Genomic DNA, 121,896 nt, shown 5'->3' with positions numbered 1-121,896 from the left:
GTGTCCAAATAAATAAATTATTTATTTTATTTTGTTGTAAATAAATTATCTAGTCAAATTATAAGCTTAATAATGAAAATGAAAGTGGTATTTTCTGGCGTTTCTCATGTGTGTGAATATAATCCAGGATTCGGATCTCACATACTAATATAAGAGTTTCTGCTTAATAAAAAAGCTTCTTTACATCTCACCAATAGATGTCTCTAGTGAAGTTCTAGTGATTCAAGAACAAGGTTTCTAAATTGGTTCATATATATAGAACTTCCAAGAATTTGAGTAGTGTGGTTGTCAATAATGGGTAGAATTGGTGAATGTTACACGTGTGTAAAGTGATCATTTAAACCAGCCTATGAGGGTCGTCAGCCCCGTAAATGCCCAGACTTCCATATTCTTCTTCATCTTTGATGAGATGTCAATAAATAATACTTAAAATTACACACTCAAAGGTAATTTTCTACTACTTTTGTTATAATTATTTTCAGATTAATGTTTAAAATTGCAGTCAAAAATTAAAAACTTATCTCTACTACTACTACTACTACCATCACGCCGTTTCCCCGCAGGGGTAAGCAGAGATGATGGAACTTATCACTACTATATTTTTTCATTTCGGTAAATGAGATGAAAATTTATCGTTTTCTTCTTGTTCTTTTTCCATCATCTAATGATACCGAAAGTAAAGTGCTTATAAATTACAAATCATAAATATTTTTTTATGTTGAATATCCCTGTCCCTCATATTAATCATAGCAGTAAAGAGAAACGGAGCATGATGCAAAATAAGTGTCGTAAAGCCACACCTATATACAGTATGTAACTCTTACAATAACACACACGGTAACTACTCCCAAGAAAGTCAGATGCTTTGGGTTTATGGACTGTGTTAGGGTGGGGACCTTAACTGCTTCAGTTATCCAAATGCTAGGTAGGTACCTAACCCAATGAGTGACAGTGTGCGATGTTTATTGAAAAATATCAACAAACTATATTTTTTTTCTAAAATGAGTGACGTAATGCCACACATATATAATTATTACAATAACAAACGGTAACTACTCTCAAGAAAGTCAGATGCTTTGGGTTTATGGTCTGTGTTAGGGTGGGGACCTTAACTGCTTCAGTTATCCAAATGCTAGGTAGGTACCTAACCCGATGAGTGACAATGTGCGATGTTTATTGAAAAATATCAACAAAATCATTTTTTTTATAAAATGAGTGTCGTAAAGCCACACCTGAAAAAAACAGGTGCCTTAGGCGAATACTGGATGTAAAGTGGTATGACTTCGTCAGGAATGAGGATGTGAGGAGAAGAACTCAAAAGCCCCTCATACTGGAAGTCCTGAAGAGGAGAAGGTGGACATGGTTGGGACATGTCCTTAGAATGCAACCTGAGGGCATCAACCCCTCATGTCTCATCTTTCAACCCCGAGGATTCCGACGCCTCGGAAGGTCGCTGACGACCATTCACCGACTAAACTCAGCGGAACCTCGGGATGCCGGACTGACCTGGGAGGAAGCCAAGGAGATGGCGCGTGACAGAGTGACTTGGAGACGTCTCGTGTTGGCCATATGCTCCACCTAGGGAGCGACATCGAAAAAGATATAACTCTTACAATAATTGTTTATTGAAAAATACAAAAAAAAAACTATCATATTTTCAATACAATAATGGTAGTTTAAAATATACGCCAAATGTTACCTGGATTTAAAGAAAATTCAGTGGCTATTTCACAATTTTTTTAAATACCCCTTATCCGCACCAAATGGTGCATAGGGCACTGCATCGTTGCGACGCAGTGTTGTCTTGAAAGTTAATTGCATGAAGGCAAGGTGATCAGCCCTGCGCTTCTTGTATCAGTCCGGGGTGATATTAAATAAATATGAGAGTGAAAATCACCCATGTTTATTTTGACCCCGTTGGTAATCGAACCAGGGACCTCCAGCACGGTAGCTAACGCGCTGACCACTACACTACGGAGGTTGACGAATACTACGCCTTAAGTACTTCAATTATGAAAAATGCTATACCTAATCCACTGAGTTGTGTTGTCCAATGTTTATTAAAAAATAAACAAAATAACTATTTGACCATCGCTCCGCTTAACCGCAGGGGTAGGCAAAGAGAATAGAACGCCACACCACTCAGACTTTCTTCATTAGCGACATATTTTTTTACCTTACAAAATTTAAGTATTTGAAATATGTACTTGATCATGCCAAGTTTTCCTCGGTCTTCCACCGCTCCTTTCTCCTAATACTGCCCAATTAACTTGTTTTACTTGTCTCTAAATAAGGGATATATAAATGAAATATTTTAACTGCAAGATAAAAAAATCAATTCCTGGTGTAATAGGACACCGAGAATAAATATTTTTAAAAAATTGAGACCTCTGTTTCATATTCATTCGAATTTAACTTGTATGTTCATTCTTCACTCATTCGTTCCACATGTCCAAACCATCTCAACACACCTTTCTTATTTTTTTTTCGATAGTGCTTATCACCTGGTGTTATAAGACACCGAGAACAAATATTTTAAAAAAATGAGACCTCTGTTTCATTTTCATTCGAATTTAACTTGTATGTTCATTCTTCACTCATTCGAACCACATGTCCAAACCATCTCAACACACCTCTCTCAATTTTATCGATAATGGTTATCTCAGCCTTGTATTCCTTCCTTATTTCAGCATTCGAACATCTATCTTACACGGTTTTGCCGCACTGAGAGATCGCATTTTGACTGCATTCAGTCTACCTTCTTTTGCCAACTCCATGCTACACTTCCATACATTAAAAATAATTAATTAATATATTCAATACTATGATAGAAAGGGTTGATGAATCACCAACGATAAAGCAAATTACTCAAGACTGTAATTACAGTCAAATAATAACGATTTCGACATCTCAGCAAAGATGAAGAAGAATATGGAAGTCTAGGTACTTACAGGGCTTACGACCCGTCATAGGCTGGTTAAGTGATCACTTTACACTCATGTAACAATCACCATTCCACCCATGATTGAGAATCACACAACTCAATTTTTTGGAACTACTACATATATCGTAAATCTCGTGACGTCTGAGTTCACTGGAGCCATCTATGGTTGGTTCGAGAAAGCTTTTATTTAGCAGAGAACCATGATTTCGGGCGTCTCCCAGTATGTTAAATAATCCGGTTAGGATTTTGCAGACATCTAAATAAAAACATCTCTGGTGAAAAAAAAGTTTTCTTAAATCAACCATAGATGGTTCCAGTGAACTTACACGCAGAGCATCATAAGATTTACGGTACATGTGGGATTTCCAAAAAAAAATTGTACTATGGCTGTCAATCATGGGAATAATGGTGAATATTCTATGTGTGTAAAGTGATCACTTAACCAGCTTATGACATATTGTAAGCCCTGTAAATAGCAAGACTTCATATTCTTCTTCATCTATGTTGAGATGTCAAAAATACACACTCGCACATTTGTACAGTTATTTTATTATTATGACAGGTCTTAAGCACTGTTTATTGATTATTTTATTATGTGACAGATCGTGAGTCCTGTTAATATCCAGGTTTTAATATTCTCCTTCATCTTTCTTGAGATGTTGATATAAACAACTCCAAGTCTACCAAACCCAGATTTGTGAACGAAAATTTGGACACACTCAAAATATTGTAATTCCAATCCTGACCAATCTACAGGTTATAATAAAGCGCAATTTAAAACACAAGGTATAAGAAATATTTTTATTAAATCGTTCCAAAAATACAAAAATTAACATTGTAAAAATATGTTTTGCGATAATATTAACAACATATGAAAAAGGTAACAGGTCATAGTGGAATAATTATAAAAGTAGAGGTCACATGCAAAATACAATAGTAAATTAATAATATAAATAAATAAAAATTGGAATGCATAGTTGATAAAGAAAATATCAGGAAAAAAATTCAGGGAAAAAAACATACTTTATATCGTAGGTGTACTAGCAAAAAACGTCAACGTAAAAATATGCAGTTTTGACTTAATGATGCATATTATTAAATTTTCAACCTTCTATAAACTGGCAAAATCAAAAGTAGTTTGAAATGTCATATATATATATGTGGTTTTAAAAATAAATTCAACTATAATACAATACCCAGTCATATATACAATCAAAGGGACAATCCAATATATAAACATTTAAAATTACTGCCGGTACGTGGAATATTGTGGATGAGTATCATCGTTGAACAACAAACTAGACAAAAATATCGAAATCCTTTAGTACACAACCATGATACACGATTTACACACAGCGAAGGTTTGATAGTCCCAAGAATTAACAATAAATATGGGAGTCCAACACTGCAATACATATATGGATTTATATTATCCACTGACACTTCGTGATGGAATTGCATTTTTAATATATTATTAGATAAAAACCAATATTTTTAGCTTTTCCACTTTATTTTTATTTGACCAGCAATTTTGGAAATAAATAGGTTAAAAAATTGTCCCAATAAAGACATATTAAATGATCAAGTAACGCACATTCATTCTCCCTTACTTTACCCGTTAGAAAAGAAACAATAGATGCCTTAATGTCTTGTCGATAAGAAATGACTGCCGGGAAATTTACATTTCAGAGAACTTCGGACTTCTCCGGGCAACCGCAGCGTAGTGGAAGGAGCCGTCAACCAGCAGTTCCTGATACTTCGTTACATAATTTAAATTCATTTACAAAAAATGCAAATCTATTATAACTTTATATAAAATCGTGCTCTCAATACAAAAAAACCTTTATAAAAAATATTTTTAATATCATACAATACTTAAATTCACTCAAAATTCATTAATTTCTCAACAAAATTATATCAAATCATGGTTATCAACTCCTGCCTTGTTTTATATATAACATAACAATTTGTATAGCCTCCCGCCAGTCTGATGATGTCGGTAACGACGAAACCCGGTCGCTGGTCAAACAAAAATAAAGTGGAAAAGCTAAAAATATTGGTTTTAATCTAATAATATATCAAAACTGCAATATATCGTTCCGAACATTTTTAATTTCTTGCCGACAGATGTTAGAGGTCAAAATAAAATATGGAACAAAGGCAAAATAAAGGAACGGGTAAATGATCAAGAGTTTATTTTATGAAAATTGTAAAATGTTTATATTCTTAATTTTTTTCCTATTTTTTTTATGTGTATATTAGGTTGAAATCGTTAAAAACAATAAAAAATGTATTAAAAAAGAACTCCATCGACAAGACACACAAGGTGGCTTGGTCGGTCTCTGCAAAAACAAAAACAAAAAAATGTTCTAAATATGTAAAAATTGTGATTTGAATAAATGTATACAAATAAAAATAAAATAAAAAAGTTTAATAGCGGGTAAAAAATATTCTGGCTAACAGTTTTAAATAACAGGGATTATTCAAACGGGGATTTTAGAGTTAACGTTTTCTGCCAGTATACCCACGATATATTAAATATTAAAGTCAAACACAGATTTTCAGAGTCTACAAAATTGTATGTTATCATTAAAAACACATGAAAAAAATTGTAACAATTGTTTCGACTTGTAATGACATTTTCAAACTAATGTTTTAAAAGTAAACATTAGTTTGAAAATCCCATAAAAAAGGTGAAACGACTGTCCCAAATTGTTATTTTTATGTGTTTTTAAAAATAAAATACCATTTCTTCTTTAAGCCCGTATCCACACCCAATGGTGCATAGGGCATTGCATCATACAGATGCAGTGTTATTTGACATTTACTACCATAAAGGCAAGGTGATCACTCATGCGCTTCAGGGAACAGTCCAGGGTAATATGTATTAAATAAATATTAGAGAATAAAATCACAAGCGAGTACAATTTAATAAAATTTAGTAGACTCTAAAAATTAGTGTTTGATTTTTATAAAAGCACTAAAACTGAACGGATTCACGGTTACCGCCTTCTCAATTTATGACCATTTCATTAGCTATGATTATTATACTATGCGGAAAAGGCCACAAGAGTGATTTGATATCAGTGACATTTATCTCAATGGTGACAGAGAATAAACTTTATTAATGTTACTTATATGAATAAAAACAGATGTTTAGCCTTGTGATGGTAATGTCCCGTGTTTTAAAAAAAACTGTTTGATACATATATTTATATATATAATATAAAACCCTTATCCGCACCCAAATGGTGCATAGGGCACTGTCATATAAACGCGGTGTTATCTTGATCGTTTATACAAGAAGGAAAGGTGATCAGCCTTCCGCTTCAGGTACCAGTCCATGGTGATTTGGAATAAATATTACAGTGAAAAAATCACTAATATTTATTTTACCCCCCTTGGGAATCGAACCCGGAACCTCCAGAACGGTAGCCGAGCGTGCTGACCATTACACTACGGAGGCGGACAAAATATATTTATATATTTATACAAGACTTTGACAAATGCATGTTTCAAGTGTAATTCTCAGGTTATAGACACAGTTGATTCTATGTATTGCATTTGCTCTTTGCACTTGTTGGCGATTTTATTATTTCACAATTAGAAAATGGTTGTGTGGAATTTGATTGAATAAAGTCTTTCTTAACCTGTCTAGAAGTGAGTTTCTGCAGACAATCTCTCAGGAGATCTCATGAGAGAGTTTAAAAAACAAAAGTTGAGTTTTTGTGTCGGGTTGTGGTCCCGTGGTTAGTGTCGCGGACTCGTGAGTCAGAGTTTCTCGGTTCGAACCCACTCTACCACAATTTGATACCTATTTATAATAATGAGCTGCTTAGGCTCACAGAAATAGTATGAAATTGAAGTATTTTTGTAAATTATAAAAACACAAATACTTATCTTCTTAACCTGTCCGGGAGTATGGCCGTACATGTACGGCCATACCAAACTTTTCTCAAAGGAGTTTGGACGTACATGTACGGCCGATACAAAATATGATTTATGACACGATTTGTATCAAAACATGTTAAAAACATGATTTATCGATATTTCGATAATTTTGATATAAATCATGTTTACTGGGGTAAATATCTTTGTTTATTCAAGAAAACATGTTGCTTATAGCATCGACTATAATATAAAAGTTTAAAAGTAAAATAAAAACAAAAACAAATTCACTCCTCAGATACAGTTTTGTCCGGAGAAACTCACACCCAGACAGGTTAAAAAAAAAATGTTTTACTTTTTATAATTTCTTTCAAAAGTGTCAATGCTACAAGCGCGGTTACTTGTGATTAGTATACTGAGGATCGGGCGGCAGACTGTCTGAGTATAATTAGGGTCAGGGTCGATGAACCGCCCGATGAAAAAACAACACATTTTGTATAGGATTTGGTAATTGTATACATATATTTAAGACCTTAACAAAGAGATTGGTACATGATATTCATATAAAAACATTAAATATGTAATTCCTTCTTTTCTGTCATTGAAAAGAGGTCAGCGCAGAAGGTAAAAATACCCTTCCCGCCCTTAAGGGCTTAAGCATCAATCGGCCAAACGGGTAGAAAAAATACCAATCCTGTCTAAAGTGTGTTAATAAAAGAGACCTCTATAAGAGAAAAATATCTAGATCTCTCTTATATCCTGGTTCAACTGTCTATTCTAAACGCTAATTTAAAACTAGGTAAGTGTAAAATTATAATACAAATAATAGAATTTGTTAGTCATAGAAATAATTGTAAAATCGATGCACATATTAATCTCATTTAAGACTACAAGCATTTAGAATTGTCGACACTTTTGGGACATGTTTGACTCTTGTCCTGGCATACACTCCTAGCTTCCTTTACATCCATACATTTAGTCACATGTGTACATAAATCGCTCATATAGGGCAACAATGGCGTAATTAAACTTTTAGATAATACATAGCTGCTAACGGTGCATTATAGCAACCTACTAGTTTTCAAACAGTAGGAACATCTACCATACATAGTTTTACCCCACAGACAGATTGCATCCCGACTGCATTCAGTCTACTTTCATCCTTCTCTTGCCAACTCTATGCTTCATTCCCATACACAAGGTTTGGTAGATTGATTTATCACATAATAATAATAATAAAGGATCTTTATTACATAAATATCACAGGAGATGCCATTCCGACATTGTAGCAACAGAAATGGGGGCATTTTACTAAATTCTGCAATGACACTAGCGCCATCTCGCAGCATTTCACAACAAAATCAATTTTGTCCATGTTTCTCCTGATGTAATAAATAGTCTTTCCGCACATGTTGACAAATTAAACTTGTTTTTTAATAAAAGCGTAATTATGTCATTGTTGCAACAAACGAGCGCCTTATACCTTCATACATACATACAGAGGCGTGCATATGCAGGCAGAAAAGCAGTGCCTACCCTGTATTACTCGCGTTCCTTATAGAAACATGACCAGTGCCTACTTTGCTTATCCATTTCCCAATCCTACTGCCTGCCCTGATTAAAACTCGCACATATATACATACACAAACATACATGCACATATATATATAGACACACACATTATAAATTTTTTGACATGTCATCAAAGATGAAGAATATGGAAGTCTGGGCATTTACGGAGCTGACGACAGTCATAGGCTGGTTTAAGTGATCACTTAACACACGTGTGACATTCACCAATTCTACCCATTATTGACAACCACACTACTCAAATTCTTGGAAGTTCTATATATGAACCAATTTAGAAACTTTGTTCTTGAATCACTAGAACTTCACTAGAGACATCTATTGGTGTGATGTAAAGAAGCTTTTTACTAAGCAGAAACTCTTATACATATAAACATTTGAAACTTCTGAAAATATAACATTTATTTGTTTATAATATTTAAAATATTTTTCTTCAGATATTTAACTTTTGTCACAACCAAATGTCACAATCTGATTGATTTGGTACCAACTCTTTCCTGGCCGCCCTCATTCAGTTTTCCCAATTACAACTGTCAAATATACTTTCATAGTCATTCTCTCATTATCCATTCGCTCTACGTGTCCAAACCGCCTCGAATAACCTTTCTAAATCTAGTAAAATGACAGAAATTAGATGAGAAAGTGATTATTAAAAGACTAAATAATATTAACATCAAAATGTGATATAAATTTTTAACAAATTTGAAGAGAAAATTAATAAATTGTGCTATGACTACTTAATGTAGCCATATTTACAGTGTAACCATATGCTACGGTGATGTTTGTCAGCCGTATCACTAAAAGACATTATCCAGATACAACGTATAAACTAATACATGAATCACCCTACTTTTAGGTAGTTTATACCTACATTTCTCCTTGTAATAAATTGTTAGTAAATTGTATAAAAAAGTTTTTTGAACTGTCATTGATTTATTTGCAACATTGCGAAGGCACATCAGTTTTAGCTGCTGCTATGTATTAATTTTATCTATATATATATATATATAATATATATATATATATATATATATATATATATATATATATATATATATATATATATATATATATATATATATATGTATATATATATATATATATATGTATATATATATATATATATATAGATCTATATATATGTATATATATATATATATATATATATATATATATATATATATATATATATATATATATATATATATATATATATATATATATATATATATATATATATATATATATATATATATATATATATATATATATATATATATATATACATATATATACATATATATACATATATATACATATATATACATATATATATACATATATATATATATATATATATATATATATATATATATATATATATATATATATATATATATATATATATATATATATATATATATATGTATATATATACATATATATATATATATATATATATATATATATATATATATATATGTATATATATACATATATATATATATATATATATATATATATATATATATATATATATATATATATATATATATATATATATATATATATATATATATATATATATATATATATATATATATATATATATATATATATATATATTTATCGCTCACTCCTTTCAAGAACGTCATAAATCAAAAATTGACAATTTTTCGTTGTGTTGTGTAATGTTTTTGGAATGCCTAGAAAATGTACTATATCCCAGCAAAAGCGGTATATTTTTAACTTAATATATCCAATACAGGGCAGAAAGTGTTGTTTTTGTATTTTGAAGAAAAGGTATTGTTTAAAAATTTATATTAATATACTAAATATTTTTCTAATGGAGAAAAAACCTTCAGGTTTTACCTTAAAAGATCTGTTGCACAGTAAAAAGTTCAATAAGTGGCTTGATATTTATTTTTAATACATTGTATTATATTTTTCAACTTTAAAAACGTTCTCCCGAAAAATCAAGTTTTTTGATTTATGACGTTCTTGAAAGGAGTGAGCGATATATGTATATAAAAATAATGTATAACATTAAAAACTACGATATAAAAAATATCATGCAGACATATCATTATTAAAAATAGCTAACATTTTTTTAAATCAGCTGTCAAATGAATTTATTTTTATTAAAATCTCAACATACTCTAGATGAAGATAGATGAAGAAAAATACAAAAATCATTTTTGAGTAGTGAAGAAATTTTTATATTTTTTGATGGTCAAACATAATGATTGAGGGTTAAACCATATTAGTCAATTTTGTAAGAAAAATAACAATGAAATATTGTTAAAATTTGTAGTAAGTTTTTGGACACATTAAAAATGTTGTCAAAATATAAATTTGTATTTCAAAAGACATCCACTGTATCTTGGAAATTCCCGGAGACTTGATGGTTCCATTCCTCATCTACCATATTCTTCTACATCTATATTAGGGTATTGAAATGTAAATATAACCCCTAAGTGGGGAAACAGAGATTTGTGAACGAGTATTCGGACAGCTAGACGCACCAACGAGTCCATTCGCCAGGAACTACATACGCTCGGATGGCTTGACTCTGGCCAATGTCTGTACCCGACGGATTCTTTAGTTCTTTGGACACGTTGCGCGTGGCAACGAGGATAGCTTGGAATGACTGGTTGTGATCGGTAGCCTGAAGGGGAGGAGAGGGAGAGGAAGATCCCCACACGATGGACTGATCAAGTTAAGACAGCAGAAGGCAGCTCGTTGGTTGGAGCGCTACGTGCAGCGCAGTCAAGGGATAACTGGAGAAGAGTCATTGCTTCCACGATGGTCATAACCCTCAGTAATGAGGAATAAGACGCAGAAGAAGAGAGTTCGGAGAGAGGAGTCAAAATGTTATCAAAATACAAATTCGTATATCTTTCTAATCAAAAGGCACCCACTGTGATTGAGAATTCCCGGAGACTTAACGGCCCATTCCAGACCTACCATATTATTCTATATCCAACATTTTTAGAGTGTCCAAATAATACTAATACTAATAATAAATTAACTGGTCAAATTATAAGCTAAAATAATAAAATGAAAAGATATTTTCTATCGTTTCTCATGTATGTGATTATAATCCAGGATTCGGACCTCACATACAAATGAAACAGTTTCTGCTCAGTAAAAAACTTATTTAATCTCACCAATAGATGTCTGAACACTTGTTCACAAATCACATACATGGGAGAAATGCTAGAAAATATCCTTTACATTTTATTATTTTAGCTTAAAATTTGACCAGTTAATTTACTATTAGAATTTGGACACACTTAAATGTTGTCGAGATAAAAATTTGTATGTCTTTCTAATCAAAAGGCACCCACTGTGTATTGGGAATTCCCGGAGACTTGATGGCCCCATTCCAGAGCTCCGCACAGCCCGTCTTCTCTCCGATGACCACCTTGCCCAGGATCTCCTTGACCCCCATGGAGTTCTTGCAGCCGAGGCTGACGTACACCGAGACGCTGGAGAGGTTGGCCGGAGCTACGGGTATCCGGGTCATGGCGCACTTGGGGTCCCAGCGCGCCGATATGGTCGGCTGGAAGCGGTCGCTCTTCCAATGGGACTCCGTCAACTTGTCGGATATGGAGGCCTTGATGTACAGTGGAGCTGAAATCACAATTGGATTGGCAAATGAGTCAGGTATGAATTTATTTACTTCTCTTTCTAGCCCTTATGTGCATTAATACGATGAGTGTTATCTAGATCATTACTTCATTAAGGCAAGGTGATCACTCCTGCGCTTCAAGGACCAGTCCAGGGTAATATTAAATGAACAATGGAGTGTTTTGCTTTATTATTATTAATTTAACTATTTTTGTTAATTTAATGTAATGTTTATTATTGTTTATGTAATTATTTATTTAAATTATATTTTTTAAATGTAAAGCTGTACAATTCCCGAACAAATAAAATAAATAAATAAATAAAACATTTATTTTCACACCCCCCCCCTTGGGAATCGAATCGCGGACCTCCAGTAAGGTAGCCAAACATGCTAACCATTACACCACGGAGGCAGACATAATACTCATACTTTAGATAACATAGTATTTACGTCTTCGTCTTATTCTTGAAATAGGCCTTGTGGCCTGTTTTTAAGAGGGATAAGCCTCCTGGGACGTCGATTTCCAGCTGTCAATCCATCTTTTTGGTGGTCTGCCCATGCAGTGTGATGTGCTGGAGTCTGGATGGTTCCAATCTCCTTACATATTATAATATTTTTATTTTATTTTATTTATTAACACAAATATCACAATCACAAATATTAAATGAGTTAAAAGTAACAGCAAGAATAAAATATCGCTCACTCCTTTCAAGAATGTCATAAATCAAAAATCGTCAATTTTCAGTTGTGCATGTTTTTAAAATGCCCAGAAAATGTACTATATCCCAGTAAAAGAGCCATATTTTTAAATTAATACTAACCCCCTTTAGGGCAGAAAGTGTTGTTTTTGCATTTTGAAGAAAAGGTATTGTTTTAGTTATTTTTTTAAATATACTTAATATTTTTCAAATGAAGAAAAAACATTCAGGTTTAACCTAAAAAGATCTGTTGCATAGTAAAAAGTTCAATAAGTGGCTTGATATTTATTTTCAATACATTGTATTATATTTTTGAACTTTAAAAACATTCTTCTGAAAAATCAAGTTTTTTGATTTATGACGTTCTTGACAGGAGTGAGCGATATGTATAGCAAAAGTTAAGAGGATTAATAGGCATACTTCATTTAGATACGTAGCTATTCATATATTGATACGTAGTATCAATACATTGATATGTAGCGTCAATATATAAATATCTCGTATGTGAACAAACCCAGCGCTGTAAACGAAAATTTGGACACACTTGTATTGTCGTATCTCATCTTATCAGGGATATGTAACATTTAAAAAAAAAAAAATTATTTTTAATTTTTATATTTTTTTGTTATTATTATTAGGTTATTATTATTATTAATGTTATTATTATCTTCAATTCAATTAAATTTTTTCAATTCAATTTATTCAATAAAAAAATAATATATACATAACAAACAATATTCAAGGCGTATATATTAAAAGTAAAAGTAAGCAAGAAGACTTAAAGGTGTAGAAGAATCCCGCTTTGGAAAACTCCTTCGGACACATGGAACAGATCAATATCCAATGTGATATTGTTCAACATAGCGGTAGCTCTTCCTACAGGCATAACCATCGGCAGGTCGGTCCTGTGTATAGGAATGTGAAACAATCTATGCCGACGCTGTCTTAGGTAACTATCGGGAACATACAGACCAATGCTCCGGATAATTTCAGGATTATCCATCATACCGCGCAACAATCGATAAAAATGCGTAATTAAATACACATTCCTTCTAGTCTCTAAACTATTGTAGCCAAGCATACCCTGGAGAAACTGGGTCGGGTAGAGCCAAGGATAATAGCCGTACTCTCTCATGTAGAGATACCTCAAAAACTAAAACTCAAAATCTTAACTAACTAAACTAACTAACCATCACGCCGCTTCCCCGCAGGGGTAGGCAGAGAGAATAGAACGCCACACCACTCTGTCTTTGCAAACATATTTCGCCTCTTCGACGTTCATGCATCTCCTCATACATATCCGCCGATTATTACGACTCCTAACCTGACCACTTTCAAGTATTTGGCATACCTGATCGTGCCACGTTTTTCTCGGCCTTCCTCTGCTCCTTTTTCCAATTACGTTCGCCTCATAAATTTGTTTTACCGTTCTTTCCTCATTCATTCGTTCTACATGTCCAAACCATCTCAACACACCTTTCTTAATTTTATCGATAATGCTTATCTCAGTTTTGCATTCCTTATTTCACTATTCAAACATCTATCATAAATCGTTTTGTCGCACATTCTTCTAAGAGATCGCTTTACGAGATCTAAGAGATCAATTTACATCTAACATTAATAAATTGTCAATAATAAATACCTTTCTGCTTCTCGTGTTCCTGCATCGTTTGGATATTGCAGCGCATCTTCTGCAGAGTGATCTGAATATAATCGTTGTGTCCATTTTCACTTTTCACGTACAGTAAGCTTATTTCCACTTGGCCTTTTTTGTTCTCTTGCTGTAACAATACAAAGTCATGTTTATATTGGGTGTATTGCATGTTATGTTGGGTTATAATAGTAAGGTGTTATCTTTGATTGGTACTTCTATACGGAGTTGAATCGCGGACCCTCAAGATCAGAACTATGAACCAGTTAGAGGCATTTTCAATGTGGCTACATCGTAAAATGCTACGCATTCTATGGGCCGATATGGTCAGCAAGGTGAATGTGCTCCAAAAATCAAGAGTACGGAGACAGTTGTTGCATCAAGGTCCGGAAGGTGTCTTATCTGAGGCATGTGCTTAGAGGAGAGAAGTTTAAGCTATTGCACTTAAGGGCTGAGATGAGCATTATCGATAAAATTAAGAAATGTGTTTTGAGATAGTCTCTCCGTCCGTCTCCGTAGTGTAATGGTTAGCACGCTCGGCTACCGTTCTGGAGGTCCCGGGTTCGATTCCTAAGGGGGATAAAATAAATATAAGTGATTTATTCACTGTAATATTTATTCAATACTACCATGGACTGGTACCTGAAGCGAAAGCCTGATCACCTTTTCTTCATGTGTAAACGATCAAGATAACACTGCGTTTATATGACACAGTGCCCTATGCATCATTTGGGGTGCGGATAAGGGTTAAAAAAAAAAAAAAAAGGCATGTGGAAAGAATAAGCGAGGAAAGAACTGTAAAACTAATTTACGAGCCGAATGTAGTTGGAAATAGGAGCAGAAGAAGAGAAAAGAAAACATGGCATGATCAACTGTGTCAAATACTTGGGCGTGGTCAGGTCAAGAGTAAAAATAATTGGCTGGTATGTGTGAGGAGATGCGTGAATGTGGGAGAGGCAAAGATTGTTTGCGAAGAAAGATTTGTGTGGCGTTCTGTTCTCTTTTACAAGGCATCAGGTTCGGGCCGCCCAGGACGACCACTGCTGACAATTCGTCGGCAGTTTTCGTCAGAACTTCGAGATGCGGATCTGACTTGGGAGGATGCAAGGGAGCTGGCAGCCGACAGAAAAGCCTGGAGACAGTTTGTGGACTCTCTATGCTCCACCTAAGGAGCGGATATGGTTTAATAATATAATCTGTTTTCAGCCTACCCCAGCGTGAAGCGGAGTGATAGTTAGCTAGTCAGTTTAGTTAGTCTATTGTCTCTGTGGGAAAACTTGTATTTACGCATTTAATATATTCAAGGTTGTCTACAATTTGCCTGTGAATTATACTTATTTTTCTGCTCATTATAATTTTCAAATGTGTCATCTTTATTCAGCACATTTTGACCCTTTTAGTTGATTAGAGTAAAAAGATTTATTTATTTATTTATTATTATTATTTTTTAAAATTTATTTACATTTATTTAAATCACAATTTAAACATATTAAGAGCATTTTTTTTTTGCAGAGACCCACCAAGCCACCTTGTGTGTCTTGTCGGTGGAGTTCTTTTTTAATACATTATTTATTGTTTTTAACGATTTTAACCTAATATAGAGATTTTAACACAAAAAAGAGAAAAAAATTAAGAATATAAACATTTTACAATTTTCATAAAATTAACTCTTGATCATCTACCCATTCCTTTATTTTGCCTTTGTTCCATATTTTATTTTGACCTCTAACATCCGTCGGCAAAAAATTAAAAATGTTCGGAACGATACAACATTTAATTTTTAATTTAAGTTTTACTTAGTAAATCCCACTAATAGTGGTATTTACTACGTAAAACTTAAATGAAAAATGGACAGATTTTATCACAAAGTGACTGCCGAATCAATTAATGAAAAGATAACATTTTGTCTGTATAATTTTATTAAAATTATTAAATATATAATATATAATAAATATATTATATATTTAATATAAATATTAAATATATAACAGTTAAATCAGTCTGATGATAGTAACAACAAAACCAGGTCACCGATCAAATAAAATTTAGGTAGATAGGTAATAATTAAAAACTATATGTCTGTGAATATGGTTGTACATACCACAGCGTCAGAGCCAGCAATACCGCTGGTCAACTGCTCCACTGGTCTCCAGATGTCAGGAGTCCCCGTGAGGTCATACTTCAGGTCAAGATGGAACATCTTCACGTCGAAGTTCCAAGTAGCCGCTCCGACAGTCCTGCGCTTGTCCAAGGGCCTCTGAGCGTCCTGCCCCTTGCTTTTCGTCCTGAAGGTCTCCGCGAACGCGCGCTCCAGCCGCGCGACCCGCGACTCCGGCGGTGGCGGCGCGGCGGCCGGCTCGGGGACCTTCTTCTTCTTCTTCTTGTCCTCTTTCTTGGGTGGCGCGGTGTCGAGGACCGCGTAGATGGTCAGCGATATGAAGTGGCCGGAGAGCTGGGCCGTGAGGTTGCTGTCGCCGGCTCTCTTGGACTTGGTCTTGTTGCCCAGCTCGAACTTGAATTCCTCATTCCACACCGGCCAGGAAGTCTCCTGGAGCTGTGTCTCGAATTTGGCATCTCCAGGAAATAATTTCACCTGAAATTACAAAAAAATATAGAAATAACGGCAAAACGAATTTATAAGGAAAATATGGTTGGTAATTTCAGTAGACTAAGATCGAGAAATACATGTCGCTCACTCCTTTCAAGAACGTCATAAATCAAAAAACTTGATTTTTCAGGAGAATGTTTTTAAAGTTTAAAAATATAATACAAAGTATTAAAAATAAATATCAAGCCACTTATTGAACTTTTTACTGTGTAACAGATGTTTTTAGGTAAATCTGAAGGTTTTTTCTCCATTTGAAAAATATTTAGTAAATTTAAAAAAATAATTAAACAATACCTTTTCTTCAAAATGCAAAAACAATACTTTCTGCCTTATAGCGGGTAAATATTAAGTTAAAAATATGCCTCTTTTGCTAAGATATAGTACATTTTCTGGGCATTGCGAAAACATGCACAACTGAAAATTGACAAATTTTTATTTATGACGTTCTTGAAAGGAGTGAGCGATGTCATAATTAAGTTTTTCAAATACTCATGTCATAAGTCAAAAGATAACATTTTGACTGTATAATTTTATTCAAAATATATAATAGTTAAACCAGTCTGATGATGGCAGTAACCACGAGACCAGGTCACCGATCAAATAAATTTATATTTTGAGAGTGTCCAAATAACTGGTCAAATTATAAGCTAAAATAATAAAAATGAAAATGATATTTTCTGGCGTTTCTCATGTATTCCAGGATTTGAATCTCACATACAAATTAAAGAGTTTCTGCTCAATAAAAAAGCTTCACCAATAGATGTCTCTAGTGAAGTTGAAGATGTCTCTCAAGAAGAACGTTTCGAAATTGGTTCATATATATAGAACTTCCAAGAATTTGAGAAGTGTGGTTGTCAATACTGGGTAGAATTGGTGAATGTTACACATGTGTAAAGTGATCACTTAAACCAGCCTATGACGGTCGTCAGCCCCGTAAATTCCCAGACTTCAATATTCTTCTTCATCTTTGATGAGATGTCAAAAAATAATAGATAAAATTAAAGTGGAAAAAACTATAGGGCTATTGTTTTATTATTACCTGTATATGTATATAAAGGTGATGATATTTGATAATTAATATCTAGCGTCATTTTCATATCTGACAAGAGTCTACGAGATAGAATAATGAACACCAGGATAAGGGAAATATGCGAGATCGAAGATGTTGTTAGGTGGGGAAGGCAACGAAGGAGACAATGGTATGCGGTATGTGAGGAGAATGGAACCATCTAGACTCCCCCACATTGCACTCTACGGCCAACCCCAAGGTAGACACCAAAGAGATGGATTGGAAGCTGAGAATCGACATTGCAGGAGGCTAATTCCTCATGAAAACGGGCCACAAGGCCTACACCAAGCACAAGCAAAAGAAGAAAAAAACGTTAATAAATGATATGTGCAGTGTAGAGGCAATGGGAGGGATGGTGGAATTCTACCATATGTGGTAACACGTGTTACCTATAAACCGAGCGTTACTGTAGTACAGGGGTCGGCAACCTCTTGGACCAAAAGAGCCAAACGCGAGTAGCAAAATGGTTTGGAAATTTTTGGGGAACCAATTTTTAATTCAAAATAATTTAATTGAATTTATTTAATGCTCAAAGAAAGTATTTTCAAGGTAACAGATTTTTAATTTAGAGATACTTATTATTATTTATTTTATCATTATATTAAAACATCTATCATAGATATTTAAATCAGTGCAAAAAAAGATTTTAATAACCCCTTATTTTATTAAATAATTAGTTATATATATATATAATTAGTATCTGTCTTCAACACATTGAACGATTTATGTACTGTAGAACAGGGCTACTTGAACTTTGATGTGTTACTTGTGCCCAGTACGAAAAAAATATTTAGATCGATCGAAGTATCGTGGCAATAAGTGTCACCTGTCAGGGAAACAATGAATCATGTCGATATGTTCATTATTGTAGACCAAATACAGTTTTTTTTTGTATTGGGCTCAAGTAACACATCAAAGTTCAAGTAGCCCCGTTCTACGGTACATATTTTATTATGCATATAATTTATATTTGAAGCACTAACTTTGTGATTTTCCATTAAAATGTAACTTTATTTTTTATAGTGATTTTAAACATTCTAATTATTTTACTATGCAATTTCATTTCATATTAATATAGAAGACAGAACAAAACTTAAGTACATAAAGTACAAGTCCGCTTCCGTAGTGAAATGGTCAGCAAGCTCAGCTACCGTACTGGAGGTCCTGGGTTCGATTCCCAGGGGGGGTTCAAATAAATACAAGTCATTTTTTCACTCCAATATTTATTCAATACTACCCTGGACTGGTACGTAAAGCGGAGGGCTGATCACCCTTCCTCCATGTGTTGACGATCAAGATAACACTGCGTTTATATGATGCAGTGCCCTATGCACCATCAGGTGCGGATGAGGGTTTGATTTGACGTATTTTAAAGTACTAATGTCTTTTATGCTGCAGAATACAGAAAGTCGATATTTATACCGTGGTATGTCCCAATTTTAACATAATTTGTCCTGGACTTGAACTTTGATCTTTCCCTTTTCTCCTGCCCTTCTTCCAGGTATTAACGTTTAACGACATATCGCTCACTCCTTTCAAGAACGTCATAAATCAAAAATCGTCAATTCTCAGTTGTGCATGTTTTCGGAATGCCCAGAAAATGTACTATATCCCAGCAAAAGCGGTATATTTTTAACTTAATATTTACCCGCTACAGGGCAAAAAGTGTTGTTTTTTTGCATTTATAAGAAAATGTATTGTTTAACTATTTTTTAAATAAACTAAATATTTTTCAAACGAGAAAAAACCTTCAGGTTTTACTTAAAAATATCTGTTGCACAGTTAAAAGTTCAGTATGTGGCTTGATATTTATTTTTAATACATTGTATTATATTTTTAAACTTTAAAAACGTTCTACTGAAAAATCAAGTTTTTTGATTTATGACGTTCTTGAAAGGAGTGAGCGATATGTGAAATTTTGTAAATGGGGTGTTACAATTACCAGTTTTCTTGTAACTCATTATTTTAATTGTATTTATGTAACTGTTCTGTTAAATTTTTAAATAAATAAATAAAGAATAAATCAAAAAATTATAATCAGATTTTTTACAAACATTTTTATTTTAAATTTGACCAACAAAGAGCCACACATATTGATTAAAGAGTCACATGTGGCTCGCGAGTCACACGTTGCCAATCCCTGCTTTAGTATATTGTCCTTGACACAGTGTGACTGGCGAGCATTACATCACACGCCTTGATTATATACCCATTACATAGCTACCTGACAGTACCTTATATGTTTGGCTTGAAGCTACACTGTACACAGCTTAACTCATTGAAGCCCAATTAAATTCATGTTTTTTTTAAGCCTTCACGCGTTTATGAGTGATTTCAGCTCTTTACAAACAAACGATATAAATATATTATTACATTATTTATTGTTATTACAATGAATATTCCATTTTTTATACCATACCCTTACCCTTTTTACTCCCTTCTTCACACAAACTCCCAATCTTCATTCCGTTTTTTTCTTCTTTTTTTATCTCTTAATGTTTTAATAGTAATTATAACATAAATGTGGAATTGTTTAATTGGCACGATCAGGTATGCCAAATACTTGAAAGTGGTCAGGTTAGGAGTCGTAACAATCGGCGGGTATGTATGAGGAGATGCATGAATGTGGAAGAGGCGAAGAATGTTTGCATGGACAGAGTGGTGTGGCGTTCTATTCTCTCTGCCTACACCTGCGGGGAAGCGGCGTGATGGTTAGTTTTTTGTTTAATTGGCTTTATTATTATTAATGTAAATATTTTTGTTTATGTAATGTAATGTTTATTATGGTTAATGAACTATTTTTTATTATATATTTTTAAATGTAAAGCTGTAAAATTCCCAAACAAATAAAATAAAATGAATAAATAAATAAATAAGAGGAAATATAGATAAAAGTAACAAAAAAACAACAATAATAATATTTCTTCTTCCTTCTAACCCTTCCGAACCCAATGGTGCATAGGGCACTGCATCGTATTGATGCAGTGTTATCTTGATCGTTACTAACATGAAGGAAAGGTGATCACTCCTGCGCTCCAGGGACCAGTCCAGGGTCATGTTAAATAAATTTAAGAGTGTAAAATCACAAATATTTATTTTCACCCACCTCTAGGATTCGAACCCGGGACCTCCAGCACGTTAGCTAAACACGCCAACCATTACACCATGGAGGCAGACAATAATTATTAACTGACAATAAAGAAAATATAGAGTAAACTATTCCATCTACATTAATTAAATCACATTAAATAAATTCATATTTTTCTCCGTCTTAATCCTCATTGCTGAGGGTTGTGACCCTTGCAGAAGCAATGACTCTTCTCCAGTTATCCCTTGACTGCGCTGCACGTAGCGCTCCAACCACTGAGGTGCCTGCTGCTGCCTTAATTTGATCGGTCCATCGTGTGTGGGGATCTTCCTCTCCCTCTCTTTCCCTCCAGGCTACCGATCACAACTAATCGTTCCAGGCTATCCTCGTTGCCACGCGCAACGTGTCCAAAGAACTGGAGAATCCGTCGGGTACAGATATTGGCCAGAGTCAAGCCATCCAAGCGTAGTTCCTGGCGAATGGACTCATTGGTGCGTCTAGCTGTCCATATTATATTAGTTTAGTATAAAAAATGAGAAAAACTTTAAATTATATTACTTTTCCATTAATTTATTTAAAAGTCACTAAGTGGACACGTTTAAATTTTTTTAAATTAAAATTTTACTTGGTAAATACCACTATTTCTAAAAATCTATTGTGACACGTGTTTCGATGTATTCAGCATGATTTTTATCCAACATTATATATAAACCTAAATAAATATGAAAGTATGCATATTAATGTTTATATTTCATGGATTTAACTTCAGTTTATTTTAGTATATTTCAGTTATTTTAAAAAATCCGGGATTCAAAGGGTTATTTGTATAAGTACCTCAGCGCCTCAAATCGCAATTTAAAACACACCTAAAAATTACACATATAGAGTATAACTGATTGAAATTTGTGTATACACACACACACACACACACACACACACACACATATATATATTATATATTTTTAAAATAAATATTATATGTATTATATTACTAGCGGACCCGACAGACTTCGTCCTGTCAAAAAGATTTGTAATGTGGCAGTTTTTTGTTCCTACGTATTTTATAGTCGGGGCAAAAAATTCTCCTGAACAGAACCGTCACCCTGGTGATAGGGCGTTGTGAATAAAAAATAATTAAATAAAACATATTATATAAGGATTTAAAAGTAATCGCTTTATTGTTAATCATGTGAATCATAATTATTAACAAAAAATAGTTTTATTATTAACAAAAAATAGTTTTATTATCATTGTAGTGCTTTATGATATACAATGTTTTTTGTTTGATTACCTGGCGCATAGACAAACAAATCTGATGGTTTTCCAACACGGGAACAGGCAACATACATATTATATGTATTTAAAAGTAAGTAAATAATTTCGAGAATAGAATGCCACACTACTCTCTCTTCTAACTTAAATCTTCTCATACATACCCGCCGATTATTACGACTTCTGCCCAGACCACTTTCAACCACTTGAAATACTTGATCATGCCAAGTTTTCCCTCGGTCTTCCTCTGCTCCTATTTACAACTGCATTCGCCTCACAAATCTGTATAACAGTTCTTTCTTCACTCATTCCTTCCACATATCAAAAGCATCTAAACGCACCTTTCTTAGTTTTATCGATAATGCTCATCTCAGCCTTGTATACCTTCCTTATTTCGCCATTTCAACATCTATCATACACTAAAATAAACGCATAAAAATATGCAAAAAAAAATATTGCAATACATTACGGAGTATGTTAATGAAAATTCCGAAGATAACAAAAGAATGCGGAGCCTTGTAAAATAAGCGAGATCTATTTGTATGTATACGGTATACATAACCATTTAGAATATGAATATTGTTATTCATGACAATATATGTATTCTAGACCATGTGCCTGACATATCGCTCACTCCTTTCAACAACGTCAAATATCAAAAAACTTGATTTTTCAGGAGATCGTTTTTAAATTTAAAAAATAGAATAAAATGTATTAAAAATAAATACTAAGCCACTTATTGAACTTTTTACTGTGCAACATATCTTTTTAGGTAAAACCTGAACGTTTTTTTCTACATTTGAAAAATATTTAGTTTATTTAAAAAAATAGTTAAACAATACCTTTTCTTCAAAAACAACACTTTTTGCCCTGTAGTACAGGACTGGGTACAATTTCCAAGAATATCATACAGTACAGTCGTGTAATATATTTATGTACATACTTTAAATTAGTTACAATATTTAAAAAATGTCTTACAGAAAAAAAACCTATACAGGTAGTTCAAAAACCATGAATAATCCTACGTCGTAAAACATCTTTTATGAAATACTACTGAAAAACAAAATTTTCGTTTATTTGAAATATTCTTGATTTTTTTTTGTTGTCTGAATTTCTGTACAACGCCAATATATAACGCAAGTAACCATCACGCCGCTTCTCCGCAGGGGTAGGCAGAGAACGAAACGCCACACCAATCTGTCTTTGCAAATAATCATCGCCTCTCCCACATTCATGTATCTCCTCATACATACCCGCCGATTATTCTGACTCATGACCTGAGTAATTTCAAGTATTAGAAATACTTGATCATGCCAATTTTCTTCTATCTTCTTCTGCTCCTACCAACCACAATTGCCTCATAAATTTGTTTCACTTTTCTTTCTTCACTTATTCAATTCACATACCCAAACCATCTCAACACACCTTTCTTAATGTTATCGATAATGCTTATCTCAGCCTTGCATTCATTCCTTTTATCACAATTCGAACATCTATCATAACAATACATAATTTATATAAAATAATCTGCACCCCAATGGTGCATAGGGCACTGCGTCATACAAACGCAGTGTTATCTTGATCATTTACTTATGAAGGAAAGGTGATCAGCCCTCCGCTTCAGGTACTAGTCCAGGGTAATATTGAATAAATATGACAGTGAAAAAATCACTTACATTTATTTTACCCCCCTTGGGAATCGAACCCGGGACCTCCAGAACGGTAGCCGAGCGTGCAGACCATTACACTACGGAGGCGGACCAATAATTTATAGGGCCTTACTATTTTATATCGTCATAAAATATATCTATTGTACATTCCAAACACACTGTTTCCCTTCACACATAAATTATTAATAAGTATGTGAACGAATACAAATGTTCGGGAAGTTTTATTGATTTATTTGAAACTCATGAATGCATTATAATAATAATAAAAAATAGATGTTTAAATTGGTGATTCAGAAAAATATAAAAATTTTTATTCTGTAATAATAACGTCATTCTGAAACCTCTGAAAATAATTGTTAGGTGTTATGTTTAATCAGGGCTTTTTTTTATCAAAAAAGGTCCTGGAACTCACTTCATGCCAAGCTTTATACTAAAATATATATTCAAATATCATTGAAATATTTATTACAATACCATATTTTATCATTTTGACGATATATATTTGTAAATATAGATTGCCATTACGTCAGCACAAACATTGTTTCCTCTAATTGATTTTGAAAATTTAAAAGACAATAATTATCTGTGAAAAAAGGTGCCGGAACGCCGTTCTACCAAAGACAACAAAGTTCTTTTGCTTGGATGTGGCAACTCTCGACTACGGAAGACTAGATTTATTTTCGACTGTGTTGCATTTTTTTTCAAATGTGGGGTCTAGACTACGAGTGACTAGAATTTTTTTTTACTGTTCTATTTTTCTTTTTGAATATAGGTTCTCGTCACAGACCCTATTATAACTGTTTGTATTAGGTTTTCCTGGTTCCAAGAAGCAATCAAATCCTAGCAACCTCACAAGAGATCTCAATTATGTACCTAAGTAACTTCATTGCTAACTTAGAATCATTGAACTGTTTAAATTAATGCCTTAAGCGAGTGATTCTGCCTAGAATTTCACTCATGAATTATCAGAATTTTTTTTTTCATTCAAACCCTTATCCGCACCCCAATGGTGCATAGGGCACTGCATTATATAAACGCAGTGTTATCTTGATCGTTAACACACGAAGGAAAGGTGATCAGCCCTCCGCTTCAGGTACCAGTCCAGGATAATATTGAATAAATATTAGAATGAAAAAATCACGTATATTTATGTGACCCCCCCTGGGAATTGAACTCGGGACCTCCAGAACGGTAGCCGAGCGTGCTGGCCATTACACTACGGAGGCGGACAAATCAGAAACTACAGTAACTTTAAACATAAAGAGTAAATCCACTCTCGAGTGGGTATAGGCTTAAAAACTTATAAAGCTGAAGCTTAAGTAGGGTCATGATAAGGGGGTCGCATAAGCTGTAGCTATATTTCAGTGTCACTTGGATGTTAGGTAATTCAAAAGTATAATCTACATTAAAAAAAAACCTAAGTCAAAAATTACTTTAAAAAAAAGATAGTTATAGTGAGTTAGAGCAGTGTTTCTCAAAGTGTGGGCTGCGGCACACTGGTGTACCGTGGTGATAAGTTGGCGTGCTGCGGAAAAAAGTCTAGTTTTGTGATGATAACACACCTAGAAAAAGCTGAAAACTATGCAACAGAGGCGCTTCGTTGCGCGAAGAGCGTGCGAATTGGGAACTTCGACTCTGACTACTATGAAATAAAAAAAGAAAACTCCTGAGGACAATCAACGAAGAGGTGAGAGCAGCCTTATCAAGAATTGCTCCAAATTTTTATCACCTAAATTTTTTAATAATTTTTTTGGTTAAGTAGGCTCACAATTCGCATCAAACATCATATATTATTCATGTTTTCAGATTAAATTATTTTATTAATAAATAAATTTTCAATAAAATTAGTTTTTTTCTTTCTAAAATTTTTGATTTGGTAGGTGTACCTTGAAAAAAAATGCGGTACACTGAGTTAGTGGATGGTCGGATCAACGGGAGTGGCGGACGAGCCGATGGCGGACTAGGGGATTTGTAAGGAGCAGCAAGAAACACCTCGTAAATTACAAAACAAGAAATCAAATTCCGTCAATTAAACTCACCTTGACGAGGTAACCTTTGGCACTAGTCAGTCCAAATAATGACGGCAAATGCCTAGCACCGATCACAGTGACATACAAACACTTTGTGACAGAATTATGCACCAGTTTAAATCCAATTTCTGGTTCTACACTACCGCTGCCCGCAAGTCTATCAGTTCGATTGGGAGTAAGAAGACTCTTAACTCTTGAGAGAGAGAAGGCCATTTTATAATAATACCAGGTTATAACTGATCAAAAACTAGCCCAAATGTTGCGGCAGGCTTGATACGCATTAATAGAACGAACTGCCACTTTAGAGTTACACCCATTCCGCGCCAGAAACCAAAAGATAAATAAATACCACAAGTGGTTGACATTGACAGCAAAAAGGGTGTTCATAAATGTACTCCGATACGATCGTTCTCGATTATGGACGAGACTTATAAAAGTACTTACTTAGATTTTAGCGTTTCTAAAATGGGGCAAATTGTATATAAATATGTTTATTACATAATCATAATAAAAATACGAACGTTTTATTGTAAATGCTTTAAAATATTATGAAATCAAAATTTTCGAGGTGAAAACTTCAGTATTTGACATACTTGATCATGCCAAGTGACATTTTACTGTTTCCAGAAAAAAAGTGCAAATAAGTTATTAATGTTGTGAAAATAAATAAATATACGTTTTCGTAGGTAGGTACGGGGTATCTCACTGAATAATACGTTACAAGTATTATCACGCTAACAGCTAATTCTGGTTCAAATAATCCGTACATACTTCAAATTGTGTTTAAAATTTGACCAACAGATGGCATTATCATTCGCTTTGTTATTTGATTCGCTGTGTTTTCATAAAATTTTATTTTTATTTTTTATTTTTGATCAATGTACAATATTATTTGTTGATCATTTGTTGAGCAAAACGTACATTTATTTTCTGCCCTTTTAATCATAAAGAATTAATAGATTGACACATATTTGCATGTGTTTAGTGTTTTTCGCTTTTAACCCTTAAATGCATAAAATTATGCAGCAACAATTTCACATCAGTTGAAACACCTTTAGTCGCCTGGAATTGTTATTATAATTCACACTGTTGCATATTCATCACACACCTAGGTGTTAGAATAATGTCAGCCTTGTATAACTAGATGGCGCTGTGAGTACTTTCTTGACATTTAGTTATTGTTGTCAGAGATTTTTAGAATAAAAAAATGAAATATCATGCGTTTAAGGGTTAACTCTAGATAACGAGACTTGTAATGTACGACGATAACAAAAACATTATCATTTTACCTATTTCGTTTACTAAAAACATGTAAAAATAAGTACAACATGTTTTTTTGAGAACTTTATATAAAATACTAACATAAAAATCTGTAAAAAACTAGGATACATGCTAGCTGTTACTACATTCTATACATATGTTGCCTCGGTGCCAGTGATGGGATTCAACATTTTCAAGAACCGGTTCGCTTTAGGTACTACCCCTACCTAAAAAAAATAGTTTTTACATTAATTTTTTTATTTTTTATTCTGCACATAAGCAGAACATTCACATAACAACTGAGAATGCTTAAAATTTCACGATATTCTTTTTACTAAGTGCAATAACTTAACTGAATTTTCCCATTTTTTTTCACCTTATTTTTATATATAAGTATATATATTATTTTTATACATATATTTTTCTCTCTTCGTGAGATTAAAATATTTTAACAACGTGGCGGACCGACTAAACCGAGCGTGCTCCGAAATATGATCCCAATCGAAAAATTGTGTGACAAAGGGTTAAGGACTGGTTCGGTGAACTCTAAAAAAATTAGGCACCGCTAGAACCGGTGCGAACCGGCTGAATCCCACCACTGCTCGGTGCTCCAGACAGATGGATGTCCGTCGTAAATTTTACGAATGTCCAGTAATCTAGTGTAAAATAAATTATAGTTAACAACTTTTAATGAAAAAAAACATTTAATCAGGGAAAATAAAACATAATGATTAAAACATTCAATATATTTCTGAATGTTACTTTTATTAATAAATACAGGTTATTGAATAAACATATTACAATTGGCTTTATCAAAATATTACAAGTATCTTTAAAACGTACAAGTATGGTTTATAATTTAAAAAACTTATTAAGATTTGTTTAGAATTTCGGTTTTGAAAATTTGATTATCTAGCATAGTTGAATTATATAAAATCAAACCACAATTTGATAATAACAAAATTGTATAAATTTTAATGCAAACCATTATAATCACATCTTCGTTTTACAAGAAATATTTACATATCATAGAGACATTTTTTCGGATGATAATTTTGATGTACTGAATAATTTTAATATAAAATACGAGCTAATGAATGAGTATGTACTATAATTATGTAAGCTAACTGAGTATTACAACCGTTCATCTTCGTAAGTGTCATCTATATCGATTTGCAAAACTTTTTCGTTGAAGGTGACCATAGATTTTCTTCGCTTTTCACCACCGACAGGCTCTCCATACTCGTCTTCCTCATCGACATTATCTATGGCATTGTTCATACTGTGTTTATTCTTATTCTCGTCTATGTTAAAGCTCGTCTTTTCCCTAGCGCTGAATCCAGGGTTGATGACGTCACTGAGGTTTAGTGCCAAATCCATTTGTGACGTTGGAACTTCATCCACGTATTCTACATTGGAGCTTTTCTTACTTTCATCGGATTTGATCGAGGAAACACTGCTTCTTGTACTAGAATTTGTGAAACTTGAATACGATTTTCGTCTAAAAAGAAAAAAAACATTTATATTATTGTATTAAACATCTTATTTTTTGACATCTCATCAAAGATGAAGAAGAATATGGAAGTCTGGGCATTTACGGGGCTGACGACCGTCATATGCTGGTTTAAGTGATCACTTTACACACCTGTAACATTCACCAATTCTACCCATTATTGACAACCACACCACTCAAATTCTTGGAAATTCTGTATATATGAACCAATTTAGAAACCTTGTTCTTGAATCACTAGAACTTCACTAGAGAATTCTATTGGTGAGATGTAAAGAAGCTTTTTACTAAGCAGAAACTATTATATTAGTATGTGAGGTCCGAATCCTGGATTATAATCACACACATGAGAAACGCCAGAAAATATCATTTTCATTTCTATTGTTTAAGCTTATAATAATAAGCTGTAATTGGAGATAATCCAGATTTTGTGAACAAGTAATTGGACACACTCAAAATGTTGTATTAAACATCAATAAAACATCATGTATATATCCTCTACATATGTATATCCCCGCCGATTATTCCGACTCCTGACCTGACCACTTTCAAGTATTTGACATACTTGATCATGCCAAGTTTTCCTCGGTCTTCCTCTGCATCTTTTAATTACATTCGCTTCACAAATTTGTTCTACTCTTTTTCCTCATTCATTCGTTCCACATGCCCATCTAACAAACCATTCTTCATTTTATCGATAATGCTCATCTAAGCCTTGCATTATTGTCTTATATTATTTTATTTTACTAGCTAATATCCTTTCTGATAAAATAGATTCACCAGAACTGGTTACCCGCGTCCATTTTAGGGTACCGCAGAGGCAAACGCGTTATAATCAACTTTTTCAAGTACCTAAATGTAATACTGATTTTGCCAGAAATACTACAATTAACCGCATTATGGATACTTATAATAAAATGTTTAATGACGTAGATATATTTGGGAAAAGCACTAATTCCATAAAAAATGACATAAGCAGGAAATTTAAACTGTTTATAATCCCTGTTTGTTGGATGATTTATGTTGACATGGAATAGGTACTACACACACACACACACACACACACACTCACCCCAACCAACATAAGAATAGCATTATCGGAGGATTTTTTTTAATTGGCCATAGTTTTGTTAATTAATGTTGTATAATATATTGTTTTGGCTGTAAAAATCCCAAATAAAAAAAAAATAAAAAAATCACCATTCGAACATCTATCGCACATCGTTTTGCCGCACATTTGTCTGAAAGATCGCATTTCGACTGCGTACGGTCGATTTTTATCCTTATTTTGCCAACTTACTTACAAGCATTAGAGTTGGAACCAGGACTCCTTGTGTACCGCCAATTTAGCTTTCGCTGATAGGTTTTTATTTGTTTTAACTGATTTCTGTGCACCATTCACTCTGTTCCCAGCATTCAATCTGATTTCTTTATCCTTATAAATCTTTTTGTCCCTTATTTTTATCAAATTGATGATTATTTTAATTGATAAAGCCAGCGAACTTGTTAAAAATAATTAGTTAATGAATTTAATTGTTCATAACAAAGAAAATTAGAGGTATTTAAGAAATAATTGCGTTTTATTATTGATCAAACTTTAATTATGTGAAATGATGTACAACTAACTTGAAGGTCGTCATGATAATTTATAAAAAATAATTAAAGAAAACACTTCGTTTTTTACCACTTGAGTTTTATTATAGACTACATGTTTCAGAAGCTAAACTTCCATCATTCAGGTCTGTATAATAACTAAAATATAAAATATAAAATTGTTCTATAAATAAGGAGAGGGGAAAGTAAGGGGAAGGGGTTAGTCAAGGAACGGAGTTTGAAAACAAAGGAAAAATTGAAAGCAATGGCGAAGAATTTTGAAACAATATATTATTTAATAAATTATTATAAGAATTCAGGTTTTTTTGTATTTCTAAATTTTCAAGATAATTCATAATTTGGCCTTTATATGGAACAAGGTGTAATAATTTTAATTTATGGGAGTGAAATGAGTGATTAGTATCTATTATATGATTTGCAAATTCCGAAAAATAATTACTAACAAATTATTTATAGAACAATTTTATATTTTAAATTTTAGTTATTATACAGACCTGAATGATGGAAGTTTAGCTTCTGAAACATGTAGTCTATAATAAAACTCAAGTGGTAAAAAACGAAGTGTTTTCTTTAATTATTGTAACATGTCTTACCACAAAGTTAATGCCGAAACAATAAATAAAATAATTTATAAACATGAAATAACATAATTTATTCCTATATTTAGTGTCCGCCTCCGTAGTGTAATGGTCAGCGTGCTCGCCTACCGTTCTGGAGGTCCCGGGTTCAATTCCCAGGGGGGTTCAATAAATAAAAGTGATTTTTTCACTCTAATATTTATTCAATACTGGTACTTGGACTGGTACCTGAAGCGGAGGGCTGATCACCTTTCCTTCATGTGTAAGCAATTAAGATAACACTGCGTTAATATGACACAGTGCCCTATGCACCATTGGGGTGCGGATAAGGGTTTTAAAAAAAAAAGTATATTGAAAGCATTGTTAACTTTGTGGTATGGTATATAACACTCTCCTTATCATTCGTCGTTCGCTTTGTGTAATACCACTTTAAAAAGCACTAATTCGTGAGTACCAGTTTTGGAATAATCATTCCATCATCAGGTCATTAAAACGAAATCATTACATGATAAATAACCAACTAACTTCAAGTCCACATTTAAAAATATTCCCTTATTATATTGTCTTCTTTCTCTCTTTCAATTTTATTATCGTCCAAATCGCTCACTCCTTTCAACAACGTCATATATCGAAAATCGTCAATTTTAAATTGTGCATGTTTTCGGAATGCCCAGAAAATGTACTATATCCCAGCAAAAAAGGCATATTTTTAACTTAATATTTACATTTTGAAGAAAAGGTATTGTTTAAATATTTTTTAAAGTAACTATTTTACAAATGGAAAAAAAACCTTCAGTTTTTATTTAAAAAGATTTGTCGGACAGTAAAAAGTTCAATAAGTGGCTTGATATTTATTTTTAATACATTTTGTTTTATTTTTAAACTATAAAAACATTCTCTTGAAAAATCAAGTTTTTGATTTATGACGTTCTTGAAAGGAGTGAACGAAATGTCGGACCGCAATTGTTTCGTTTTAATGACCTGATGATGGAATGGTTATTCCAAAACCGGTTTGATTATTCCAAATTCAAGCAGTAAAATATTATTTGAATAAACGTTAATAAAAAAAAATTATTAGAGTATTCTATCAGCTTGGAATGCATTATCGTATTTTAAATTGATTTCTATGGGAAAAATGTTTCGCTTTACGAGTAAGATACTGGAACGAATTATGCTCGACATAAAAAGTTCCATTATTTAAATTTGTAAATTATGTGTAAAGGCAACTAGCCGTAACTTAAGTTGCGGTTGTTTGGCTTAACACGGCTCAAAGCATTCTTATAACTGGCCTATATCATATACAATCTCAGATTTTGCTTTATCTCTTCCCTTAACCGAGATATTCATTATCTAAATAGCCGTTAAATTATATTAATTTGATATATCGTAGTCGTACTGGAGAAAATGACAACCTAACAAAACGTTAAATGTTCAGGAGGGCCATTTAAGTCACTTTTGCATGGCAAGAAAATAAACATCAATGCAGTTAGCCATTTTTAACAAGTCAATAATATTATACTTCCAAGTTTAAAATCTCTTTGGGATTTTTTTCAGGGAAATATTAAACTAGTAAGATATCAAACAGTCAATGATGTTTTTGTAAAAAAAAAATGCACTTGGTAACTTTTTCCCGTATGACTACGATATGTTTTGGCAAAAATTATCATTTTATATTGATTATTTAAAAAAAATTGACACTTGAATATACCATTTAATGAGTTTTATTTTTATATGCGACCTGTTTCGAAAACTTACAGATGTATTCATCTTCTAATAAAAATTAAAACTGTTAGTTTTCGAAACTAGTCGTATATAAAACATGGCACGATCAGGTATGCCAAACACTTGAAAGTGGTCAGGTTAGGAGTCGTAACAATCAGCGGGTATGTATGAGGAGATGCATGAACGTGGAAGAGGCGAAGAATGTTTGCAAGGACAGAGTGGTGTGGCGCTCTATTCTCTCTGCCTACCCCTGCGGGGAAGCGGCGTGATGGTTAATTAGTTAGTTAAACTCATTAAGTGGTATATTCAAGTATTTAATTAAAAAAAATCAACATGTCATTCCACAAAGTTAATGCCGAATAAATAAATAATTTCATTTTATGTTGATCATTTTTTATTTTTTTTAATTTTTTTTTAGGTCAAGGGATCTTGCATCCCTTATGTCGCTGCGACCATATGAGGTCTAAAGTGACCTCCCTTTGTAAAACTGTAACTTGTATAATGTAACTCACGTAGGTCAAATCAAACCCTTATCCACACCCCAATGGTGCATAGGGCACTGCATTATATAAGGCAGTGTTATCTTGATTGTTAACACACGAAGGAAAGGTGATCAGGCCTCCGCTTCAGGTACCAGTTCAGGGTGATATTAAATAAATATCAAAGTGAAAAAATCACTTATATTTATTTGACCCCCCCCCTGGGAATCGAACCCGGGACCTCCAGAACGGTAGTCGAGCGTGCTGACCATTACACTACCGAGGTGGACAAACTCACGTAGGTCATGTTGACCGTTTATCGCAAAACTACTGTTTTTAACTTGCGGCTATTTGCCTTTGCATATGAGTACACAGTTCATATGGACAAAATGAATATCTACTCACATGACCATGAAGTAGTAAACGACTATTCCCACGATGATGAGGAACAAGAGGGAGCTAAGAATGGAGGTGGCGACTATGAGACCAGTGTTCGAAGTGCCATCAATCATCTGCTGGACCAAGGGACTGTCAGAGAACGATACAGCTTCCACTTTCCAAGGGAAATTTGTGTTTCCTATTTGCCTGTAAAATTTGAGATGAGTTGATTATAATATAGACACAAAATTTTTTACAACATTTTGAGTGGGTCCAAATACTATACGACCGTCAAGGCTGGTTTAATAGATCACTTTACAAGTGTAACATTCACCAATTCTAATTCACAATTTCTTGAAAATCTATATATTTGTATAATTTAAATGTAACTTTGTTTTATAATCACCATAAATTTAATTTAATTAAAGTGATTTTAAAACAAAGTTACATTTTAATTATAAAATGGAAAATCACAAAGTTAGTACTTCAATTATAAACTATATCTTTATATTTCATTCAATTTTTAAAACAACGTGCTTGAATCACTAGAATTTAACTAAGGACATCTATTGGTGAGATGAAAGAAGCTTTTTTATTTAGCAAAAACTCTTTCATTTGTATGTGAGGTCCTAATCATGGATTTTAATCACATACATGAGAAACGCTAGAAAATATCCTTTTCATTTTATTATTTTAGCTAGTGATTCAAGAACAATGTTTCGAAATTGGATAATAAATAATGAACTTCCAAGAATTTGAGTAGATAGTATGGTTGTCAATCATGGGTAGAATTGGTGAATGTTACACGTGTGTAAGTGATCACTCCAGCCTTTTGACGATCGTAAGCCCTGTTAATGCCCAGACTTCCATATTATTCTAAATCTTTGTTGAGATGTCAACAAATAATATGATAAATGTTTCATATCAAGTTGAGATACCTATAGTATTGTCATCTCATCCGTAGGGTGAATAATAAAGTGTAATAAAATAAAATTGTTGTAATATGGAAGAAATTACTTACGCTGTCAAATCAGAGGCCGCCATAATGTTGTTTTGTGAATCCAGTGCATAAATGAACACCACAAGTAGTGTGTCATCACCAGACAAGTCCCTAATCAGACTCGAATTTGAAACATTTCTCTTTGACCTGGCAACACTCTTAGTCTTCTCGGTGTCAGGCAACACTGAAGAGGATATGACGTTCACCTTGGCGCTTACGGTTGCCGAAAGTGCTGAAACTACTTCTGGAATATCCTCCAAAACGCCATCTTCGATGGATATCACAGCAATCGCTCCTTCTGTCACAGGTTTAACCTAAAATAATGGAGTATTTTATAATATCCTTTGATTACCACGACTTTTGAGGTTGCTATGCCAGAAATACCGCGATTTAAACGTAAATAATTCAATAGAAAAATGTTTTTGATAATAATTAAACAATCTGTAGCATCGTTTCATCTTCGATAGATATCACATTAATTTCGTCTTCTGACACAGGTTTGACCTGAAAGAATGGAGTATTTTATACCGAATTATGCAAAGGATTTTTCAATCCTTTGGTTACCACGACTTTTGAGGTTACTATGCCAGAAATACCGCGATTTAAACATAATGATTCAAAAGAAAAATGTGTTTGATAATTGATAAACACTCTGTAGCATTGTTTTATTTTCGGCGAATTTGAAAAAATCTCTCGGAAACTAAACGTATGCATCATGCATCGTTATAAAAATTCAAAAACATGTAAATGCTGCTTGCTGAATGTCCACAATTTTACACCGTGCGCATAGCACTGCAAATCAAATGAGTTGCCAACCTAATTGACGTCATTTATATATAATAGTGTCATAATAAGGTTTCTTGAATGTTTTTCGCAGATACTTTGTGGCACATTTTATAAAATTAAACAACGTTGTTTTAACTACTTTTTTATTATAAGTACACTTTGACCTACCGGTTTCGACAAGAACCTTGTAATCATCAGGGTTTATTAAATCCTAAAACATTAAAAATACTCATAGTTAATTACATTCCCTTACCAAAAACTTCCACACACTCCGTACACCATATGCAAATATGATTTAAAAAATATGATTTAAAAATATGATTAAAAAACTCCTATATGTTGTTATTATCATATTTTCATATGGTGTACGGAGTGAGTGGAAGTTTTTGGTAAGAGAATGTAAGTAACTGTGAGTATTTTAATGTTTAAGAATTTAATAAACCCTAATGATGACAAGGTTTTTGTCGAAACCGGTTGGTTAAAGTGTACTAATAATAAAAAAGTGGTTAAAAAAAAGTTGTTTCATTTTATAAAGTTCAAAATAAGGTTCTTATATAGTAAAAAAAAAATGTAATGTTTGGTAAATACCGTAATACTGAGATCAGCAGAGTTGGTATCGTCCCCAATACCAAAACGGTCAGTGGCAGTGACCTTTATTGTGACGGCCTCTTCAAAAGATTCAGAGAAGAAGTCATTTTTGGGGTAAACTACACCTGTTTCCGGGTGGACCGCAAAATAGTCGTTGTCCGTTGTGTATTTGATCCTGGCATTATCCCCAATGTCCATGTCTGTTGCCTAAGGAAGAAAAACGTTTGTAAATAAAGAAGAAAACTTCCCTAACATCTTCATGATGCAGCACCTTTGATTGGTACCATAAACCAAGCTGGGACACAAAATGTTCCTCTTCTAGTGGAATAGAAGGCACAGTCCGGCTTCTCCTGAGGAGTTTAACGTGGTATCCTGCCAGCAATGAGCAAATGCTGACAAGTTCCTGATTGGCCCACACTAGATTATCCTTCCTGTTCCCAACACAGATTAAAATAAAACATGTTTTAAGCTAGGAGAAACCAAAATCTACTTTATGATCTATAAACCGTATACGAATAGTATACAAACAGTCCTCCGTAGTGTAATGGTCAACATGCTCGGCTACTGTTCTGGAGGTCCCGGGTTAGATTCCCAGGGGGAGGGAGTCAGATAAATAAACGTGATTTTTTCACTCTAATATTTATTCAATATAACCCTGGATTGGTACCTGAAGCGGAGGGCTGATCACCTTTCCTTCATGTGTTGAGGATCAAGATAACACTGCGTTTACATGATGCAGTACCCTATGCACCATCGGGTGCGGATGAGAGTAGAATGATGATGATTCAAAATTATTATTATTATGCGCTTACCAATACTGTTGTGAGATGAGGTGGACGAATGACGAACGCTGTGGCTGGAGTTGGGAACCCTAAGGTGATCGGTCCAACTGGATCGAATACGGGAGACTTGTTATTTATGTCGTTGATCACAACAGTCACCATTTTTTTCTGTGAGCTGTAGTTTACATTTTTGGTCGATATCCAGAACCTTTCATCGTCTTCATCTTCAGAGACATCGCCGTTGTTGGTGGTTGACCCGCATTCGACCAGAAGCTCTAGTTGTGTCTGTGACAAGTACAAAAGCGCTACTGAAGGGTCTTCTCTGTCCACCACCTTGGATACTAGATGCTTTCCTGTTGGATCGACTTCAAACCAGTCAGGTGTTGTGGATGGCCACTTGCTGCCACCCATTTTGTATTTACAGCCGTCTTCCAAGTCACCAATTTCAATTTTGTCATATGCTCTTCCTTCCCAGATGCTCACAATACTCATTGCATTCCCAGGAGGTCCTGCAGAAAAATAGAAATAGAGTATTCAGCATTATAAGTATTTCAACATCCATAGTTCTCTTATATGAAGTAATATAAAAGTCTGAGCATCCCAGAGCTTACAACCTAGCATTTGGGTAGCTTAAATTATTACTTCTATATTGTTTATTAAAGGAATGCTAACTTTGTGGTATGGTAATATAACACTCTCCTTATCATTCATCGATCATTTTAAGTAATACTACATATAACCGACTCGGGTTACGGGCGATGACACTAAAAAATAAGCATACATATGAAAGGGTCTAAACAAAAGTCCACCCAAATCCACAAAGGTCCTTCTCTGGGCTGCTTCCTGACGGGTAACCATCTCGCCCGCCGGGCGCCCAGAGGTCCTTTTCTGGGCCGCTACACGGGGTGTGCGATCTGTCCGTAACACCACATTGATAAACACGAATAAGGGTTTAAGAAAGTAGTATTACACAAATTGAACGATGAATGGTAAGGAGAGTGTTCATGGAAACACGCCGATAATTCTGACTTATGATCTGATCACTTTCAAGCATTTGAAAAACTTGATAATATCAAGAAAATCTTTTTAAGTAAATTGAGTAAGATATAGCTACATTAATATTCTTTGCAAATTTCTCAACTGATGGGGTTACAGACATGACACGAACAGAAGAAGAAGTCTAATTGTACTCCAATTGTTACCTGCTTTCGTTATTAGTTTGATTGCAATGACCGCGGTTCCGCTGGGGGCGTCTGGCCTTGTTGCTTGGATTGAAAATATGAGGACAGACGTTTTCTCCAATAGAGTATCAGGAAGGTCCGTTTTAGTTTTGATGGTAGCTGTTGCGCCTGTCCATTCAACCGTGAACAGCTCGCTGTGTTCTGAAATGATTATAATCTCATAAAAAAAACAATAATTTATTAACATTTTGGGTGCGTTGAAATCGTTGGCCACAATTCTGGGTTTCTCCACATTGGAGATATTTTTACATTTTGATATCTCAACAAAGGTGGAGAAATAAAGTCATAGGTTGATTTAAGAGATCCATTCACACATGTGCAATATTTACCATTCCACCCACGATTCATAACTCATAACCATACTACATAATTTTTATTGGGGTCAGCTCTCCTGGTCTTCAGATTGTAGGTCCTTCTATCTCGGACAACGTCACCTAGGTCATGCCTCCGAACCAAGTTTTTTTTTCTGTAACATCCATGAATTCTTTGGTCTTCCTCTAGATGTCTTTCGAGAAGATCCACGGAGATTACTTGGTTGACAATATGATCAGGATCTCTGCGTCTTATGTGCCCATACCCTCTCAATTGCCTTTCCTCTACCTTACTATTGATGCCTGTTACACCCAGGCTTCCATGAATGCGTGGACTCTGTTTTGGTCTCCAAGGGACACTTCAGCTGACCATCTAAGAGTTCGCTTTTCAGCTTTTTCTAATTGCCTAGAGCAGGTGTTGTACACCAACCAGCATTCGGAGCTATAGAGGAGTACGGGTCTGACAATTGTTGTAATTACAATTATGTGTATGATGAAAAAAAAACAATAAATCAATAAGACGTACCTCCAACCAATGAAAAATCAATATTATCGTTGTATCCTTCGTCCAGAGATATCTTCGGTAATGTAAGTAAATTGCTGGAATATGCGTAGCTACCAGAATAGAAGTTTTCGCTGAATTTGACAGTAACGCTCAAATCTAAGAGGAACAATTTTATTATTATTGATGCATTTCTATGAAATTGTTAAAGTTCAAAATAAGTGAACAAATCAATATAACACATGGAGTGCCTCAGGGCAGTTTCCTGGGACTAACTTTTATATATATATATATATATATATATATATATATATATATATATATATATATATATATATATATATATATATATATATATATATATATATATATATATATATATATATATTATATATATATATATATATATATATATATATATATATATATATATATATATATATACAAATGATATTATACTTTGGTTTATGGTGGTAATATTCTTACCTTTTTTTGGCAACGCAAAATTGACTGTAGCTTTTCCAGTGACGGCTCCTGCAAGCTTTGCCTCCACGACGAGGACAATGAATGACTTTTCGTTCAAAACGTCAGCTGGTAAGTGGCTGTCCAATACTATTGTAGCAGTGCTTCCGGAATTCGAGATTTTGAAATTATCTTTATATTCTGAAAGAGACAAATACACCATAAACATAAACACATGGAATTGGCAAAGGAAGGATGAAAGCAGATTAAACGCCATTGAAATGCATTTCTTCGTCTGAGGAAACGTATTTCAATGTTTCATAGCTTATTCCTAAATGTGAGTAAGATTACTCATTGTATCAACCTAGTCGGATCTAACAGGGAGATTGGAATCCCCCATATATGGATTTTAATTCGATATTATAAGACTTACTTACTCCATGTTTTTTTGAAATCTTAAAAATAATATTAAGGAGAATTTTCCCTTTCTTTTTCATATAATATCAAATCGTTTGATGTTTCAAAATATTATTTTGATAGAAACCACAGTCAGTTGGTCCCGTGAGAACTACGTACTTACATATCAGCGCGTTATTTTATTGTCTGCTAATGACATGTTATTTCTTTCACTCTAATAAATGTGGTATTACGAGAGAGCGAGATAACTAAACTAGTCGGTTTTCGTTTGATCCGATTTCCGGTCTCTCACTCAGTCGCTGAGTGACGGCGTGTCGGAACGGACGTACTGCCTGTGACTCAGTTGGCGGCGAGTTGGTACTTACTGCGAGCTCCGTACTATGATTTCCATACAAATACGAACTAGGCTTTTTTGTTACCCCCTTCGGATTACGTGTAATTTTTGGATGATCAGTACGGGAAATATTGATTAATAATAACTCATGATTTCATGTGATTCTTGAGTGAAAAATTCTAGGCAAACACATTTGCCTTCATATTCCATCAATTTACGAAAGTTGAATATATATGCAGTATTACAACAAGCGCATTCGTAAAGATGACAGATGTTACTGCCATCTGTCGATAAATTTATGAATAATATCAAGCATATAGATTAAGACAAGTATGCGAGATCAAAGATGTCGTTAGGTGGGAAAGCAAGAAGAAGACAATGGTGTGAGCATGGGAGGAGAATGGAACCATCCAGACTCCCCCACATTGCACTGCACGGCCAATCCCAAGGTAGACCACTATGGAAATAGATAAAGCTGGGAATCGATAACGCAGAAGGGTAATCCCTCTTTAAAATTGGTCACAAGAGCTACACCAAGAAGAAAAGGAGAAATAGATATTTTGATACGGTAATAAAAAGTATTGAAACGACCCTGTGATATTTCCGATTAAAATGTAATGCATTCAAATGTTTGGACACGGAAGTCGTGTTCGATCCACAGGACATGCGAAGTACATAATTCATACATCTTGATAAAATCATCTGTGGAGGTCCTCATCAAAAAGTTACATTTCCAATATTGCACAAAATAATCCTTTAAAAGCAAATCTGTTCTGTTCACTGCATTCTATCGAAATCTTAATTAAAGTTGCGACAAAACGTGACAAATCCTGTGTTAAACCAATATGAAATCATTAAATCGCACCCAAACGTAATAGTTTTACAAGCTAGAATTCCTGATTACTTGAAAACATTTAAAATGGATTTGTTACGTTTTGGTGAGGACCTCCACACTTGGCTTCATTATTTAATACTTTTAAAACTTACCTCCAGATAAAACAAATTGAACAGAACTGTGTTCTTCGGTTAGTTTTATCGTTGGCAATTCCAGATTATGGTTTTCCAAATACTTTGCGTCATAGTATGTTTCTTCAAACTGTAGAATAGTCAATGGACCTCCATCTACAAACGATAATATCAAATTATAATTATTCTCAAAATGTTCAGTATTTAATTGTGGTCAGTATTTTTTAGAAAATAAAGGAATATTAACAATATTTTGAGTATGTCCGAATACTTGTTCACAAATCTGTATTATCTCCAATTAGGAGTTTGAAATAAATTGAAATTATAAGCTAAAATCATCAATTGAAAAGGATATTTTCTAGCGTTCTCATGTATGTGATTATAATCCAGATTTCGGACGGCACATACAAATGAAAGAGTTTCTGCTTAGTAAAAGCTTCTTTCATCTCACCAAAGATGTATATATATATATATATATATATATATATATATATATATATATATATATATATATATATATATATATATATATATATATATATATATATTTATATATATATATATAAATATATATATATATATATATATATATATATATATATATATATATATATATATATATATATATATATATATATAAATAAATATATATATTTATATATATATATATATATATATATATATATATATATATATATATATATATATATATATATATATATATATATATATATACATATATATATATATATATATATATATATATATATATATATATGTATATATATATATATATATATATATATATATATATATATATAATATATATATATATATATATATATATATATATATATATATATATATATATATATATATGTACATATTTTTATATCAAATAAATAAACAGTAATAAAAAAGAAACGTGTGTAAAGTGATCGCTTAAACCAGCCTATGACGGTCGTAAGCCCGTAAATGCCCAAACTTCCATAATCTTCTTGAGATGTCATCTATGTTGAGATGTCAAAAACATTATATAAAATAACTCCAAATTTGAGATAATCCAGATTTGTGAACAAGTATTTGGACACACTAAAAATGTTGCAAATATATGTAATCAAATCATATGAAAACCGTAACTCAAAAATATTTAAACCAGACATAATGCCTTACGCCTATACTTTTATGCCGACGAAAGTTTAAAAATACTACGTTTAAAAAAAATAGATTCATTAATTCATTCGGCAGTCAATTCGTGGTAATATATTTACATTTTTAATTTAAGTTTTACTTGGTAAAAACCACTGCTTCTTAAGGTCAATTGTGACACGCGTTTCAATGCATTCCTCATAATTTTCGGTGTTTGAAAATGGTACGTACGATGTATTGTAACACGTGACACAATAAATTTTAAAATAGTGGTATTTACCAAGTAAAACTTAAATTAAAAATAATAAAAGAAATTGAAGCTGTAACGGAATGATCCAGAAAGCTGAATAAAAGCCCAAGACAAACATAATTGAAAAGAGAAAAAGCAAAAATAAAAACAGTTATCCATATATACATAAATAACAGACAAAAAACAGTAATAAAGCCTTTGTTAAAAAATAAAAAAATGTTAGTTAAAAGCGTTAAAAAAATCTAAAATAATTGATACTCACATGACATCTGTGTTCGTAAATTGTACATAAAACTCGTTATTAAATACGTACCTAAATAAGCTGCTTATCAACGATTGTATTCGTTTTAAAAACTGAAAAAACTGAAAAACAATATGGACGAAATAATGTGGTAAAAAATCCGTGGTGTACCTTGAAGGGGTAAACCGATGTTGATGATGGTTTGACCACTCACAACACCTGTCACCTGTGCTTCTAGCACCAACGAGATGTAGGACTTGGTATTGAGGACGTCTTCTGGTAAGTGGTCCTTCACTGTTATAGCCACAGTACTACCGGTCGGTGTAAGGGTGAAGGAGTCTTTGAATTCTACGAACAAAACAATAATTTAAAAAAATTTTAAATATCAATTTTGTACCGATATAATCTTTAAAGAAAAGTAACGTTTTTACCTCCTAATAGAACGAAGTCAACTGACACGAAATTTTCAGTAAGTTTGATGTTTGGTACTTGCAATGTGTGGTCTTTTAAATACTTGGCTTCGTAATATGCTTCCTCGAATTTCAACAGTTTTGGAATGTCAGTTCCTGTGCCAAAAAAATGTAAATAAAACAGAAAGTTTAAAGCTTTTGATATAATTTTTGAAGTTGAAATTGGTTTCGTTCCTTACCTGTAAGTGGTAACTTGATGCTAATGATAGTTTGACCATCAACAGCACCCGTCTCGGCTGCATCTAGTACTAGGAGGATGCTGGAACTGGAACTCAGAATTTCCGCAGTGAGAGGTGTTTTTACTGTTATGGTGACTGTACTTCCTGTATTTGCTAATGTGAAAAATTCACTTGTAGCTGAAATTATAAAGGAAGCATATGAATAACCAGCCGTTCATGGACTAATTGAGAGAAACATAATTTTATGAATATCGTTAGAATGATATGACCTACCACCCGATAGAGTAAATTTAGCGGAGGTGGTGTCTTCAGTGAGCTTGATAGTTGGTATGTTGAGTGAGTGGTTTTCCAAGTAGGACGCCTCATAGTACGGTTTCTCAAACTGTAGAACTCTCTTTGAAGGATCATCTAAAAGTTAACGACAAAAGTTTTTATGATAATAATTCTATTCTTTAAAAAAATACTTCTTAATAAAATTGATAATTTGTCATTAATTAAATCATTTACTTAAAATTAAAAGCAGAACCTTATTATAACACAGCAAAAATGTGGGCTATGTAGGTACTGTTCATATTCAGAGATGATATTTGTATGCAAGTTAGGATCGTGAAAAAAGCACAAATAATTGAAAAAAGTATTGTATAAGCAACTTTAAAACATAACTTAACAAAACAAACATTAAAAAACATGGAAAGACGTTATTTATTAAAGGTTTATAACACTAAAAAATAGTATTTGTAGTTGTTGAAGAAGACAGAAGACGATTAAATATCATTGAGATATGACATAAAACGGTTGTTGAAGTACTCTTTATGTATGTATATATGCAACATTCAAATATCCAAGCAATTTAATGCATTAAGCAATGGTAAGAATGGTGAATGTTAAACAATGACAGATCGTTAGCTCCGTAATCAACCCGACCTCCATATTACCATCGTAGTAAATAATATTTCGTCTCTTTTCAGGCATCCATAATATATCATTATAGCTTATAAACTAAACAAGGTCTTTATTGCAGTTAGCTGCCAAAATGAAAGCTGCCATTGAATTAAAACATGATTTTAAAATATATATTTTTAATTCATTAAACTTTGATTCATTATGTTCCACACGACTTCCTGTAGTTACATTGGACCCCCATACTATACCTTTGAGGGGTAAACCGATGTTGATGATGGTTTGACCACTCACAACACCTGTCACCTGTGCTTCTAGCACCAACGAGATGTAGGACTTGGTATTGAGGACGTCATCTGGTAAGTGGTCCTTCACTGTTATAGTCACAGTACTACCGGTCGGTGTAAGGGTGAAGGAGTCTTTGAATTCTATGAACAAAACAATAATTTAGATAATTAAAAATACCAATTTTGTACAGATGTAATATCAAAAAAATATTGCCTTTACCTCCCGATAAAACGAAGTCAACTGACACGAAATTTTCAGTAAGTTTGATGTTTGGCACTTGCAATGTGTGGTCTTCTAAATACTTGGCTTCGTAATATGCCTCTTCGAATTTCAACAGTTTTGGAATATCGGTTCCTGTACACAAAAACACAAAATAAGGTAGAATCTTCAAAACTTCTTTGTACATATTATTTTTTATATAAAAATTGGTTTCGTTGTATACCTGTAAGTGGTAACTTGATGCTAATGATAGTTTGACCATCAACAGCACCCGTCTCGGCTGCATCTAGTACTAGGAGGATGCTGGAACTGGAACTCAAAATTTCCGCAGTGAGAGGTGTTTTTACTGTTATGGTGACTGTACTTCCTGTATTTGCTAATGTGAAAAATTCACTTGTAGCTGAAATTGTAAAAGAACCACGTGAATCTTGTCCATTCTGAAGAATAATTGAGAGCAAAATTATTTATCGAATATCCTTAGAATGATTTTACATACCACCCGATAGAGTAAATTTAGCGGAGGTGGTGTCTTCAGTGAGCTTGATAGTTGGTATGTTGAGTGAGTGGTTTTCCAAGTAGGTTGCTTCGTAGTACGGTTTCTCAAACTGTAGAACTTTCTTTGAGGAATCATCTAAAATATAACAAATAATTAATAAAATAAACTATTATTCCGATATAATAATTTTATCAAAAATTAAAAAAAAGTCTTGAAATTGCAAAGCAATAAATAAACATTATTTTTATTTCGTGAGTAATATAAACAAACACGTATGAGGAACATAAATGAACATAACATAAATAATGAAAATGAAATATGGACTATTTGAAAGCAAAACGTACTAAAATGACCATGAATACAAGCATAAACGATATTTATTACAAATAAGGTTTTTTTTAAATTATAGAACAATTTATTTAAGAAATCAGGTAAATTAGACGGAAGTAGACAATTCAATATCATCGAGGATCAAAATAAAGCGGATGTTGAAATGCACTGTATGGTATATACAACATCCCAAAAACCAGGCAATCAAATATATTAGAAGATGGACAGAGTGGTGAACGGTACACAATGATAGTTTATGAGCCTATTAATGGCATGACTTCCATACCCTCATCGTATGAAAGTGTTTTTTTTTGTCTCTGTGGGGACAACAATCAAATATCATTTAGTGGCTTTTTCACTTAAAACGATCCTTCAGTAGTTGGCAAAATACAAAACGAAACTCATTTTAAAATGTGAAAATACAGAAAAAATGCGATTATATTAGGTATAAAGAAATAAACAAATTCTAATTGATCTCAAGAGTATCCAAACATAGGTCCATTGAGCGCCCATACCATACCTTTGAGGGGTAAACCGATGTTGATGATAGTTTGGCCACTCACAACACCTGTCACCTGTGCTTCTAGCACCAACGAGATGTAGGACTTGGTATTAAGGACGTCTTCTGGTAAGTGGTCCTTCACTGTTATAGTCACAGTACTACCGGTCGGTGTAAGGGTGAAGGAGTCTTTGAATTCTACGAACAAAACAATAATTTAAAAAAAATTGAAATATCAATTTTGTACCGATATGATCTTTAAAGAAAAGTATTGTTTTTACCTCCCAATAGAACGAAGTCAACTGACACGAAATTTTCAGTAAGTTTGATGTTTGGTACTTGCAATGTGTGGTCTTTTAAATACTTGGCTTCGTAATATGCTTCCTCGAATTTCAACAGTTTTGGAATGTCAGTTCCTGTGCCAAAAAAATGTAAATAAAACAGAAAGTTTAAAGCTTTTGATATAATTTTTGAAGTTGAAATTGGTTTCGTTCCTTACCTGTAAGTGGTAACTTGATGCTAATGATAGTTTGACCATCAACAGCACCCGTCTCGGCTGCATCTAGTACTAGGAGGATGCTGGAACTGGAACTCAGAATTTCCGCAGTGAGAGGTGTTTTTACTGTAATAGTGACTGTACTTCCTGTATTTGCCAATGTGAAAAATTCACTTGTAGCTGAAATTATAAAGGAAGCATATGAATAACCATCTCTACACTTTGAACTACTTGAGAGAAAATAATTTTATGAGTATCTTAGAATGACATGACGTACCACCCGATAGAGTAAATTTGGCGGAGGTGGTGTCTTCAGTGAGCTTAATAGTTGGTATGTTGAGTGAGTGGTTTTCCAAGTACGACGCCTCATAGAACGGTTTCTCAAACTGTAAAACTTTCTTTGAAGGATCATCTAAAAGTTTACAAGAAAGGTTATAAGTTCAATTTTAAAAAAATATTTCTACACTTTATTTTTTAAAAAAATTCTTTTTTGTTTTTTGACGACGTTCGGGTAAAAATTTAATCATGATAAAAAATGCAAAGCGAAAAGTGCCCCAACAAAATTTGTATTGCAGGTATTTTGTAAGTGGCATATGTAAAATATGTATGTTATTAAGAATACAGACAAACCAATGAGAGAAAATATGATGAAACTGAAAAATGAAACGTGCAAAATGAAAAACAATATTCCTTGTTAATAAAATATGTACACAAACATTATTTTAGGATTTAAAAAATAACTCAATACCACATACAACAAAATATTTTAAAAATTAAGAATTTACCTTTTAAATTAAGTTAAAAAAAACGATATTAAATTGATAAAAATTGTTACAAAAATGTACAACATATTAATTCAACAAGACACATACGAGAACGGTATCTGAAGGTATTTAAAACCCCCATACCATACCTTTGAGAGGTAAACCGATGGTGATGATGGTTTGACCACTCACAACACCTGTCACCTGTGCTTCTAGCACCAGCGAGATGTAGGACTTGGTATTGAGGACGTCTTCTGGTAAGTGGTCCTTCACTGTTATAGTCACAGTACTACCGGTCGGTGTAAGAGTGAAGGAGTCTTTGAATTCTACGAACAAAACAATAATTGTGTCAATTTGAATTAAAAAGTTTTCCACACATATAATTTTCAAAGAAAAGTATTGTCTTTACCTCCCGATAGAACAAAGTCAACTGACACGAAATTTTCAGTAAGTTTGATGTTTGGTACTTGCAATGTGTGGTCTTTTAAATACTTGGCTTCGTAATATGCCTCCTCGAATTTCAACAGTTTTGGAATATCGGTTCCTGTGACCAAAAAAATAAAATAAGGTAGAATCTTCAAAACTTCTTTATATTATTTTTGATATTGAAATTGGTTTCGTTCCAAACCTGTAAGTGGTAACTTGATGCTAATGATAGTTTGACCATCAACAGCACCCGTCTCGGCTGCATCTAGTACTAGGAGGATGCTGGAACTGGAACTCAGAATTTCCGCAGTGAGAGGTGTTTTTACTGTAATGGTGACTGTACTTCCTGTATTTGCTAATGTGAAATATTCGCTTGTAGCTGAAATTGTAAAGAAAGCATATGAATAACCAGGTTTTCAGGGACTAATTGAGAGAAACATAATTTTATGAGTATCCTTAGAATGATATGACCTACCGCCCGATAGAGTAAATTTAGCGGAGTTGGTGTCTTCAGTGAGCTTGATTGTTGGTATGTTAAGTGAGTGGTTTTCCAAGTAGGACGCCTCATAGTACGGTTTCTCAAACTGTAGAACTTTCTTTGAGGGATCATCTAAAAGTAACCGAAAATTTTCAAAAAATTAAGTATCATTCTAATATAGTAATTTAATTATAAATTAGAAATAAATCTTGAAATTGCAAAGCCAAAATAAAAACAAATGCTTTGTATCGAAATATGTATAGTGTAATATACATAAATTAGTGAGTAACATAAACGAACATTACAAAAAGAATGAAAAGGAAATATAGTAAAGTTGAAAACGCATAAAGAATGAACATGAACAAATTTTAAAATAAGTCAGGTAAATTAGACGAAATTAGACAGTTTAATATCATTGGGGATCAAAACGAAACAATTGTTGAAATGCACTCTGTATACAAGATCACCAAAAACCAAGTACTTACATACATACATTCGATGCTATGCAGAATGATGAACGATACATAATGATAGTTCGTGAGTCCCGAAAACGGTTAAACTTCCTAACTCTTCCTTATGAAAGGGTGCTTCGTATCTCTTGGGACATTAATGAAATTTTCACAACATTTTGAGTGTGTCCAATATACTTGTTCACAAAATCTGGATTATCTCCAATTACAGGAGTTATTTTTATATTATTTTTTTTTGACATCTCATCCTTGATGAGATGTCAAAAAAATATAATGAAATGTTCGTTATTTGCTTTTTAACTCAATGTGTTTCTATTATAGCGGGGAAAAATACAAAATGTAGCTGATTTTAAAATGTGAAAATATAACAGAAATACGATTATTTATAGTGATTAAAGATATTCTATATGATTCCCAGGGTATTCATCCATAGGGACATTGATTCCCCGTACTATACCTTTGAGGGGTAAACCGATGTTGACGATGGTTTGACCACTCACAACACCTGTCACCTGTGCTTCTAGCACCAACGAGATGTAGGACTTGGTATTAAGGACGTCTTCTGGTAAGTGGTCCTTCACTGTTATAGCCACAGTACTACCGGTCGGTGTAAGGGAGAAAGAGTCTTTGAATTCTATGAACAAAACAATAATTTAGATAGTTAAAAATACCAAATTTGTACAAATATAATCTTCAAAGAAAAGTATTGTTTTTACCTCCTGATAGTACGAAGTCAACTGACACAAAGTTTTCAGTAAGTTTGATGTTTGGTACTTGCAATGTGTGGTCTTTTAAATACTTGGCTTCGTAATATGCTTCTTCGAATTTCAACAGCTTAGGAATATCAGTTCCTGTGCCAAAAAAATAAACAAAATAATGCTGAGTATTTATAGCTTGTTTATTGAGTATATTTATAGCTTGTTTACGTAAATTTTGATGTTGAAATTGGTTTCGTTCCTTACCTGTAAGTGGTAACTTGATGCTAATGATAGTTTGACCATCAACAGCACCCGTCTCGGCTGCATCTAGTACTAGGAGGATGCTGGAACTGGAACTCAGAATTTCCGCCGTGAGAGGTGTTTTTACTGTAATGGTGACTGTACTTCCTGTATTTGCTAATGTGAAAAATTCACTTGTAGCTGAAATTATAAAGGAAGCATATGAATAACCATCTCTACACTATGGACTTATTGAGAGAAAAATAATTTTATGAATATCCTTAGAATGATATGACCTACCACCCGATAGAGTAAATTTGGCGGAGGTGGTGTCTTCAGTGAGCTTGATAGTTGGTATGTTGAGTGAGTGGTTTTCCAAGTAGGACGCCTCATAATACGGTTTCTCAAACTGTAGAACTTTCTTCGAGGGATCATCTAAAAGTTTACGCGGAAAGTTTTTATGTAAATACACCCCTAATCAAAATTCTTAACAACATTTTTTTAAACGATACTTTACTTAAAATTAGAAACAAATACATTAAATTGCAATGCGATTAACACACACGAATATAAATCATTTTTATCGTAAGCATGTGATTAATGACATACATTTTTGAGTAACATAAATGAGCACAGCTAATATACGTGCGTATAAAAAAAGAACATAAAGCAAAAACGTCATTTAAAAAAAAAAAAAAAAAAAAACGTTGTATTTATTTTTATAAGAAGTGAGGAAACTAAAACGGAAGTAGACAATTAAATATGTTTGTGGATCAAAACACGATGTTTGATGATACTAGCACTATACATGCAACACCACTCCATAAATCAGGCAATCAAATATAATATGGACGATATAAGAATGTGGTACAAAGAGTCCATGATGTACCTTGAAGGGGCAAACCGATGTTGATGATGGTTTGACCACTCACAACACCTGTCACCTGTGCTTCTAGCACCAACGAGATGTAGGACTTGGTATTGAGGACGTCTTCTGGTAAGTGGTCCTTCACTGTTATAGTCACAGTACTACCGGTCGGTGCAAGGGTGAAGGAGTCTTTGAATTCTACGAACAAAACAATAATTGTGTCAATTTGAATTAAAAAGTTTTCCACACATATAATTTTCAAAGAAAAGTATTGTCTTTACCTCCCGATAGAACAAAGTCAACTGACACGAAATTTTCAGTAAGTTTGATGTTTGGTACTTGCAATGTGTGGTCTTCTAAATACTTGGCTTCGTAATATGCCTCCTCGAATTTCACCAGTTTTGGAATATCAGTTCCTGTGCGAGAAAAACAATAAAATAAAATATGAAATATGAAATATGACGTTCAAAGCTTGTTTATTTAATTTTTACTTTTGAAATTAGTTTCTTTCCTTACCTGTAAGTGGTAACTTGATGCTAATGATAGTTTGACCATCAACAGCACCCGTCTCGGCTGCATCTAGTACTAGGAGGATGCTGGAACTGGAACTCAGAATATCCGCAGTGAGAGGTGTTTTTACTGTAATAGTGACTGTACTTCCTGTATTTGCCAATGTGAAAAATTCGCTTGTAGCTGAAATTGTAAAAAGGCGCGTTGATAACTATATTCTCCGTTTTTTAAGGTATTCAAGAGAAAAATGAGAGGTTGAAAATAAAGATTACGGTTGCTATGACCTACCACCCGATAGAGTAAATTTAGCGGAGGTGGTGTCTTCAGTGAGCTTGATAGTTGGTATGTTGAGTGAGTGGTCTTCCAAGTAGGATGCCTCATAGTACGGTTTCTCAAACTGTAGAACTTTCTTTGCGGGATCGCCTGGAAAAAACAGAAAATTATTTTATTCCCGTATGTTGAAATATATTTCAATTGATATATACATATTATATGTACATTTAAAAATAATTATTTACTTATTCAATACTTTTATGTTATTTAAATAAAAAAATGAAAATGATATTTTCTAGCGTTCCGCAAATTTATAAAATATGAATATAATCCAGGATTCGGACTTCTGCTTAGTAAAAAGTTTGTTTAATCTCACCATAAATGTTTCTTGAGAAATTCTATATAATTCAAGCAATATGATTCGAATTGGAACAATAAATATAGGTGTTCCAAAAATTTGAGTAGTGTGGCTGTGAATCATAGGTAGAATTGGTGGAATGTCACACGTGTGTAAAGTGATTACTTAAACCAGCCTATGACGGTCGTAACCCCCTTAAATGCTCAGACTTCCATATTCTTCTTCATCTATGTTGAGATGCCATGATTGACATTGATCAAATTTTTTGGACTATAAGTACACACAATCTTGGGACACACATCTTGTGACGCTCGGTCTACGCGTGAGATATCTGTTGAAAGGTTGAGAAAGCTTTTATTTTTAGTAGAGATCCTGTTATTTAGATATGAACTGGATTATTTTACATATTAAGAGACGCCTGAAAACATGAACACGTATTTGGACACACTAAAATGTTACCGGCTGGTTTAAGTGACTACTGATACACACGTGTAACATTCACAAATTCTACCCATGATTGACAACAACACTACTAAATTTTTTGGAAGTTCTATGTATATGATCCAATTTTGAAACATTGTACAAGAATCACTAGAATTTTCACTAGAGACATCTATTAGTGAGATGAAGAAACTTTTTTTAATTTAGCAGAAACTCTTTTATTTGTATGTGAGTTCCGAATCCTAGATTTTAATCACATACGTGACTATAACATATGTAATCACATATATAACTTAAACCAGCCTATGATAGTTGTAAGCCCCGTAAATGCCTAGACTTCCATATTCTTCTTCATGTTTTTTGAGATGTAAAAAAAATATAATAAAAACGTCATGATATGAAAAATAACCCCTATAATTGGAGATAATCCAGATTTGTGAACAAGTATTTGGAATGTGAGAGGGAAAACCGAACGAGGACGACCGAAAAAAGACTCGGCACGATCAGATAAATCAGAACCTAAAATCTGGCGGTGTCAAAAGTCTGCGTAATCGGAGGTGTATGACTAGATGTATGGATGTGAAGGAGACGAGGAGTGTATGTCAGGACAGAAGAGTGTGGCGTTTCATCCTCGTGATGGTGGTAGTAGTAGTAGTAGTAGTAGTAGTAGTATTTTGACACACTCAAAATGTTGTAATATGTTACCTTTCAAAGGAAGTTTTATGTTGATAACTGCTTGACCACTTATGGCGTCTGTGAGTTCAGCTTCTATCACTAGAGCGATGACGTAATTGGAATTCAAAAAATCTTCTGGCAAATGTTCCTTAACCGTCAATGTAACACTGCTACCAACATTCGATATCTGAAAGTATTCCTTTGTATCTGAAAACAGACATTGATCACCTGTTAAAATCTTCATATATCAAAAATCGACAATTTTTCGTTGTGCATGTTTTCCAAATGACCAGAAAATGTACTTTTTCCCAGCAAACGAGGCATATTTTTAACTTAATATTTACCCGCTACAGGGCAGAAAGTGTGTTTTTTGCATTTTGAAGAAAGGGTATCGTTTGATTATTTTTTTAAAAACTCAATAAATATTTTTCAAATGAAGAATAAACATTCAGGTTTTACCTAAAAATATCTATTACACAATAAAAACTTCAATAAGCGGCTAGATATTTATTTTTAATACATTCCATTATATTTTTAAACTTTAAAAACGTTATCCTGAAAAATCAAGTTTTTTTATTTATGACGCTCTTGAAAGGAGTGAGCGATATGTGATATTAAAAATGGTTTTCGTGGGTAAAATCTGTGATATGATTAGTTTGCTTCTTCCATGATCACTCTCCATGTTCCTCTATCGTCCGCTCGTCTCTTCAACTCGGCAACAGTTGCAACAGATGTCTCTACCATCACCGTAAAAAAAATACTTTCATCTTTTACATTTTCATCATTCATTAAAACCCTTATCCGCACCCCAATGGTGCATAGGGCACTGCATCATGTAAACGCAATGTTATCTTCATCGTTAGCATAATAAGGAAAGGTGATCAGTCCTCCGCTTCAGGTACCAGTCCAGGGTAAAATTAAATATATATTAGAGTGTGAAATCACTAATGTTTATCTTTGCCCCCCCTCCTGGGAATTGAACCCGGGCCTCCGGCACGGTAGCTAAACACGCTAACCATTACACCACGGAGGCGGACATTAATATAGAAAAACAAAAATATACCCGTATTGGAATGTTGTGGCGTTGTGGCAAAATTTCAAAGCAATTTATGATTCTGAACAAACGAATTCACATTTTTATTTATTGTAGATTAATTTAGCATTTACTTTGTAATCTGATAAAATGATGATAAAAAAAACAGTTTTGTGTTTTTATATATAAATACGCCTCCGTAGTGTAATGGTCGGCACGCTCGGCTACCGTTCTGGAGGTCCCGGGTTCGAATCCCAAGGGGGGTAAAATAAATATAAGTGATTTTTTCACTGTAATATTTATTCAATATTATCATGGACTGGTACCTGAAGCGGAGGGCTGATCACCTTTCCTTCATGTGTTAAAACGATCAAGATAACACAGTGCCCTATGCACCATTGGGGTGCGGATAGGGGCTTTATTTATATATATAAATACGACTAGTTTCGAGAACGTCTTTTGTTCTCTAAACTAGTCGTGTTAATTTATTATTTGATTAAAACCAATATTTTTAGCTTTTCCACTTTTTTATTTGACCAGCGACCGGGTTTCGTCGTTACCGACATCACCAGTCTGATGATGTCGGTAACGACGAAACCCGGTTGCTGGTCAAATAAAAAAGTGGAAAAGCTAAAAATATTGGTTTTAATCAAATAATAAATTAAAAATGCAATTCCATCACGAAGTGTCAGTGGATAATATAAATCTATTAGTCGTGTTAACATGAATAAACTCGAAAGTGGTCTAATACAAGAGTTTTATTTTTATATTTAAATAATATTATGAACGTTATTTATTCTAATGCTTACTTACTTCCTGTTAGTTTGAAATTAACAGAGCTAATATCTTCAGTCAGTTTAATAGCTGGAGTAGTTAGTGAATGATCCTCCAAGTACTCGGCCTCATAGAAAGGTTTCTCAAATTTCAGTACTGTTTTCGGAGTTTCATCTGTATAAAAAAATGGTGGTACAGATATTAAAAGTCAGGATAAAGAAAGGCAATTGAGATGGTATAGGCACATAAAAAACCTGAACATATTATAAACGAGATTTTTTAAGTATACTAAGCTGTATTTTATTAAAAATAAAACAGATCAAAATTAATATTGTGACAATTGTAAATAAATATATGTGTAATTAATTAATAATAATGATTAACCCTTATCCGCACCCCAGTGGTGCATAGGGCACTGTATCATATAAACGCAGTGTTTTTTCTTAATCATTAACATATGAAGGAAAGGTGATCAGCCATCCGCTTCAGGTACCAGTCCAGGGTAATATTGAATAATATTTGAGTGAAAAAATCACTTATATTTATTTAAACCCCCCCTAGGAATCGAACCTGGGACCTCCAGAACGGTAGCCGAGCATGCTGACCATTATACTACGGAGGCGGACATATATGTATACGTACCCACATCCCCCATTAACTAATGTTGTATCCCATAAATTATTACTGCACATGTTAATACTATTCCTTATGTAGCTAGAATTGAATAGCTACATAAGAACCGTCAGTCCATTTAATCTTTACATTCGTTTGAAAATGCCATAACTAGGCGAAACAACTGTCACAATAAATATTTTAACGTGTTTTTTTAAAAATAAAATACAACTCAGAAGACTCAAAAAATCTGTGTTTGATTTAAAAATTAATACATAAATAAAAATGGAGTTCTACAAATTAAACGAAAATGGTATTTTCTGGCGTTTCTCATGTGTGTGATTATAATTCAGGATTCGGACCTCACATACTAATATGAGAGTTTCTGCTTAGTAAAAAGCTTCTTTACATCTCACCAATAGATGTCTCTAGTGAAGTTCTAGTGATTCAAGAACAAGGTTTCTAAATTGGTTCATATTTACAGAACTTCCAAGAATTTGAGTAGTGTGGTTGTCAATAATGGGTAGAATTAGTGAATGTTACACGTGTGTAAAGTGATCACTTAAACCAGCCTGACGGTCGTCAGCCCCGTAAATGCCCAGACTTTCATATTCTTCTTCATCTTTGATGAGATGTCAAAAAATAATAAATTAAACGCCAAATCTTTAAATATATTGTAAATCAGGCGATCGTCATGAATCTTCCTCAAAAGTCATCTAGAGGAAGACCAAAAATCATGGATGCTACAGAAAGATAACATGATTCAAAGGCATGGCCTAGGTGACGTTGTCCATGACAGAAGGACCTACAACATAAGGACGAGAAGAGCTGATCCCAACCGTTTACAAAGACGATAAGTTGGGATGGAGCCAGGAATAGGTAGAAGAGATGATTTTTATTCATTCACTTATATTTTTGTAGTATTACAAGATATTATTTTCTAAAATTCACCATAAAATTAAGTAAAGACAACAACGGACCACTGATTTTTTAAAAGATGATGATCACACGAAAGCAAAAAGCAGAAACGAACGTCGATGATTTGTATTGAAGTTTAAAATAAAAAGTAAAATACCTTTTTCTAAAAACAATAATATACAAATTTACATGGTACAGTAAACAATACATTAAGAAATATAACCATATTTTCTAAATATGTAAAAATTGCGATTTAAATAAATGTATACAAATTTAAAAAAAAATTAAGATGTTTTCTCTCTCTCTCTCTCTCTCTCTTTCTCTATCCTTATCTCTCACACTACTAAATCTTAAATGTTCTTTCTTTTTATTAAATAAGTTTCACTTCAATCACGTGTACAGTGCTGAAGTGGCTTTTTTGTATGAAATAATTTTGAACCACATACCTTTCAACGGCAGTTTTATATTAATAACTGCTTGACCACTAATAGCGTCATCAACTTCGGCTTCTATTACCAGCGCTATGAAGGTGTTGGAAGTCAACAAATTATCCGGCAGAGGTTCCTTGAGTGTTACAGTAACAGTGCTACCAACACTTGAGGTTGTAAAATAGTCCTTTGTCTCTGAAATATGTGTTTATAATAAGACGTGGATGATAATATGATGATGATAATGATAGATAAAAAAAATGTCGTCAATTGGTCTTTGAGCGACAAGTAGGCACAGTCTTCTTATTTGTAGGTCGTTTTTTAGATGAAAGTTCCATTTATTATGTACAAAGTTTATCAGATTAATTAGTAGTTTTTTGTGTTTCTTCTAGCTAAAACATGTTTTATTTTAATCTGTATTGGGTACTGGAGAAATAATCTAGTGTGAACCAAACAGGAACTTCTCAGGATCTAAACATTGCTGGGTGAAAACCATGTAAAACTCTTCAGAGAAGTCGGACTGTTGACTCGTCAACAGACCTTCCGTTCCACTAGAAGAGAGTTCGGAATTTTGTGTGCTAGCTTGGTTTATGGTACCAATGCCCTTCAATAGTTTTATTTTTTCTTCGTGGGTTGCAATCTTCTGTGATGTTTGGTTTATTTCTTTCATGGTCAGTCTCCACCCGGCTTTGTCCTTCTCTCGTCTTTTCAACTCAGCGTACCCGCTATAGCGTATGTCGGAGATAATTTGGTCTAATGTAATTTATGTTTCGTCCTCTGTAGTTTGTGCCTTCGCAAATGCCTTCCGAAATTGTAATAAAACAGGCCTGGGTGTCTTATATTATGGCCCATCTATTTGGATCGCTGTTGGCTTACTTTATTTAGTAAGCATTTAGACTCTCCAGACCTGCTTGATACTTTGTTGTTCCCTACATGTTCCGACCGATGAATTCCTAACAAGCGCCTGAAGCACCACATCCAAAAAGAGTTTGGAGTGGGGAAAAAGAGAAGCCGAGTTTATTACGCCTTCTCGGTGAGGCTAGATGGCTAAATCATAGCCGAGTAGAAGAGGCATGCAGTGGACTGACCATAATAGAAGCCAATCATCACAAAAATCGTAACCCACGAAGAAGATCAAGTCCATATCGAAAATGACGAAATGTCATGTTGGTTTTTCTCTTTGGCATATTGTTTTATTAGCCGAACATTTTTATATGAGAAAATAAATAAAAAGTACCATTTAATCATTTTGATTCTCACCTCCTGATAGAATGAAGTTCACAGATGTAAAATCCTCAGTTAGTTTAATAGTTGGCATATTTAAATTGTGGTCTTTCGAATACTCGGCTTCGTATACAGGTTCTTCAAATTTTAAAACAATTTTTGGCGTTTCATCTGCAAACAAAAATATAATTAAAAATAATATGTCAAAATCTGGTATAATTTAAATTATTTTATTTAATTTTTTTCATACCTCAACTTATTTGTGAGTGATTTTGAAATATTCGAGCAAAGGCACTATGAAGAAAGCTTCATGTGATCGAATTTCAACTACAACCATGGGATTTTTAAAATGCTTCATCTTTTCAGGGCTATTCTATGGCGTTGAAAGCTGGATTCTTACCTTTAATACCACAAAGATGTTTGAACATCTTGATGAAGCGGAGTGGTATTACAAAAATGTGAACGATGAATGATAAGGAGAGTGTTGAATCGTACAAAACATAATATGATGAAAATTTATTGACCATACACTCGTATATATATCTTCTTCCTGTCTCCATACCAACTTATCGTCTTTTTAGACTGTTGGAGTCAGCTCTGCTTATCTTCAGGTTGTAGGACCTACAACCTTGGACGAATTTGTTTCCTCTGCTTCACTTTGCTAGCCCTAACATATTTCCAATCTTTGGATCACCGAGAGAAGAATCACCCTCGCTGCCAGACAGGGTATTGCATCTTGGCGTTTGTTTTTCCATGAAGCTTTGGTTTATTTGACTATAAAGTTTTTATGCGCCGACGGTCGTCAGACTTGGCTTACTAGGGTTGTATCCGCTGTTGTTGGTAAAGCGATGACCGATTATCGGATTCAACTAATGAGTCTGGATACTCATTAGGGATGCTGTGTGCGACTATTACCCGAATGTCAACGCCATTTGTGAGACGCTACTAACATGTGGATCAGACGTTTAAAACTTCCTAGGTCTTTGTTCCCTGCCTATATTAGTCAACCGGATGACATTGGCCTTCCCATATCATGTGGAAGAATAGGTCAGGAGTTTCTCTTCATAGAGTCTGAGACCAGTTGGTATTTATCAGTAATCTTCACTATTTTAATGCAGTATGTTGCATTTATATTTTTTTAACTAGTCATCTTTTTTTATAAAATAATTCCGTATGTCAAATTACAAAAATAATTTACAACCTTTGTGAGTGTGTATGAATACTTGTTCACAAATCTGGGTAATCTCCAATTATAGGAGTTATTTTTCGTATTATTTTTTTGACATCCCAACAAAGATGAAGAAGAATGTGGAAATCTGGGAATTTTCAGTTTTACTTTACAAACTAGTAACATTCACCAATTCTACCCGTGATTGACAACCACCCTACTCAAATTCTTGGAACTTCTGTATATATGGTTCAATTTTAAAACATAGTGCTTGAATCACTAGAATTTCACTAGGGACATCTATTGGTGAGATAAAAGAACCTTCTTATTGAGCAGAAACTCTTACTTGGATTATAATCCCAGACTCCGTAAATGCCCAGACTTTCATATTCTTCTGCATAAATGTTGAGATTCCAAAAAATATCACAAAAATAATAACATAATATAGTTACTTTGAAATTAAGCTTAATTTATAAAATTATTGAGTATGTATGCATATTCTATAAATTAAATGGGTAGGTACTTACATATACATATTTTTTTATACATAACTTCCTCTTCTTCTTCAATATTAATTAACCAACCACGTGTTACGTCTTTCAACTCTGTCTGGGTACCATCCTAAGGGAAAGACTATAGATTGTGCTATTATTTGGTTATATACATAAACCAGTTAAATTTTGACTAGAAACCTTTCGATTTTACCATACCATATTCACACAATGTGAATAATAATTAATTGTTATGTCATATTAAGGATAATAAATTCACACAACGTACGAATATACGAGAAACACCATCACCAAGTAGTGAAATGTCAATTTTATAGGTGTCACAAATTGAGATAAATAAAAAACCAATCTTCATTTTTTTTTATAAAAAAGAAGATGGATGTCTGAGCATCCCAGGGCTTGCGACGTTGCATTTGGCTGGCTTAAGTGATCCTGGTCTTAAAAAAATATGCGTACTATAATAATTCGGAATGAATCTTTCACACATATTAAACTTCGCAAATTTTTAACTGCTGAAAGGTATCCAAGATAATTGCATATATACAACGTTAAAAAATTTAGGCAGTATGAATATTCAGAATGGGCAAAACGGTGAACATTGCACAAGTGTATATATTAATTTTCAATAGAATTAAGCTATTTATATATTATGCTCCGGAGTCAGCCTCCGTGGTGTAATGGCTAGCACGCTCGGCTACCGTTCTGGAGGTCCCGGGTTCGATTCCCAGGGGGAGTCAAATAAATATAAGTGATTTTTTCACTCTTATATTTATTCAATATTACCATGGACTGGTGCCGGAAGCGGAGGGCTGATCACCTTTTCATCATGTGTAAACGATCAAGATAACACGTTTGTATGATTCAGTACCCAATGCACCATTGGGGTGTGGATAAGGGTTTGAATGAATATATTATGTTTCACTAATTTTTCAACTGATGGTGCCAGTATCAACTATACTTTCAAATCTGTTAAATAACAAATGAAAGTTATCGAAGTCCATTGCATATATACAACTTTCGAAAATTAATGCAGTATGGATGTTCAATAAGGAGAAAAACAGTGAATGTTCCAAATATGTATAAAGTGATCACGTAAGACCTAGGACTCTTAGACATCCATTTTCATTTGTATAAAAAAATCGATAGATGTTTCATCTGAAGTTGAAAGACATATAATTTTGGTATATAATCATCATGAAATGTCACCAATAAACCACATACAAAGCAGTGAAATGAAAGAAAGCAGAAAGCCATTTGTTATATCTTTGTGAAACAATTCGGTCCAGAATCTTCACAAAAATACGTTCTTACCTTTTGGTACAGAAATGTATATCGTAGCAATTGCTCCAATAGTGTTCTTCTTATCGGCTAGCAGTGAGAACATGAAGTAATCTGTAGTTTGTAATACGTCATCAGGGATAGGACCTTTTAAAGTGATTTCAACCACATTTCCTGTATTCTTCACTTGGAAATATTTATCTGGAAAATTAAAAAAGCACTTTAATAATTTATAAATTATATTTCATTTAACTAAGGAAACCATGAGTCGTGTGGCAAGACTCAAGTGGCAGTGTGCGGGACATGTTGCAAGACAAGGTGGACTCCTAAATGTTTGCGATGGAGACCTTGGGAGTATAATAGAAGTGTCAGAAGACCTCAAAAAAGATGATTTGACGACATAGCAGCTGTGGTAGGTAGAAATTGGCTGCAGGCACTAACAAACCGGAAAAATGGAAGTATACGGAAGAGACCTATATCCAGCAATGGAGGACAGAAGGCTAGAGAAGAAGAAGATGAAGAAGGAAGCACTGTCATCTTCAGGGATGGATAGTACATATCCATCCCTGAAGATGACAAGGTCCTTGTCGAAACTGGTTGGAGAAAAGTACCCATAGTAAAAGTGCTTTGAAACAAACTTTTAGAAACTTTAAAAAATTAAATAACTTTGTTATAACAACTTTTTTATTAATACAAATTAACCTACCGGTTTCGACAAGAACCTTGTCATCATCATGGTTTAAATTAATTCAAAAACATTAAAAAATATTGCAATACTTTCACCAAAAAAACTTCCACATATACTTTTTTTGGTGAGAGTATTTTAATGTTTTTGAATTAATATAAACCCTGATGATGACAAGGTTCTTGTCGAAACTAGTAGGTTAAATTGTATTTATAAAAAAGTGGTTATAACAAAGTTATTTCATTTTAAAAAGTTGATAAAAACATTCAAGAAACAAACTTTTAGTTCTATTTTATATTTTCATCGTCCATGTATAGTTGGAGTACAACAAAATACATTTTTAATTGGATACATACCATCAGATAAGGAGAACCCGATATCGTCAGCAAATCCACTAGACACTTCAATTTTATCATCAAAGGACAGATCGCCTTTCTCTATGGAGCCCGTGTAGTAAGTCTTGCTGAACTCGGGAGGATCTGGCAACTGGGTGATCGGATCTGCTGTCAGGGTGATGGTCGCTTCTCTCGTTATTGGGTCGTCTCCAGTTCTGTCGACATCCTGCAAGGACAGATTTACACATCGTAAGAGCAAATCAAACCCAAATTAGTGTCAGTCTTTTGTTCTCTTTTATTTCTTTATGAACCCTCTGATCACCACTGCTGGATATAGGCCTCATCCCCTTCTTTCCATTTCCTACGGTCGGTTACTGCTTGCAACCAGTTTTTACCCCCCATTAGTATCATAATATTATCTAATATTCACGCCGCTTCTCCGCTGGGGTAGGCAGAGGCAAAATAACGTCACACCAATCTGTATTTACAAATAAATATCTTCGCTGCTTCTACATTCACGCATCTCCTCGTACATACTCGCTGATTATTACGACTACTGACCTGACCACTTTCGAGTATTTGAAATATTAGATCTTGACTAGTTTTTTAAACCTACTTACTAGCTAACCATTAGGCTGCTTTCCGCAGGGGTAGGCAGAGAGAATAGAACACCACACCAATCTGCATTTCCAAACAATCGTTGCCTTTTCCATATTTATATATCTCCTTATCCGTACCCGCCGATTATTACGATTCCTGACATGACTACATTAGCTAGAAAGCTTTTAAATATGTTCTCATTTGTATTTCATTTTGTATTCTCAGTTATATTTTTTCATTTGTTTCTTTTAAAAATGCTTTAAGAAGCATATTTAAAAGAAATAAATGAAGGTATGTTTTCATATTATTTTTTGACATCTCATCAAAGATGAAGAAGAATATGGAAGTCTGGGCATTTACGGGGCTTACGGCCGTCATAGGCTGGTTTAAGTGATCACTTTACACACGTGTAATATTCACCAATTCTACCTATTATTGACAACCACACTACTCAAATTCTTGGAAGTTCTATATATATGAACCAATTTAGAAACCTTGTTCATGAATCACTAGAACTTCACTAGAGACATCTATTGGTGAGATGTAAAGAAGCTTTTTATTAAGCAGAAACTCTTATATTAGTATGTGAGATCCGAATCCTGGATTATAATCACACACATGAGAAACGCCAAGCAAAGAAACGTCAAGTAAGCCCCGTAAATGCCCAGACTTCCATATTCTTCTTCATCTTTGATGAGATGTCAAAAAATAATATGAAAATAACTACTGTAATTGGAGATAATCCAGATTTTGTGAACAAGTATTTGGACACACTCAAAATGTTGTAAAGGTATGTTTTCCTCATCTGTCTATTTTAAGCATGCTTCTTACCTTATGTCTTTTTATTATACCTTTTTATTGTTTTATATTTTGCCTTGTATTAGTTTTGTTTAATTTTTTACATTTTTTGTGCATTTCAATAAGATAACCACATAGCGAATGAGGACAAGATATAGGGGATGCAAACCATACGTTCTTTCAGTGTCCGCTGACAACAGAGAAGAACTTTCTAAATAGCTTAACAAGGGCAGGAATCCAACTCCCCACCCAAGTATCCACCCCTCTTTCTGAACCTAATTCTAGAATTGCGGTCATAATTTCTAAAATGATAAAGCTAAACGCATTTAAACCATGAAATTATGTTTTGATTGTTTTTATAATTTTTCTATTACTTTTTTGTTTGTAAATAAAAATAATACTTGACACTGGCAGAAACATCCTTTCACTGGGTGACTGCCAATTAAATAATTAAAAAAACTTTCTTGGTTGTGTTTCAGTCTTGTTGACCGTAATCCTATATCCCAAAATGATATATGTAAATTACTCATCGGGAATATTATATATATCGTAGTCGTACAGGAGAAAGTGACCAACTAACAAAACGTAAAATGTTCAGGAGGGCCATTTAAGTCACTTTTGCTTGGTAAGAAAATAAACATAAATGTAGCAATATTAAGCTAGTAAGATATCAAATAGTCAATGATCACGTTTTTGTAAAAAATACACTCGGTCACTTTCTCCTGTATGACTACGATATGACTAATGTATGTAATTTCTTTTGAATTAAATAAATTAAATAAATTAATTAAAGTTTTATACCGTTGCGTATATTTTGAGTACCATAGGTTCCTTTATACTCAAAATAGCATTTTTAGTCTTCAAAATTCCAGTGTGAACCTTCTTCGTGCTATCGACTGCTCCGTATTCCATTTCCAGGAAGTCATTCGAGTCTATGGTGAATAGTATTGAGCTTGTGGTGAGGTCATAGTCTCGAACTTTTATTTCCCCATAGAATGAGGAGATCGCCACCCCCTGCGGCATCGGGGTGAAGATCTTGTAGTTGAAAGTATTTGATGGTAGAAATTCGGGAGGATGGTTGTTTGTGTCTTTTATTCTGTAGGTTATAGGCTGGAAAAAGAAAGAAAACATTCATAAGACGTTGAAACCTCACTAACCCAAAACCACGGGACATGTATCAATGTCTCTCAGTAACTTTTTCATTTGTTTGTGAGGTCCGAATCCTGGATTATAATCACATACGTGAGAAACGATAGAAAATATTCTTTTTATTTTTTATTTGTAGTTTATCCGCTTACGGTGCATAGGGCACTTCATCATATAAACGCAGTGTTATTTTGATCGTTAACATATTATGTAGGAAAGATGATCAGCCCTCCGTCTAATTTAAGTCATCTGTTGCGTGTGTGTAATATATAAACTAAATTTTGAGTATAAACTCAAAATATGGTTTAAATGGATTTTTGTCACGATGTTGGTTTATTGGCTGATAAATTAATATGAAAAATCACAAGACTATCGATAACATTCTTATTGAAATCTGTAGAGAACTAAGGGAGATATTAAGGATTAACCTTTAGATATTCAATACGTTAATAATCAAATTTAATTTAATTGGACGTAATATTGTTTATTGTCTATGGTTTATAGAGATAATGTTGTAGTAGTAGTGTGGATTGTTTGTTTACCACTACACTACCATTAGTGTTATACAAATATGAAGGGAGGGGGGTTGGGAGAGTGGACCATAGACATCAACAAATAGTACCACCAATAATTTAGCAATGTTACCAATATCAAAATAAGTCCATCGTTTCTGTGACGTCATTAATTACCAACTTACGAAAAAAACGTATTTACGAAGGAGAATTTTGCAAAATAAAATGTTGATAGAAAATATTGATTTAATCGGTTGTTATAAACACAAAACAGAATCCATATTTACATTTACATCTGGCAATTTCTTTTTGAAAATGATTGATTGGGACGATGAGAAATCTCTAACATTAATCGATGCCTACAAAAATGATCCCTTATTGTGGGACCCAGCTAACATAAATTATCATAAAAAACATTTGAAAGATGACGCTTGGGCACACATAGGTGATATTATGGACGCAAATGTAAGCAGAAAATGATAAGTATACTGGCATCATACAGAAGAGAGAAAATGAAAATTAGGAAATCTAGGGACACCGGGAAAGGTAACTACTACTAAATAACTAACACTGAAATATTTTTTTTTTTTTTTTTTTTTTTTTTTAATAAAAATTAATAAAAAGCTTCTTTACATCTCACCAATAGATGTCTCTAGTGAAGTTTTAGTGATTCATGAACAAGGTTTCTAAATTGGTTCATATATATAGAACTTCCAAGAATTTGAGTAGTGTGGTTGTCAATAATGGGTAGAATTGGTGAATGTTACACGTGTGTAAAGTGATCACTCAAACCAGCCTATGACGGTCGTAAGCCCCGTAAATGCCCAGACTTCCATATTCTTCTTCATCTTTGATGAGATGTCAAAAAATAATATGAAAATAACTCCTGTAATTGGAGATAATCCAGATTTTGTGAACAAGTATTTGGACACACTCAAAATGTTGTAAATAAATTATCTGGTCAAATTATAAGCTTAATAATAAAAATGAAAATAGTATTTTCTGGCGTTTCTCATGTGTGTGATTATAATCCGGGATTCGGATCTCACATACTAATATAAGAGTTTCTGCTTAATAAAAAGCTTCTTTACATCTCACCAATAGATGTCTCTAGTGAAGTTTTAGTGATTCATGAACAAGGTTTCTAAATTGGTTCATATATATAGAACTTCCAAGAATTTGAGTAGTGTGGTTGTCAATAATGGGTAGAATTGGTGAATGTTACACGTGTGTAAAGTGATCACTCAAACCAGCCTATGACGGTCGTAAGCCCCGTAAATGCCCAGACTTCCATATTCTTCTTCATCTTTGATGAGATGTCAAAAAATAATATGAAAATAACTACTGTAATTGGAGATAATCCAGATTTTGTGAACAAGTATTTGGACACACTCAAAATGTTGTAACACTGAAATATTTTTTGGTTAGGCAATATAACTGGTTTACCTTCCCTTGGTTATGTATTAACTGCTTCATCTGTTACAGATACAGTAGTTGCGTGAAATTTTAACTAAACTAATGAGCGGATACCACAGAAACAGATAAACCAATGGCTCTCAAACTTTGCGAATAAAACGTTATAGAAATAAAATATGTATATATTTTATTTCTATAGAATCAATTATAGGTTGAGTATGTTAAATTAGATATTCCTCCCGTCTGACAAAGATCCATTTTATCACTTACCAAAAGTCTTGATAGTCGTGTGCACGTAAAAGTAATTTGCATCGTGAACTCCTCTAAAGTCTCTTGTTTTTCGTAGTCGGCGAAAGCGCTTGACAACGTCAATACGAAATTTCCATCTTGCAACGTTGCCTCTACGTATTTTTCCTTGAAGTTCAAGTTATCGGATTGAACCACCAGAGTAATGCCTGTTGGATTGAATATATGCATTATATCCAGGCAAAATTGTAAAAAGTCGATGCACAAGTGATCATACCGCTCGCTCCTTTCAACAACGCCATAAATAAAAATACTTGATTTTTCAGGAGATCGTTTTTTAAGTTTAAAAATATAATACAATGTATTAAAAATAAATATCAAGCCACTTATTGAACTTTTTACTGTGCAACAGATCTTTTTAGGTAAAACCTGAATGTTTTTTCTTCATTTGAAAAATATTTAGTATATTTAAAAACATAATTAAACAATACCTTTTCTTCAAAATGTAAAAACAACATTTTCTGCCCTATAGTTAAAAATATGTCGCATTTGTTGGGATATAGTGCATTTACTGGGCATTCCGAAAACATGCACAACTGAAAATTGACGATTTTTTATATATGACGTTGTTGAAAGGAGTGAGCGATATGGTAATGATATAAGTACTGACATTTATGGGAGGTACGGTAAAACCTCGATATAACGAATTAATTGAGGGGGAGAGGGTTCCGTCAACTCATCGCACCACTAATGTAGATGATGTAATTTATTTTTTGTATTTTAAAAGTATTGTTAACTTTGTGGTATGGTAATATAACGCTCTCCTTATCGTTCATCGTCCAATGTGTGTAATACCACTGGTGGTATTACACAAAGTGAACGATGAATGATAAGGAGAGCGTTATGATATAATTTGTTCATACAACACACTATTTAATAATTTCATTAATTGATTCGGCAGTCACTTTGTGTTAAAATCTATCCCTTTTTAATTAATATTTTACTAAATAAATACCACGATTTCTTAAAATCTACTGTGACACGCGTATCGATGCATTCCGCGTCATTTTTAAACACCGTGCGTACAAACACATACGATATTTGAAAATGATGCGGATTGCATCGAAACACGTGTCACAGTAGATTTTAAATAGTGGTATTTACTTAGTTAAACATTTATTAAAAAAAGTATTTACTTTTGTCAATTTTTTATTACAATAACATCGAGACTAAATTATGGGGGTCGCCTGGTTTACAACATATTCAGGTTCTCTACGTCCTATATGTCTCTACCATCTCAATTGCCTTTCCTCAACCTGAGTATTGATGTCAGTTACAGTCAGGCTTTCTACGAATTCTTTATTTTTTCTCCAAGAGACACTCCAGCTGACCATCTAAGCATTCGCATTTCAGCGGTTTCAAGTTGCCTAGAGTAGGTGTTATACATCGTCCAGCATTCGGAGCCGTAGAAGAGTGCACATTTAAATTAAGTGTGGATAAAACTATGTTTATTATATAAAATGCAGTTCCACCAAGAAATGTCAGTACAAAACAAAAATGTAATTTATTATTGTTTTATTTTATTTGTTCGGGAATTGTACAGCTTACATATACCATTAAAATGATATAATAAACAAAAATAGTTACGTTAAAAAAAAGCTAATTAAACAATTCTACAATTATGTTATAAAACTATTAAATAACATTCAGAGATTTAAAAAAAGGGTGTGATATAAAATAATAGATTTAACAGGAAGGGGAAGGAAAGGAAAGGAATTAATGAGGGTGGTTTAAGGATTTTTTTATGTAAGAAGTTTAAAAATAAGAAATAACGTGGATGAAAAGGGTTATTACCTGTGACGTCAGTGGCCTTTCCCGAGAATATAACACTCCTCTCAGTATCCTGGAAACTTATTATCTTAGCGGAATTCCAGTCATTTTCCGCAACTCCTTCGATTTGACAATTTCCTTCCTGACCTAAATAAGGAACAAACAAGAAATGATTAAAAATAGACCATTTTTACTGAAGGGAAAAAAATAAGTATGGACCACACGCCATATTTCAACACGCAAGAAAGGTTCAAAATGTGAAATCTATCATCATATAATAACACTATTTATTAAATTCTATTGAGCACCGTAAGTGTGAACATACATGTTACGATGAATTTAAAGAAATTGTGGTATTTACCAAGGAAAACCTAAATTAAAAATGGATATATATATATATATATATATATATATATATATATATATATATATATATATATATATATATATATATATATATATATATATATATATATATATATATATATATATATATATATGCATTTTTTAACAAAAACGTAATCATTGACTATTTGATATTTTACCGGCTGAATATTGCCCTGAAAAAAATCCCAAAGGATTCAAAACTGCATCGATGTTTATTTTCTTGCCAAGGAAAAGTGACTTAAGTGGCCCTCCTGAACGTTTTACGTTTTGTAAGTTGGTCACTTTCTCCTGTACGACTACAATATATTATATGTGTGTGTATTTGTGTGTGTGTGTGTGGGTTTTCTGTTCCCAGTGTGGTGACTCAGGTAGGTTCCTAAACGGACAACGGACCTGTCAACTGTGAGTATGAAGAGGCTATGAGAAATTGATCTAGTACAGCATAAATAAACATGAATGTATCTTAACACCCTCCTCATTATTCCATCGTCCACTTTGTGTAATACACTTTAAAATCGGTATTACATTAAGCGAACGATGAATTATAAGGAGATTAAAATATAATATATATATATATATATATATATATATATATATATATATATATATATATATATATATATATATATATATATATATATATATATATATATAACAAATACTTGTTCACAAAATCTGGATTATCTCCAATTACAGGAGTTATTTTCAGATTTTGTGAACAAGTATTTGGACACACTCATAATGTTGTAAATTAAATTATCTGGTCAAATTATAAGCTTAATAATAAAAATGAAAATGGTATTTTCTGGCGTTTCTCATGTGTGTGATTATAATCCAGGATTCGGATCTCACATACTAATATAAGAGTTTCTGTTTACTAAAAAGCTTCTTTACATCTCACCAATAGATGTCTCTAGTGAAGTTCTAGTGATTCATGAACAAGGTTTCTAAATTGGTTCATATATATAGAACTTCCAAGAATTTGAGTAGTGTGGTTGTCAATAATGGGTAGAATTGGTGAATGTTACACGTGTGTAAAGTGATCACTTAAACCAGCCTATGACGGTCGTAAGCCCCGTAAATGCCCAGACTTCCATATTCTTCTTCATCTTTGATGAGATGTCAAAAAATGATATAATAATTATCATTTGAAGTTACACATTTAGATTGACTACCTAACTAACCGTCACCCTGCTTGTCCGCAGAGGTAGAGAGAATAGAATGCTACACCTATTTGTCTTTGCACACACGTTTCGCCTCTTATTCATGCATCTCCTCATCCATACATATAGCAATGTAAAAGCAATGAGAGATGAACTAAAATGGTTATCTGTAAGAAGAAGACTTAAATTTAATATGTTGATATTTGTACATAAATTTTTTCACGATAAGTTGCCAAAATATTTTAAGGATAAAGTTGTCTTAAACAAAAATTGTCATGAATATGCTACTAGACAAAAGGATAAAATAAGACTACCATTATTGAAAAGAGCTGAGTCGCAAAATTGCTTGATGTATAAGGGTTTAAAAATGTATGATGAGATGCCTGAATGTATGAAGAATGAAAAGTGTCTGAAAGAATTTAAAAATAAATGTCTAAGTTACTGTAAGGAAATGTAAATATATAAAGATGATGTAAATGTATATAATAGTTTATATTAGTTTTAATATAAGCTAACTTAAGAAATAAATAAAAAAAAAAAATAAAAAAAAATACATGCCGATTAATCCGAATTATAACCTGGCCTCTTTCAAGCAAATACTTACAATAATTGATCATCCCAAGATTTCCTCGATTGTCCTCTGCTTATATTACTAATCACATTCGCCTCGAGTATGATTTAATTTATCAATAAAAAAACGTTTGAAAACATATTTATTTTATCAATGCGTTTTTTCTACACCCTCCCCTGACTGGACGCCGCCGTCGGCTAGCGAAAGGTGCGCCGGCGCGAGCCCCCTTTTAGAAGAACTCCTTTATTCGTCCACCCGCAATGAATCCGTTTGGTCGTCAAGGTTAGTTTTCTCAGGCACCTTACCCCAGATGACAGCCTCTTGACCGGTCAAATAAATCAAATCAACAAGCTCTCGTTAACAGTATAAAAACGGAGAAAAATTAACTTGATTGTTAAACGATATATACATTTACTAAAGTTGTCGGTAATTTATTTGACTTGATACACGGGAGATAATGGCTCAAGAAGGAACGACGTTGGTGATATTAGGGTCGCTGAAAGATGCCTCTAAAGCCCCGAAGATGAAGTTTGCCCAACCTGATATATCCTCTATTGAGCCCCAAGCGACGCCTGTGACCTCAGCATTGCTGGTAAATAGTGCCAAAGCCCCGAAGATTATGAAGATTGCTCAGCCTGATATATCCTCGATTGTGACCCAAGTGACGTCTGTGACCTCTGCATCGCTTGTATATGCTCCCAAGGCACCGAAGATGAAGTTTGCCCAACCTGATATATCCTCGATTGTGACTCAAGCATCTTCGATGACCTTAGCGTCGATGGTAGATGCTTCCAAAGCCCCGAAGATGAAGTTTGCTCAAACTGATATATCGTCGATTGTGCCCCAAGCTTCGTCTCTGACTTCAGCATTGCTGGTAGATGGTGCCAAGGCGCCGAAGATAAATATTGCCCAACCTGATATATCCTCGATTGTGACCCAAGCGACTTCGGTGATCTCAGCGTCGCTGGTAGATGCTGCCAAGTCACCGAAGATAAAGCTTGCCCAACTTGAAACATCCGTGATGGTAACCCAAGCCATCATAAACCTGAAGGAGTGCAGGGGATCGTCCCTGAAGGGGATCAAGAAGTACATCATGGCTACTTACGACGTGGACATAGTCAAATTGACTCCGTTCATCAAGAGATACCTCAAGGACGCAGTGGATTCAGGAGCTCTAGAAAAGGTCATGTCAAGCAAATTCTCCGGGTCGTTCAAGCTCGAGGCGAGAATGTCAAGGACTTCGATCAGCGGCTCCAGGACGAAGAAGCCTGAAGCCTACGCCAAGCAAATGGGAAACGTCGCAGAGACGCTAGCTTCAACTCCCATTGCAAATAAGGAAACTGTCATAAATAGATCTGGCATCGAATAGAAGTTGTACAAACCATCAGTTAAAATTTTATTAAATACATACAATACCTCTTATTGTATTTTTTTCTCCCAAGTGAAAATCCCTAGATTTGTGGACACGTGTAAAGAATGATTACTTAAATAAGCCTATAAGCCTCGTTAGACCTGTAAATACCCAGTTTTTCATATTCTTCTTCATCTATGTTGATATCCAAAATTGTAAAAATAAAAACTAATTGGAGAAACCCAGATTTGTGAACAAGGATTCGGACACACGCAAAACATATAAACGCAGTATTGCCTTGATCGTTAACACATGAAGGCGAGGTGATCACTCCTGCGCATCAGGTACCAGTCCAGGGTAGTAATAGGGTAATTGAATAAATATTAGAGTGAAAAATCACTTTTATTTATTTTACTTAGTGTTAAATGAAGGTTTTTGAGAATTGGACCATTTGAAGTCTTCTGGGAAATCAACTCCTTGAAATTTCTCAATGTTGACTTTATAGTCATTATTGATAGGGGGTTTCTTATCTATGCGGATGTAATTATTATTCTCGACAATATGCACTTATCTGGCAGTACTCATAAACTACAAATTAAATGAAATAGAAGCAGAGGAAAACTGAGGAAAACTTGGAACGATCAAGTATTTTAGAACGATAATTTTATTAAAATTAAACACTTGAATATACAACTTTAATGAGTTTTAATTTATTTACGACTAGTTTCGAGAACGGCAGATGTTTTCATCTTCTGGTACAAATTAAAACTAACGAACAAAAATATATTTAGGTGTATATATAGGTTAATAAATATAGGGAGGGGGGTTAAGGAACAAGATTTTTTTGTAAAAGGAAACATTGATAATAATGGTGACGTATTTTGAAACAGTATATTATTAATTATTGTTTTATCTGAATTTAAATTTTTATGTATTCCTTAATTTTCTAAATTATTCATGACTTGACCTTTATTTGTAATAGAGTGTAATAATTTAATTGTATGAGAGTCAAATGAGTGGTTAGTTTCCATGATATGATTTGCAAAATCCGATAAATAATTACTTGCTGGTCCACGGCGATGTTCTCTTATTCTAATTCTTAGACTTCTCGCAGTTTAACCAGTATATTTTTTATCGCAGTCACCGCAAGAAATTTCATGAATACCGCTTCTATGTATCTAATATGTTTACTTTTGATTTTGAGTTTCCAAGAATTTGACCCAAGTTGTTACTCAGGTTAAATTTGAGAGGGTAACAGATTATTATTAGGGTATAGATTAGAACGATAAGTTTTAGTAACTTAACGCATATCTTCATTTAATCCTAGCCAATTCAAAACATTTCCAAATAAAGATCTATAGTTTAAAATACGTGTTGTAAATAATGTGACATATTAATCCAATTTTCCTTAAAAGGTAGTATTTATTAAAAATATTGTTTTTACAGATATACATATGTATGAGTTATATGTAAGAGAAAAAAAAGCAAAAACGTTAAGTACGTAGAGTTGCAGTATGAACTGTAGAAACGAAGGCATTGGGAGTAGGATCATGTAAGGAATTGAGCAGGATAGGAAAACATACAAAAAAGAGGAAATGACGATATTGGTTCCAAGGAGAGATAACAGTGGTTCAGACGGTCCTTGAACGTTATCAGAGAGGGTTAATTTATCAAGTAAGATAATTAATTCTAGGGTTTGGCTGATTGGACATCGTATTTCGCTCACTCCTTTCAAGAACGTCATAAATCAAAAAACTTGATTTTTCAGAAGAAGGTTTTCAAAGTTAAAAAATATTATACAATGTATTAAAAATAAATATCAAGCCACTTTTTGAACTTTTTACTGTGCAACAGGTCTTTTTAGGTAAAACCTGAAGGTTTTTTCTCCATTTGAAAAATATTAAGTAAATTAAAAAAATAAACAATACCTATTCTTCAAAATGCAAAAAAAACACTTTTTGCCCTGTAGCGGGTAAATATTAAGTTAAAAATAAAAATGCCTGTTTTGCTGGGATATAGGACATTTTCTAGGCATTCCGAAAACATGCACAACTGACAATAGACGATTTTTGATTTATGACGTTCTTGAAAGGAGTGAGCGATATATATATATATATATATATATATATATATATATATATATATATATATATACATATACATATATATATATATATATATATATATATATATATATATATATATATATATATATATATATATATATATATATATATTTCTGTATGTCTGTGTGTGTACACCATCTATAGTTCTCAAAAACAGTGTAACCCATACATGAATTAACTTAAAAGTTGTCTTGTACAAGTAAATTATTTTTACTTGAAGTTTTTCAGCCGATTTTAAGTGTCAAATTTTATGAAATTTATAAAATAAAAGAATGATAAACTATAAGCCGCATTTATTTACGATATTGGCTGCCAAACAGATATTGGTGAGTGTATGTTGAAATTTAAATCATCATATATACGTTCTACAAAGTTAATACAAAATCGATAAATATTATAAAACTGTTGTTAACGAAAAAAAACGATCCATCAGTGTGACAAACGGTTTGAATATTTCATCAAATGTTGTAATTTTTATTCATATCCAATTGAATCCTGTGTGAATCATCGTAATGCATTGGAAATTATTTTGCTGTCATGTTATCTCGCCATATAGATAATTTTTATACTGCTTAAAGCATTCCATGCTTATCATATCTCTATAATGATGTTTAAATGAATGATCGATGTATTCAATATATTTTATCTTTTTATCCATTTTTGTGCTATTATACATATACCTACGCACTTAATATTCTGTCTTCTTTGTATACCTTTGCTTTTTAAATTTTTTGTTTTAAGATACATTAATGTGGAAGAGGCGAAGATTGTTCGCAAAGACAGACCCCTGCTGGGAAGCGTAGTGATGTCACTTACGTAGTGTCTACTCTGTATATAGTCTTAACACTTTGACTGCCACGGAATTTTTTTATATTTCGGTCTGAAAATCTAATTATTTCAAAATATTATTTTGCTGTATGACTTTAAAATTTTTTATATAGTTTTGTTTTCTTTTTTTTTTATTGGAAAACCAACAGAATATTTCGATAAAAATAGCATAATATGATAAAATACAAAAAAATAAAAATCCCAATTATAGGTTTCCACTGTTCCACTGTTCATTTAATAATAAATTTTCTCGTCATGTAAGCCAGCATTGATTTTTTGTTTTCTTCCCAGAAGCCATCTATCCATATTAGCGTTGATGTACTAGGAAATTTTTTCGTAACTGCGTGAATATAACAAGTAAACACAGTACGAGATAACTCGTAGTCAGTGTCCTTGCAAAGAACGTAATCTATGAGTTGCCTTGTAGTTGGTAGCAACATGTTAATGTAAATACATACATAAATAAGAAGAGTACTAAAGTGTGTCTTCTTTTATTCAGTATATCCTGGCTAAATCCTAACTGGCTGTTGGGATCAGGTCTCCTCGTCGTCAGGTTGTAGGTCCTTCTATCACAGACAACGTCATTTAGGTCATGTCTTCAAATAATGTTATCTTTCTGCAGCATCCATGAATTCTTCGGCCTTCCTCTAGATGTCTTTCGAGGAAAATCCATGGCTATTGCCTGTTTCACAATATGATCCAGTTCTCTGCATCCTATGTGTCCATACCATCTCGATTGCCTTTCCTCTACCTTACTATTGATGTGTGTTACAGCCAGGCTTCCACTAACGCGTTAACTTTACATTTTATCTCTAAAGGACACCCCAGCTGACTACCTAAGCATTCACATTTTAGCATTTTCTAGTTGCCTAGATTAGGTTTTGTACATCGTCCAGCATTCGGAGCCATGTGTGCACACATCGCTCACTCCTTTCAAGAACGTCATAAATCAAAAATCGTCAATTTTCAGTTGTGCATGTTTTCGGAATGCCTAGAAAATGTACTATATTACAGCAAAAGTGGCATATTTTAAATTTAATATTTACCCGCTACAGGGCAGAAAGTGTTGTTTTTGCATTTTGAAGAAAAGGTATTGTTTAATTATTTTTTTAAATATTATAAATATTTTTCAGATTGGAAAAGAACCTTCAGGTTTTACCTTAAAAGATCTGTTGCACAGTAAAAAGTTCAATAAGTGGCTTGATATTTATTTTTAATACATTGTATTATATTGTTAAACTTTAAAAACGTTCTACTGAAAAATCAAGTTTTTTGATTTATGACATTCTTGAAAGGAGTGAGCGACATGTATCGAAGAGTGCACATATAAAATATGTATATGTGGAAAAAAACGATGTAGTTGGTATTTTATAATATAAAATGCAGTTCCACCAAGAAATGTCAGTACAAAACATAACATGTCAGTTAAATATTTTGTGTGGTTTTAAGTGTGTCAACAGTACTAATTTAGTGAAGGGTAGTATTGTTTTGCATGCTGTGGTAGTGATTGTCCTGACAAAGAAACGGGTAGGTCTCGAAACCGGTAGACATAAAAATGTCGGTGAGTGGTTATATACTAATATTACTTACATTTTTGTAAAAAAATAAGTTAGTAAAAATGACCAGCCACAAAGTCAATGCTTTAAATATGAATTATATTGAGAATACAAAACATATTTGATGTCTGTTACACCTTGGCTTCCACGAATGCGCGAACTCTTTGTTTTATTTAAGAATATATATACATATATCGCTCACTCCTTTTAAGAACGTCATAAATCAAAATACTTGATTTTTCAGTAGAGCGTTTTTAATGTTAAATATTATAATACAATGCATGAAAAATAAATATGAAGCTACTTTTTGAACTTTTTACTGTGCAACAGATCTTTTTAGGTAAAAGCTGAAGGTTTTTTCTCCATTTGAAAAAATATTTAGCATATTTGAAAAAACAATTAAACAATACCTTTTCTTCAAAATGCAAAAACAACACTTTCTGCCCTGTAGCGGGTAAATATTAAGTTAAAATTATGCCGCTTTTGCTGGATATAGTACATTTTCTGGGCATTCCGAAGACACAACTGGAAATTGTCGATTTTTGATTTATGACGTTCTTGAAAGGAGTGAGCGATATGTGATAAAATACGAAAATCTATAACTGTTTTTTCTTCCATTGTTTCTTGTCACATATGTGTGTGAGATACATTGTAGTTACTTTTATAATGTACATCCGTTCTCAATTCGATAATATTATGTGGTATAATTAATTTAGCTCGGATTATTTTACGTGCATAAATTTGTATTGTCATTATAAATTACATGATGACATTTTTATTTCGATCGAAGAGACTCAATTCTCTACAGTATTGTGATCTAAGGAATTAAAATGAAACGGCTGACTCATTACTTTATTTTAACCCCAACAGTTGTAGTATCATCCCTACCTCTCCCCCTCAACTCCTTACCCTAATCCTTTCTTTTTGTTAATTTTATCGTTTATCGTAACAAAAAAAAAATGTAATTACATTTTTTAAATTGCGTTTCCCAGTATGTAAAATAATCCGGTTAGGATCTTGCAAACATCCAAATAAATTGGTCTTTGTTAAATATAATCTTCCTCAATATAACCATGGATGGCTCCAGTGAACTCACACGTAATGCTTAAGAAATTAATGATATTGTAGTAGTTTCTAAAATTTGAGTTGTGTTCACCATTCTACCCATGATTGACAACCAATCATGGGTAGAATGGTGAATGTTGCTAGTGTGTAAAGTGATCACTTAACGATCCTATGACAGGTCATAAACCCTGTAAATACCCAGGCTTTCAAATTATTTTTATGTCGAGATGTCAAAAATGTAAAAATAACTGTGAGTGTTCGGTGAGTGGTTATATACTAATTTTATTAACATTTTTGTAAAAAAATAAATAAGTAAAAATAACTCCCAAGTGGAGAAAACACAGATTTGTGAACATGCATTTGGACACACTCAAAATGTTGTGATAACGGTAATTTTTATATTTTTTTATACATAAGTATATAGAAGCAGTATTTGTCCATTTATTTCAATATGATAAGGTACTATCCGTGACCTATATCACTACTCTGTTTTTCGTTCGTTAAAAGGTATTGATTCTTAGCAAAAAACCCGCCAGTGTACGTTTTTCTGTACGAGTAATTTGATAAAAAAAAAAACAAATAAATAAATAAATAGGTTGCCTAAAGATGCAGCTATATGATGTATTAAAATATTTTTTGATTGTGAAACATCCGAGCATAAAATGATAACAAATAAATATTATCTTATCCATATGTAAATTATCGCAATAATTCCTATTTTATTATTTCAATCACAGTTGACTCATTTAAATTAGTCAACAATTTTGAAAGATAATTATAATTAAAAAATAAAAATAATGGAGTTGACAAAAGAAGGATGAAAGTAGACTGAATGCAGTCGGAATGCGATCTCTCAGTGCGGTTAAACCGTGTATGATAGATGTTCCAATGGTGATATAAGGAAAGAATGCAAGGCTAAGATGAGGATTATCGATGGAATTAAGAAGAGTATGTTGGGATCATACAGGTGGAACGAATGAACGAGGAAAGAACGGTAAAATAAAGTTAAAAGGCGAATGTAGTTGGAAATATGAGCAGATAAATACCGAGGAAAACTTGGCATGATCTAGTATTTCAAACACTTAAGAGTAGGAATAATCTGCGGTATGGATGAGGAGATGCGTGAATGTGGAAGAAAGTGGTTTGATGTTTTCGTAGAATTTCAAATTTTGGTATTTTTGTGAGTTTATTTTTATTGCACCAGAATTGTGCAATAAATATAAGTCTTTCCAGATTTTTTTCTAGTATGTAGGTAAATCGTTAATGTGACGTATTGTTTTAAACGTAGTGTTTTTGCCTAGAATTTTCACTCATGAATTACATGAAATTATAGGAACTTTAAACATAAAGAGTAAATCCACTCACAAGTAGGCATAGGCTATGAAACTTATAAAGTTGAAGCCTGAAACATGATAAACGGTGTTGCATAAGCCGTAGCTAGATTTCAGATGCACTTGGACGATAGGTAATTAAAAAAAAATTGTTTTGGAAATGAATTTTTATTGTAAGCGATGATTTTTATTAGTGTATTCTTTATAGTTATTGTACATATTTTTATTAATATCCTTATAGGCATTAGCCGTAAATAAAAATAAAATAAAAATAATATGCGAAGATCGTTGTAGCTTTTTATTCTCTCTACCTACCCCTGCAGAGACGTGGCGTTATGGTTAGTTACCTTTGCTAATGATTTTGTGTGTGATAGTAAATAAATCCTTTACCTAGCGCTGGTTGTATCAGAAAATTAGCCAGGATGGTCACCATACAAACTACACACAAAAACGCTTTGGAAGTCATTGTGTCACTATGGCGTCATGTATGGTCCACATTCATTGCACTTTGTATAATATCACTGACGATTCGTTGGCACTATGGGTATAATATATTCGCTAGCACTAGTACTGCTTCGATCGATAGTAATTAACGACTATTTTAGCGACAAGATAACTCGACTGCGCAAGCCGATATACTGAGGTCTGAGATAGCGAGACCATAGATTAAGATAATCTTCAGTTATGTATATAAAACAAGACAAAAATATTGTGCGTACAGAACTATACACGTGATACAAATGAAACGTCTTAAAAAAAAGAGAGAGATCTTTATAAAATTAATAGACTTTGTTTTCACCATTTTTTTATTAATATAATTCAACCTACCGGTTTCAACAATACATTGTCATCATCAGGGTTTATTTTAAACAAATAAAAAAACATTAAAAATATTAGAATACTTTCACAAACAAAAAAACTTCCACACACTCCATAAAAATCCTAAAATATCTGCGAAAAACATTCAAGAAAAAAAGAAAGATATTTATTGAATGGCGTTTAATTTGTAGAAACCCATTTTAATTGTGTAAAACTAATTAACCATCATGCCGTTTCTCTGCAGGGGTAGGCAGAGAGAATCGAACGCCACACCACTCTGTCTTTGCAAAGATTCTTCGCCTCTTCCACATTCATGCATCTCCTCATACATAGCCGACAAACATCTAATTTATAAACATCGGAATGATTCAATTTATCTTCTTTTTCTTTACAATTTAGCAACTGTTTGCCTATATTATTGTTCTACTAAAATGTCAGATGTTTTTGTACGCCTCCGTAGTGCAATGGTCAGCACGCTCGGCTACCGTTCTGGAGGTCCTGGGTTCGATTCCCAGGGGTGGTCAAATAATTATAAGTGTTTTTTTCACTGTAATATTTATTCAATATTACCCTGGACTGGGACCTGAAGCGGAGGGCTGATCACCTTTCCTTCATGTGTAAACGATCAAGATAACACTGCGTTTATATGAAGCAGTGCCCTATGCACCATTGGGGTGCGGATAATATTTTAATATTTTTTTATTATTATTTAAAATGTCAGACCGTCACAATTCCATTTTAATCTTCATTTAACCTGATGATGGAATGATTATTCTGAAACCGATTGTTACGAAGTAGTGTTTTTTAAGTGGTATTACACAAAATGAACGATGAATGATGAGGAGAGTGTTATATTACCATATCACAAAGTTAACAATGCTTTTAATATACAATCGATCGAACCCTTATCTGCACCCTAATGGTGCATAGGGCACTGCATTATATAAACGCAGTGTTATCTTGATCGTCAACACACGTAGAAAAGGTGATCAGCCCTCCGCTTCAGGCCCAGGGAAATATTGAATAAAAATAATATAAGAGTGAAAACATCACTTTTTTTATCTGACCCCCCCTGGGAATCGAATCCGGGACCTCCAGTACGGCAGCCGAGCGTGCTGACCATTACACTACGGAGGGGGACAAAATTATTTTTATTATTGATTTTTGGGCAACATTTAAACTTTTTGATAATACGTATTTGCGTTTGGATATGTGCGTGTGTGCGTACGAGTAAAAGATGGTGTATGTAAGATAGGGAGAAATATGGGGAGATTCTATTATACCATACTATATGCGAAAATATTTCCCAGAAATCAGGTCGATTCCGATTTCTTCCTTTCATCATTTCCTCACCCGTTTCCTGTAAATACGACGTTATTAATAAATAATATCCTATAATATGGGTCAGGGATTGCGAAACTATGGCATGCGAGACGATTTTGTATGGCACGTGGTAAAAGATATTAAAAAATGATATATATTTGTTAACTGTATACATGCAAATAAATATATAAACTGTATACATTCATTTCAAAACTAAGTTGACATTTATTTTTGCAGCCACCGTGTGTGTCTTGTCGGTGGAGTTCTTTTTACATTTACTTAATACTTGTTTTTTTTTAAATTGTTTTTAGCTGATTTAACCTAACCTAAAAACTATTTTACAATTTTCATAGAATTAACTCTTGATCATTTACTTACTTCTTTGTTCCATATTTTTTTTGATCCATATTTTGTTCGACATATTGAAGTTTTCTACTCCCATATTATTGTTAATTCTTGGAAAAAAGTAACTTCAATCCTCGTAGTGGAAAAAATGATATTATATTTAAAAAAATAAAGTATTGACTTACAGATGAAAGTTCTACTGTTTGTATTCCATCAAAAGCTACCTGCTATGAACCTGATATAAAAAAATAACATCTAGCATCCAATAACAAAAATCTCAATAATAATGAAGTTTTAAGGGTTCTACATTTTTCTTGTCCGCCTCCGTAGTGTAATGGTCAGCACGCTCGGCTACCGTTCTGGAGGTCCCGGGTTCGATTCCCAAGGGGGGTAAAATAAATATAATAAAAAATTTTTCACTGTAATATTTATTCAATATTACCCTGGACTGGTACATGAAGCGGAAGGCTGATCACCTTTCCTTCATGTGTAAACGATCAAGATAACACTGCGTTTATATGACGCAGTGCCCTATGCACCATTGGGTGCGGATAAGGGTTTTTAATTATTTTTTTTTTGCATTTTTCTCTTACAAGTCTATTTTCATTTATTTATTTTATTTTATTAATAAGTACTGAATTATTTTTTTTAATGTTTTGTTCACATAAAAAAATCTGAAGTCACACAAACATTTTATGCATTTTTATTTCCATGGCATGTGGCACGCGACATACTATTATATTGAAAAATTTTTTTTTTGGCACTCAGGCTCAAAAAGGTTTGCCACCCCTGTTATTGGTAATAATTTCCGTGATAAACAGGATGTGAATTATCTGGGTCGCCACTGAATAAAGGTGTATTCCTTATAAAAGTAAAACGCGGAGAAAACACCTATTAAATATTCCTCTTTTTTAAAACAAGAAAATAAAAAATTGCCATTTTTTAAAGCATTTTATTTTTGCATTTACACAGAGGCATGCATACTATAATATATAGGCAGAAAAGCAGTGCCTACCCTGGATTACTCGCTTTATATAGAAACATGACCCGTGCCTACTATGTCTTATCCTTACCCAACCTACTGCCTGTCTGGATTAAAAACTCTATGCAGGCCACTGCATTTACAAGTCGATCACTCCTTTCAAAAAACTTAATTTTTCAGGAGATCGTTTATAAAGTTTAAAAATATAATAGAATGTATTAAAAATAAATATCAAGCCACTTATTGAACTTTTTACTGTGCAACATATATTTTTAGGTAAAACCTAAATGTTTTTTCTCCATTTGAAAAATATTTAGTCTATCTAAAAAAAATGATTAAACAATACCTTTTCTTCAAAATGCAAAAACAACACTTTCTGCCCTGTAGCGGGTAAATATTAAGTTAAAATATGACGCTTTTTCTGGGATATAGTATATTTTCTAGGCATTCCGAAAACATGCACAACTGAAAATTGGCGATTTTTGATATATGACGTTATTGAAAGGAGTGAGCGAGGTGTCCAAAGTTAACAGTGTGTCCAAATTTTTTCTCACAATTTCTGGAATCAACTTCACTTGGTAGTTATTTACATCATGATTTATTTACTGATATATCACCTTTGATGCAGAATAATACAATGTCATCAATTGAAATAAAAATGGCACTCTCCTTATAATTCATCGTTCACTTTGTGTAATACCACTTAAGTGTTTTTGTCCGTCTCCGTACAGTAATGGTCAGCGCGCTCGGCTACCGTTCTGGAGGTCCGGATTCGATTCCCAGAGGGGGGTCTTATAAATATAAGTGAGATTTTCACTCTAATATTTATTCAATATTACCCTGGACTGGTACCTGAAGCGGAGGGCTGATCACTTTTTCTTCGTGTGTTAACGATCAAGATAACACTGCGTTTATATGATGCAGTGCCCTATGCACCACTGGGGTGCGGATAAGGGTTCGAATGAATACCACTTAAAAACACTCATTCGTGACTGCAGGTTTCGGAATAATCATTCCGTCATCAGGCCATTAAAATGAAATTATCATCAGTTCATTGAAATGAAATTATAAAACCGTAATAATTTCATTTTAATGACCTGATGATGGAATGATGATTCCGAAACCGGCGGTCACAAATTAGTGTTTGTTTAAGTGGTATTATTGAAATAATCATTTAATTTTTATCTAGTATAGTAAAAATAAACATATTACATGTTTAACAAGACCCTCCTTAACATTTATCGTTAACTTTGTGTAATACACTTTAAAATTGGTATTACATAAAGTGTACGATGAATGATAAAGAGAGTGTTATACCATATTACCATACCAAAATGTTAACAATGCTGTTACAAAATATAAACAAAAAGAAGTTGAATTTTTCCTAGTTTCAAATGATTTGGGAAGAATGCATTTTTTAAAGGCCTCTGCTTATAAAAAAAAAGATTTTCAGTTTTCTCTTCCTCATTAGTAGCTGTCCTCGGATCTCTGCTGCGGCTTCCGGTTTACTGTGATGTTGAGGGCCAGCAGTTGCTGGATGGGCAGTCGTGGAGACAGGTTGACCATGCTGGCCCACTGGCCCGTGCACAGGTCCGGAAAGCGCAGAGCGCTCAGGGCGCGGCCCTCCACGCTCCAGGGCGCCACGCACTGGGGCGCGAAGTCCCAGACCTTCGCCTCGTTCAGCCTGAGCCAACTGAAAAAATTTTCCACTTTTTTTTGGTATCCTCAATATAGATATTTTTTAATTTTTATTGACTTGGCGTTTATTTTGTAGGACTCTATATATTCATACTTGTACACTCTGTTACAACTATTTTGCATTGTTTGGGGATTTTCAAAATAATTTTATTTTGAAAATCCAAGTCAAGTCAATAATAATAAAAAAAATATCGCAATATAGATATTTTTTATTATTATTAACTGTGTTTTTATTTTGTAGGACTCTATATTTATACTTATACACTCTGTAACAATTATTTCGCATTGTTAGGGGATTTTCAAAATAATTATATTTACCATTAATTATTCAGTTTCATATACGTAACGTATGTTTAATCGTAAGTACAAAAAATTGGGACGTCAATTATAGAATATTAATTAATATAATATGATGAAGTGAATAGTGCTATGGCGGCGACGGATGGTATTGTTTGCATACTGTTGTAGTGATTGTCCTGACGAAGAGACGAGCACATCTCTACACTAAATATTTTGTAATAATCTTTATGTTTCTGTGGTTAACTTTAATTGGCTTGTTTAATGTATATTCTTTTAAGGTTTTGTTTTTTACATGTTACTGTTGTTGAGTAGTGTAGTTGTCAATAATGGGTAGAATTGGTGAATGTTACACGTGTGTAAAGCGATCACTTAAACCAGACTATGACGGTCGTCATCCCCGTAAACGCCCAGACTTCCATATTCTTCTTCATCTTTGATGAGCTGTCAAAAAATAATATGAAAATAATTCCTGTAATTGGAGATAATCCAGATTTTGTGAACAAGTATTTGGACACACTTAAAATGTTGTAAGTTTTTGTAATATTCGTAGACAAAAATAACCAGAAAATACATTTTAAGCGAATAATTGTCTAAATTTAGAAATAACCGTATGAAATAGATTCCTTTATCATGACAGGCTATTCGACGATCAATTGTTCTTCCTACACATATTACTAACGGCAAATTGGTTCTTGAATACAAAAAAATAAATGGTTTGTGTTGTTCGTGTCATGTAGTATCAGATCCAGATATTTATTTGTTCTAATATGTAAGGAGATAATAAATAATAATTCACATTTGAAGCACTAACTTTGTGATTTTCCATTTTATAATTTAAATATAACCATGTTTTAAAATCATTATTAATATTTTATAATACCTTAATTATAATGTCTACCGGTTTCGAAGCTAACCGCTTCATTATCGAGACTGTTTAATACTAAAACACTATCTACTTCACAATGTTCAAAATATTTTGACGGTTAGGCAAAGGAGCTTGGGTAGATTTCAATTGGCTTTATTTATTTTGTATTGATTGGCAGTCACAGTCAAAAGGGATCAGGGATTTTGAGTGATTGGAAACATATTTAATAATATACTTTTGGAAAAGTGGTTTATTTGTATATTAACTACTTGTAAACTATTTTCAGTAAGTTTCTTTTTAATTTCTAATATTTCTAAGTAATCTAATTTTAGTCCTCTGTTGCATGTGTGAAATATATTAGAAATTAAAAAGGCAATTCAAATTATTTTAAAATAATAAATACACAATATGTTGTGAATTCATTAAATTTTTTAAATTATATACATATTTAAGTGAATTTGAAAAAAAATATGAAACGCTGATTTGAAACGAGAATCATATATTTATGGATTTTAAGAGACTTTTGAAAATGACAATCATAAATTTTTAAGAAGTAAAAATATATATGCTTATATATAAAACTTACGCTGATATATAAAGAGAATGACAGTCGCAATTCCAAGGATTTCCGGCTAATTTGATAAAACTCAGACTTGGTAAATAATCCAAGGCGCGGGAAGGTATTGAGGGCATCCTGTTTCTATCCAGGTGTCTGAAATATTTGCACGAATTTAAAACAAAAGTTAACAAATATTCTAATCTCTGTCTTAGGTATAATTTCTTCAGTAATTTATCTTCGCAAAGTCCTCGCGTTTTGAAGGATAATCGTTATTTATTAATAGGACGATTGGATCGTATTTCCATTTGACATATCGCTCACTCCTTTCAACAACGTTATACCATATTTAAAAAAAAAAAAAATTTCCGGAGATCGTTTTTAATGTCTAAAAATATAATGAAATGTATTAAAAATTAATATCAATTGAACTTTTTACCATACAACAGATCTTTTTAGATAAAACCTAAATGTTTTTTCTCCATTTGAATAATATTTAGTATGTTTAAAAAAATAATTAAACAATACCATTTCTTCAAAATGCAAAAACAACACTTTCTGCCCTGTAGCGGGTAAATATTGAGTTAAAAATATGCCGCTTTCGCTGGAATATAGTACATTTTCTGGGCATTCCGAAAACATGCAAGACTGGAAATTAACGATTTTTGATGTGTGTTGTTGTTGAAAGGAGTGAGCGACCTATCAATAGAAAACAACACAAAATACAAAGGAAAAAATATTATTTCATTCATAGGTAAAAATAATTATCAATGATTGTAAGTCCCTCTCCAAGTACAAGAGCACAGTGTCTTATTTTTTGGAGAGGAACAGCGTAACTCGTGTTAAGATATGTTAAAAGTAGAAATGTCTAGCTTATGAATTAAATTATAATATTTTTTTACTAATAAAATACAGATGTGTCTGAAACATGCAGATATAAAATGGAAAACAGGAAGTAATATCAGTATAGGGTGGGTATCTATAAGGGGTGGTTTGTTTGACGAACATTTGCGGTTTCTTTTGAACAGAGATGTTTTGGACGTTTATCTGAAGACTTCGAATAGGGTGCAGGTTGGCGTAATGAAATAATATCAATTCGCTTAATAAAATGAAAATATTTCTTTTCTTGCGACTTGCGTCAGTTCGATATACCTTATATTGATTTAGGCAATTTCTCTCGGATTTCATAACATGATGCACACATTATTTTTTTGACATCTCAATCAATTAATCGATCACTTTACACACGTGTACCATTGACCAATTCCACCCATGATTGACAACCACACTACTTAAATTCTTGGAACTTCTAAATGTACTTATGATCAAATTTCAAAGCATTTTACATAAATCACTAGAATTTTCACTTGAAACATCTATTGGTAAGATGAAAAAGCTTTTTTATTTAGCAAAAACTCTTATATTTTAAGTGAGGTCCGATTCCTGAGACAACCACAGTGCTTGCATCACTAGAATTTCACTAGATACATCTATTGGTGAGATGAAAGAAGCTTTTAATTGAGAAGAAACACTTTTGAAAGATAGTATGTGAGGTCCTAATCATATACATATATGATTCGTACCATTGTCAGACTTCCATATTTTTCTTTATCTATGTTGCGAATTCAAATGATGATAAAAAACCCTTTCATTTATGGATTCGGCAGTCACTTTGTGGAAAAATCTTTTAATTTTTTATTAATGTTTTACTTACGCATCCGCATACGGTGTTTGAAAATGATGCGGAATGCATCGAAACACGTGTCACAGTAGATTTAAGAAATTGTGGTATTTACTAAGTAAAACATTCATTAAAAATAATAAAAATAACTCCTAATTGAAGATAATTCAGATTTGTGAACAAGTATTTGGATACACCTAAAATGTTGCAAATACACATCGATAATACTCATCTTAGCCTTGCATTCTTCCCTTATATAATCATTCGAACATGTATCAAAATAATAATTAGATGAAAAACAAATTCTCTTACAAGGTTGTTAGGTTTGGTAGAAAAGCGAATACTTTGTGATGAATTTCTTTGATCATATTATTAGTCAGAATCAGCACTTTGAGTTTTTCGTTTCCTTGAAAAGCTGTTATGTTTAGATATTCGATCCTGTTTGACGCAAGGAAGAGTGTCTCCAGGTTTGAACAGTTCCAAAACAAGTTATCGGGAATGAACGATATGAGATTCTTGTCTAAATTCAACTGTCGCAAGCTTTTCTGGTGCTCAAATTCGTTTCCCTTAAGCTAAAACAATAAAAAATATATGTTTTTTTAAATATTTAAAGCATTTATAAGTTTGTGGTATGGTAATAAAACACTCTCCTTATAATCCATTTTTCGCTTTGAGTAATACCACTTTTAAAAACAATTATTCTTGAATACAATTTATATTTGAAGTACTAACTTAGTGATTTTCCATTTTATAATTAAAATGTAACTTTGTTTTAAAATCACTATAAATATTTTATTATTACTTAATTTAAAATCAATTTAAATATTTTATTCTAACTTATTCTTGACTACCGGTTTTGAAAAATCATTCCATCATAGTGTCATTAAAGTAAAATTATTACGATTTGACATTTGAAAATAATTAACAGCATAATCTCTTTTTTGGAGAGGAACAGCGTAACTAGTATAAAAATATGTTAAAAGAAGAAATGTCTAGCAAATGAATTAAATTATAATATTTTTTTTGTAACTTTGTAATTATGTATTAAATAAATAATTAAAAATGGTGGTTACACTTTCCTTATCATTCATCGTTCACTTTGTGTTATACCATTTTTACACAAAGTGAACGATGAATGATAAGGTTAACAATGCTTTTGATATACAAAACATAAAAATTATGTTTTTTTTTAAATTAAATTAAACACTTGAATAATCCACTGAATTGAGTTTCATTTTTATTTACGACTAGTTTTGAAAACGACAATTGTTTTCATCTTCTGGTACAAATTAAAACTGTTTAATTGTTTTAATTTGTACCAGAAGATGAAAACAATCGTCGTTTTCGAAACTAGCCGTAAATAAAAATAAAACTCAATTCAGTGGATTATTCAAGTGTTTAATTTAATTAAAATAATCATGTCATTCCACGAAGTTAATGCCGAATCAATAAATAATATAAAAATGATGGTATTATACATACTTCTTTCAGACGATTTGATGATATATCCAAGAACAGAAGATATTTCAATCTCTTGAACAAGCCGTTGGTCAGATAACGCAATTTATTTTTCCGCAGTATCAGAACCTCCAAATTTTCTAAATCATGAAAAATACCCTCTGAAAAGATCGATATATTGTTTTCAGCGAGCTTCAGGACCTTCAGGTATTTTAAATTTGCGAATGTCCTTATTTCGATGGTGGAAATGGCGTTTTTCGATATGTCCAGTTGAGAAAGTCTCTCTGCGCCGACCAGCAGATCAGGAGGAAGGAAGGATATGTTGTTATCCGATACATCGATGCTCTCTAGGAATGGATTGTTTAGGAAGAACAGTGAAGGAAGCTGTAACAACTTGTTCCGGGACATATCCAGTATCCTCAAACTGGTCAATCCACGCAGGAGATGATCGGAAACCTCCTCTAAATAATTTTGTTGAAGCCTCCTATAAATTAATGGTTATAAATAAATTGATATCTCAAAGATACATGAAAAATATGGAATTTTTTATTTTCATCATTTTATCCATGTATAACATTCACCGTTTGACCCATGATTGACAACCACACTACTCAAACTTCAGATAATATATTTATGCTTAAATTGGAAACATCTTACGAGTTCTTCAGTAAAATCTATTGTTAAATTTTGTTTTTTTTTTTAGCAGAGACCTTTATGCAATGTTTGTAATTATTTAACATATTATAACACGCCTGAATACACATATTCAATTTTCACAAACTTATTTTTGTGCAGCCTTTTAAAATGATGAATGTTACACAATGTATAGGCTGTAAATGCTTATATTTCCCTATTTTTCTTCATATATCGCTCACTCCTTTCAAGAACGTCATAAATAAAAAAAACTTGATTTTTCAGGAGAACGTTTTTAAAGTTCAAACATAAAATACAATGTATTAAAAATAAATCTCAAGCCACTTATTTAACTTTTTACTGTGCAACAGATCTTTTAAGGTAAAACCTGAATATTTTTTCTCCATTTGAAAATTATTAAGTATATTTAAAAAAAATAATTAAACATTACCTTTTCTTCAAAATGCAAAAATAACACTTTTTGCCCTGTAGCGGGGAAATATTAAGTTAAAAATATGCCTCTTTTGCTGGGATATGGTACACTTTCTGGGCATTACGAAAACATGCACAACTCAAAATTGACGATTTTTGATTTATGACGTTCTTGAAAGGAGTGAGCGATATGTTTAAGATGTTTATAAAAAAATATTAATAAAAATAATCCAGAATTTACCAAGTATATAGAATGAAGTACATACATCAACGGTGTATCGGTTTGTGGTCCCGTGATTAGTTTCGCGGACTCTTTAAGTCAGAGTTTCTGGGTTAGAACCCACTTTACCATAATTTGATACCAATTTCTAATAATCAGCCACTTTGGCTCACAGGAATAGTATGAAATTGAAATATTTGTATAAATAATAGACACATAAAGGTTTCTCTTTAAAAAAGAAAACACTTTATAGCTTCCAAAAACGCAGAAAGGGGATTTCTTGTAACTGAACTATATTTTATGATAAGAAGATTTTTTTAGCATGTATTGATGACATATGAATGAAAATGCGTTTCACATAACGAACTTGCTCCTGGAACGAATAAAATACGTTATGCGAAGCATCACACTCTAGTTAAAAATAGGTGCATATGTAATATGTCGCTCACTCCTTTCAACAACGTCATATATTAGATGTGCATGTTTTCGGAATGCCCAGAAAATGAATTATATCCCAGCGAAAGCAGCATATTTTTAACTTAATATTTACCCGCAACAGGGCAGAAAGGGTTGTTTTTGCATTTTGAAGAAAAGGTATCGTTTAATTATTTTTTTAAATGTACTAAATATTTTTCAAATAGGGAAAAAACCTTCAGGTTTTACATAAAAAGATCTGTTGCATAGTAAAAAGTTCAAAAAGTGGCTTGATATTTTTTTAAATACATATGATTATATTTTGAAACTTTAAAAACGATCCCCTGAAAAATCAAGTTTTTTGATATATGACGTTGTTGAAAGGAGTCAGCGATGTGTACATACAAGTTCTTCAAATTCCTCAAGCTGTCGAAGACAGCCTGCGGCAAATAGTCCACATTGTTGTCGAATAGGTCCAAATCCACCAAGTTCGTTAGACCCCTGAGGGAGTCTTTATGTAATGTCGTCAACCGGTTGACACCGAGGTCTCTAGTAGAGAAAAAACATGTTTTATGACTTTGCTACTAATATTAATAAGTAATAAGTTATGAGATATGAAGAGTTTTAAATATACACATATAAATATAAACACATCTGTCTTTGCAAACGATCTTTGCCTTTTCAATATTCATGCATCTCTTCATACATAGTAATTGATTATTCCGACTCTTGAACTGACCACTTTCAAGTATTTGAAATACATGATCATGATACGTTTTCTTAGGTCTTTCTCCGTTTCTTTTTCTAACTACATTCCAATAACTCATTCGTTTCAGATGCCCAAACCGTTTCAACACATCTTTTTGAATTTTATCAACTATGCTTATCTCAGCCTTGCATTTTTTCCCTAATTCACCAATCGAGCATCTGTCACAAAACGTTTTGCTGTACTTTCGTTTGAGATATCGTATTTCACCAGCTTTCAGTTTGCTTTCATCCTTCTTTTAAAAACTCTATGCTTCACTTCCATACTTTAGGGATGGAACCAGGCTCTGCTGTGTACTGCCAGTTGATTGATTCTCCTTACAAACGTTTTCATACATAAATCCACTCTGAACATTTCATTCTTCGTTCATTGTTATAGTGCGATTATCTAAGTATAAATAACCTTTCATTTTTCTTTTATAAAATGGCCTTGCTTATAGAATTTAATATTTAAGCCAAAGTCAAGTTAAATAAGATTTCATAAATGTTCTTCGCAGATACTTTGTGGCACATTTTATGAACCTTATAAAATTGAACAACTTTGTTTTAACCACTTTTTTATTATTAGTACACTTTAACTATATTATGAGTACTTTTTATTATTACTTTTACTTCATTATTGGTACTTTTTTCTTTGTTTTTTGTGTAATTCCATTAGTAGTTATTGCTACGCAATACACAATAACATTTAAGATTTAGTTTTTGGTAAGGGAAAGTAATTAATTATGAGTATTTTAATGTTTTTAATGTTTTAGAATTTAATGAACCCTGATGATGACAAGGCTCTTCCGAAACCGGTGGATTAAAGTGTACATAAAATAAAAAGTGGTTAAAACGAAGTTGTTTAATTTTATAAAATAAATAAAATTATTGAATTATAAATCACGTAAAGCTTATAATTTGACTATAAATTGATTAGGTACGTGATTTTTTAAAAAAGTAAGTAAATGGTTGTAAATAATTGGGTTCCTGCTCGCTAGGATAAGTTGGATATTTGTAGGGAGCGGAATGAGCGGGACCAAAGTCTTGAAATATGTTGGCATTCGGTCGTTTGTTGGGCATCAGTTCTTTCATGCAGATTGTATGAAATTTTAAGGGTATTATCAATTGGCTTACATTTGCACCACGTCAAAAGGGATGAGTTGAGATGTGGGAAGATAGGTGAGATCGGACCTCCAGCAGGACACCCCCAGTGTCTCCTGGTCGCATCGACAGTATCCCAGTTTGCACTTTCTCCATCGTTCCCTCTGGCGAGTGAGACTCCACACTGAAAGCGAAATCTGATAAATACAAATAATACATGCACTTATATCGACCCTTATTCGCAACCTATGGTGCATAGGGCACTGCATCAATGACGCAATGAATATTCGAAAGATTATTATATAAAGGCAAGATGATCTGTCCTGCGTTTCAGGTTCCAGTCCAGAGAAAAATTATATAAATAATATAGTGGAATGAAATATATTTATTTTTACCCCCATGGGAATTGAACCCGGTGCCCCCAGTATAGTGGTCAAATGTGCTAATCACTATAGTGCGGAGGTGGACATAAAGAAGAAGGTTAAATATATATATATATATATATATATATATATATATATATATATATATATATATATATATATATATATATATATATATATATATATATATATATATATATATATATATATATATATATATATATATATATATATATATATATATATATATATATATATATATATATATATATATATATATATATATATATATATATATATATATATATATATATATATATATATATATATATATATATATATATATATATATATATATATATATATATATAATATATATATATATATATATATATATATATATATATATATATATATATATATATATATATATATATATATATATATATATATATATATATATATATATATATATATATATATATATATATATATATATATATATATATATATATATATATATATATATATATATATATATATATATATATATATATATATATATATATATATATATATATATTAATATAGTTTATATGCATATAAACTAAATCAGCTTTAACCCGGTCATCGGTCGAATAAAATAAAAGTAGAAAAAACTATATATTGTAGTTGTTATTTCATTATATTAAATAAGATTTGCATTTTTGATTTGTACCAAGTTGTTATTTCATTATATTAAATAAGATTTGCATTTTTGATTTGTACCAAAAAATATGTATTTATTAGAACAAAACTAAAATCATAATATTTTTGTTAGTTGACTCAGAGTCTAGGACACTAACAACGGGACCAAAATCGACAAAAAATTGAGAAAAATATAAAGATTTGAATAAATTCCAGCAAAAAATTATAACAATGAAAAAAAGATAAAAAGTATATGGGAATTACCTAGGAATATGGAAGCATCGTTATCAAAATATTAAATTGGTATCTTATCTATTGATAACATACTCTTTCATCACTTTCATGTGTGTTTATAATAAGTCATATCTTATATTCTCAATTTTAATGAATTTTAGAATTTTCTATGATAACGCGTATATTTTTTCCCATTTTATCATCTAAGTGCGATAAAACATTATTTTCATAGACTTTGAACTATGTAAATAATATACACAATATTTTGAGTATGTCCAAACACTTGTTCACAAATCTAGATTTCCCATCACAAAACGCAAATAAAAACGTCTGTGCTATGTAAAAGCTATTTTAAATGCAATATAAATGCCTGTCTTGAACTCAAATGTACTGTGTCATGAGAGTGATCAATATATACATAGAAGTTTCGATCATGGGTAGAATGGTGAATGATACACCTGTGTAAAGTGATTAACTAACCAGCCTATGACAGGTCATAAGCCCCATAAATACTCAGACTTCCATATTCTTCTCCATCTTTGTTGAGATCTCAAATATGGAAAAATATGCATGTGAACATTGTAATTGTCAATGGCATTTTTGTGTATGTTGGAAAATAAATTAACTGTTCTGTCAATTATTCATCTGAGAAAACAAAGCTATACAAATATTTTTCCTGTGAAGAGTCTTTTTCTATATTATAATGAGAAATAAATAGATTTTGTTTTTTGGTCCACTCATATTTTTATTAACAACCAACTAGTTTCGGCAACAACCTGTTGCCGAAACTAGTTGGTTGTTAATAAAAATGTGAGTGGATCAAAAACCAAATCATTTTATTTCTCAAAATAATATATCAATATGATCCAAAGTTAATGCTTTCAATATTCAAAACAGTATTTTTCTCTTTATATTTTTCATAGAAAAAGAAATGAGCCTTTTGCACTACTATTTGTCCCATTTTTTTCATATAAAATATAAAAAGTCTATTTCTGTTCATATTTGGTTGGTTGGAAAAAATTGCTTTTTAGCAATAACCCCGCTAATGTACTTATTTATTTTCTGTTCATGAAGTTTAAATAAATATTTGTCATAAAAAAAAAAAACATTTTTTGTTCATATTATTTGTCTCTTTAGCTAATAAGTTTGCCGACCACTGTTCTAGAGGATATTTTGCAATGATGTCAAATTATACAGAACTTATTTTGTGAATGTGATGAGATGTCATCACAAGATGTCCCTCGTTTAGTGTATTAGTTCAATTTTTGAAGAAGATAGATTTAAATTGGAAACAGAAAATGCAAAAGAAGGTATGCAGTTGACATAAATTGATGAGGCATTAGAACATAAAGATCTATCAGATATAGTGGTGTCTTTTTTAGAAAATATGACAAGACGAATAAGACGAATAAATGAGCTATGTGACAAATAAAAATTTGATTGGTATAATATATTGAATCCATTGTATCTATTGTATTGTTTTTAGGGATCAATCTTATGGGTTTATTATTAACTATACACATCCACTTTCATTTTTAAGACACATAAACTAAATGTGTGGCCTACTTTCAAAATGCGCCAGATCTAATTTTATAAGATTTTAAAATAAATACTATCGGAATGCTAATTGTGTGTTTTATTGTTTAAAATATTTATATACTTGAAAACCCTGCTAAAAAATACTTAAAAACAGCGTTGTTATTCGAATTCCGCTATATTTATGGAACTTGCCTTCTGACCCATATCGGCCAATCAGAGAGCGGGGATAGGTCAAAAATTAAGATGACATCATTATCGATTTGTGTCTCGTGTTTTTTTAAACTTAATAAAAAAAAACTTAAAAAATTTTAAAATTCTCTATTTCATAATATTTTATCTAAAGATAGAAAAATCTTTTAAACATAAATGTTACCCGGAGAATTTGTCATTTTTTGGAAAATCGACTTACATGGATCTGGCGGATTTTGATAGTAGGCGACACTAATGAGCTATGTGACAAATCTTGATTGGTATAAGATATTGAATCCATTGTGTCTATTGTATTGTTTTTATCAACCTTATGATTTTTTATGAACTATACGCATCCACTATCATTTTTAAGACATATAAACTAAATATACTATGAGTCCTTGTACATATAGGCAAAGAGAATTTTCCAAGGCATCTAATTAAAAAAAAGTGAAAATGGATTATTTTATTTATTGTTTCGGCATTAACTTTGTGGTAAGACATGTTACAATGATTAAAGAAAACACTTGTGTTTTACCACTTGAGTTTTATTATAGACTACATGTTTCAGAAGTTAAACTTCCATCATTCAGGTCTGTATAATAACTGACAATAAGTTATTACAGACCTGAATGATGGAAGTTTAACTTCTGAAACATGTAGTCTATAATAAAACTCAAGTGGTAAAAAACAAGTGTTTTCTTTTATCATGGATTATTTTGCCAGTGAGAACTCACCTGGTTGCTCCATCGCTCTCAGTCTCCTCTCCAGCATCCGGAGCCGGAAGCCGCCATTTTCTATTTGGTCAACAGAGTTAGGGTGCATCCTGTCGTCCGCGGGGGGTTGGTCTCCTTGGGCTAGTTTCTTATCCAGCAATTCCATCACTTCACAAGCGGAGAGGGCACAGACGCCGTCATAATTTTCGGATGTCAACACTGAAATGTATTATTATTACATATTTTCATATATTTTTTTAATTATTAAATGAAAACACAAGTTAAGAAGTCTTATTTGTTTTATTTTTATCTAATGTATATTCGCTTTAAAAAAAGTAGATAACAAAAATAAATAAAATTTAGTGACGTAGAAATAGTCCCCTCGACGACTCATGTTTATACTCATTTGTCTCAGAGCGAGTATAAACACGAGCCACGCGTGAATGCTACACACAAAGAGAATAGTGTGTACAAACATAATTTTCATGTTATTTCAAATTTTAAATACAGTTTTAGCGTTTTGAAAATTGCCATTTTGTCAGCATCTCGTGATTGTTTATAAAAGGTTTTTTGTAAATTAAATTAAAAAATACAATATCCAAAAAAAAATAATTATGAAGTCAAAATTTAGAAATTTGTTTTAAAGTGAGGTTAAGTTCCCAAAACACAAAAAAACAATACAATTTTACTCAAAACGTTTTAGGTGTGTATGGGTTACACGTGTGTCAAGTGATAACTCAACCAGTCTATGACGGCTCGTAAGCCCAGTAAATACCCAGACTTTTTTAAAATTTTCCTTCGTGTTTGTTGAGATGACAAAATGTGTCATTTTATTATTTTACAATTATGATTCAGTCATAATATATAAAATAATATATTACAGGAATTAAAAAAAATAAATTATAAGTAGTTAACAGAAAAATGACAAAGTTTATTCATACCTTTTAGCGCCGAAGTAATCAATAAAAATAATATATAATTGATATTTACTGTATAGCTAGTATTCAACATTTTAAGTTTATTCATATTGAATCCCCTGTACTGACAAATATCCTTAGGGAATGTCGACTGGACAAGGATGTGTCTGAACTAAAACTGGAGCAATTGTCCATTGGAGAGGTTTGTTGAATCCTTTAATTACAGCATCCTCTGTACAGGATTGTCACATTAATTGGTGCTGTACAACAATAATTATTCAATCCATTTCAATTAAAATATTAAAATTTCGTTACATGTAACACTCAAATTAATATATCGTAGTCGTACAGGAGAAAGTGACCAACTAACAACACGTAAAATGTTCAGGAGGGCCATTTAAGTCACTTTTGCTTGGCAAGAAAATAAACATCAGTGCAGTTAGTCATTTTAATGAGTCAATATATATTTTGACATCTCATCAAAGATGAAGAAGAATTTGGAAGTCTGGGCATTTACAGGGCTGACGACCGTCATGGGCTGGTTTAAGTGATCACTTTACACACGTGTAATTTTCATCTCACCATTAGATGTCTCTAGTGAAGTTCTAGTGATTCAAGAATAATGTTTCAAAATTAGTTCATATATATAGAACTTCCAAGAATTTGAGTAGTGTGGTTATCAATAATGGGTAGAATTGGTGAATGTTTCACATGCATAAAGTGATCACTTAAACCAGCCTATGACGGTCGTCAGCCCCTTAAATGCCCAGACTTCTATATTCTTCTTCATCTTTGATGAGATGTCAAAAAATGATATAAAAATAACTCCTGTAATTGAAGATAATCCAGATTTTGTGAACAAGTATTTGAACACACTCAAAATGTTGAGTCAATTTATTATACATAATTCCAAGTTGTATTTTTTCAGGGCAATATTAAGCTACTAAGATATCAAATAGTCAATGATCACGTTTTTGTAAAAAATGCACTTGGTCACTTTCTCCTGTATGACAACGATATGTTTATCAGACTAAAATTGTAGGCAGTGAGGTTTCACTTACAAAATTCTTCTTCTTCTTCCTTTTCATTGATCCTCGAATCTGTCTGTTTCGTTATCCGTCTCTTGTGACGTGGACTGGCAGCTGTCACGCCATCACTTTGGAGGTCTTCCAGGTGGTCTTCTTCCGACTGGGTTCTCTTGAAGAGAAATTCGGGCCAGTCTATTTTCTTGCAAGGTATTCCAGGATCGTCTTAGCTGCCTCCCCCGTCTTAAAAAAAATACATATAAAACAGCATAATATTTTATAGATGCAGCGTGACACGACTAGACACTACTTACATCAAAATTGATATTTTACATTTGAAAATGTTTTTTTTAGAGTATGATATCACAAAGTATTCAATTTCAAATTCAGTTTATTAAAAAAATAATATATGCATTACAAACAACATACTTAAGGCGAATGCATAAAAAAAAGCAAGAAGACTCTCGTTAAAGATGTAGAAGAATCCCAAAATTCCCCGTGGGAAACTCTCTCAGACACATGGAACAGATAAATATCCATTGTGATATTGTGTAACACAGCTGTAGCTATTCCTACAGGCATAACCATCGGCAGGTTGGTCCTGTATATAGGAATGGGAAACAATCAATGCCGACGCTGTCTTAGGTAATTATCGGGAACATACCCAATGCTCCGGATAATTTCAGAAATATCGATCATACCGCGCAACAATTGATAAAAATGCGTAATCAAATACACATACCTTCCAGTCTCTAAACTATTGTAGCCAAGCACACCCTGGATGAACTCGGTCGGGTAGAGCCAAGGATAATAGCCGTACTCTCTCATGTAGAGATATCTCAGATATTGTTTGGATTAGGGGTGGGTGAATCAAATCCGTTCATTTAGAAGATCCGCATCAGTGAATCCGTACTCTAATACCGAAAAATAGATCTTTCGTCGGATAAATCGCACTGATAACGCCAGAGAATTTTTATCACAAATATTATGACAACTAAGAAAGTTAGAAAAAGGGTTTTTTACAAATAATTTAAGCCATAAACATGACAAATAAGTGAGACACTGTTATTCTATCACTGCAGACAACAAATGTGCTCGGCTCTCAACACGTGTTTCGACATTATAAGTACTATTGTGAAATATTCTTGTTTTCGTAAAATGTTTTTCCAATGAATCGAGTGGCTACTACGATGTTTTCTGAGGCGAACGTTCCACCCCTCCAAAAAGGATTTCAAAACAACATTAAAATTCTATAGTAATAACATTTTGGTATGAATGTAGTTTTTTTTATAATTAAAGTGCGTCTTTTTTATTACTGTTTATTTATTTAAAATAAATATTTATACAAGTATATATATATTTTTAATTTAATAAAATTTCTATACATTTCTACATTTTAGTTGCGTTGAGTCTCTCCAAAAGAAGAGACTGAGCTCTTGTTCTTCGAGAAAGACTTTTTTTTGTACATTTCCATAAAATAAGCCAGTAATACTCATATATTTCAGGGTATTATAATATAATTTCATTAATTGATTCGGCAGTCGCTTTGGGGTAATGTATATCAATTTTTAATTAACTATAATTATATATAATTAACTATTTAATTAACTATAACTATAATTTGAACAAGTAAGACTACTTACTTGTTCAAATCAATCAATTAGAAAATTCAAAACAAGGATCAGGGAAGAGCCCTATTCATTTTTTAAAAATTGTTGGAAAATGAAGGTGTGTCTTTTATATTGGTGTTTATTTATTAACCCCCCCTGTTGTCTATGTTTCCATGAAAAAATATAAATAATGAATTAAAAAGTAAAAATAATAAACAGCTCCTACCCCCATGCATCCTTCAACTTCCCAAGGACACAAATCTAAAATTTAGACTTAGTTTCACATACGGTGTTTGAAAATGATGTGAAATGTATCGAAACGCGTCTTACAACAGATTTTTAAGAAAAAGTGGTATTTACGAAGTAAAATTTCAATAAAAAAAAAAGAAAAAAAATGGTACATGAATTTAGTACCAAAAAATTGGATTTTTTTTTATAAAAAAAAAGTTATGGTTAAGTTAGGGATAAAGATTTAAAAATGTTATTTTAGGGGGTTTCAACATATGGTGCAAATGGATGACGATAGAACGACTAAGACAGTATATTTAGCAAACTGTGCAAGGAAATACCTACGTATCACAACAGATAAAAAAATAGTGGTATTTACCAAGTAAAACTAACATTGAAAATGTTACAAAATATTCAACCCTTACCGAATTTGAATCCGACAAAAACCTTCTTAAACACTGTATACATTTATTTGTATGGCAAAAAAATGGTTGGAGAATTCATTTGTATCCACGTGACATAGGCCTGTCACTTGTTTGCCTCCGTCCCTCGTTAATGACGTCAGAGGGGATGATAGCTTACGGCCAATAATAGGGGATGTATGCACGTGACCGTTAAACGCCTACTATGACGTCATTACTACCTGGGACGTTGTAATAAACTCCCGCGGCCTCATTACAAACGAATGATCTTCCATAAAAAAGAATTATTAAATATTAAATATGTGGGAAGCTTTTCTAGGGATGGAAATATTGATGAAGATATCAAGATTCTCCCAAGGACTCATTACGAAGGAAACTTCCATAAAAAGATTTATTAAATATTAAATATCTGTTTGGCATGTTTTCTAGAGATGGAAATATTGATGAAGATACTCCCAAGTTCATTACAAGCGAATGAACTTCCAAAAAAAAGAATTATGAAACATTCAATACCTGTGAGGTATGTTTTTTTTAAATATTGACGAATAAATTGCTGGGAACAGGGTGAATGGTGCACTGAAATCGTTTTCTTCTTTTTCTACGTCTTACTCCTTATTACTGAGGGTTGTGACCCTTAGGTCCTAGAGGTATTCCAAATGTGGTTCATCGTAGAATGCTACACATCCCATGGGCCGATGTGATCAGCAACTCAGATGTGCTCCAAACAGCAAGAGGAGGGAGACAATTGCTGACTGATATCAAGATGAAGGACAGCTATTCCACTCTTCTTATTTTCAACCTTATTCATCATTACTGAGGGTTGTGACTCTGGGAATCGACATCGCAGGAGGCTGATCCTCCTAAATACAGGCCACAAGGCCTACAACAAGATGAAGAAAGAAGAAGATTATGGTAGGTACTTACACAACATGTTTATGTCGTCTCATGGTAAAATACCTCATTTTGAGTGTGTCCAAATACTTGTTCACAAAATCTGGATTATCTCCAATTACAGGAGTTATTTTCATATTATTTTATTTTTGACATCTCTTCAAAGATGAAGAAGAATATGGTAGTCTGGGCATTTACGGGGCTGACGACCGTCATAGGCTGGTTTAAGTGATCACTTTACACACGTGTAACATTCACCAATTCTACCCATTATTGACAACCACACTACTCAAATTCTTGGAAGTTCCATATATATGAACCAATTTAGAAACCTTGTTCTTGAATCACTAGAACTTCACTAGAGACATCTATTGGTGAGATGTAAAGAAGCTTTTTACTAAGCAGAAACTCTTATATTAGTATGTGAGGTCCGAATCCTGGATTATAATCACACACATGAGAAACGCCAGAAAATACCATTTTCATTTTTATTATTAAGCTTATAATTTCTCATGTGTGTGATTATAATCCAGGATTCGGACCTCATACTAATATAAGAGTTTTTGCTTGGTAAAAAGTTTCTTTACATCTCGCCAATAGATGTCTCTACTGAAGTTCTAGTGTTTCAAGAACAAGGTTTCTAAATTGGTTCATATATATATAGAACTTCCAAGAATTTGAGTAGTGTGGTTGTCAATAATGGGTAGAATTGGTGAAAGTTACACGTGTGTAAAGTGATCACTTAAACCAGCCTATGACGTCGTCAGCCCCGTAAATGCCCAGACTACCATATTCTTCTTCATCCTTGATGAGATGTCATAAAATAATATGTTAAATACCTCATTAATTTATATCTTATTTATTGACATTGCTGATAATATATTAATAAATGTAATCGCACTATTGTTACAGATTATATTTTATCTAACGTCTATTCTCTAATATTTTATGAGCTGAATTATGTAGGTACCATATATGTTTTTAAATTTATAGCTGACGGAACTTATATATATACAGTGGAACCTCTCATAACGAGCATACTTTGTTCCAGAATCTTACTCGTTATACGAAACATTTTATTCCATTTAAATCATTTTGTTCGCCTCCGTAGTGTATTGGTCAGCACGCTTGGCTACCGTTCTGGAGGTCCCGGGTTCGATTCCCAAGGGGGGTAAAATAAATATAAGTGATTTTTCACTGTCATATTTATTCAATATTACCCTGGACTGGTACCTGGAGCGGAGGGCTGATCACCTTTCCTTCATGTGTAAACGATCAAGATAACACTGCGTTTATATGACGCAGTGCCCTATGCACCATTGGGGTGCGGATAAGGGTTTTATTATGTATTATTATTAAATCAATGTAAAATACAAAAATGCGTTCCATGCCGAAAGAATACTAATTTTTTAAAATATAGTTTTTTATTCAAATAAAATTATTTAAAAAAATTGTTGAGGAGGGTGACTTGGAATACAATTTAGATTTGATAAAAAACGTGAATAAAAATATTAATTTTTTGACAAAGAATTAATCATTTTAAACTTGAAAACTGTCTAAAGACATTTGTTTTTGCCGATGCTTAAAGGCATTTGTTTTGGAATTATCATTGAATATTTTTTAGGAGAAATAGCCACCTTCTTTTTATGATGATGCTTTTTATTGTGAGATGCAACAGTTTCTCATGCTTTCAGCATTTTTCTCATTGTGCTAGCAGATTGCTGCTCTGCTACGTCCACCTCCTCTATAAACAAGCTCTTCTCCATAACTTCTTGCTGTGAAACGCGATGCAACTCCATAAGCCCTTCGGTGGTCAGCTATTGACTGTGCCCTTCCACAAGCTCTTCAATATCGTAAAGATGAACAGATGAATATGTGCCAAAACTATTTTTGATAGAATCAAGCCCGGGACCTCCAGCATTGTAGCCAAATGCGATAATCTACTACACTAGACTAAAGAGGCGATGAAAAATGTGTATGTATTAAATTATTTATTGATTCGGCATTAACTTTGTGGAATGAAAAATTAAACACTGAATGTACCACTTTAATGAGTTTTATTTAAATATACGACTAGTTTAGAAAACTTACAGATGTTTTCATCTAACACAAATACAAATAAATTTAAATACTTAAAAATTTAAATTCAGATAAAACGTTAATTAATAATAAACTGTTTCAAAATTCGTCACAATTATTATCAACGTTTCCTTTTACAAAAAATCTTATTCCTTAACCCCCCCCTCCCTTCCCTATATTTATAAACCTATAAATACCCCTAAATATATTTTTTGTTCGTTAGTTTTAATTTGTACCAGAAGATAAAAACATCTGTAAGTTTTCGAAACGAGTCGTTTATATAAATAAAACTCATTAAATTGGTATATTCAAGTGTTTAATTAAAAAAACAATTTTAATATGAAATTTTGTGACAATATACGTCTATTAAAGTATGTTTATTTTATTTATTTAACCAGACTGGACCACAGCAATGAGTGGCCATACAGTTAGTCTATAATAAAAATTAGGAAAATTGATGTTACGATCATAGGTCTAAGATAAGCGATATCAGGAAGACGTTTCTTGATAGTTTTTCTTATGATTCAAATTCCTTTTTTTTTTAAAAAACAAACCGAAAATAGAAAGATAATTTGTAATTTATTGCTTTTAAGCTGTGTAAAATAATCTAGCGTTCACACAATAAAATTTAACGATCTTAATTTGATGTGAATTGAGGCAAACAGAATTAATTTATTGATCCTCTAGTGAGTTCATTTTTAAGACATTGCTTTTCACTCAAATAAAATTGAATAATTTGGGTAAGGGTTTTTACAATTGAATTAAGAAATTTGATAACTGTAAAGTTAAATTTATATGCATATATGTATTTGTATATACATATATATACTTCTACTACTACACATGCCATTTCACTTGAGGGGTAGGAAGAGGATGGAACGCCAAACTTTTCTCTCCTGACATGCTCCTAGTTTCCTTCTAATCCATACATACAGTCATACATGCTCTCAGATTTCCTTTTAAATTGTGTTTGTGTATAAATACACACACACACACACACACACCCATATATATATATATATATATATATATATATATATATATATATATATATATATATATATATATATTTGTGTGCTTTTAATATACCAACAAAGGTTTTTAAATGTTGTCCTTCAAAACATTTCCATCGGTATGGCAGCGCCATTTGTTGAAATTAATTTGTGCACATATGTATTTATTGATATATCATAGTATGACGACAATTCAGTGATGGATAGAAAAAAAATAAGCCTATTAACTAAATTTTGGGTATGTCCTAGTAGGAGTTATTTTTACATTTTGACATCTATACAAAGATGAAGAAGAACATAGAAGACTGGGTATTTACAGGGTTTATCATCTAGGAGTACATCTGGGAGTTCCAAACATTTGAGTGGCGAGGTTGTCAACCGTGGGTAGAATAGTGAAAGTTGCACGTGTATAAATAAATACCTAGACTTCCATTTTTTTCTTCATCTATGTTGAGATGTCCAAATGTATGTTTCACTTGTATCACGTGTATTTTTTTATATTCACATTTCGCTACACGGTCAAACTTTTAACAGGTTTAGCGAATTCGAGCAAATGTGTTTGTTAATTGCAAATAACTTCATTAAAATTCAATAACGTCTGCCCTTCAGTGTTAGTTCGACCAATAATAATAAAATTAAATTTCAATTTGCAAAATAACTTGTTTTCATAACGTCGATGAAAGAACTATAAATGGGAGATTTCAAAAGATAATTGCATCAGTCACTTTTGTTTGGGAAAGCTGAAAACATCACACACACAAAATGAAATTGGTAAGTTGACAAATATGCTATAACTGTCATTTGCTATAACTGTCATCTGTTCATCTCGATGGTTGACGGCCCGCGTTTCTCGGTCGCCACTTCTTCTTCTTCTTGGATATCTCTTCGTTGGAGATCACTATAGCAAAGGCTTCAAGATCCTGCAACGTCCAGAACAACTCCTTCGCTCCTCTCATCCCGGTCCAGTCGAGAATGTTGCGAAGCCTCGGCGTCCTTCTATTTCCCCCATCATTATAAGTCACCACTCCATAACATTTCTTATCCACCTGCCATACCTGTCATCTTGTCTGGACACATGGCCCACCCGCTCCTATAGCCTCCTGGCAACTACACGCTATGTCGGCTACCATTGGTAGCTATAACTTCTTCTTTCTGGCTACATCCCAGCTTATTATCCTTGGGTCAGCTCTCCTCGTCCTCAGGTTATAGGTCCTTCTATCTTGGATAACGTCACCTAGGCCATGCCTTCAAAATTTGAAGTTCGTATCATGTTATCTTTCTACATCACCCATGAGTTCCTTGGTTTTCTTCTAGATAAGTTTCTAGGAAGATCCATTTCTATTGCCTGGTTAACTACATGTTCGGGTTCTCTACGTCCTTTATGCCCATACATACCATCTCAATTGTCTTCCCTCTACCTTCCTTTTAATGTTTTTTGCGTCCTTGCTTTCACGAATGCGTGAACTCTTTATTTTGTCTCTTAAGGGACACTCGCTGACCATCTGAGCATTCGCATTTCAGCGGATTCTAGTTGCCTAGAAGGTGCTATACATCATCCAGCATTCGGAGATGTATATACCGTTGGTAGTTATAACTAAAGTATTACATTTTGTGATTCTAGGTCTTGTTGGTCGCTCTGCTGGCGTTGGGTGTTGCTTCAGCTGCCCACATTCCCGTGTTGGAGAGGAGCGAGGTGCGCGACGAGGCGGGCCAGTTCGCCCTGCGCTACCGCAGCGGGGACGGGACCGTGTTCACGGAGTCCGGCGCCCTCAAGCCCACGCTGGACGGCAAGGACTACGTGCTCGTCAAGGAGGGGGAGTACTCCTTCGTCTCTGATGACGGCAAGCTCTACCGCACCAAGTACGTGGCCGACGAGAAGGGCTTCCGGGCCGAGGGAGATCATCTGCCCAAATCCGTCGTCGCCTAAACCCAATCCGCTTCTGACCACCGCTAACAATGTATGATTATAATAAAAACCTTGAATGAAATATTAATTAATAATGTTTTACTTTTCACTTTACACACGTGTAACATTCACCAATTCTACCCATTGTTGACAACCACACTACTCAAATTCTTGGAAGTTCTATATATTTATATATATATATATATATATATATATATATATATATATATATATATATATATATATATATATATATATATATATATATATATATATATATATATATATATATTATTTATATATATATATATATATATATATATATATATATATATATATATATATATACATATATATATATAAATATATATATATATATATATATATATATATATATATATATATATATATATATATATATATATATATATATATATATATATATATATATATATATATATATATATATATATATATATATATATATATATATATATATATATATATATATATATATATATATATATATATATATATATGAACCAATTTAGAAACCTTGTTCTTGAATCACTATAACTTCACTTGAGACATCTATTGGTGAGATATAAAAAAGCTTTTTACCAAGCAGAAACTCTTATATTAGTATGTGAGGTTCGAATCCTGGATTATAATCTCACACATGAGAAACGTCAGAAAATATCATTTTTGTCATTTAAGCTTATAATTTTACCAGATAATTTATTTAAAGCTTCTTTACATCTCACCAATAAACGTCTCGAGTGAAGTTCTAGTAATTCAAAATTTCTAAATTGGTTCATATTTATAGAATTTCCAAGAATTTGAGTAGTGTGGTTGTCAATAATAGGTAGAATTGGTGAATGTTACAAGTGTGTAAAGTGATCACTTAAACCAGCCCATGGCCCTCCGTCAGCCCCGTTAATGCTTTTACTATTCACACAACCAAATATTATAATGATATCATTTAAAAAATAAAGTAAAACAAACAATAAGACAGTGAGATGTCACCAAATGGTGTGCTAGGGTAGTATTCCGCAAACTTTTTCTATTCTAGATACACCTACCAATTTAGATGTTTCTGAGGTGCATATTTACCACATAATGGTAACATATTTAACATTTTATGTTTAATACGAAATGTGAGCCTACTTGACTGAGCACAGGCAATCAAAATTTGAAGCAATTGTGTTATTTTCACAAAACTAGACTTTTTTCCGCGGCATACCAACTAATCACCGCGGTACACCAGTGCGCCGCGGCACAAACTTTGCGGAACGATGTGCTAGGGTATACTATGTGTGATAATATGATGCATGAATACCTAGATCTCTTAGAATCACCAGATTCTAAGATGCTTATGAATAAAAAACATACTGACATATTCGGACCTCACATACAAATGAAAGAGTCTCTGCTCAGTAAAAAATCTCTTTATTTATTGTTTTGGCATTTACTTTGTGGTAAGACATGTTAAAATGATTAAGTAAACACATACCACTTGAGTTTATTAATGACTACTTGTTTCGAAAGCTAAACTCCCATCGTCAGGTCTGAATAATAACATAAATCAGTTATTATTCAGACCTGATGATGGAAGTTTAGCTTCCAGTGATGGAAGTGGTAAAAAAACAAGTGTTTCCTCAATCATTTTTTAAAAAAAGCTCCTTTCATCTAACCAATAGATGTCTCTAGTGAAATTCTAGTAATTCAAGCACTTTGTTTCGAAGAATTGGAGCAGTGTGGTTGTCAATCATGGGTAGAATTGATGAATATTATACGTATGTAAAGAATTACTTAAACCAGCCTATGACCGTCGTAAGCCCCGTAAATGCCCAGTCTTCCATATTCTTCTTCATCTTATTTTTTGACATCTCATCAAAGATGAAGAAGAATATGGAAGTCTGGGCATTTACGGGGCTTACGACCGTCATAGGCTGGTTTGAGTGATCACTTTACACACGTGTAACATTCACCAATTCTACCCATTATTGACAACCACACTACTCAAATTCTTGGAAGTTCTATGTATATGAACCAATTTAGAAACCTTGTTCATGAATCACTAAAACTTCACTAGAGACATCTATTGGTGAGATGTAAAGAAGCTTTTTATTAAGCAGAAACTCTTATATTAGTATGTGAGATCCGAATCCCGGATTATAATCACACACATGAGAAACGCCAGAAAATACCATTTTCATTTTTATTATTAAGCTTATTTCTCCTTCATCTATGGTAGTTAGTTTAGTCCTTAAACCATGATCCAAAAACACAAGTCATGGTGTATAAGTGTTGTATTTAAATGGGAGGCAAATCGTTTTAGTGCCTATATGCGAGTATTTATCACCGCCAGCACTAACCATAATAGCGTATAATTGAGGAAGAAGCTCGCAGAACACAAACGACGATTAGCGAATCCATTTTGTCAACAGCCATTACGAACTATTACAAGCGAAACATTTGAATGTCACCGATGCCTCGATGTCGCTGTACACCAATAAGACCGCGTTATGCAGAAACAATCCAGCCCATAATTCATTTAAAAAAAAAAAACATCACAATATTAATTAAAAAAACAAATATTAGTAACTTATTTTTTTTAAACGTAAAACTCTTTTAAAATTCTTTTTAAACGTTAAACAAGAAGACGGAGAGTGTAAAATTTTAAAATGTTCTCCTTCTCACCCTCATCTGCATCAAATAGTGCTTAAGGCACTGCAACGTATTGACGCAGTGTTATCTTGATCGTTACTTACGTGAAGGCAAGGTGATCACTCCAGGGACCAGTCCAGAGTAATATTAAATAAATATTAGAGTGTAAAACCACTAATCTTTTTTTTCACCCCCCGCCCGTTGGGAATCGAACCTGGGACCTCCAGCAAGGTAGCTAAACACGCTTACAATCATTAACCATTCAACAAATGAAATACTGAGCTGTGGTTTTTTATTTATTGTTTCGGTATTAACTTTGTGGTAAGACATGTTACAATGATTAAAGAAAACACTTGTTTTTTACCACTTGAGTTTTATTATAGACTACATGTTTCAGAAGTTAAACTTCCATCATTCAGGTCTGTATAGTAACTAAAATATAAAATATAAAATTTTTCTATAAATAAGGAGAGGGGAAAGTAAAGGGAAAGGGTTACGTCAAGGGGTGGAGTTTGAAAACAGAGGAAAAATGGAAAGCAACGGTGAAGAATTTTGAAACAATATATTATTTAATATATTATTATTAGAATTTAGGTTTTTTTGGATTTCTAAATTTTCAAGATAATTCATAATTTGGCCTTTATATGGAACAAGGTGTTATAATTTTAATTTATGATAGTAAAATGAGTGATTAGTATCTATTATGTGATTTGCAAATTCCTTATTTGAACTGTGACCTTATCGACAAAATAAAAACAAAAATTGTATGGCACACAGTAAACAATGCTTCTTCGTGGTAATATCAAAACAATTCTAACGTCTACCATTTAGCATTCATTCGTTCATTCGAACCCTTATCCGCACCTCAATGGTGCGTAGGGCACTGCTTCATATAAACGCAGTGTTATCTTGATCGTTAACACACGATGGAAATGTGATCAGCCCTCCGCTTTAGGTACCAGTCCAGGGTAGTATTGATTAAATATTAGAGTGAAAAAATCACTTATATTTATTAGAACCCCCCCTATAAGAATCGAACCCGGGACCTCCAGAACGGTAGCCGAGCGCGCTGACCATTACACTACGGAGGCGGACATTTAACATAGGGATATTATATATTTTTGAATTCAGAAAATATTCAAATACAATTCCTTGCTCCAAAAATATTTAATTTGCTGCCCGAAACCATTAAAATTTCCAGGAGTGATTAGGTCTTTAAGAACAGTGTCCGTCGATGGTTACTTAACATTAGGAGGGACAAGGTAGAAAGTAAATTAATTAAAGTCCAGGTGTAATTATCACATTGAAAAACCTTAAACTATAAATTATTTTTGTATCTCCTGTATGTTATGTTTATAATCTAATCATTAAAAATATATATATATTAAAAATTTAAAAAAATATATATTTAAACTATGTATTACCATGTTAGTATTCGGCTCAACACAGGCCATGCCTAAAGAACCGTAATACGTATAATAAATGTATATATGAAATGAATATGTATATTGAATGTATCTATGTATTATGAAAATAAATAAATAAATAAAAATATTTTAGCTTACCTATTTTTGGGCTGGATGGTTTCTACATAACATGGTCCAATTACGCGTATTGTATTATAGCAGGGCGGCTTGAGCAATAAACCAACTCACCGCTGACAAGTGAATTCATTTACTTTTGTTTAAAACACAAACAAAACATGACCTTCTCTGTAAATAACAAGTAACGAAACACCATAGTTTCATTAATTGATTCGGCAGTCACTTTGTGGTAAAATCTATTTATTTTAAATGTAAATTTTACTTGGCAAATACCACTGTTTCTTGAAATCAGTCGTGACACGTGTTTCGATGCATTCCGCATTATTTTCAAACACGGTATAAGATGTGTACTAACGGTATTCGAAGATGATGCGTTATCCGACCACAATTACTTATATTGTGGAATCTCTCATAACGAGCAAAAAACAAAGAAAATTGTTTCGCTTAGCGAGAAGATTCTGGAACGAATTATGATCGTTATGAGAGGTTCCACTGTAAATGCATACACACACACACACAGACAAATGTATATATATATATATATATATATATATATATATATATATATATATATATATATATATATATATATATATATATATATATACATATAAATATATATATATATATATATATATATATATATATATATATATATATATATATATATATATATATATATATATATATATATATATACATATATATCTCTTCCATTACATTGAATGCATAAATCGATAAAAGAAAACTTATTTTATTAAATTAAAACTTTGTTTAACTAAAAAAAACATTTTTTTAAATTATAAGTACACTTTGACCTATCGGTTTCAAAAACCTTGTCATCATCAGGGTTTGTTTTAACAATTTATTCTAAAATATTAAAATACTCACAGTTAATTACATTCCCTTCCAAAAACTAAATCCTAAAATTTAGTTCTTGGTTAGGTAATGTAATTAACTATGAGTATTTTAATGTTTTAGAATTAAATAAACCCTGATGATGACAAGGCTCTTGTCGAAACCGGTAGGTTAAAGTGTACTAATAATAAAAAAGTGGTAAAAACAAAGTTGGCTAATTTTACTAAGTTCATAAAACGTTTCGCAAAGTTTCTGCAAAAAACATTAAGGAAAAAGAAAAACCAATTTATTTACTCTAAGAAATATTTATTTGGTACAAAATATTCATGTAAAAACGTAAAATTAGTAAAGCATTTGAATGTTAACAGGTCTATGGAAAATGTCATAAATCCACGATAGAAAGGAATAAATTTTGAATGACACTACTAAACAAAATAAGTACTATTTCACCGGCTGTTAAGTTGATTAAAAATTGCTAGTCATGTTTGAAGATTCTGACCTCTTACTTCAGCCAAAATAACAACTGCTTCGTTTAGTATTTTTCTTATACAGTAAGGGTTTATTCAAAATATCTTCTATTTCCTGGCTCCATCCCAAATGTTGATCAACTCTCCTCGTCCTCAGGTTGTAGGTCCTTCTGTCAAGGGCAATGTCAACTAGGCCATGCTTTCGAATCATGTTTCCTTTCTGCAGTATCTAAGAGTTCTTTGGTCTTCCTCTAGATGTCTTTCGAGGAAGATCCATGGCGATTTTCTGGTTCAAAATAGTATCATGTTCCCTGGGTACTATGTGCCCATACTATGTCATTCTAATTCAGAACATTCACTTGAACCAACCCATGACAGATCTTAACCCTCTGTTAATACCCAGGATTCCATATTTTCTTTTTTTCTTCATTGAAGTGTAAATATGTAGGAATTTTTATATATCGTGTAATTCAGTACAAAATTTAAAAAAAAATCACTTGTGGAATTATATGAAACTAAGTACGATATATACTCGTATAATTACTAATTACATATTTACATTATTATATAACTAAGCTTAAATCATATGTTCAAATTAAAATTAATTTCAAAATACTGTAAAAAAATAACGCTAATTTAACTTCATAAATACCACTCTTTCTTTTAAAAATCTTTTGTGACTGTATTTTAATGCGTTCCAATTCGATGGTGTTTGAAAATGATCGGAATGCATCGATACAAGTATCACAATAGATTTTATAAAATAGTGGTATTTACCAAGTAAAATTTGATTTAAAATTATGTAGATATTATAACAATGTGATTTGCGAATCGATTGATGATATAAATTTTAATTTCATATTTATGACATACTTGATAAGAATGTTGTTGACTCAATTCTTTTGTCTCAGTTTTATCAGATAATGAATATTTGTCATGTAAGTACGATTACGAATACCCTCTGTAACCTGAGACATATCCTGGTGTTATTCCGCTGTATCCAGAAACGCCGAAACCTCGATTGTAATAGTTGGAACCATCGCCACCCTTATAGTATCCGTACCCGAGGTTTCCCTGACCGGAATAATGGGGGTTATTATATCCACTGTACGAAGAAAGGCCTCCGTTTCCCGCATATCCACCGTATCCTCCATTCCCTCCAAATCCTGTTGTATGTCCTCTATGATATCCACCCCCGACGCCACTATATCCAGTTCCAATGCCGCTGTAACCTGATCCGATTCCGCTGTATCCAGTTCCAATTCCGCTATATCCAGTTCCGATTCCGCTGTGACCTGATCCAATGCCACTGTATCCATTTCCAATACCGCTGTAGCCGGATCCAATTCCGCTGTATCCACCAAGTCCTCGGTATCCAGTGGCAATTCCACTGTAGCCGGTGTAACCAGTTCCGATGCCGCTGTGACCTGTTCCAATTCCGCTGAATCCTGTTCCTATTCCACTGTAGCCTCCGGATCCGATGTAGCCAGTGTTGCCCTGGTATCCTCCGAGGCCCGAGTAACCGAGGCTGGAATAGCCCGGGTTGTAGTTACTGTAGCCATTGTACACTCCAGTGCTAGGATAGAATCCGGTGCCCGGCGCACCATATACAGAAGCCGGCGTGTACACTACAAGTGAAAAGAAAACTCGTTACAGTGGTTTAATGTGTTTTGAACAGAATGATGTCAGAAATACAATACAAAAAAGTTTAACACCAATGTTTCGTGTTATATTAAAACCTTAGAACAGAAGATTTATGTAAAATAGTCGGAGGGCATGTATGACTAGATGCATGGATGTGAAGGAAGTAGAGAGTGTATGTCAGGACAGAAAATTGTGGCCCTGCTGTGGTAGAAGTAGTAGTAGTAGAATTGAGAAATAAAATCAGAATAGGACGAAAATGACCCAAAAAGACTTGTCAAATCGATAACAACCAAAAATCTGGTCATATCGTAAATCTGATGTATGACTAGAAATATTGATGAAGAGGAAGCTAGGAGAGTGTTTGTGGCATTTCATCCTTTCTGCCTACACTTTAAGGAAAAAGTCTTGATCTTCTACATCTACAATCTTACCACTAGAAGAAGTTTTCAGGTCACTGGTGGCAGATACTTTGGAAGACTTCTCGGATGCAGCATTAGTTATCTCCACAGCAGCATTTGATTCAAGAATCAGCACTGCTACTAGCACCAAGAAACTTGACACAGATGGCGCCATCTCTGGAAAATAATGCGAACATTTTATATTATACCAAAAATAATGTGAAATAATTCAGAACGTCTTGGATAATAAATATTCAAACGCATAAGCCACTATACTGACGTTGCGGACCCTTAACGCAAGAATGTAAGATTACGACGTTGAATATAAGAAGACGAATGGATGGAATAGTGAATGAACTGTGTGACGTATTATTAAGCAAATGTAGTTGGAAATAGTAGCAGAGGAAAACAGAGGACAATTCGCTCACTCCTTTCAAGAACGTCATAAATCAAAATACTTTTTTTTTCAGGAGAACGTTTTTAAAGTTTAAAAATATAATACAATGTATTAAAAATAATTATCAAGCCACTTATTGAACTTTTTACTGTGCAACAGATCTTTTTAGGTAAAACGTGAAGGTTTTTTCTCCATTTGAAAAATATTTATTACATTAAAAAAAAAAATTAAACAATACATTTTATTCAAAATGCAAAAACAACACTTGCTGCCCTGTAGCGGGTAAATATTATGTTTTGAATATTGAAAGCATTAACGGTAAATATTAAGTTAAAAATATGCTGCTTTTTCTGGGATATAGTACATTTCCTGGGCATTCCGAAAATATGCACAACTAAAAATTGACGAATTTTGATTTATGACGTTCTTGAAAGGAGTGAGCGAATTTAGGAATATTAGCATTTTTTCTGTTCCATTCACCATTACTGTCAAAAGAAAATAATTTCTACATTCTTTCAAAGTTTATTTTAGATTTCAATTTGATAGACTTTTTTATTCTTCTTAAACCAGACTTCCATATTCTTTTTTAACTTAATTAAAACGTAATTTAAAAAAAATATATAACTCCTAATTGGAGAAACCCAGATTTGTTAAAAAGTATTTGGACACACTCAAAATGATGTTAGCAACAATGTTGTTTAAGAGTTATCATATAATAATAATAATAATAATAAACCCTTATCCGCACCCTAATGGTGCATAGGGCACTGTATCATATAAACGCAGTGTTATCTTGATCGATAGATTTATATTATCCACTGACACTTCGTGATGGAATTGCATTTTTAATTTATTATTAGATTAAAACCAATATTTTTAGCTTTTCCACTTTTTTGATGATGTCGGTAACGACGAAACCCGGTCGCTGGTCAAATAAAAAAGTGGAAAAGCTAAAAATATTGGTTTTAATCTAATATTAAATTATCTTGATCGTTTACACATGAAGGAAAGGTAATCAGCCCTCCGCTTTAGGTACCATTCCATGGTAATATTGAATTAATATAACAGTGAAAAAATCACTTATATTTATTTTACGCACCTTGGGAATCGAACCCGGGACCTCCAGAACGGTAGCCGAGCGTGTTGACCATTACACTACGGAGGCGGACATATCACGTTATCACATATAACATTAAATATGCATTTGTAGCTCACTTACATATCTGTTATCACAGTATGGAAATAATGAGAGCATGCAAGGGCGAGATAAGATTATCGATATAATTAACGTCAGTACTGCTAGAAACTTCTAGGATGAGATTCTAAGACAGGTCAATAAAGAGCTGGAATATCGAGGTGCTTAGAGAAAAAATCTGGATGAATAACACATGAAAACTGAAAGAAAAACAAAAATGGACAAGACATGTGTAAGACCGATTGCCACATATCGCTCACTCCTTTCAACAACGTCAAATATAAAAAAACTTGATTTTTCAGGAGATCGTTTTTTAAAGTTTAAATAAATATCAAATAAATATTAAATAAATATTACAATTATTATTTAACTAAATATAATAATAATAAAACCCTTATCCGCACCCCAATGGTGCATAGGGCACTGTGTCTTATAAACGCAGTGTTATCATGATCGTTTTACACATGAAGGAAAGGTGATCAGCCCTCCGCTTCAGGTACCAGTCCATGGTACTATTGAATAAATATTACAGTGAAAAAATTACTTATATTTATTTTTACCCCCCTTGGGAATCGAACCCGGGACCTCCAGAACGGTAGCCGAGCGTGCTGACCATTGATTATTATATAATAATTAGAACCCTTATCCGCACCCCAATGGTGCATAGGGCACTGTGTCTTATAAACGCAGTGTTATCATGATCGTTTTACTTATGAAGGAAAGGTGATCAGCCCTCCGCTTCAGGTACCAGTCCATGGTAATATTGAATAAATATTACAGTGAAAAAATCACTTATATTTATTTTTACCCCCCTTGGGAATCGAACCCGGGACCTCCAGAACGGTAGCCGAGCGTGCTGACCATTACACTACGGAGGCGGACAAGATTAATTTATTATTAATGTACTAAATATTAAAAAAAAATAATATCAAGCCATTGAACTTTTTACTGTGCAACAGATCTTTTGAGGAAAAACCTGAATGTTTATTCTTCATTTGAAAAATATTTAGTAACATAGTAAAAACCTTTTCTTCAAAATGCAAAAACGACACTTTCTGCCCTGTAGCGGGTAAATATTAAGTTAAAAATATGCCGCTTTTGCTGGGATACAGAAGATTTTCTGGGCATTTCGAAAACACGCACAGCTGAAAATTTACGATTTTCGATAAATGACGTTGTTGAAAGGAGTGAGCGAAATGTGAAATGTGAGTGCGACGCCATTTGTAAAAATTATAACATCTTCCGTTAAGGTGATTAATATTGCGCCACCTGTATGTACCTAATAATTTTTGGAGTCCTAATCTGCACCCATTACGATAATATCGTATAAACTTATAGAATTTGCCAACATTAAAATTTTTGACGCACACTTTCTAGCTGATCACAAAAAACAAAGAAATTAAAATGATAAAAAATGGCTTAAGTGTTTATTTTTACATGCAATTATCTTTTTTATTAGGTGATTTCCTAACATCAGATAATAAATCATTCAAAATACGCGTGACAACTATCACTGTACTAAATATCACTGTTCCTCTTCCACACTCATGCATCTCTTTATAAAATACCCGCCGATTATTGCTAGGACCTGCTTTAAATCATTTGGCATACCCGATCGTGCCAATTTTCTCCCGGTGTTCCTCTGCTCCTTCTTCCAACTACATTCGCCTCATAAATTTTTCTTACCATTCGATTACGTGTCCAAACCATCTCAACACAACTTTCTTAATTTTATCGATAATGCTTATCTCAGCTTTGCATACCTTGCTTATTTCACCATTCGAATATCTGTCATACATAGTTTTGCCGCACATTCTTCTGAGAGATCGCATATCAACTGAATTCATTCTACTGTCAACTACTGTCAAATTTGAGGTACAAAAAAAAAATTGTGATATTTTTGTTAGTCGCTATCATATAAAACAATTTTCTTAGATTAAAAAGGTATCTTAATTACTAATCAGCCAAGAAACAACAGAATAATTAATGATAACACCCACTGTTTAAAAATAATATAAAATAAATAATATGAGTGGTAATATAATGGTGGACTTTATTATAAATCTGGGAGCACCGAATCGTTAGATCCCAAGTTGAAAGTTGAATCGTCGATTTTCCAAAGTTGTAATAATAAACGAGTATTTTCAACGATGGAAATGAATAAAATACTTAAATTTAGAGACGTAAGAGCTTTACAGAAGCTTCGGAGAATTGATCTTTTGAAAGGGCAAAAAAGAAGTTCGCAATACCAGTTACCAGTGGCGTACATTATATAAACGCAGATAAGCAGTGCCTTCCTAGCAATACTCAATGAAAATTATAACTTGTATAATATAATGTTTTGAATATTGAAAGCATTAACTTTGTGGATCATATTGAATTATTATTTTGAGAAATAAAAAGACTTTGTGTTTTGATCCACTCACATTTTTATTAACCAACTAGTTTCGGCAACAACCTGTTGCCCCCTTCAGGGTTAATAATCATAAATTAAACCCTGAAGAGGGCAACAGGTTATTGCCGAAACTAGTTGGTTAATAAAAATGTTAGTGGATCAAAACACAAAGTCTTTTTATTTCTCAAAATAATATGTATAATATAATATCATCCATATGTTTTTAATCTTTCTTAAGACTGGATTATTAATATTTCATTATTATTTATTTTATCAAACTATGGATTTTTCATCACAACCATCACGCCGCCTCCCCGTAGGGGTAGGCTCAAAGTAACTACGTAAGGTATTGGGTATCTTATAACTCAGAAAAACGTATTACTCAACTGTTTAAAAAAAAAAGACAGTTAAAACGTTGTTTTTCTAACTTTTAGAAGAAAAAAACAATTGAACCGTTTTTTTCTACTTTCAAACACAAATAAGACTACTAAAACATTGTTTTTTTTTTCTATTTTTAAATAAAAAAAAGAAAATTAAAACATTGTTTTCCTACTTTTAGTAAAATAAAAATAAATCAACTCTAACTTTTTTCCTACTTTCAAATACTAAAAAAAAGACAATTAAAACATTGTTTTTTTACTTTCAAATAAAAAAAGATAGTTGGATCTTTGTTTTATCCTACTTTGAGATTAAAAAAAGACAATTGTAACGTTGTTTTTCCTACTGTCTTTTATGATCTAAGCCTCCGTGCTCGCCACTGTAATTATGGTAAATCTGCAAAATAAACAACCAACGATTCTTTTAATGTTTTCAGTAGGTACTTATACACGTATGTATATATATATATGTATACATTGTCATTTGTACTTAAATACGTACGATAAATATTCAAAGACGTCGTATGATGTAGGGAGGAAAAAAGCGTTGAATCTTGTCAATTTCGCTCTCCCATTCCTAATCTCACAAAAAATAAATGCTAACAAAACGTTTGAAAAGTGAATCGATGCGAGATGAAAGCAATCGACGAATGTTCGAATCCGTTGTTGTTTGACAGAAAAACGAGATGAATTTCCGCTTTGAGCATTTAAGTTTATTTTTATCATGGTTCTTTACATGATTCAAAGTGGGATGTTTTGCGAGGAACATGTTTTCGTCAGATGTCTTTATTTTTTTAAAAGCAGGCATCGAATTATATACTTGAATTCAGAATATTTCGACTTCAAAGCGTCTCTTAGTATGTTGAATAATTGGGGATGAATCTTACACACATTTTATAGAGTTTTCTACTCGAGAGCTCCCATTTGAATAAAGGTATCAATCAATACATATCTTCTTCCTGGTTCCATCCCAACTTATCAGCTTTGTAGACTGTTGGTATCATCTCGTCCTCAGGTTGTAGGTCCTTCTATCATGGACAAAGTCACCAACGTCATGTCTTAGAATCATGGAATCTTTCTCCAGCATCCATGAATTTTTCGTTCATCCTCTAGATCAAGGGTGGCCAACCTGCGGCCCGCGGTCATGTATGAAGAATATTATTTTTTGACACCTCATCAAAGATGAAGAAGAATATGGAAGTCTGGGCATTTACGGGGCTGACGACCGTCATAGGCTGGTTTAAGTGATCACTTTACACACGTGTAACATTCACCAATTCTACCCATTATTGACAACCACACTACTCAAATTCTTGGAAGTTCCATATATATGAACCAATTTAGAAACCTTGTTCTTGAATCACTAGAAATTCACTAGAGACATCTATTGGTGAGATGTAAAGAAGCTTTTTATTAAGCAGAAACTCTTATATTAGTACGTGAGATCCGAATCCTGGATTATAATCACACACATTAGAAACGCCAGAAAATACCATTTTCATTTTTATTATTAAGCTTATAATTTGACCAGATAATTTATTTACAACATTTTGAGTATGTCCAAATACTTGTTCACAAAATCTGGATTATCTCCAATTACAGGAGTTTTTTTCATATTATTTTTTGACATCTCATCAAAGATGAAGAAGAATATGGAAGTCTGGGCATTAACGGGGCTGACGACCGTCATAGGCTGGTTTAAGTAATCACTGTACACACGTGTAACATTCACCAATTCTACCCATTATTGAGAACCACACTACTCAAATTCTTGGAAGTTCCATATTAATGAACCAATTTAGAAACTCCCTTTTTTCAAGTAGTAGAACTTAAATTAAAAATGGATAGATTTTACCACAAAGTGACTGCCGAATCAATTAATTCTAGACTTCTGATATCGGCCGCTCTCTGTTCCATTCAAATTATATGATTGATTCATTAAGTGAGATTTATAACATTTTTAAATACAGGAAAACCTGACATGATCAAGTATTTCAAATACTTCAATGTGGTCAGGAGTCGGAATTATCTGCCGGTATGTATGAGGAGATACGGGAATAGGTTTAATTGTATATATATATATATATATATATATATATATATATATATATATATATATATATATATATATATATATATATATATATATATATACAAATTTATTTAAAAGGGCACCTACCTCACGTGCGCTACAATCCTTTCAGCAAATCCCACGACGATCCAGGATGTCTCAAAGGAAGAGAAATTCAAAAACTTGTGTTTACACTGCGAACAATAGGTTTTCACCTGCTGTATCTAAGAACGCACGAGGTAATGTGACAACGGATGGCGGTGATAACTATTTATACGGCACTTTTTGTTAGACGTTAATAGCCGTGGCAGAACCATTAGTTGCTTGGAAGGAAGACACTGCATGTATTGTCTTTGCACTGGGCGATCTCGAACCATCGATTCTTGAGCATAATTCAACCAAACTCAACAGTTTTACGGTGTTTGTTCGAAATCATGTTACCATGTTTTCAGACTTAGTATGTAAAAATAATGCTTGAAAGTTTGTATTAGGAGATCATAAAAAAGAAAATTCTTACGATTTTAAAGACATTTATTCCAACTTTGTAAAATTAATTAACTTTGTTTTAACCACTTTTTTTATTAATAAAATTTAACCTACCGGTTTCGACAATACTTTGTCATCATCAGGGTTTATTTTAAATAAAAAACATTAAAACATTAAAATACTCTCACCAAAAACTTCCACACACTCCATAAAAATCCCAATTTTTTTATGGAGTGTGTGGAAGTTTTTGGGGAGAGTATTTTAATGTTTTTAATGTTTTTGATTTAAAATAAACCCTGATGATGACAAGGTATTGTCGAAACCGGTAGGTTAAATTACATTAATGAAAAAGTGGGAAAACAGTGTTAATTAATTTCATAAAGATATTATAAAATGTGCCACAAAGTATCTGCGGAAAACATTTAAGACAACAATTATTCCAGCTACAATAATTTGCATATGTCAGTAAAAATTAGAGACTGTTTTTCGTCAGTTAGTCGTTCGCCTATGACTTACAGGCCAGTGAACAAAAGTGAACAGCTAGTCTAATGAATTCCGACAGAGGGATGAGATAATTCTAAGAATTGTAAACAAGGGATGAGGGTGGGGAAGCCTTGGACACGTGTAAGCTTACACGTGCCGTCTAGAGATTCAATGTACACGAAATTTCTAGACCAAAAACAGTTCTTAGTAGGTAAATATTAAACCCATAACAAACACTATTAAAAAAAGAGAAAAGAAAATGTTTCTCTTCTCTTTGTTTGATATTTTCACGTGTTGAATTTTGTTTGTGACGGATGAAAACTAAGTCGGCATTCAGACTTCTTTTATATTTTTAAAGATTTTTTTATTATATCGCTAACTCCTTTCAATAACTTCATATATCAAAAATCGTCAATTTTTAGTTGTGCATGTTTTTAGAATGCCCAGAAAATATACTATATCCCAGTAAAAGTGGCATATTTTTAACTTAATATTTACCCGCTACAGGGCTGAAAGTGTTATTTTTGCATTTTGAAGAAAAGGTGTTGTTTAATAATTTTTTTTAAATATACTAAATATTTTTCAAATGGAGAAAAAACATTAAGTTTTACCTAAAAAGATCTGTTGCACAGTAAAAAGTTCAATAAGTGGCTTGATATTTATTTTTAATACATTTCATTATATTTTTAAACTTTAATAACGATCTCCTGAAAAATCAAGTTTTTCGATATATATGACGTTGTTGAAAGGAGTGAGCGATATAGCCTTCTTCTATTTTCATTTGAGACTATATACTTATAAAATATGTATTTATTTCT

General features: G+C 32.8%; 5 protein-coding genes across 8 annotated transcripts; 1 reads left to right on the top strand and 4 right to left on the bottom strand.

The window, feature by feature from the left end:
• Positions 1 to 10,614: 10,614 nt before the first annotated feature.
• On the bottom strand, positions 10,615 to 26,467 carry LOC148312939 (uncharacterized). The gene is made up of 4 exons (XM_088270698.1): positions 26,149 to 26,467; positions 16,504 to 16,995; positions 14,394 to 14,532; positions 10,615 to 12,055 (listed from the first exon to the last, which is right to left on the bottom strand). The coding sequence occupies exons 1-4, from the start codon at positions 26,350 to 26,352 to the stop codon at positions 11,751 to 11,753; spliced, it is 1,140 nt and encodes a 379-aa protein (XP_088126824.1). The 5' UTR covers positions 26,353 to 26,467; the 3' UTR covers positions 10,615 to 11,750.
• A 1,666-nt stretch (positions 26,468 to 28,133) lies between these two features.
• On the bottom strand, positions 28,134 to 79,254 carry LOC148312938 (uncharacterized). 4 transcript variants are annotated; one of them, XM_088270666.1, is made up of 43 exons: positions 79,071 to 79,254; positions 68,327 to 68,449; positions 66,497 to 66,681; positions 63,954 to 64,262; positions 61,776 to 61,980; positions 60,768 to 60,935; positions 57,813 to 57,947; positions 56,571 to 56,747; positions 54,634 to 54,768; positions 52,818 to 52,994; positions 51,329 to 51,463; positions 51,047 to 51,223; positions 50,812 to 50,946; positions 50,552 to 50,728; positions 49,963 to 50,097; positions 49,687 to 49,863; positions 49,441 to 49,575; positions 49,182 to 49,358; positions 48,252 to 48,386; positions 47,979 to 48,155; positions 47,760 to 47,894; positions 47,500 to 47,676; positions 46,864 to 46,998; positions 46,590 to 46,766; positions 46,372 to 46,506; positions 46,112 to 46,288; positions 45,262 to 45,396; positions 44,989 to 45,165; positions 44,766 to 44,900; positions 44,510 to 44,686; positions 43,632 to 43,766; positions 43,359 to 43,535; positions 43,141 to 43,275; positions 42,881 to 43,057; positions 41,091 to 41,225; positions 39,377 to 39,553; positions 38,915 to 39,049; positions 38,039 to 38,218; positions 36,867 to 37,345; positions 36,055 to 36,261; positions 34,702 to 34,994; positions 33,708 to 33,887; positions 28,134 to 28,900 (listed from the first exon to the last, which is right to left on the bottom strand). In XM_088270666.1, the coding sequence occupies exons 1-43, from the start codon at positions 79,144 to 79,146 to the stop codon at positions 28,534 to 28,536; spliced, it is 7,587 nt and encodes a 2,528-aa protein (XP_088126792.1). In that variant the 5' UTR covers positions 79,147 to 79,254; the 3' UTR covers positions 28,134 to 28,533. The 4 variants fall into 4 exon arrangements, with proteins under 4 accessions (XP_088126792.1, XP_088126801.1, XP_088126809.1 ...); XM_088270675.1 differs by lacking the exons at positions 42,881 to 43,057; positions 43,141 to 43,275; positions 43,359 to 43,535; positions 43,632 to 43,766; XM_088270683.1 differs by lacking the exons at positions 60,768 to 60,935; positions 61,776 to 61,980; positions 63,954 to 64,262; ... (1 more) ...; positions 68,327 to 68,449; positions 79,071 to 79,254 and adding an exon at positions 58,027 to 58,680.
• A 3,750-nt stretch (positions 79,255 to 83,004) lies between these two features.
• On the bottom strand, positions 83,005 to 97,066 carry LOC148312937 (uncharacterized). Its single transcript, XM_088271022.1, has 8 exons — positions 96,944 to 97,066; positions 96,024 to 96,221; positions 92,288 to 92,438; positions 90,812 to 90,955; positions 88,732 to 89,191; positions 87,562 to 87,821; positions 85,599 to 85,724; positions 83,005 to 83,842 (listed from the first exon to the last, which is right to left on the bottom strand). Exons 1-8 carry the CDS (start codon positions 97,026 to 97,028, stop codon positions 83,617 to 83,619), a joined length of 1,650 nt encoding a protein of 549 aa, XP_088127148.1. The 5' UTR covers positions 97,029 to 97,066; the 3' UTR covers positions 83,005 to 83,616.
• Positions 97,067 to 104,949: 7,883 nt separating this feature from the next.
• On the top strand, positions 104,950 to 106,114 carry LOC148312936 (larval cuticle protein 16/17-like). The gene is made up of 2 exons (XM_088270989.1): positions 104,950 to 104,958; positions 105,809 to 106,114. The coding sequence occupies exons 1-2, from the start codon at positions 104,950 to 104,952 to the stop codon at positions 106,112 to 106,114; spliced, it is 315 nt and encodes a 104-aa protein (XP_088127115.1).
• A 5,336-nt stretch (positions 106,115 to 111,450) lies between these two features.
• On the bottom strand, positions 111,451 to 120,355 carry LOC148312935 (uncharacterized). Its single transcript, XM_088271018.1, has 3 exons — positions 120,218 to 120,355; positions 113,708 to 113,851; positions 111,451 to 113,260 (listed from the first exon to the last, which is right to left on the bottom strand). Exons 2-3 carry the CDS (start codon positions 113,847 to 113,849, stop codon positions 112,581 to 112,583), a joined length of 822 nt encoding a protein of 273 aa, XP_088127144.1. The 5' UTR covers positions 113,850 to 113,851; positions 120,218 to 120,355; the 3' UTR covers positions 111,451 to 112,580.
• Between the last annotated feature and the right edge of the window lie 1,541 nt (positions 120,356 to 121,896).

Source organism: Brachycentrus maculatus, unplaced genomic scaffold (assembly GCF_059751285.1).
Source record: "Brachycentrus maculatus isolate JH-2025_06_01 unplaced genomic scaffold, ASM5975128v1 h1tg000028l, whole genome shotgun sequence".
Classification (NCBI taxonomy): Eukaryota; Metazoa; Arthropoda; class Insecta; order Trichoptera; family Brachycentridae; genus Brachycentrus; species Brachycentrus maculatus.
Note: the sequence above shows the minus strand (reverse complement) of the source record. Positions and strands in the feature narration are given on the sequence as shown.

Coding starts and splice junctions, on each gene's coding strand:
- LOC148312939 (XM_088270698.1), bottom strand. CDS start 26,352: ATGGCCTTCTCTCTCTCAAGAGTTAAGAGTCTTCTTACTCCCAATCGA. Junction 16,996..26,148: donor CCAAAGGTTACCTCGTCAAG/GTGAGTTTAATT, acceptor TTGTAATTTCAG/GTGAAATTATTTCCTGGAGA. Junction 14,533..16,503: donor TTGCTGGCTCTGACGCTGTG/GTATGTACAACC, acceptor GTATTGTTACAG/CAAGAGAACAAAAAAGGCCA.
- LOC148312938 (XM_088270666.1), bottom strand. CDS start 79,146: ATGACTTCCAAAGCGTTTTTGTGTGTAGTTTGTATGGTGACCATCCTG. Junction 48,387..49,181: donor CATCGGTTTACCCCTCAAAG/GTATAGTACGGG, acceptor GGTTACTTTTAG/ATGATCCCTCAAAGAAAGTT. Junction 47,895..47,978: donor CATCAAGTTACCACTTACAG/GTTTGGAACGAA, acceptor TTTTGGTCACAG/GAACCGATATTCCAAAACTG.
- LOC148312937 (XM_088271022.1), bottom strand. CDS start 97,028: ATGAATAAACTTAAAATGTTGAATACTAGCTATACAGTAAATATCAAT. Junction 96,222..96,943: donor GATTACTTCGGCGCTAAAAG/GTATGAATAAAC, acceptor AATACATTTCAG/TGTTGACATCCGAAAATTAT. Junction 92,439..96,023: donor GAGAGCGATGGAGCAACCAG/GTGAGTTCTCAC, acceptor TTTCGCTTTCAG/TGTGGAGTCTCACTCGCCAG.
- LOC148312935 (XM_088271018.1), bottom strand. CDS start 113,849: ATGGCGCCATCTGTGTCAAGTTTCTTGGTGCTAGTAGCAGTGCTGATT. Junction 113,261..113,707: donor CCTGAAAACTTCTTCTAGTG/GTAAGATTGTAG, acceptor TTTCACTTGTAG/TGTACACGCCGGCTTCTGTA.